The sequence below is a fragment of the Capricornis sumatraensis genome, chromosome 15 (assembly GCF_032405125.1).
Source record: "Capricornis sumatraensis isolate serow.1 chromosome 15, serow.2, whole genome shotgun sequence".
NCBI classification, from domain to species: domain Eukaryota; kingdom Metazoa; phylum Chordata; class Mammalia; order Artiodactyla; family Bovidae; genus Capricornis; species Capricornis sumatraensis.
Window position 1 is genome coordinate 65,968,257 of NC_091083.1, and position 122,329 is coordinate 66,090,585.

General features: G+C 48.3%; 4 protein-coding genes across 4 annotated transcripts; all 4 read left to right on the plus strand.

Moving 5' to 3' along the window:
- Positions 1–17,366: 17,366 nt before the first annotated feature.
- BPIFA3 (BPI fold containing family A member 3) lies at positions 17,367–27,657 on the plus strand. The gene is made up of 7 exons (XM_068987868.1): positions 17,367–17,490; positions 22,898–23,048; positions 24,053–24,160; positions 25,186–25,335; positions 26,544–26,628; positions 27,050–27,113; positions 27,623–27,657. Exons 1-7 carry the CDS (start codon positions 17,367–17,369, stop codon positions 27,655–27,657), a joined length of 717 nt encoding a protein of 238 aa, XP_068843969.1.
- A 9,409-nt stretch (positions 27,658–37,066) lies between these two features.
- On the plus strand, positions 37,067–41,690 carry BPIFA1 (BPI fold containing family A member 1). Its single transcript, XM_068987508.1, has 7 exons — positions 37,067–37,226; positions 37,377–37,536; positions 38,990–39,097; positions 39,414–39,563; positions 40,402–40,486; positions 41,085–41,148; positions 41,650–41,690. Exons 1-7 carry the CDS (start codon positions 37,067–37,069, stop codon positions 41,688–41,690), a joined length of 768 nt encoding a protein of 255 aa, XP_068843609.1.
- Positions 41,691–70,955: 29,265 nt separating this feature from the next.
- BPIFB1 (BPI fold containing family B member 1) lies at positions 70,956–92,027 on the plus strand. Its single transcript, XM_068987663.1, has 15 exons — positions 70,956–71,070; positions 73,494–73,629; positions 74,316–74,423; positions 75,395–75,544; positions 76,279–76,360; positions 80,314–80,377; positions 82,464–82,549; positions 83,549–83,728; positions 84,668–84,721; positions 85,184–85,342; positions 87,925–87,992; positions 88,461–88,506; positions 89,391–89,454; positions 90,417–90,493; positions 91,995–92,027. The coding sequence occupies exons 1-15, from the start codon at positions 70,956–70,958 to the stop codon at positions 92,025–92,027; spliced, it is 1,422 nt and encodes a 473-aa protein (XP_068843764.1).
- Positions 92,028–98,989: 6,962 nt separating this feature from the next.
- LOC138091910 (BPI fold-containing family B member 3-like) lies at positions 98,990–116,888 on the plus strand. Its single transcript, XM_068987926.1, has 15 exons — positions 98,990–99,098; positions 100,158–100,374; positions 102,702–102,806; positions 104,084–104,215; positions 105,201–105,285; positions 105,393–105,456; positions 105,895–105,980; positions 106,403–106,585; positions 108,953–109,006; positions 110,255–110,407; positions 111,712–111,779; positions 112,031–112,076; positions 112,571–112,634; positions 114,501–114,580; positions 116,856–116,888. Exons 1-15 carry the CDS (start codon positions 98,990–98,992, stop codon positions 116,886–116,888), a joined length of 1,479 nt encoding a protein of 492 aa, XP_068844027.1.
- Positions 116,889–122,329: the final 5,441 nt, after the last annotated feature.

Below are 122,329 nucleotides of genomic sequence, written 5' to 3' on the forward strand. Positions count from 1 at the left end.
CTGGTTATGAAAGTTCACAAGATGGAAGAAGATGCCTGGACTGATTTAGCCTTTATCTCAGAAATACCAGAACACTTCAATACAGAGTTTCCCAAAAGCTAAGAACCAAGTCTTCCTGTCTGATCGGAAGTGTTTTCTAAACTGATTCTGTGACCTTGGGTAGCTCCCTGCTCTGGGCCATGGTCTCACTGTGAAGTGAGAGTGTCAATCTCATCCTCTAATTGCTCTCAGGCTAGAACAGTCTACAAGTTTTGTGCTTTATGAAAGAAAAATTGTCTGTTCTAGTATCCCCATTCTTACTCCATCCATCACCAGGCTCAAAAGACATACAGCTATTCACTACCTCTACTTCACCTTCTTCCACTGTTCAGTTCTGAATAATCTGGTTTCTTCCCCTAAATCCTCAAAATAACTTGCCCTAGGCTCTCTGTGAACTTCTTTGTGTCCACTGCCAAAGAACCCTTATCCAGTGTTCATGTTTCTCGACTCATTAGCAGTTAGCACTTTGGATGACAACCCAACCTACCCCCTACCTGCCCTGCCCCCTTTTTTTTCTTCCTCATCACTACCTTGATTCATACCTGGCACTCTTCTGTGCATTTTACAATATTACATCACTTACCCTTCTAAATAAACCACGTTGGTTATTAAGATTTTGCCTCTTGCTTCCAAATCTATCATTCTATACTCTGCTTTGCCATGCTGGTCTGGGACCCTGCAAGCCGCGTGTCTTCTTTGCTGGTTTGCTCCTTGTTAGGGTCTGCCAGCAGAGGCTACTAGAGGGAGATTGCAAAGCTGGAAGAGGAGAAAAGAAAACTCCTGTCTCCTGCTTATTTCTATTCCTCTGAGCATCACCTGGCAATGGTTCTTCACTCAGCTAGGGGAAGTCAGATTGAGTTTAGGTTTTTATTTAATGTTCCTAAAACCAGCCTTATCAAAACCATTTTCTGAATACTGTACCAGCCAATAGGAGTCCCTTCCTCAGAAGTTTGCTTCCAAGTTCCATAGGATTACTCCTCAAAGAGCCTCAAAATTCTGCTCACCACCTTCTGCTGCCACTAGACCCACAACTAGGTTTAGATCTCAGCATGCTCTAGGGGGACAAAAATAAAAGATAAAACAACTTTTACACTTAATTGAAATTTTTGACAATTTATTTAAGCAGATATGGAGAATATTGTAGCAAGTGATTCTAAATACATTCGAATAAAGCAATGGGTTGTACTTAATTAATTGATGGGTACATTTATGAAAGGTTCTGAATTTAGTCCTAGTACCAGACAATTGAAAATGGCTTTAACAGTTTATTATGTTGGTTACTGGAAATTGAACTCAACAATGGCCTTCATCCATTTTGCTTGAGATGCTAGAACTTCCCAGGCTTTAAAGCTTTATTTAATTAAGGCTTTACTTAAAGTAAGTCTCCCAAAAGTTTGGGAGATAGGACTGTTGGAGTGGATTTATGTTTTGCAAATTCATGCACTTCCCCCAACACCATTATCTCCTGAGGGGGCCCAAAGAACATCTGTTCACTAGAAAATTGAGAAATAGTTTACATTAGGAGAAGAGCATCAGTATCCTTGAAGAGCTCTATGATGGCTTTCTGTTTCTTGGGAAATGAGACCATTGAGAAGGCCTCCATTAAAAAATGGTTAATGGGACTTCCCTGGTGGTCCAGTGGTTAAGACTCCATGCTTCCACTGCAGAGGGCACAGATTTGATCCCTGGTTGAAGAATTAAAATCCCATATGCCATGTGGTGCTGCCAAAAGAGAGAGAGAGAAGGATTCCTTTATTTCAATTGGGATGATGCAATATTAAAAAACAGAGCAAGTGCTGAGCTTAATTGGCAGAAACACGATGGCAATCTCATTTTAATGAATAGCAATGATAAATTGGTAATTCGATTACTTGGCAGTTGCTAATTGATAAATCTCCCTAAAAAAGAACTAGTCCATCTACTAAATGTTAATTGATGAGGGGACTCTTCAAGTTTGGTATCCAGAAACCTGACTCAGATTGCCAAAAGGGAGAATCAGAGCCTCTCATCCAGTTTCCAGTTATAAGCTAGTTCAGAATCAGGAAGGCACTGATGGAAAGGAAGGCAAAGGATCCTGCAATGTAGCCACAGTGTATACTGTAAATCTTCCTTCAAGTCTCTCCCAGATTGGCCCATTGACATTCATCACAATCATGGTGTCCTATGAAAAAAAATACCCCAAACTTTTGGGAATGTGAGATACTGGCTGTGAATTTATGTAGTTTTCTGGGGACCCAATTTTCCAGATCCACTAGTTTAAATGGGCTTCTGTTTTTCAAGTGATAAATGGGATTTGGGAACAAGCTTGATTCAGAGTGGGCCCAATAATTATGGGGACCCGTTCTGTGAGTATTTCCCCAGTTCATTCATGTATAATTGGAAGAGATATAATTAGCAACTGACAGAATCCCCAAATGGCTCTCTGATCTATAGAGTGAGAATTGTTTTAGGAGACAATGGCAAGCAGAAACTCCTGGAGTTTTCTCTTGTCACAGGATAATAAGCCAAAAGCAGTTGGAAGAGTTGAAGAGACAAAGGTTATAATTTAGATTTGAGAGACAAAAGGATGCTAATACTTGTAACATTCAGGATCAATTTACAGAAAAGGGAGGAGAGAGAGAGTGCAAGCTTGAGCTCTTGAGAAATTGGCTAAGGTGATTATGGAGGTTGGTTAAGCAAGACCAAAACCAGTAGGTAAAGCTACCTGGAAGGGAAAAGCCAGAACTGAAGCTGCATCCCACAGGAAATCTTTCTCCTCTTTTTCCTTCTCTTTCTCCTCCTTGTTCTTATTCTCTGTCTCCTTCTATCTCTTTCCCTCCCCCTCAGCATTGCTTTAAAGGTCTTCCAACTGATTGAATTTGTCCTACCTAAATCACCCAAAATAACCTCATTTACATAAAATCATCTCATTATGGACTTTAATTACATCTGGAAACTCCTTTCAAAGTAACACTTAGATTTGTACCTGATTAAATAATTGGGGACTGTAGCCTAGCCAAATTGACACACTGAAAAAGAAAATCATATTATTATCCCATCCCCACCTAACATGACTGCTTGCTGTCCACAGCCCCCTGGCACCTGGGATCCACAATTGCCCTGGGAAATATTTTTTTTTACTGTATACCAAGCTGTAGGAACCATCAGAATCAGCTTGCTTTCACTTGTCAATGCTATCAACACACCTTCACAGTTTTGCTTTTAGCCAGTAAGCATCTTGCTCTCTACCATAATATAGTTTGCAGGACTTCCCTGGTGGTCCAGTGGTTAAGAATCTGCCTGTCAAGGGAGGGTTCATGGGTTTGATCCCTGGTCCAGGAAGATTTCACATGCTGCAGGGCAACTAATCCCATGCACCACAACTACTAAAGGCCACTTGCCCTAGAGCATTTGCTCTGTAACAAAAGAAGCCAACACAATGAGAAGCCCATGAACCACAACTAAGGAGCAGCCCCTGATCAATGCGATTAGAGAAAGGCCACATACAGCAACAAAGACCAAGCACAGCCAAAAATAAATAAATTTTAAAAGTGTACAATTTTTAAAATAATAATAATATGGCTTGCAAAAATATTATCTTGACATCAAAGAACATTTCATACATCCAATACACTGTTAACATTATGCTTGTTAGATGTGATGAGCAAAAATTAGCAAGAAATTTAAATGCATTATCAAAATACACAAGATCAAAAAGACAAGACAAAATTTCATGAAAACCCAGACCCCACCACTGTGATGAAACTTTTGAAAGGACAATGGTTTGGAGGGGGTGTCCCTCCAAGATAAATAAAAAATTGTTGTGCCCTTGCAATGCCTATTCTTACAAAAAGGCACAAAGCTTCATAAGTCATTTTGATTTTTAAGACAATATATAATACAACTAAGGCTTCACAGGTGATGTCAGTGGTAAAGAACCTGTCAATGCAGGAGACATAAGAGACTCGGGTTCAATCCCTAGGTTGGGAAGATCCTCTGGAGAATGAAATGCCAACCCACTTCAATATTCCTGCCAGGAAAATCCTATTGACAGAGGAGCCTTGTGGACTACGGTCCATGGGGTCACAAAGAATTGGACATGACTGAGCACACACACACACACATACACACTACAGCTGCATGTACTAACTGATTGCATGTACTAACTCTTAAGGTACCAGATTTGAGTAGGAATCAGAGCAAGGAAAGTCTCTCCACCAAGCAGTTCAAGCTTCCCTACCACTTTGTCCTTATGACCAAGGCAGAGCCAGTTATACTTTTAAAGTATCTTTAGCAAACAAGCATGTTGTACTGATGTTCTGGCAAACTTTAATAAAAGAAACACAGCACAGAATTTTGGAGAAAACTCCAGCGTTTTGGAGAAGAGTACTATCCTATTGTGCAAATAACTGTTTTGATTTTGAAAAACCGCTCCTGTCTTGAAACTGAGTCCTGGTAGAGCTGACCATCTGACTATGAGATATCAAATGACCGTGCAACCTGAGATGCCCTTCCTAGAGTACGTGTAGTCTGATCTATCAGGTTTTAATATTGGGCATGCACAGCAATAATCCTTGTCCAGTTGGAAACAGTGTATAAGAGACTGAGCCTGAGCAGGTCCTAAAGTCACAAGTTAGTTTATATATCTGACTCCTTGCAAAGAAAAGAACATGCTATTATTTTCATTTACATTATGCCCAAAACTCTCTGAATATTAAACACTAATTCTGATAAACCCTTAATGTACCACCATTCCAGGGGGAAGGAAGAACACCTTCCAGCCAGGTTATGGCAGGTTGAGAAGAATCAGTCATTTCTACTCACTATAATAAGCACATCTTCTTGATATGGGTTTGCCTTTCTGTCCCTAGTGATTCAGCCATCATCACTGTCTGTGGTCTGACAGAATGCCTATTTACCCCTATGGTATCCCAAACAACACTGGTTCTTTTTTTTTCAGTTGTTGCAGAAAAAGCTTTCCACTTTGGTTAGGACTGAGTAGTGAAAGACCATTGTTCCAACAATAAAACAACAGTTACATGAAATCTACACTTTTTCTTAAAGTCATTGAAATGAACTAAATTCAAAATTGACAAACCCTTCATAGATGATCAAAGAATAGTGGCCTCTATAATATCTGGGGTCAATTGTCTAGTTTAGATAAATATTCGGGTTGAGTGAAAAGCAAGTGTGCCCTGGGTGGAGATACTTTGCTAAGAAGAGAGACCAACACTCAGTGGCTGAGGACAGAGGCTGGCTGGCATCTACCCTCTGAGTCATCTCAACCAGCTGGTTGGTTGTGACTCTTCTGCAATGAATGCTCTCTGGTGGGCACTGGTGCAACAAGAAGATTCACACCCGTTAGTAACCCTCCTACATTGTTGGTGGGACTGTAAATTAGTGCAGCCTCTGTAGAAAACAGCGTGGAGCTTCCTCTAAAAAGGAATTGGCATATGATCCAGCAATCCCACTCTTGCGCGGATATCCAGAGAAAACTCTAATTCAGAAAGATACAAGCACAACAATGTTCATAGCAGCACTGTTAATGATAGCCAGGACATGGAAGCAATCTGTGTCCATCAACAGATGAACATCTAAAGAAGATGTGGTAATATACAATGGAATAGTAATCAGCTGTATAAAGCAAAATGAGGTAATGCCATTTGCAGTAACATGGACAGAAGTGGAGATTATCTTACTAAGTGAAATAAGTCAAACAAAGACAAATATATGACATCACTTATATGTGGAATCTAAAATACCATACAAATGAACTTATTTACAAAATAGAAACAGACTCACAACACAGAAAACAAATTTTTGTTTACCAAAGGGGAAAAGGGGTGGGGAGAAATAAATTAGGAGTTTGGGATTAACATATACAAACTACTATATATAAAATAGACAAACAACACGATGCTGCTATAGAGCACAGGGAACTATATTCAACATCCTGTAATAAACAATAATGGAAAAATATGAAAAAGCATATAAGACTTCCTCAGTGGTCAAGTGGTTAAGAGTCAGCTTGCAAATGCAGGGAACACAGGTTATATCTCTGGTCCTGGAAGGTTACGCGCGCCACGGAGCAGCTAAGCCCGTGCTCCACAGCAAGAGAAGCCACCATCTGAGAAGCCCACGTCCCACAACTAGAGAAAGCCCATGCACAGCAACAAAGATCCAGCACAGCCAAAAATCATAAATAAATGTTTATTAAAAAGAAAAAAAATACGTGTGTAACAATCTGTACATGTATAACTGAATCACTTTGCTATATACCAGAAACTAACACAACATTGTAAATCAACTCTACTTCAATTTTTAAAAATAATAAATAAAAGGGGAACTGATCACACACACACACACACACGCACGCACACACACACATATTCACACTCTTTGTATTGTCTCAGTCCATTCGGGCTGCTGTAACAAGACACCTTAGCCTGAATGACTTATAAACAACAGGCATTTATTTCTATAGTTCTGCAGGCTGGAAAGCCCAAGATTAAAGAAATGACAGATCCTGGGTCTGGTGAGCCTTCACTTCCGGGTTCATAGATGGCCATCTTTTAGCTGTGTCTTTACATGTCAGAAGGGGTAAGGGAGCTCTTTGGGGCCTCTTTAAGTGAGAGTGAAGTCGCTCAGTGGGGCCCGACTCTTTGCGACCCCATGGACAGTAGCCTGCACCAAACTCCTCCCTCCATGGGATTTTCAAGGCAAGAGTACTGGAGTGGGTTGCCATTTCCTTCTCCAGGGGATCTTCCCAACCCAGGGATAGAACCTAGGTCTTGCATTGTAGACAGACACTTCACCGTCTGAGCCACCAGCCCTCTTTATAAGGACACTAATCCTGAAAACTTCATGATCTAATCACCTGCCAAAGGCCCCACCTCCAAATATCATCACATTGGGTGTTAGGTTTCAACATATGAATTTCAGGGGGGACAAAAGCTTCCATTTATAGTGATATTCACTCCCATTGTTCATTCATGCGCCTCTTCCCCAGACCCGTCCAATATTCTCAGTCATCCAGTATTGTTCCTTCCAGTCCTTTGACCAATGAGCCCTTCATCCCAGCCCACAAGTCCATGTCTAGCCTTACCTCAGGCCACTCTCTCTGCACAGAGTAGGTGACAGGTATGCGGCCTAAAGCTCTGTCCAGAGAGATGGTCTGGGCTCCTCGTGAGAGGAGCTGTAGTGCTGAACAGATCTTTTTCATGTCATATCAGCATACCAACCTGATCCACTCATGAATCAAATTTCAAAAATTTTTCACCTGTCAGTTGGTTGTAGAAAACTTCTATAAGGCCATAGATGTCGAGGAAAAGATGCCAGTGCAACAGTGACAGGTGATGGGATCTGGGTCACCTCTTATGTACCTTATTTGCACCCTCTGAACTGCTCAGGACTAATCCTGGATAGGACACTTCCAATGTACGATGGACTGATCCTGGGCCAACCTGACTTTTTGGCTTATTTGCTGGCTCAGGCTGTACCAAGCTCATGAGGTGTAGTTCTGGCCACATGGTTATTTGCGAGCCCACGGTCAGACACAGTTGTCTACCAGGGGCTGGTATCAAGCTAGGTGCTATTTTCCAAATGATATATAGTTCTCTGCAGCAGATGGTGTGTCCTTGTTCTAGAACTCCAAGGGGTATGAACTATAATTTTCTATTGGCACTGGACAAAGGCTCCAACTGGTATTATTTCCTATCGCCAAAGCTTCTTGTACCTAGTTTGCCCTTGCTTTGTTTCACAGTTATTTTAGCTATTCTAACTCCTTAACATCTCCATGTGAATTTTAAGAATAAATTTATCAATTTCTACACAGTCTTGCAGGGATTTTTAATGGAATTTCATTGAGTCTGAAATCAAACTGGAGGAGAAAACTTATTAACAATATTGAGTCTTCCAACAGAACATATCTCTCCATTTTTCTAGATCTTTTAAAATGTCTCTCAGCAATATTTTGTAGTTTTCAGTGTACAGATCTTACATACCTTTGGCCATATTATTCCAAAGTATTTAATATTTTTAATGTTATCAAAATAGTACTGTTTTAATGTCAGTTTCCAATCGTTCATGGCCAGTACGTAGAAATGTAATTGATTTTGCTTCTTGATCTTGTATTCTGTAACTCTGCTAAGCTCACACATTAGTTCTAGTGACTTTTCTGTAGAGTCCATCAGATTTTGTGTTGATGGTCATATCATCTGTGAATAAAGCTAGTTGATGTCTCTCTTTCTGATCCAGATGTTTAATTTCCTTTCCTGTCTAGGCAGAACATCCAGAACAACGTTGAACAGAAGTGGTGAGAGCACACATCCTTGTCTGGTTCCTGAAATTAGTGAGGAAGCATTTAGTCTTTCACCATTAATTATAATGTTAGTTATAGGTTTTGTGTACAATGTTAGTTGTAGGTTTTGTGTAGATGCCCTTTATCAGACTGAGGAAGTTCCCTTCAATTCCTAGCAAGATGAAAGTTTTTATCAAATCTAGATGTTGAAGATATATGAAATGCTTTTTCAGTATCTACTGAGCTGTGTAATTTTTCTTCTTTAGTTTGTTAATGTGGTGATTTTCAAATGCCAAACTAATACTTCATTCTTGAGATAAGCCCCTACTTAGTCAAAATGTGTTACCCTTTTTGTACATTGCCATATTTAAATCACTAAAATCTGGGGGGGGTTGACTCTGTGTTCACAATGGACATTGATCTGTATTAGTCTGGTTTTGATATTAGGGTAAGGCTGGCCTCATAGAAGATAAGTCTTCCTTCCTCTTCAGTTTTCTGGAATAGCTTGAATATAATGTCATGTTTGGTGATGACATGATCTTAGCCTAGTGTTTTCTGTGCACTAAGGCTTTTTCTACAAATTCAATTTATGTAATAGATATAGAGCTTTTCAGGTCATCTATTTCTTCCAGAGAAGCTTTAGTAGTTTGTGTCTTTCAAGGACTTTCTTTTTGTCTAAGTTGTAGATTTTATTATCACAGAATTCTTCATAATATTTCTTTATTAACCTTTTAATATCTGTGAAGTCTGTAATACTGCCACCCCTTTCATTCCCAATATTGGTCACTTGTGTCCTCTCTCTTTCCTAATCTCTCTACTGAGATTTTTTTCAATTTTACTAATCTTCTAAGAGAAACAGCTTTTGATTTTATTGATTTTCTCTACTACTTTTCTGCATTTATTTCATTAGCTTCTACTTTGATTTTTATTACTTCCTTGCTTCTGCTCCCTTTGGGTTTAGCTGACTCTTTTCCTAACTTCTTACAATGGATGCTGAGGTCTGATGTGAGTAGTAAGGGCTCAAGCACATTCCCTGCTTCCCACTGGCTGACATTTAAGGCCAACAATGTGGCCCTGAATGGCTGGCGCTCCTGGATGACCCGCCTTCCCCCGTCCTCCTGAGAACACTTCCGCTGTGCAGGACCCTGGGCTGGATGGAGTCAGCTTCTGCCCCCTTGTGGTCCAGAGTGTGCACGGTTGTGGTAAGACCTGCAGTCTTCACTCCCCTGGTGCACCAGCAACTCCGGCTCATTGAAAATCTTTGATATTCGCCATGCGGGTCCCACAGACTCTTTAGCGGTCTCTGTTGAGTACGAGAGGAAATGCCGCTGGACAAGGCAAGTTCACAGAGCCCAGAAGGAAGGGTGAGGGCTGTGAGTGAATTTATCCAGAGACCAACCAGCGCCTACTATAATGAGACAGCTTCACCCTATGCGTGCGTGTCCGTGGGCAAGTGCCCCCATCTCTCTGTGTCTCAGGCTTTGCATCTGTGAAGCGGGGCAACAGCAGAGCAAGCCGCAAGGGTTGTTGGGAGGAGTCATCAAATGAATCTACAAAGAATTAGAGCAGAACCTGGCACGGATCCGGGGCTCAGTGAGTCTGCTCTTGCTACTCTTCCTGCCTCTCTGTGCTGCTTGTGGGGGCTTTGGACGGTGTTGGGGGGCATAGAGGAGTGCAGGGTGGGAGCCTGGTGGGAAATGAGTGACAGCTCCTCTGATCTCCCTCCTGTGGGTCTGGCTGTCTGGTTCCTGCTCCAGCCCCACCTCCCACAGCTGGGTGACTTTGGGAATTTTACTTAACCTCTCTGTGCCTCTGCAAAAGGAGGCCAATAACAATAGTACCTACCTCAGACGGTGGTGTGGAGGAGTCAGCAATTACAAGTAAAGCACTTAGATGGCCCCTCATGCACAGTCAGCACTCAACAAATGTTGACTAGTATCATTACTCTTATTTCAGCTAAACAAACCTCCTGCACCCTGTACAGCAGGATAGCCCAGAAGCTCATTCCCAGGTCCCATATGTAGGGAGACTCTGACTCCATTGCTCAGGGGTGGCCTAGAAATCTGAATTTTCACAAGGACCACCCATCCCTCCAAAAGTACTGCAAGGCCCTGGAAACCCCAGCTCTTCTATCTTCTCTTCCCCTTCTCCAGGCCATGGTAGAACCCACTGTCATCATTTTTTGTTAAATTCCAATATTCCATTCAGGAAGGCCCCTACCTCCATTTTTAGGGAAACTTGTATGTGGGTTAAAGTTCTAATCTTGTGTGATAAATAGCATATCAATGAATAATGGATCCCATTCCTCAGACAAGTGATTCTCAATGAGTGGACCAAGAAGGCCTATCCCAAACCCTGCTGACTCAGGTGCAGGAGGCTGCCTGTTACCCACTTGCTCTGCTGCTCCCTGAAGTCTGAAGGCCTCTGGCCTGGGGGCCCGTAAGCTATCATAGAGTGAAGGAGATGGGAGAAGCCACTCCCAGTGGCCACAGGAGGGCACTCGTACACAGCACTTGGACAGCCATCATTCTGCCAGAGGCGCCTGTCCCCTTTCATGGCTGGATGCCCCTCCCTGGAGCCATGGATGTGAGCCGGGGCCTCTTCTGGGCACATGGCCGCTAATTTTTACCTGATGGTCCCAGCCACACCCAGTTCTTTTGTTCCTCTGACCTACTTTTGTTCCTTTTTCCACTGCAGGGCCTTTAGCCTATGGTTGCCCCTGCTGGCAAGGCCAGCTCCATCTCCTTCTGGTTCCAGTTCAGAGGCCACTTTCTCCAGATGCTCTCCCTAACCCTTGTCGGAAGTGACCTCCCTGCAATTCCCAGTCTCACCTCACTTTACCCCCCTCAATACAATTTGTAATTATTTCATGTCTTGTTCATCTTTTGCCCTGATTCTCTCACCAGACTATAAGCTGCAAGAAAAGCAGCGATCCCGTCATTGCCCAAGCCAAGTGCAGTACCTGGCACATAGTGGGCCCAAAGGAAATAGTGGATGGGTGGACAAATCAATGTTCCTCCAAGTCAAACTCTTGGAGAGCCAACTGTTGTTCAGTCACTCAGTTGTGTCCAACTCTTTGCAACCCCATGGGCTGCAGCATGACAGTCTTCCCTGTCCATCACCATTTCCCCAAATTTGCTCAAACTCATGTCCACTGAGTCAGTGATGTCATCCAAACATCTCATTCTCTGTCGCCCCTTCTCCTGCCCTCAGTCTTTCCCAGCAACAGGGTCTTTTCCAGTGAGTCAGCTCTTCACATCAGGTAGCCAAAGGATTGGAGTTTTAGCTTCAGTATCAGTCCTTCCAATGACTATTCAGGATTGATTTCCTTTAGGATTGAGTGTGATCCCCTTGCAGTCCAAGGGACTCTCAAGAGTCTTCTCCAACACCACAATTTGAAAGCCAATTACCTACATGCCTTAGGATGACCACAGAAATTCTGCTACTGTGAGCAACATTTTTAAACCAGGTACATATATGTTTATCATCACAAACCCAAGTTTTCATCACATTTCCAAATGTCTCCCAAAAACGTAAAGAAGCCTGTTCTAAGGAATGGTATTTGAAATAGTATTGGGGATTGCTAATGGGTGAAGTTTGGGGTGTCCATCTTCCAAAGGGAAACAGCGTCTCACTGCTCTGGGAAGGCAGGCTGCTGGGTTTCTCTGGGTCCCCGTCCCCTTATGTATGGCAGGAGGGTAGAATGAGATCTCGCATGAAGCAGGCTTAGCACGGTGAATGAGGCCATCAGATAAATATCATCACCATCCTCGTAGGTAGCTGCTTACAGAGGAGCTGAGCATCCCTCCAGCACCCCCTTCTCTGGGAGCACCAGCAGGGACAGAGGTGGGACAACACTCAACTAGCTGTAGTCTTTCCCTTAAATGCCAACTCTGCCTTCTCAGGCAGGTCTTTTCTCTGATTACCCCCTCCCCACCAGCCAGGTCTCCCCTCACTGTACCTGGCTTAGCTCCTCCCACCTCCACTCCACAGCAGAGCCCAGCTTCATAACCACATGCTCACTGAAGACTGTCTGTCTCCCCGTGGGTATGTGAGCACCGAGAGGATGAGGAACCTGCCTGGATGCTCGGAGCCATGGTGCCTGACACGTAGCCTTCAACACTTCCGTGCTTTGTTGAAGAATGAATGAGAGCAAAGCCCACCATCTGATTGGACATCTGCAAACTCCCTCCAGGCACTGGAGGCACACAGCCCTGCCTTGTAATTCCTGATAGAATTGCCTGAACAGTCACGCGCTCATTTGCAGACGCACTCAGGAGAGGCGGCTCCCTAACATGCTGTGCATTTTGAGTGTCCTGGGCACCATCTCCAGGCTAATCGTAAGTGGTGTCATTCACTCCGCCAGCTTCTGCAGTTTACCGGTGAGGAAACTGAGACTTGGAGAGGCGAGGGTGAGGGTGACGGCAATCATAGCTACAAGCATTTTGAGCGTCGCCCTGAGCATGATTCCCCTTAATCCTCACTATAGCCCTGCACGATGCTCCTCCTCCTTTTACAGATCTGGGAACTGAGTCTGCCAGGAGGGAAAGCCAGGTTTTGCATTCTGGTCTGTGTGACTGAGAAGCCCATGCTCTTAACCACGTGTGATTATGCATTAAGCTGACTCCAAATCCAGGGCTCACCCCTGAGCAGTGCTTCCTGTTCCCAAATCATGCCCCAGACCTGGAAAGTCTACACCTTCCATGTCATCATTTCTTTACACTCAGTGGCCCTGAGAACCACAGCCCGTGATGAGGTGGGACGGACAGCCCCTACCCTCACCCCCCGTTCACACCTCCAAAGAGCCAAGGACAACAATGCCCTCTCTTCTCCAATTTTCTTGACAAAATAATAACAAAGTCCCAGCTGGTTACACAAGACCAGGAAGACTAGAAAAGTACATTTCAAAGTAATTGATATTTTACAAACATCCTCAAGGGGATCATGAACCCTGAGAGAGAACCTCAAATCGGGAAAGCTATCACCCTGAACTGATGCTTTTGATTTACGAAACCAGAAGTGAAGTGTCCAAGAATGGCATAGGGCTTCAGAGAAATTCACACAGGACCTGCACTTCCTCCCCACCCCACCCTGCGGGGGGAGCATGGGAAGGGGAAAGTGCCTTTGTCTCAGAGCTCAGGCAGCTGACTTGTGGAGCCCAGACCCCCAAGGTCTTCGCAGCTGCAGGGGAATAAGGAGAGACAGAGTGGTAGGGGTTGCAGTCAGAGAGGCCACAGGGACCCTGCAGGCTCTGGGAGGCATTGCATAGTGTTCAGCTTTTTTTGTGGGAAACTTTGGAGGGTTTTGAGCAGGGGAGTGCATGGTCTAACTTAGGTCTCAAAACAATTACTCAGGCAGCTGTATGCAAAAGAGATTGTAAATGGGCCATGAAGGAAGCTGAGACACCAGGTAAGACACACCTGCAATAGCTCAGGCCAAAATGATGGCAACTGAGGAAGAGCTGTTAAATGTGGTCAGATTTTGGGAGTGTTAACAGGACTTCTGGACAGATGGGTTGTGGGAGATGAGGAAAGAGGAGTCAAGGGGGATTCCAAGGGCTGTAGCTGGAGCCCCTAGATGGGTTGGGATACCATTTATTAAGAAGGTGAGGACAGGGGATTTGAGCTGAATTCTCTATGACCCTCAAACCCAGAGCAACAAGGTAAACTTTGCAGTGCTTTGACTTCAAGGTTCTCTCTCCCCTCCTTGTAAATTTTAACCAGAAACCACCCATCCAATGATCAGTCATTCATTTGTGTCAATTAACAAACATTGCTAGTAACTGCCACGTGGTAAACATGGGAAGCACTAGACACATGAGGGATTAAACTCACACCCTGCCCTCAGAAACATTTACTTTAGTGGGGGATTTAGAGACCAACCAAAGATGCAGCCAAAGATGGAGAAGCTGCATACACACAGCAAAAACAAGACCAGGGGCTGACTGTGGCTCAGATCATAAACTCTTTATTGCCAAATTCAGACTTAAATTGAAGAAAGTAGGGAAAACCGCTAGACCATTCAGATATGACCTAAATCAAATCCATTATGATTATACAGTGGAAGTGACAAACAGATTCACAGGATTAGATCTGATAGAGTGCCTGAAGAACAATGGTTGGAGATTTGTGACATTGTACAGGAGGCAGTGATAAAGACCATCACCAAGAAAAAGAAATGTAAAAAGTCAAAATGTTTATCCAAGGAGGCTGTTATGCCCAGAGTCCGAGTCCCCAAAACTGAGAGAATAAGACGTCCACAGCAATGCAAAAGCATAAAGGGGTTTTATTTCTAGCTCGAGATAGAGCTCCCGCCACATCCAACGCAGTGGAGTGGAGCAAGAGCCCTGAGCCCAGATTTACAGCAGTATTTATAGGTTTAGAACAAAGACAGAGAGTTGGCAAGGGCTGATTGGCTGCAGGAGTTTCCTGGTATTTACTAATTGGCTATTGGCTGCAGGGGGATGTCTTTTACATCCTGATAAACTCAAACCAGGTTACAGGGAGTATGCTGATTAGACAAGTCCTGGCATCCACCGGGATGACCTCATTGGGCAATGACTCAGCTTTTCCCGTGAGTCCTGCCTTAGTCCCTGAAGCCTATCATGGCGTTTGTTAGGTCCCAACAGAGGCCTTACAAATAACTGAGAAAAGAAGAGAAGCTAAAGGCAAAGGAGAAAAGGAAAGATATACCCATTTGAATGCAGAGTTCCAAACACTATTAAACAGAGATAAGAAAGCCTTCCTCAGTGATCAATGCAAAGAAATAGAGGGAAACAATAGAAAGGGAAAGATTAGAGATCTCTTCAAGAAAGTTAGAGATACCAAGGGAACATTTCATGCAAAGATGGGCTCAATAAAGGACAGAAATGGTATGGACTGAACAGAAGCAGAAGTTATTAAGAAGAGGTTGCAAGAATACACAAAAAAACTGTAGAAAAAAGATCTTTATGACCCAGATAATCACGATGGTATAATCACTCATGTAGAGCCAGACATCCTGGAATGTGAAGTCAAGTAGGACTTAGGAAACATCACTACAAACAAAGCTAGTGGAGGTGATGCAATTCCAGTTGAGCTATTTCAAATCCTAAAAGATGATGCTGTGAAAGTGCTGTACTCAATATGCCAACAAATTTGGAAGACTCAGCAGTGGCCACAAGACTGGAGAAAGTCAGTTTTCATTCCAATCCCAAAGAAAGGCAATGCCAAAATGTTCATACTACCGCAAAATTGCATTCATCTCACATGCTAGCAAAGTAACGCTCAAAATTCTCCAAGCCAGGCTTTAACAGTACATGAACCGTGAACTTCCAGATGTTCAAGCTGAATTTAGAAAAGGCAAAAGAATCAGAGGTCAAATTGCCAACATCTGTTGAATCATTGAAAAAGCAAGAGAGTTTCAGAAAAATATCTACTTCTTTATTGATTATGTCAAAGACTTTGGCTCTGTGGATCACAACAAAGTCTGGAAAATTCTTCAGGAAATGGGAATACCAGACCGCCTGAACTGCCTCCTGAGAAATCTGTATGCAGGTCAAGAAGTAACAGTTAGAACTGGACATGGAACAACAGACTGGTTCTAAATTGGGAAAGGAATACATCAAAGTTGCATATTGTCACCCTTCTCATTTAACTTACATGCAGAGTACATCATGCAAAATGCTGGACTGGATGAAGCACAAGCTGAAATCAAGACTGCTGGGAGAAATATCAATAACCTCAGATATGCAGATGACACCACCCTTATGGCAGAAAGTGAAGAACTAAAGAGCCTGTTGATGAAAGTGAAAGAGGAGAGTGAAAAAGTTGGCTTAAAACTCAACATTCAGAAAACTAAGGTCATGGCATCTGGTCCCTTCACTTCATAGTAAATAAATGAGGAAACAATGGAAACAGTGAGAGACTTTATTTTGGGGGGCTCCAAAATCACTGCAGATGATGACTGCAGTCATGAAATTAAAAGACACTTACTCCTTGGAAGAAAAGCTATGACCAACGTAGACAGCATATTGAAAAGCAGAGACATTACTTTACCAACAAAGGTCCATCTAGTCAAAGCTGTGGTTTTTAGAGTAGTCATGTATGGATGTTAGAGTTGGACTATAAAGAAAGCTGAAAGCTGAAGAATTGATGCTTTTGAACTGTGGTGTTGGAAAAGACTCCTAAGAGTCCCTTGGACTGCAAGGAGATCCAACCAGTCCATCCTAAAGGAAATCAGTCCTGAATATCCATTGGAAGGATTGATGCTGAAGCAGAAATTCCAATACTTTGGCCACCTGATGTGAAGAACTGACTCATTGGAAAAGGTCCTGATGCTGGGAAAGATTGAAGGCAGGAGGAGAAGGGGATGACAGAGGATGAGATGGTTGGATGGCATCACCGACTCAATGGACATGAGTCTGAGTAAGCTCCAGGAGTTGGTGATGAACAGGGAAGCTTGGCTTGCTGCAGTCGCTGGGGTTGCAAAGAGTCGTACACGACTGAGTGACTGAACTGAACTGAACAGAGACCAACCACTATTCATGTATCTCACTATTTCATGTATTCAGTCATTCAGTCACATCAATAAACAATCACCAGCACTTAATTTCTACCAAGCAAGAATGGTGGTAAACATTACAGATGATCCTGCCCTTAGGAAAATCCTAGTTCAATTGGGAAGCCTGAGATTAGCCATCCTCACCCATTCATTCATTCATTTATTCACTGAAGAGTCACCAACACCTAGCCTGTGCAGAGTCTGGGAGAGGACCCCTGCTGGATGACCCAACAGTGGGCTCTACTGGGTGTCTCCAAGCAACCAAGCCTCCCTCTAGATCCCTGGCCTCACCCCAGTGCTCCGCCTGCTGCCCTCACCATGTGAGCAAGCCCCAGGGGCAGCTGCCAGAGCCCATCACAACGCCTCCCCACAGCATGCTGAGGGGCTAACTCCAGTGTCATCTTCCTACCAAAAACCATGAGTCCATTCATCCCGGTGGCCACCCTTGCAGCCATCCACCTGTGTATCAACTGATCTTTCTTGATACCCACAGGTCCCAGAACCCACGATGCATTCTGTCTGGAGGCTCCTGGTCCTCCTCGGCTTGCTGGCCTTGCCCTCAGCCCTACACAAGCCACACCAGCCTGGCCTGGCCAAGACTCACACAGACAGCAAATCAGCTCTGGCGAGAAGTAAGCTAACCTCATGCTCTGCCCGCTGTCACAGGGAGGGTGGGAAAGCATTACCCAGCTAGATGAGCTGGGATCAGTCACTTACCCTCTTTTCCTTCTCTTTTTCATAGACCCAAGGTACAAAAAATTGAGGTTGAGTTGATCATATGCCTGTTCATAGCACATCGTCATTATCAGGCACCATAGCAAGGCCCCGCTTGTGCTTTATTTTATTTTATTTTCCCCTCAACCTCTTGTTGTACTGTTTTTTTGGACATTATTTTATGTTATTTTCCCCTCAACCTCTTATTATTCCCCTCTTCCTTAGCAGGTAATGCAGTATGTTTAATATATGTGTTTTAAAATACCCATATCCTTGTAAAACATAGGTTGGCCATAATGGTTGTTCAGATTCTTCCATGACATCTTAATGATGTCAATAAATAAGTTGATGCCAACCCAATAAACAAGACTTCTTTTTTTTTTTTTACTGTTTTTTCTGGACATTATGCTGTTGACATCTGTTGCTTCACATTAATGCGGAAAAGTCCATGAAATTCATCCACTTCACCACCACTTGTCCATCTCCCTAGGGATGAACACTTGAGTTGTCTCCAACTCCCTGCTAGTATAAACTGCACGGTGATGAACATTCTCATATGTGTTCCTTTTAGAACCTGTGGGAGAATTTCTCTGGGGTATATCCTAAAGGGAGACGGCTGGGCTCTACAGCAGATGCAAACTGAATTTAGCTAAAGACTGCTAGGCTGCTCTCTAGAATGATTACACCCATTCCAGTAACAAGCAAGCACACCTCTGTCCCCATGTTTCCCAGCACTGGAGAAAACCCACCTGAACCAGTCTCTGTGGGCTGCCATAGTGAGATGCTACAGACCAGGGCGCTTGAACAACAGACATTTATTGTCTCACATCTCTGGAGGCTGCAAGTTCAAGTTGCCAGGGTTGGTTTCTGGTGAAACCTCTCTTCCTGGCTTGCAGACAGCCACCTTCTCACTGTGTCTTCACTGAGCCTTTCCTCTGTGTGCACACAGAGAGTGAGTGAGTGAGTGTACTCTGGCATCTCTTCTTCTTCTTATAAGGACACCAGTCCCATTGGATTAAGGCCCCACCCTTATGACCTGGTTTAAGCTTAACTCCTCCCTCAAGGCTTCATCTCCAAATAGCGTCAAATTTGGAGTCTGAGGCTTCGATATGTTCATTTGGGGAGGGGTAGTGCAATTCAGTACATAATGTCATCTTTCTAAATGTCTGCTAGTCTGTTTGTTGTTGTTGTTGTTGTGAGCAATATCTAATTGTTTTAGCTTGACTATCTGATTAGTAGGAACTTTGAGCATCATATCTATTTTTAAAATTTTATTTATTTATTTATGACTGCACTGGGTCTTCGTTGCTTTCTCTAGTTTCCACAAGTAGGGGCTACTCTTCATTGCAGTGCACGGGCTTCTCATTGCCTGGCTTCTCTTGCTGCGGAGCACAGGCTTCAGGCATGCAGGCTTCAGTAGCTGCAGCCCGTCAGCTCAATAGTTGCAGCTCTAGAGCGTGGACTCAGTAGCTGTGGTGCGTGGGCTTAGCTGCTCTGCAGTATATGGGCCCTTAGCCAGTGAATTCTTAACCATTGGACCACCAGGGAGGCCCTGAGCATCACATTTTAATTTTTTAGCCATTTTGACTTCTTTGAATTCGCTGTTCTTACCCTTTCCCCATTTTTCTATTTGCTTTCCATTTTTTAAATTCTCTTTGATTTGAGGAGATGTTAATTTATTTGATGTTAGTCCCTTGTCAGTCTAAGCACTGCTAACATTTCTCCCAAACTGTCACCTGTTAACTTTGTGGGTAGATGCTTCATTGAAGAGGAATATTTTCAAACTTAGATGTAACATTTTAATTCATTTGGAGGCCGTCTGTATGTATATTTATATACGTAAGTTAGAGATTCAACTTCACTTCTCTCCATTTGAGTCCATTTTCTCATCTACTAAATGATTAAATTTCCAAACACATGGATTCCCTTTTGAGTTCTGTGTTCTGTTTCTGTGTAACTGTTTCCATACCAAGAACATAGTATTTTAAACACTGCTGCTGCTGCTAAGTCGCTTCAGTTGTGTCCGACTCTGCACAACCCCATAGACGGCAGCCCATCAGACTACCCAGTCCCTGGGATTCTCCAGGCAAGAACACTGGAGCGGGTCGCCATTTCCTTCTCCAATGCATGAAAGTGAAAAGTGAAAGTGAAGTCGCTCAGTCGTGTCCAACTCTTAGCGACCCCATGGACTGCACCCTACCAGGCTCCTCCGTCCATGGGACTACATCTTTGTAAAATGCCATTTCATCTGATAGAACTTTCTTCTTCCAAATGAATTTTAGACTGGGTTTAGTTCATTGAAAAAGAAAAAATAATCTTCTGGAAATTTAATTAGGATTTCATTGAATTTGTTTATGAATTTAATGATATTTTTGCAAAATTCCATTATCCAATTGCAAACAGTATACCTTTTTGTTTATTCAGATTTTATTTTATAACCCTTAATAGAATTTTAAAGTTCAGCAAATGCTTTGAGCATGCTTTGTAAAATTGATTCCTAGAGATTTTGTGAGTTTTGTTGCCTCAGTAAATATTGCCTGATTTTCTATTATGTTTTCTAGTTGGTACTGCTGCTACAGATGAAAGGAGAGTTGTTGATTTTTGAATATTAATCTGCTACCCCAAAGTCTTATGGTTTATTAGTTCTAATAATTTGTCTTATTTATTCTGTTCAATTTTCTGTCCAGAGTATAACATCATCTGCAAATAGTGACAGTCTTTTCTATTTTCTTCTAAACCTTACAGTTTGTGTGCCTTTTTCTTATTTTGCAGTATAGCCAAGGTCTCCGATAGGGTTGAGAATATATCTAGAATTCTTCACTAAGTATATTTTCTGTAGGTTTTTGGAATATAGTTTTTACTTTGTTAAAGAAGTCCCCTTATATTCCTAGTTTCCTAAATTTTTCTTAATCACAAATCCATATTAGCCTTTAACAAGTGCTTTTCTGCATGTAAAAATTACCATTTTAATATTTATTATGTTAATATGATAAATTATATGAACAGATTTTCTTATGTTAAACCCATCCTAGCATCTCTAAAATAAATACTTTATAAGGTACTATAATTATATCTAGTGGAGATGATGGAATTCCAGTTGAGCTATTTCAAATCCTCAAAGATGATACTGTGAAAGTGCTGCACTCAATATGCCAGCAAATTTGGAAAACTCAGCAGTGGCCACAGGACTGGAAAAGGTCAATTTTCATTCCAATCCCAAAGAAAGGCAATGCCAAAGAATGCTCAAACTACCACACAATTGCACTCATCTCACATGCTAGTAAAGTAATGCTCAAAATTCTCCAAGCCAGGCTTCAGCAATACGTGAGCCGTGAACTCCCTGATGTTCAAGCTGGTTTTAGAAAAGGCAGAGGAACCAGAGATCAAATTGCCAACATCCGCTGGATCATGGAAAAAGCAAGAGAGTTCCAGAAAACATCTATTTCTGCTTTATTGACTATGCCAAAGCCTTTGACTGTGTGGATCACAATAAACTGAAAAATTCTGAAAGAGATGCGAATACCAGACCACCTGACCTGCCTCTTCAGAAACCTATATGCAGGTCAGGAAGCAACAGTTAGAACTGGACATGGAACAACAGACTGGTTCCAAATAGAAAAAGGAGTATGTCGAGGCTGTATATTGTCACCCTGCTTATTTAACTTATATGCAGAGTACATCATGAGAAACACTGGGCTGGAAGAAGCACAAGCTGGAATCAAGACTGCTGGGAGAAATATCAATAACCTCAGATATGCAGATGACACCACCCTTATGGCAGAAAGTGAAGAGGAACTGAAAAAAAACCTCTTGATGAAAGTGAAAGAGGAGAGTGAAAAAGTTGGCTTAAAGCTCAACATTCAGAAAACAAAGATCATGGCATCTGGTCCCATCACTTCATGGGAAATAGATGGGGAAACAGTGTCAGACTTTATTTTGGGGGGCTCCAAAATCACTGCAGGTGGTGACTGCAGCCATGAAATTAAAAGACGCTTACTCCTTGGAAGAAAAGTTATGACCAACCTAGATAGCATATTGAAAAGCAGAGCCATTACTTTGCCAACAAAGGTCCATCTAGTCAAGGCTATGGTTTTTCCAGTGGTCGTGTATGGATGTGAAAATTGGACTATGAAGAAAGCTGAGCGCCAAAGAATTTATGCTTCTGAACTTTGGTGTTGGAGAAGACTCTTGAGAGTCCCTTGGACTGCAAGGAGATCCAACCAGTCCATTCTAAAGGAGAATCAACCCCGGGTGTTCTTTGGAAGGACTGATGCTAAAGCTGAAACTCCAGTACTTTGGCCACCTCATGCAAAGAGTTGACTCATTGAGAAGACTCTGATGCTGGGAGGGATTGGGGGCAGGAGGAAGAGGGGACAACAGAGGATGAGATGGCTGGATGGCATCACCGACTCGATGGATGTGAGTTTGGGTGAACTCCGGGAGATGGTGATGGACCCAGAGGCCTGGCATGCTGCGATTCATGGGGTCACAAAGAGTCAGACACGACTGAGCGACTGAATTGAACTGAACTGAATTATATCTTTACAAGCTACTATTTTATATTATATTTTTTGTAGTATACTATAATGTACCTACAATGTATCAAACCAAAATTTATATTTTGTAATGTCATGTGATTTTTATAATATACTATTAGGTTTGTTAGCTAGTCATTTATTTAGGATCTTAGCAAATTTTTCATATATAAAATTGATACATAACTTCCCTTGTACTGTTCTTTTTTCTAATTTTTCACTTTTAATTGGAGGATACTTGCTTTGCAGTGTTGTGTTGGTTTCTGCTGTACGACAACGTGAATCAGCTATAAGTATACGTGTGTTCCTTCCCTCCTGAGCTTCCCTCACACCACTCCACCCCACCTCTCAAGGTCATCAGTCTTGTACTGTTCTTGAAGCAAGTTGTACTAGCCTCATAAAGAGAATTTTGCATCTTCTTTTCCCATTTACTTTCATAATTACCTTTTTATAAAGTTGTGTAAGAGTCTTCCATGGAACCAGGGACTCTTTGTGACCCATGGACTATAGCCCACCAGTCTCCTCTGTCCATGGAATTCTCCGGGCAAGAGTACTGGATGCTGGAGTGGGTTGCATTTCCAGGGGATCTTCCTCCAAGGGATCAAACCTGGGTCTCCTGCATTGCGGGCAGATTCCTTTACCATCTGAGCCACCAGGGAAGCCCCCCAGTAGATCACTCGGCAAGAAGTGGGTGCTGCAGCCTGCAACCTGGGCCTCCTGGCTCCAACACCTGCCCCCCAACCTTTGCCAGGGCATCATGCAATGTCACTGTTCCCATGTCTATTTCTAGTTATTGCCCAGGGCCTCACGAAGCACAATACAGAGGGCCGAATCCAGAACATTCACCTCCTGGACAGTCTGAATGCCTCTGGGCAGATGGCCCCGGGGATGGTGGGCTGGCTAATCAGCAGCATGAGCCATCATCACCATCAAGAAGGCAGGTGAGATCCTGAACACCATCCCTGGCCCTGGGATTCCTTACAAGGCTCTGGGTCAGAGGGCAGAAAAGCTGAGGCCTGGAGGTGCAAGACCTGGGAAGAAGGAAGGAGGGAAGACGAGTTGGGGGGAGTCACTGGGCAACGCAGCACAGCATAGTCATTAAAGGCAGAGGTTTCAGGAGCAAAAGTGTCCTCACTTACATCCTGGCACTGCCACCAACTTTGGGGAAATTGTTGGACCACTCTGATCTCATCTATGACATAGGTACCCAGAGCACAGCCCAGATAACATCTGGGGTGCCATAGGAACCCAGGGCTAGAGTCAGACATTTAAACCCCACTTTATTGCTTGAAAGCTGTGTGACCCTGGGCAAGGTATTTGAGCTCCCCGAGCTTCAGCCTTGAGTCCCATCAATGAAATGGGCATAATGACCCCTGCCTCCTGGAGTTGTTAGGGGCTTTCCGCACTGCACTCATAGCCACTGCATAACCACTAATTATACAACTGCATGGCCGTTGGTATAATTAGTCTCGCAGAACTGGGCCTCTTTCACCTTCATTTTTCCCTCCTTCCTCTCAATGGATGCAGGTCTCAAGGGTATTCAACTGCTGTGCCCTTGACCTGCCTTCTCTGTGATCTGAATCCCTCATTCCCTCCATTTTAATGAGTCCCAGTGCTCATCGCCTTGATGTATGAGGCCACACTCACTTCCCTTCATTCATTCCTGTGACAGTCATCCTCTGAGAGTATTAGGCTGGCTCTGAGAACAAGCCCAGTGGCTGGGTCTGCAGTTGGCTGTGGGTTTCACGAGACAGCTGTATGGAGCTATTAGGGGCGCTCGGGGTCAGCTTGCAGCCCAGGACTCCTACCAGGAGCTCTTGCCAGCAGAACATCTGTAAAAGGATCTGACTCCAAACACAACTGCCAGCCTTGTCTGTCAACCCAAGGTCTCGAGGTCTGAGATCCTTCAGCATTGGTGGGGGCCTTTTTCTCCTTCCTTGTGTAGTGCCAACATTACCAACGCTCAGCTGGACTATGGTGGGATCCGGATGTCTTTCCATAAGGAGTGGTTCACAGCAAACATCTTACTTGGATTTGACATTGACTTGAGACTGTGAGTCACACAGAAGCAGGGTCTGAAGGGCGTTGTTGCTTTTCATTGGGAGCCGGGAGTGGGGGCAGGCAGATTTTGGCCATTTGGGGAACCCAGATCTTTCTGCCCCAGCCTGGTTTCAAATCCTGGTTTCCAAACTCACTTGCTGTGTAACCTCAAGCAAGTCACTTCACCTCTCTGAGCCTTGGTTTCTTCAGCTGAAATGTGGATGGCGATCACTGATAAGTGGAGACAGGTCATTTGCTCATTTAAACCTATGTGAGTTCCCTACAACGATCTTTAAAATGGTGCACTGGGATGACCCAGAGGGATGGTACGGGGAGGGAGATGGGAGGGGGGTTCAGGATGGGGAACACGTGTATACCCATGGCAGATTCATGTTGATGTATGGCAAAACCAATACAATATTGTAAAGTAAAAAAAAGAGAGAGAGAGAGAAACACTTTAATGATCTCATCACCCTTCCCTCTGCCTGTTTAAACTGTCCTTTAACATTTGCTGCTCCCAAGGAAATGGAGGGCTCCACTAAGTGATAAAGATTCTTAGAATAAAATTAAATCTCCATTTTTTTATTTCCAGAGGCCCCCTCCCAGAAAGTGTTAGTCACTCAGTCGTATCTGACTCTTTGCCACCCCATAGACTGTAGCCTGCCAGGCTCCTCTGTCCATGGGATTTCCCAAGCAAGAATACTGGAGTGGGTTGCCATTCCTTTCTCTAGGGGATCCTCCCAATGCAGGAATTGAACCCGGGTCTCTTGGCTTGCGGGCAGATTGTTTTACCATCTGAGCAACCGGGGAAGCCCAAAGGCCCCCTAATCTAGTCTATTTAAAAGGATCTATGGAAGCCACCCAGGCTATTAACATTTTTCTCCTTAATCATTGACAACAGAATTTAATATCCAGGCACCGTGGAGCCCCGCAGGGCTGGTTTCGCAAAACAGCCACTCTCCATGTTGGCTGCTTTCTCCTCCTTCTATTCTTTCTCTGTCTCCTGCCCTTTCCCCTCCTCCTCTCTCTCATCCGCAGGCCCTTCAATAACCATATCATAAAGACACACGAACGCATGAACCTCTCTGTGGAGTTCTGGCTGGAGAAAGATGAGTTTGGCCGGAGGGATCTGGTGATAGGCAAATGCCACGTGGAGCCCAGGAGTGTCCACACGACCTTCCTCACTGAGTAAGATCCCAGCCACCCCTTCCCAGGGCTGGGCCCCTTCCCGACCAGCACTGGCTTCGGTCGCGCATCTCCACCACCTCCTTGAAAAGCCCTAGACCGACCTCACGCTTTCCCCCAGACCTCTTCCTCCTCCTGCATTCCCATTCTGGGGATGGCCCTGCCAGCCTCCCAGAAGCCAGACTCTTCCTCCCCCTCCCCACAGGCCATCTTCACCAGGTCCCATTAGTGACCTCCTGGCAGCCCTCACCTGCTCCCTGTCTCTCCATCTCCACACCCACTGGCCAGGCTCATAGTCCACTTTCTGAACCTCCTCCAGCTTTCCCTGACTCAGACCTCACTGCCTTCACTCCATTCTCCCCCTGCACCAGGGGGATTTTCTGGTCTTCATTCTCCCCCAGCCCAGAAATCTGGTCTTGTCCACCCCCCGCCCCGCCTCAGCTTCAAACCCCCCAGCAGTCCTCCAACACCCTCTGGAGAGAGAGCAAACTCCTGGATGTCACCCAAGGCCCTGCTTGTCCTGTCCCATGCCCCTCTCTGCAGCCCTTTGCCCTCAAGCCTCTCTGAGGACTCCCTCCACCAGCATGATATATTTCCATGCCGCTGCGCCTTTGCACATGCTGGTCCTTAGGCCTATGTGCCCCTCCCTTCTCCTTTAAAGCTCCTCCTCATCACTCAGCCAGTCGACAGATACTTAATGAGAGCCTACTGTGTGCTAGGCACGATGCACTTAATGCTAGGGGTACAGTAGTGAACGAGATAGAAAAAAGCAGATCTGAATGAAGATCTCTAGGCTGGCTGACCAAGTGAGTGAATCCCAGCAGACTAGTGAGTCCCTCAAGGGCGAGATCCATGTCTGATTTCTCTCCATAATTCCAGATGCCTGAAAGCAACTAGGTCCTCAGTGTTTGTATGTCCATTCATTTATTCATCAGATATTCACTGAATGCCTAGATCATGCCAGACATCCACATAGAGGACTGTGGGGTGTGGCTACTGACCTGGTTCTAATCCAATCAGCACTTAACTAACTGTGTGACCTTGGGCAAGGCATATCACTTCACCCTTTGATTATTGCTTACAGTGACACCTCTCATGCAGAGCTGGCTGAGGAGTCAATGGCTGTGTGAGATGTTCTCCACACACAGCCCTTGACATTAGTGTTTCCTGTATTTATCTGTTCTGTGCAATACACCCACCTCTCTTTCTAGAGCTATCCCACCAAAGGTGAATCCTTTTCTCCGCAACTTCAGAGACAACCTGGAAAAAGTTATCCCACATCTGATAGAAAGTCAGGTAAGTTTGGGAAAAAGGGTTTTCACCTTGGGCATCCTTGAGTCTGTGGGTCAAGGCATATATATTGGCATTTCATTGAAGAAATGGGTCTTTAGAACCTGGGAAATCTCCATTAAAATGTTCAGTTTTGCCATCTACCAGCTGTGTCTTTAGGCAAGTGACTTAGCCTCCCTGAACCTCAGTTTCCCCATCTGTCGCATGGGAACCATCACATTCTCTATTTCACAGAAAGTCACAGAGATTCAGGGGGGCAAAGCAGAGTAGTGTGGTGCAGGGCTCCTGGCAAATAGTTGGCACTCAATACAGGGAAGCCACTCTTGCCATGGTTCCTTGTTGAAATCCCATGGCTCCCAGCCACAGGCCCTCCAGTTTTCTTCCTCCAGTCCTGGGTCTGACCCTTCTTTCTGTCCTGGTGGCCCAGGTATGTCCTCTGATTGATGAGATACTCAGGCAGCTGGATGTGAAGCTGTTGAAAAGCCTCATGGGTAAGTGAGCACCTGCGTCCGTTTGGTGGGGAGGACTGAAGATAGGCAAATGGACAAGAGAGCTGCCCCTGCTTCAACACCCGTGGAGGCCTTCTGAGGGGTGTCTGCATGTGCTCTGAGAACACTCGGAGGTGAATGAGTGACCGTGACCATCACTGTCCCCAAATGAGGTGGGACAGTGGAGGGCACCCCTACCAATCAGACTGTACCCCATCAAACCTCCAGAGCTTCCCCCAAGATCTCCACTCAATCCTTTAGGGAGCACTGACCCCCCTACCTGAGCCCATCTGAGCCCCAGTTGCAGATAAACAGATAAAGTCCCTGCCTTCAGGGAACTCACTATGAATGAAAGACACAAGAAGTGATTAGATATCATTTTAAGAGTTTCAGTGCAAATGTCCCCAGCACTGGGCCTTGGTCAGCATGGAAGGATGAGAGACCCCTTCGGTGTGGAGCTGGGGAGTTGGGGGCAAACACTTGGTGACTGATTCTGCCTCTTCTACTTACAGAACAGGATATTGCTCATGAACTCAACCAACTTTGAGTCCAGCCAACCTTCCGTGAACTAGATTTGAGCGCCTCCAGCAGCCACTGATGATTAGAGGGAAATAACACACTTGGAGACTTTAAGTCTCCCTTACAATGGGGCTTCTGATGCCCCAAAAACTTGTACCACAGGTTCTATGGACATCCTATCCTCTTCCATAATAAATTCTAGCTCTGAAGAGTGCAAAGGGCCTTCTGCCTAGGTCCTGAGGTTTGGGTTCCAGAAGTCAGACCTGATGAAGATCCATCCTGAGACTGGATACACCTGGGCTTGCTCTTCAGCCCAGAGATGATACAGAAAACATTTCTTATCCTGTAATTTGCAGTCAGCAGCCCCCATCCATTGATCTGCTCATCAGTGCAGGGAGGGTCCTGTTGAGATTTCCCAACCTCTCATCCATTCAACCCATATTTATTGAGCACCTGGCTTCCCTGGTGGCTCAGATGGTAAAGATTCTGCCTGCAATGCAGAAGACCTGGATTTGATCCCTGGGTTGGGAAGATCCCCTGGAGAAGGAAACATCAACCCACTCCAGTATTCTTGCCTGGAGAATTCCATGGACAGAGGAGACCCAAGGGCTACAGTCCATGGGGTTGCAAAGAGTTAGACATGACTGAGCGACTAACACTTTCACAATATTGAGCATCTAAAATGTGCCAAGCACTCTGCTGGATTCCAAGGGAGTGAAGAATGGCGACAGAGTGGTAAAGTAGAAACACTTGCACCAAACAGATCTAGTTCAAGCTCAATTCAACCCAATAAGAAGTTCCATGAGCATATGGACATGTGTATCAGGGTAGCCAGTGACCACACACACCCCCACCCACCCCCAGCATAAGCCTGGCACATTTACTCATGATTAGATGATGGGTGAGTCCTGGTCTTAGGACTCCCTGGCTGTGTCAGGGACAAGGCACTTAACCTTTTGGTCTTCCTCCCTGCAGAAAGGGGATAGAAATCTTGTAGGATGTGGAGCAATCTTGCAGCACACTGCTGGAGGGAGGTGAGTCATAACTCCACTTTATAAAACTAGGGGGCAGCATCTCCAGAAGGGCAACATATTCCTCCCTCTGACCCAAAATCCCACCCCTAAGTACAGAAATATGTGTCTGTGGACACCACAAGACCTGTCCAAGATTGCTCGTGGCAGCCGTAGTCGTAAGAGCTCCAAAGTGAAAACTCCCTATGTGCACATCCAAAAAATGGGTAAATACAGTGGATAGATAAATAGCTTGTGGGACAGTCACCAGCAGAATGCTCTACAGTAAGGAAAATGACCTGCACTCACTGGACTGCATGGATGGATCTCACACACCTAATAAAGCCAGGCTCCAAAACACAGATCTCCTATCTATGTGAAGCTCAAACACAGCAGACCTAATCCATGCAGTCAGCAGTCAAGTTGGTGTTATCCTCAGGGAGATGCTTAGTGACTAGAAGCAGAGGGAGGGGCTCTGCAGGGCTGATGCCATTCTGTTTCTTGATCTGGGTGCTGATTACAGGGAAGGTGTTCAGTTTGTGAAAGTTCATTGAGCTATTCATTTATGTGCGTTTTTCCCATTTATGTTATACTTTAACCAAAAATTTTTATTTTGAAAATAAAAACTATTTACCCTGCAGGATATTTGCAGGAATACACAAAAGCAGTTGCAGTATGATTAACATGTGCTAGGTCCATGGGAAGTGCTTCTTAAAAGTCATTTAATTCATTGTTAATAAGTTGATTAATGACTATTCAATTCTTTTTTTTTTTTTTAAGTTGCAGTGTGAGAACTCTTAGTTGCAGAACATGTGGGACCTAGTTCCTTAATCAGGGATCAAACATAGGCCCCTGCATTGGGAGCTCAGAGTCTTAGCCACTGGGACCACCAGAGAAGTCCCTCAATTCTTAAACATAGATTCCTGTCCTCCTCCACCCAAGGCAAGAAATAGCATACTGAGAAATAAAGAGGAAATAACACACACACAATTAATAGCAGTAACACACACATTTAAGGACTCACCATATGACAAGCTGTGCACAGAGCTTGCATCCAGCATCTCATCAAATCCTCACAGAAACCCCATGAAGTTCAAAACTGCTATCCTATTCAAAACTGATATCCTCACACAGCCAGGAAATGACCAAGCCAACTGCACTCAAGCAGCCAGACTCCAGAGCCCACAACTTTGACCACTGTGGCTCCCCCACTTCAGTCTTCCCTCCCAACATCCCTGCACCCATCTACACACACCCTACACTTAGGGGAAAATGATGAAATATTCATTCAGCTTGACTGACAAGCTCAAACAAGGAGGTGTCAACAGCTCAGAGGTGAGAATGGGGCAAGCGATACTCATGTCTCCATCTTTCAACTCAGACTCCCTAATCCAAAATGCTTCACCGGGGATTTGCAACCCTAAACGCCATGTTCACACAAAAGATTCCCCGTGACACCCTTGAGTTTACGGGATTTTCATGCTCATGATTCAAAGAGCAAACACGGGAGGGCTGGCCTCATCCCCTGGCGAGGTCGCCTGGTCCCTTGGTGAAAGCAGCTTTTGTCTACCTGTCTTCTGACCCCTGCCAGGAGTGCCTTTCTCAAGAGCCCTCCTCAAGTTTCTTGAATTCTGGGGTTTTGTTTTTCCATTTGAAGGTTCACAGAGCTATGGACTCATGTTTTCTCCTGGAGGAGCTTGGTGCACATGGACCTCTAATATGATACCGGGGTCTGGAGTAGGGGGGTAATTGAAGCAGAAATTCAGCCCCAAACACTCAGATGCTTGCTCCAGACCCTGCCCGCCTATGCTTGTAACAACTTCCTCTTGCTTCCATACAGAGTTCTGGCTCCCAGGGGACAGAGCTAGCATCCCACTCCCAAGTTCTGGAGAGCAGACATTGCACAACTGAAAAATAAAATGAACTCTGCCCAGATCTCTTGATTCACAAAACAATGCCGGTAAAGACTCCCCAACACAATCACAGTCTGATATGTAGGATGAAAAGGGCACAATCTCCAGTATGTGAGAAACACAGTGAGGAGGCACTGACATCACCAACGTGGAAAACACTGTCTTGAAACGTTAGCTGGGTGTCCATCCACACTTCTTGATGCCTCATGACCCTTGTCCTGCTCGGGGCAGGGAAACCAGCCACACCGGTGCTTCCAGGAAGGGCAACTGCAGCAGAAGCTGAGAGAAGGCTTTTGAGTCTCCGAAGCCTGGGTCTCTGACAAAGCATCAGTGACAAAGAACAGATGAGTGGTTGCCAGTTGCAGGGGCAGGAGGGAGTCGGGAGAAGGGAAGGAGTGACTCTGAAAGGGTGGCATGAAGGTATTTTGGGGGTGATGGAAATGTTCTGTAGTAAGCTGATTATTATTGTGGCTACATAAAACTATTCATGTGTTAAAACTCATTGAATTATACACCCCCCCAAAAGTCAATTTTACTATAGGTTAATTATTTTTTAAGCCTGAGTTTTTCAATTTCAAAATGTGGAACACAGGAGAATAGCATCTATATGACTGTGTTATAGCATAGTCGAATGTCTAGTCTAATGCTATACATTAAGAACAGCATGCATAGGGCTAATTAAAGCAAGGTTTCTTGCTCCCAGGAGTAGAAAATCTCCCCTGTTGGTGGAGTGTGTGAGAGTCCAAGAGAAACTGAAGAGAACGTAGTTGTCCTGGGTTCTGAGAAGTGTCTCCTGCTTCTCCCCAGGCAAACCTTGGCGAGAAGAGGAGGGCCAGCAGAAACCCCAGGTCGATGTGGGGGATTCCAGAATGGGCAGGGCCTGTGCCCCTGTTCCCTTCCAGAGCCAGGAAAGATGGCAGGACCCCAAGGAGAGAAGGTCAACTGGAAGGTCATAGTCCAGACAGATGGGCTAAAGCAGCCCCCCAGGGTCCTGCCTAAGGCCCAAGGAATTACGACACAGAACACTTTTGGGTGTCCAGCAAGAGAGTAAAGAGTAAAGGCTAAATTTGAAGGGATGGAATTTCCCTGATGTTCCAGTGGTTAAGAATCCACCTGCTAATGCAGGGAATGCAGGTTTAACCCCTAGTCAGGGAACTAAGATCCCACATACCACGGAGCAACTAAGCCTGCCTGCAGCAACGACTGAGCCCATACCTGGCAATGAAAGATCCCACAGGCTTCAGCCAAGACCCAATGCAGACAAATAAGAGGGAAGGAATGGGGTGGGCGTGGGAGGCAGGTTCAAGAGGGAGAGGACGCTGAATATGCAAGTGGTTGATTCATGTTGTTTCATGGCAGAAGCTAGCGCAATACTGTAAAGCGATTATCCTCCGATTAAAAATAAAAGAGAAAATGTAATTTAAAAAAGTCAATTCGAAGGGGCTTTTAGGATGAAAGGAAAGCACAGCGTCTAGGCATCAAGGGACTAAATGGGGTGTGGCTGCCTTTACATTTCCAGTCAAAACAAGGACAGGGCAGCCTCCTTCAGATGCCCTGGCACAGATAAAGCCTCTGGAACAGAAATAAAATGCCAGGGGAGATGGGGAAGGTTCTGTTATTCAGCAAAATGATACTTGAAATATTAAACTCTACATACATTAGGGGGAGAAAAAAAAAAACATGTAGGGGAAGTTCCCTGGTGGCCTAGTGGTTAGGATTCAATGCTGCCATTATGGAGGCCTGGGTTCAATCCCTGGTCAGGGAACCATCCCACATGCCATGTGGCAAGATGCAACCAAAATACAATAAATGAAAAAATAAAGGGATTATGTATTTAAAAAGAAAACCATGCAGGGACTTAATAATCCACCTTCCAATGCAGGAAACACAAGTTTGATCCCTGGTCTAGGAACCAAGATCCCCCATGACACAGAGAAAATAAGCTCAAGAGCTGCAACTGCCGAGCCTGCACACTCTGGAGCCTGTGCGCCACAACTAGAGTCCACACACTGCAACAAAAGGTCCCACATGACGCAACTAAGACTCGGCACAGCCAAATAAATAGCAAATTTTTTAAACTTTCTTAACTTTTTTTTTTTAAGAAAACCATGTAGACACATGAGCTTATGAACTGAACATAAACGCCCTCCTTAGACATTATCCCTCACAGCCCTGTGAGGTAGATACTAACTTCCCATTTTACAGATGAGGAAACTGAGGTTCAAAGGATTGGAGGGACTTGCCCAAGGTCATAGGATTTGAACCAGGGCAACATGTGCCCAAAGCCATCCCCTTTCTGCCATAACACAAATGTAACTTCCTAGCTTGGCTGTTAGCTGTCCAATAACAAACTTGAATCCATTCCTTGACTTATTTGCCTCTGTTTCCCCAAAAGATAGTAACTATGTGACCCAATCCAGAAGAGCTGTACCAAAATAACAAAAAAAGGGGGCCCCTCTGAGGGTGACTGTCAACACACAGGCTGTGGGAACAGTCTGGTATGTGCTTGAATGGATAACTGAGTTCAAAGCCACAGCCTCCTAGAGGCATCAGCCAGACTCACAGCTCCTGTGACAGTCTGAAATGAAGGGAGGGCAGCATGGCTCACTGTTTACCAGGAAATCAGACACGGGGGAGAATTCTGATTCCACGACTCACTGGCTGTGTGTTCCTCGGCAATAATCACCCTCTCTGAACCTTAGTCTCCTCCGACATTTGAGGTTCAGCAATCTGAACCAATCATGTCAAAGATAAGTTCATGTATGGAAAGCATCTGGCACACAGTAGGTACTCAATAAATGTGCGTTTCCTCCGTCACTCTCTGAGTTTGCTTATAAGGTGTTTGGTTCCACAAGACCAAGAGCTGCTCTCACTGGACTAAGACCTGGAACTCCCTGTGCCTCATTTTTTTCGTCTGTAAAACAGACTCCAAAGACCCAAGGGGTGGAAACAAATTCCTCATGCCTTCATTTGGGGAAGGGAAGAAAACAGGGCAAGGGTAGAGATCGGGATGCCACGCAATCCCTCAGGCCTGGGAGACCCGGTAGCCTTTTTCCGGTTGTACAAGTGGGAGCATGACATTCACAGATGGAGGGATGCAAAATGGTCAGAGCATGCCCAAGGCATCCTCATCTCAGCCAGTGATGAAGAGAAAGAACTGGAGCATGGATACCTGGGCCCCATGCCCACCGTGAGACTCTGGACTTGTCGCCTCAGACTCCAAGCCTCAGTTTCCCCCTTTGTAAAATGGATGTATTCATTCACACCCCACACAAGGCTATGAGGATTCGTGAAGGGCTGGATGTGAAAAACAGCAGTGCTGGGCCTGACACTTAGGCAGAGTTCAGCAAGCCTTAGCTGTTGACACTGTTTTTATTGTGATTATTATCCAGTAGCTTGAGTCCTAATGACACTGACCAGGGTTCTTGGCCTTCCTCAGTCAATAGAAGTTGACTAGAGGCCAGACAATAAATTCAGGGGAGACTTTATTGGGGCCCCTGCTAGCAGCAGGGGGAAGCGAAAATAAGAAACAGGCTCCCTTGCTCCCTCCCCAAGGCGGGGCACGCTGGTTCCTTCCATGGGGTGAGGGTAGGGGGTGTGTCCAGGGGTTGGGCTGGACGGGGGCTTAAGTGGTCTGCCAACCCTTTTGGTGGTGTTGGGTGCAGGGGGTATGAGCAGTACCCTGCTTTTGCTCCCGACCACCACCACCCTGGTTTTGGTTCTCAGCCTTTCAGAAGAAGCAGTTGGGTTTGGGGTCTTTTTATGTCTTGTTGTCAATAATTTGCCCCAACTGTAGACGCATGCAGTTATTTTTAGTCCCTTATAGTTTGTTTGTATTTTGTTACTCAAAGAGATATTTGTCCAGGAGTAAGCACTGGAGCAACTAACTCTGCCCTCATCTTCTCTGTGTCCTTGGGCACCCGTCCCCACTGGGCCTCAGTCTCCACCTCTGCAAAGGAGGAGCAGCAACACCTCCCTCCAGGGTTCTGTGAAGATGTCTAACTCTCAGCATGTGACTGTCATGCAATTGGGATTCAGAAGTCAGGAGACCCCCACCCTGGAACCGAGGGGTGTCCCAGGTGTAGGGAAATCAGAGACAATTTGATCCTTTTTCTACATTGGATTTGAGACTGTGGCCACCTGATGCGAAGAGCCAACTCATTGGATAAGACTCTGATGCTGGGAAAGACTGGAAGCAGGAGAAGGGGACGACAGAGGATGAGATGGTCAGATGGCATCACCGACTCAATGGACATGAGTTTGAGCAAACTCTGAGAGATGGGGAAGGACAGGGAAGCCTGGATGCTGCAGACCGTGGAGCTGCAAAGAGCTGGAGATGACTGAGCAAATGAACAGCAACGAGACTGGCGGTGCTAGTGGCTAAGAACCCACCTGCCAAAGGAGAGGTGAGAAAGGTGGGCTCGATCCCTGCGGCAGGAGGATCCCCTGGAGAAGGAAAGGAAATGGCAACCCACTCCAGTACTCTTGCCTGGAGAATCCCATGGACAGAGGAGCCTGGCCGGCTATAGTCCAGGGGGTCACAAAGAGTCGGACAACGAGTTAAACAACGATGAGACTGAGGTCCCTTCCAGGGCTCCAACAGTTGCCTCTCCCAGTGTTCCAAACAGAATCTTCAGGTCACCTTGGAGCAAGGGTTCCCAGCCTCACCCCCGCTCACGAAACCATGAAATCTTGAGTAACATCCGCATCTCATTTTTCTGTTTAACTTGTCAATCAAACAGCTTAACGGTTCCACCTACTAATGTGACTGGCAATTATTTACTTTGGAGAGCCCTAAAAGACACCAACAGATTGCCGAATTCTGAATCATCTATAAATCCATCTCTCCATCACTCATTTCCTGATTTCCACACTATAAAAAAGGCTGCCTTCTCAGCAAAGCAAGGAGACCACGACAGCTGCCAGAACCTCTGAGAAGCCAGGTGAGACTTGTGCATTCCACCCTCCCCCACCACCACCACTACTGCCTCGGGGGGCAGAGGTGCTAGCCTCCACACTGTGGCATCACTGGCTGGCTGCACTTCAGATCACTCTCTGGGGGTCTTCCAAGAGAGCCAAAGCTTGCCATCTGGGGGGCAAGGTGATAACCATCCACTCTGCCTCCCTAAGAGACCACTGACATCAATGTAGAGACTTTCGGCAGCAGACTGTTTGATGGTGATAGGGAGCACGTGGCTGTAGGTACATTGTTCAAATTCCACGTGAGCTAGGGCTGTCTCATGGGCGTGCTTCTCCTGCCCTAAATCCCAGTCTCTACAGAGTTTTATCTTGAGTTTCCCATTGTGCATTGCTCAGTGTACATGCTTACTCCATTGAGCATCCAGACCATGGTCCAGCAACCTCCTACAATCCACCCAATTTTGTACATTTTGGTGCATTTTTCTGGGACCAAGGGTCCCTAGCTTCCATTGGAGTCATAAAAGATCTGTTGCCAAAAAGAGATTCAGAGGCCCCAAGCCAAGTTTACCTCTCAAGGAGGCCACAGCTGGCTCTTTGGACCAAAAAGCCCTTTCGATTCCTATGGCAGCAGCAATGATGGCTCTTTGGCCAAATCAGCCAGTTGATAGGATTTTGCCCAAAGCAGCCAAGTGTCTCCAGAGTGTGGGAGCCAGTTCCAGCTGTCGACACCTTTACTGACTACCAAAAAGGCCCTGGAGAAGGATGGTGGCATCTGGGAAGGGGACTGGTGCAAAAGGCAGGCAGATGTCAGAGGTCGCCCAGAAAGTTCATCCAGGTCATCTTGAGGGAAAAGAGAAAGACATGGACGAGATAGTGTGTATATTGGTGGGGTGGAGAGTTGGGGTGAGAGGGACACCTTTCTCCAACAGCAGCTCTGCCATTAGCTTGCTGTTTGACCTTGGGAAAATCACTACCCCTCTCTGGTCCTCTTGTCCTTGTGGAATGAGGACTTTGGATGGTTCCCAGGATTTCCCAGCTCTGGTATGAATGAGATGGTAGCTATAGCCCTGCCACCCTTGATAGTCTTGTGACTTGCAAGGGCTTCCACAAAGCCTCACGGGCTACACGCAGACCAGAGGACTTAAAAGAGGATGGGGACAAAGCAGTCGAGTTCCTCAGCCACTAGCACATTTAAGCCTTTTAATTTGCTTTGTCTCATTTAATACATTGCAAGCAAGCCCAGCTGGAAAGTAAATCTGATGGTCACTTAATTTAAACAGAGGCCCCCGGGCAGAGAGGGCTATCTTTAAGTCCTATCCTCAATGTGTACTTGTGACATTGGGGAAAGTTACCTAAACTCCCTAGACCCCCATTGCCTCACTGGTGCAATGCAGGTGCTAAGTGTCCGCATCTTAAGGGTAAAGATGAAATCAGTCCCGGAATGTGGAGCACTCAGCCTGACACCTGGCTCAGAGCAAATGCCTTAGCTGTTGCTGTTCACTCCCTGGTGTGCTGGGGTGGGGGCAGGCAGTGGATGGGTTCCTCTCTAGTATCTGCGCCACAGTGGTCCTTTCCGCAGATACTGAGTGAGAGGATGTTTCAAATCGGGAGCCTCATTGTCCTCTGTGGGCTGTTGGCCCAGACCACGGCCCTGCTGGAAGCCCTGCCCGTGCCCCTCGACCAGAATCTGCCCTTGGCTGTGACTCCAGCCCTGGCCCCGAATTCCACAGATCTTGCTGGAAGCTTGACAGGTGGTAAGTAAGAGTCTGTGACAACTTCTTCCAGGTGTGTGTGGGTATGTGTGTGCAATCATCTAATGGTTGGGAAGGGGGCTAAAGGGGGGCAAGGACTGAGGAGCCATAATTGTCAGATCTGACCCCCAAGCACCCCACACCCATTTCCAGCTCTCAGCAATGGCCTGCTCTCTGAGGGTCTGTTGGGGATTCTCGAAAACCTTCCGCTCTTGGACATCCTGAAGACTGGAGGGAATGCTCCCAGTGGCCTGCTGGGGGGCCTGCTTGGGAAAGTGACTTCACTCACCCCTCTCCTGAACGACATCACTGAGTGAGTAGCCCTGAAACAGGGCCTTGGACCCCATCAGACATCTCCCACTGGAGACCAGCCAGCCCCAGGTAGTGGCCTTGGAGGAGGGAGCAGGGTCATCAGAACATGAGGCCAGGACTCAGGCTGAGACCCCCTCACAGTCTGGCAGGGAGCAGCAGCTCTCCTGAACCAGCAATTGCTCCCAGTCCTGAAGCACAGCTTGGATCTCCAGCATCGTCTATAACCCTCACCATAGTCCTCTGAGGTCAATTTAATAATGCCTAGTTTCATAGAAAAGCGGAGGCACAGAAAGGGGCCTGTGCCCACACCACCAGAGTGACTCAGAGTGCGGGTTCTGATTCTAACTGACTTAAGTCCAAAGCCAAGGCTTCTTCCACTCCACCATGATAATTTTGTTCTCTTCATCAGTGGCATCCCTTCTTAAGTTGCTCTCCTCACTAGTGAACACAATGGCTTTTGATGTAAGCGAGAAAGTGTAAGCTATTCTCCTCAGTGACATCATCATGTGATGTCCATGGAACAATCCAATTAACAAAGAGCGAAAGTGGACAGTGAGCTGGCAAGACTGGGTCCTTTACAGAACTGGATCAAATCCATTCCCAGGAATCCTACCCCCACCCCCCAGATGCTTGCTTCTGACTTGAAGACAGACAGACAGACAGCCTTGAGTCTGATTTCTGTATCCATCATGCACTTGCTGGGTGACCCGGGGCAAGGCACTCAGTCTCTCTGGGCTTGGCTTCTCCACCTGTAAAATGAAGATCATGGTACCCACAGAGAAGAACTGTCAGGAGGACTGGAGAAGATGTGAATCATCTGACACAGAGGCTAGCTCAGAGAAGAGAAGAGGCCTCAGAGAAGAGGCTTACTTCCCCCCGTTCTCAGTTCTCCCCAGCTTCCTGCTCCTCTGTCTTCATGATTAACTTTATTGATTGACCTGCCATTGAAGGGCTCAGCAAGATTCATGATCCCTACTCTTAAATGTGGAGGACTTACTTCAGTTGCCCCGACATCATCCACTTACCCACCCATACATCCACTTGACCATCTGCCCTTCATCTAACCACTTTCTCTTCCATTCATCTACCCACATATTCATCCACCCACCTGCCCATTAGTCCACAAACTCAGCCATTATAAAATAGCCCCTTTCTTTGTAAGGCTCTGAGCTGGTGTACAGGATGCAAACATAACCGAGACACAGTTTCTTATCTTGGAAAACCTCATAGACCTAAGGTGAGCAGAGGGATCTGACCCAGTGCAGAGGATGGGAAAAACTGATGCGAGACTCAAAACTCATGTGGCTATTGTTGCAAGACTCTCCTCATATCTCCTGCATCCCACCTGATGGGTAGCTCCATCTCTGAGATGCTCCTGGTGGGATTAGATGTGGTTTCTAAGTTTAGGACTAGAGGAGTTAATGTTTCTCACTCCAATGTTTCTCCCTGGGCAGTTTGAAGATCACTAACCCTCAGCTGCTGGAACTTGGCCTTGTGCAGAGCCCTGATGGCCATCGTCTCTATGTCACCATCCCTCTGGGCATGATCCTCAATGTGAAAACGTGAGTGGACTCCAAGGGGGGATGGGAGGATGGCTCACCAAAGGAGACCCTGATGATCATGAGTGGTAAGCAAGAAAAAAGCTGTTGGAGTCTATCCAAAAGAACTGAGCCTCCAACATCAGCTCATTTGCTGCTATGCTCAGCAAACTTGAGTCCCTTAGGAGACTCACTTGGCCTCTTTGAGCCTACTGGGAGTTGAGACGAGTACAGTTGTGGGCAAGATGGAATGAGGCGAGACTGGCATTTCTGTCCAGAAGAAAACCTCCTCTGCCTTGGGACATGGAAGCTCAGCTACAGCGGACTGTCTCCTCTGCAGGCCCTTGGTGGGGAGTCTGTTGAAGCTGGCTGTGAAGCTAAACATCACCGCGGAACTCTTAGCTGTGACAGATGAGCAGAAGCGTGTCCACCTGGTTGTTGGCGACTGCACTCACTCCCCTGGCAGCCTGCAAATCTCCCTGCTTGATGGGTGAGGCCAGAGGGGTGGCTGCTCCTGTTGAGACAATATGATGGAATGACAGGTGAATGTTTGGAAAGATGGAACAAAGGGAGAATGGGTGAGTGGGAGAGTGGAAGGGTGAGATGATGGATGGATGGATAACAGATGGATGGATGAATAAGTAAATGATCACTATCCCTTCTTAAGCCAGGCTGACCAATTTTATGCTGGATTAGGCAGAAAGAAATCTGAGTTCAAGCCCCATCTAGCTGAGGGGTATGGCAAGAGATGGAGGGCTCCCTGTGTGAACTTGAACAGTTCTCACCCAACTTGAGTCTCAGCTTACTCAGATAATTGTAATATGGAGCTATATTGGCCTTATTGAGAGAATCCTCAAAAATAATAAATGTGAACATGCTTTGTCCCAGTAAAGAGTAAAATAGCTATGGAGCCCACAAGGGTAATTATTTCAGTTACTCTTGAAAGGGAGAGGGAGGCAGGTATAAAATACAGGAGTCACCCCCATCATGACTAACATTTATTGAGCACACATGTGATACATATACCATCTCATTGAATCCTCATGACAACTGCATGCTAAGCACCGCTCATTCCTGTATGGATTCTACAAAGCCTGATTGAACACCTACTGTGTGCTGGCACTATGTGTTTCCTCTACAGGTACCTAGCGTGTACACTGCTGTGCAGGGTGTCACTGTCTTTGGATGGGTGCCTTGTTATGGATGCATGTGGGTACAGAGGCTCAAGACCGGGTTCTCTTATCAGTACTGCGACTGCAGTGGGCACATACCCATGCTTCTCCATGCCAGCCCCAGGCCCCTATACTCTCCATGCTTTTCTCTTTCAGATTGGACCCCCTCCCCCTTCAAAGCCTTGTTGACAACCTCACTGGCATCTTGAATAATGTCCTTCCTGAGCTGGTGCAGGGCAAGGTAAGTGGAGTTAAAGTGCGGCCTCCTGGTCCTTGGATCTTAGTACTTCTCAGGCTAAAAGAAGCCCCTGGAGTGAGCTCTTCTGAGTCACTCAGTTTGATAAGTAAATTCCATCTACCAGTCTATCTGTCCATTGATCCATCTGTCCATGTTTCTTCTTCCCATCCTTCAAAATGTACTGATTGGTGTCTGCTCTGGGCCAGGCACTCTACACTACAGCTGAAACAGATGGGTTCCTGCCCCAAGAAGCTTCCAGTCCACCCCGACTATGGCTGCAGACAAGGCCCACCCAGCCTATGCTCAGGATCTCCTATGACCAGAAACCCACCCCTCCCAGAGCAGTCCACCCTATTCAGAAACAGATGCCAGATCACAGAGTGAACAGCCACTCACTCTGGGCTTGGACACCTCATCCCTGCCTTCATCATCTCCACCTGCCCAGTGTGGACATGTGAGGGTTCATCTGTGGGACTGCTTAGAATCAGACACTCTCAGAGACAGACAAATGACAGAAGATCTCCCCAGGGACCCATTTTCTGGATGCGGTTGCTGCCCGTGTCTCCCAAGGTGCCTAATGCTTCTCTCCACCCCGGCTCAGGTGTGCCCCCTGGTCAATGCAGTTCTCAGCCGCTTGGACGTCACTCTGGTACATTCCATTGTCAGTAAGTACCCGCCCTGATTCGGGAAAATCCCCTGGAGAAGGAAATGTCTACCCACTCTGGCATTCTTGTCTGGGAAATCCCATGGACAGAGGAGCCTAGTGGGCTATGATCCAGGGGGTCACAAAAGAGTCAGACATGACCAGCTTCCAAGTCCTCTCTCCCCTCTGCAGGAGCAGGGCTTTTCCCCAGGGAGCTCTGTCCCCGCACACACGGGACAGTTAGGGCCCTCCAGCCTCAGCTCTCCCCATTTTAGAGTTCTTTTTTGCCTTGAGTTATCAGGATCATCTTGAGACATAGACCATGCCTGTCTCCCCACGTCAGCCATAACTTAAGAATAGCTGGGCTGGTTGATGAAGGAGGCACAGTCCCCTTCAAGCCCTGCCTGAGCACGGTTGAATCTCAGAGTTCCCATTTCCCAGGCCCCTGGGGACCATGAAGATCCCTGGGCTCCTTCCCTCTGGTCTGTGGTTATTGGTTTGTTTGTTTGTTTTCATTTTCCAGATGCACTGATCCATGGGCTAGAATTTGTCATCAAAGTCTAAGACTTCCAGGAATGGACCTGGCCTCTACTGAGCCAGTAAGTACTGCTCCACACTCCACAGGATTTGGAGGGTGGTCGGCTGTTCTTCTCCTGGTGAGGGCAACAGGGGGCTTGGGACAGTGCCATCCAAAGAGAAAGACAAACAGCCATATAGACAAACACCGAGATGCAGAGAGAAGTCTGCAAAAAGGCTGACAGTGATGGAGAAACACAAGTGGCACCACAATACAGACACAAAGGGAAGCACACACAGTCAAGGATACACACACCCACACACACACACACACAAAGTGCCCAGACACACCATGATTACTCAAACAGACACACAGATGCACACAATCTCACATCAGCACACGTACACCTTTATACCCACATATGCAAACACGCCACACACAAATACACATGGACACACAGACACACACTCACTCAAGTGCATGCACAAGGAGCCCCTGACTCTGGGTCTGGGCTCCCCTGGCGGCTGGAGACAAGACCCCCAGCTCCAGGGTCTCAGCCTCCTCCCCACCCTCTGGAGGGCAGGTTTGATCATGGGCCAATACCATCTAGACTCAAGGACCTTGAGTCTCCATTTTGCCTGGGGTCTTCTCCCAACAGAACCATTTCCTGAGGCTGGATTCACTGCCTGCCCGAGGACTCACAGGAGGCTGACCCAGGTCCTGGACAATGACACAGCCATGTTTGGGGACCAGAGCAGCCTTCTCACCAAGGAAACTTCTCCCTTTGCTTCCCACCAAGCATGTGTCATTCCTCATTCATCACCGAATAAAACTGCCCTTTCTCTGCATAAGATATTGTCATTCTTCACCATCACTGGAGGGCTCACAGGTGGGAAAGAGCCCTGGCCTGAGTGACTAGAGCTGCAGAACAGAGTTTGAACCTTACATTGAAGATCTTAATGGTCTTAGACAGGACAGAAGGATGTTCAGCTGAGCATGGATTTCAGAACGGCTGCTCTGGGGTTCTTAGAATGTGCCACCAGGGGGTGGATAAATGTAACTCTCCAGGCAAAGGTGATGGTACACAAGACATTTCACAAGACATGAAAATGACAGATTAGAGAGATGTTCAGGAAGTGGACCTGGAAGGGCAGAGGTGGGGGAGCAGGTGAGATTCCCGTCTGGGTCTCAGGTGGGGGATCCCAAAGGTAACCAGAAATATGGGGGAATGAGTTGATTCCAGCAGGAAGATCATGCCTTTAGCTGTGGCCGCGCTGCATGAAAGTGCCTGGGAGACCCCCAAGGAAGCCATCCAGGGATCTGATGGATACAAGTCGTCTAGCACTGCTCTTTTGCCTCTTTGCCTCCAGTCAACACTAGCCTCTTCTCTGCTTTTTCAATGAAAGGACGATAAAGATGACAGGAAGGAAGTGTAGGAGGAAGGACAAACTAGACCAAAATGTTCACTGCTGAAAGGCTTGGGAAAGTCAGGCACAGAGAGGGGTCAGAGGAGTTGCTCATGAAAGGATTATTGATGACCTGAGTGAGAATCATATTTTTAGAAGAAGCCTGATTTTAAGGACCTGAGAAGAGAATGGGATATAAGGAAGTTGAGACCGTGAGTCCAGGTAAGATTTATGAAAAACTGGAAGCAAGAAGGAAGAAGGACTACCTAGGCTGAAGAACATCGTCCTCTCAAATAAAAAATAAACATGCTCTCCTTATTTGGGGTCCTTGCTGCTGCTACTAAGTCACTTCAGTCATGTCTGACTCTGTGCGACCCCATAGACGGCAGCCCACCAGGCTCCCCCATCCCTGGGATTCTCCAGGCAAGAACGCTGGAGTGGGTTGCCATTTCCTTCTCCAATGCATAAAAGTGAAAAGTGAAAGTGAAGTCGCTCAGTTGTGTCCTTAAAAGACCTCAGATAAAAGAGGGCCAGCCCCACCTTTCCACTCCATAGAGGAGGCCCTGGGTTGTTGTGTATGGATGACTTGTACAAGGTCACAGAATGACAGAAAGGCAAATCAAGGACTGAAACATCGCAGATAGTGGGAGGCCCACTAACTTTGTGAGAACTAGAAGGCTCAGGCCGGTGTTTCTCAGCCCCTGCCAAACGTCTGTCGCTATGGCTGGACCCACCACAATCTGCACTTTCTATTGCCGCCAACCAAAATGGCATCAGCAGAGGACAGTCCAATTGTTCAGAACTGCAAGAAGGTTTATTATAGGAAACAAATACATGTCTTCTGATGAGGATTTAAGAGGGGAAGTATTTTCCACACTCACAGAAGTAGAATATCTTTGAGCTCAGGATGAATAGTTAAATTCTGTAAGCAGCTGAATTGATTGTTATGACTATGAATAACCTGAAATACAGAAAGGACCTTCCAGACTGGAAACCATTAATCAGGACCTGACTTGGAGAGAAGCCAGGCATGTCTTTCCTGGTCAGGACTGAGAGTCTCCCAGGGCTGAAGCCCCAAGAATCAAGGGGGATAAGAGCACACACACACACACACACACACACACACACACACCTGTGGTGGACCATCAGCACTGACCATGCTGCCCTCTGACCTGGCACCAAACTGTATTCCTGCCTGGACGCACATCCACTGCCCATCTCTGGTTACTATTTTCTTCCCACTGCTCCCTGGACTTCTTCCTAAAGCTCACTAGTGGGTCTTTTCTCTCCCCTAACAATTTCAATTTCTAATTAACCAGTCTAGCATTCCCCTGGATACAAGACAGTCTGCCAAGTGACCTGCTTAGTCAGAGCACATTTTACGACTTTTAATAGTGACATTTTCACATTTTTTTAAAACTCTCCACAAGGATGTCAGTGGCAGTGGCAATGGCAGGTTAAAGACTTCCAAAATCGTCTCTTATCTAAAGCAATCCGAAAACTGGAAAAAATTGTCAGAGCCAGTTTCTTCAGAACTCTTAAAATTAATGAAAAACTTGCAGCATCTGGGTGGAGAGGAGGTGTTTATTCAATAAAGATTGCTGAATCTTTGTGACATTTTATCTTATCTATCTCCCACTTTTCAGTTCCACAGTAGACTTGAAAACTAAAATCCCACAATCTTGGTGAAAACCGGTAGCCTGGCAACAACTGGAAGCCAGCAGAAGGGGATTGGTGGAACAACTTCAAAGCCTCATTCCCAGAGAACTGTCATTATTCGATCCATCAGTTCCCTGGATGAGCCCATTCCCAAGGCTGTCTTGACATGACCTGACTCAGAGTTCAGCCAGTCAATATGAACTGTCTTTTCCCTAAGGACATTTGTCAAAATGGTACACAGGCCTTAAGACTGGATCCCCGGGAGTCTTGTGGACTCTCAAGCTAGCCCACATTCAAGTTTTTAGGAACTTGTCATAATTACCTTTTTTTTTTTTAACCTTTTAACCAAACAGAATCCAGGAGATATTTCCTTTATTGGCTCTTCCCATACCTAGAATCACACTATTACAATTATTTTATAAATGTGATCTGAGATATTTAGCTACCATTAATTTTGGCTGGAGGCCTGATTATACATTAATGTTCCTACAGTTTACCAGCTCCAGCAGCCTCTGCTTCAGGTAAGCTGTTCTTGACTATAACTCTATGTATTCATCTGTCTCTCCAGATTTTGATATGGCAGTTTGTCCTATGACCTCCGCCTGCCAATACAGGAGACATGGGTTCGATCCCTGGTCCGGGAAGAGTCAACATGCCACAGAATAACTAGTCCTGTGCACCACAACTATTGAGCCTGTGCTCTAGAGCCCAAGAGCCCAACTTCTGAGCCCGTGCACCCCAGCTACAGAAGCCCCCATGCCCTAGAGCCACGCTCTGCAACAAAGAGAAGCCTCCACAGTGAGAAGCCCACCCACGCCAACTAGAGAGCAGACCCCACCTGCCACAACTAGAGAAGGGCCCTCGCAGCCCCAAAGACCCACCACAGCCAAAAATAAACAAATGAGTATTTTTTTTTAAAGATGCAAGGGTGCGGGGAGGGTTCCTACTCCTCTTAGGGACACAGTTGAGAACCTGGGCAGTTGACAAGGCAGTGGAGCAAGAGCCAGAGACGGAGCGCTGGTTCAGACCCCACCCCTACTGGCATGCGACCCTGAATGCAAAGTAGCCAAGACCAGTCACAATCCCACAGCCCTCTTGGGCTTTAGTTGCAATGCAGCAGAGCAGAACTCACTGCGTGGCCTCCTCCTCTTTGGGAATCGGTCTTCTAAGCTATGAAATGGGAGACTTTTAGCATTTGAGGCCTTGTTTCAGAAGAAAACTCTCGCCCCAGGAGAGAGTTTTATTTCTGCTGCAGCTAAATACCTGGCTCCCTTAGTTTCCCCTTGTATTAGTTATCTATTGCTGTGTAACAAATTACCCCAAAACTTTTTGGCTTAACACCATAAGCATTTATTCTATCACAGTTTCTGTGGGTCAGGAATATAGAAACAGCTAGGTGGTTCTGGCTCAGAGTCTCCCATGAAGTTGCAATTAAAATGTTTTCCAGGACTGCGTCTTCCAAAGACTTAACCAGGGCTGAATCTACCCTCAGTACTTTGCCTCTCAGATCTCTCCATTGGTCTGCTTGAGTGTCCTCTCAACATGGCAGTTGGCCTCTCCCAGAGCAAGCGATCTGAGAAAAAGAAAAAGAGAAACTGCAGAATCTTTTATGACCTCATTCTAAAAGTCACACATCGTCACCTTCTACTATCTTCCCTTCATTAGAAGTGTGTCACTAAATCCATTCCACCCTCAAAGGGAGAATTAGTCCCCTCTTTGAAGGGCACATCAAAGAATTTGTGGACATATTTTTAAAACCACTGTCCCCCTCTCCATTCCAGATGCTTCCCTGGGCATTGCACTCAATGGCCGAAGGCTCAGAAGCATGTTTTCCTAAGCAAACGAGACTTTGCTCCCTAGTTAAAATCTTGAGCCTCCCATAAGGTGGAAGTGGCTGCAATCCAGTTTGGATTTTGTGTTAGTGTTATTTTGACTGTTGGTCTAAAAGCAGCTTTTCCTTCCCACTACATTCAAATCACATAAAAGTAGAAATACTCTGACTGAAGTGGAGATAAAGGGCACGGTTTCAACATTTCTGCCCTCTCTGTGTCTCCTCCAGCGCTGATGGTTTGTGAGATGACTTCAGACAGAGCATGAAATTCCAACAGGGAAACTTTTTTGTTCTGTTTCTTCTTTTTCCCTTCTTGTGACTGCAGCATGAAGAAAGTCTCACTTGGGAGCTAGTCTGTCTTGACTACTTTGGGTGTCTTGACTACAATCGAGAGAGAGAGAAAGTGAGATCCTCCAATTCTCGCCATATTTTTCACTTATATCTACTTTGTGGTTGCATTCTATTTCTGAAAGTTGATGATGCTGGGACTTTTAACTGAAAATTGTGAAGTTTGCTATTACAATAGATTTTATTTAAAAATAGACAATTGAAAGGAGGAATACTGAGTAATAAGGTAATGGTGGCTGGTTTGGGGCAGAAATCGTGGAGGTGACATGTGAATGATTGGAATCTGGGGATCAGATCCTCAGATCCTCTAATGGGGGACCAGTCTCTTGATGCCTAGAAAGCCAGGCTTCTGGATAGCCAGAAGCCAAGTAGACCTCCAGGGCCCTAGCCAGCACTTTCGCATAGCCCTGTGACCACTAGAGAGAGCTGTTGCATGGCAACCCAGCAGTCATCTTGAAAATGAACATTTATTTGCAGTAATGGTGACCCGGTGGCTCAGAGGGTAAAGCGTCTGCCTACAATGCAGGAGACCTGGGTTTGACCCCTGGGTCAGGAAGATCCCCTGGAGAAGGAAATGGCAACCCACTCCAGTACTCTTGCCTGGAAAATCCCATGAACAGAGGAGCCTGGTAGACTACAGTCCATGGGACTGCAAAGAGTCGGACACGACTGAGCAACTTTACTTTCACTTTCACTTAATGGTGAGCCTGGCACCTTAATAAACACTTTAAAGGCAAAATCTTATTTAATCCTCACCCAGAGATGAGGACTCTATGACCTAAGGTCATCCAGACTGTGAGCAGCAGATTCAGGTTTCAGATTCCAGAAGTCAAACTCTAGAGCTCAAGCTCTTTGCCAGGGGTTACAGACTCACTATCCTCCAGCCAAATCAGCACATTTTCATTTCTACTGATTATTCTCCTACTGGGTACTAATTGCAAATGCATTCACCTATTCCCCCACCTCCAGCATACCAAATTGTCTTATGCTGTTAGATGCTTGGCCCTAAAAGTAGGGTGCCTGATCTAGCAATAAAAATACCGGACACCTATTTGAGTTTGAATTTCAGGCAAACAATGAATATTTTGTGTATATGTCCCCAGTATTGTGTGAAACATACTTAAACTATGAATTATTCATTTGTGAGCTGAAGTTCAAATTTAACTGGGCTTTCTGTATGTTTTTTTTCTGGAAAATTTACCCTAGTGGCATTTGCATTTGCGTCTCCCCACTATACACCATTCTCCCAGAGAGGGGAATATTTATTGAGCATCTACTCTGGGCAAGTTTTGAGTTGAGCCCAGAGCAGTCGAGGGCTCTGCAGCAGCTTCAGGCTGCAGTTCAAGCAGCACTTGTTTGAGCCATGTGATGAGACAGAACCCATGGTACTAGAAGTATCTGTGATGGATAAAGATGCCATGTGGCGTGTTTGACAAACCCCATGCCATCTTCAGCAGAGAACTGTACACCACTAGAAAAAACAGCTCCTCACTGGGTCATCAAGTGACGGTGAGGCCAGAGCTTCCCATCATGCACTAGGCACAGTTATCCAGCAAGTTGTAAGGTCGGGCAGGACCTATAGCCATCCAACATCAGATAGAAGTAGTACAGCTAGCTTGAGTTTAAGGTCCAGGGGGCATAAATAAGCTGCAAGAATAAGTTAAGCATGAGGCCAGACATCCATGTCCCGTGTCACATGTCACCTACTAGTGTTTTTGCCCTCCCACTTCTCTCTTGGTTCATACCTATGGCTACGTGACCAGTTGATGGAGGAGGAAAAAAACTGAGCATGGTCCTTTAAGAGGTTGGTGTAAACTGAAAACAGATGCTGTTTCACTATAGCTCTGCTCACTCAGGAGTGACCCTGGAAGATGAGAATGAGAAGGAATCCTGAAGTGGGCAAATTTCAGGCCACACACGTGGTCATCCAATTGAGAAAAGAGAGAAATGGCCAGATAGTCACTGTTTTGTGGGCTGAAGAAAATGCCTTAATAATTTAATCATGGACCTGGAAGAAATGAGATTTAGAGATTGAGAATGCCAAAGCAGCTTTAGTTACTGCCACCAAAGGTATGTATGACCTGCACCAACAAGGACCAGCACTGAGTGCCTGATGTGGTACCACCCATTCAGGTGACCAACCAGCCTCTTGGCCCAGCAGAAGCGCTGAGGATTAGGACAACTGAGAACAGACAGCATTTTGAGTATCAGCTGAGGCCTTATGATCCACTGCAATACCATGGACTCCAATTATTAATAGTATGAAAACTTCCCATGAATTACGACTGCATCAGTTTTGTAGGGAAGCCGTAAGAAAATACTACAGAAATGTATTTTCTCACAGTTTGGAGGCTAGACATCTAAGATCAGGGTCCCAGCAGGGCTGGTTTCCTCTGAGGCTCTCTCCTTGGCTCACAGGTGCCCTGCCTCTTGTTGCTTCTTCACATAGTGGCCCCTCCATGACACCTCGCCTCTGGTGTGATCTCCTCTTCCTATTAGGATATCAGCCAGCTGGAGTAGGGCCCATCCTAATGACTTCATTTTAACTTGATCACCTTGGTGAAGGCCCTGTCTCCAAATATAGTCACAGTCTGAAGCATTGGGCGGTTAGGGCTACAACATATGAATTTAGGGGGACACAGTTCAGTCCATATCACCTAGAATTCTGGAGTGGCTGAGCCTGCAGAGAGCAAACTTAATATGAATAGCAAGTCGGCCCAAGCAGTGAAAGGAGTGGGCTACAGATGCTGGCGCTCTCCCCCTACCCCTCCTCAACTGGGCAGAGCCTCACAGCTCTGCCTTCTCTAGAGAACAGCTTTCAGCCAATAAGGTGGGTCCCACCCCCTTGGGGGACAACCTGCCGCAGATGATGGACTAATGCAAGGTTGGGAAAGGCCAGTCCCTGTGCCTGAGAGTGGAACAACTCTGTGCCGTGCTTTTCCACTCCCTCTCATAGCAGATGATCAGAGCTGTGGGAGGACCGGCTCAAGGTACCATCTGGCACTGGAAAGGGTGTGAATTCATGTGCCTGAGATGCTCGCTGTTGGAGACAAGGGGGAAAGTTTATGGTACAATACAGCCTGTGAAATGAAAAACTCAAACTATGTGTGCTGATGTGGGGAAGACCTCCAAGACACATTAATGATGGGTGAGGGAACAAGGTGCAAAACACAGAGCAGGTTGATCCTTCTACAACTGTTGCAAAAGGATAAGTCCTTTCTGGAAGGACAGACCAGGAAGTATCTACAATGAATAAAACTCCAAGGGAGTAGAGTGGTTGGAATGAGGAAATTGTGCACCTGGGCTTCACTCAACATCCTTCTGTATTGGTGAAATTTTTATCCTACGCATGTAAGACTTTCCCTCACCACTTTACTATAAACATATTTATACATACAGGAAATTGCAAATAATTACAGTAAACCCCCATATACCTACATCTAGGTTCTGTAATGAACAATCTTCCATACTTGCCCTATCACATAAAGGTCTGTCCATCCTTCCATCTTATTTTTTATGCATTTCAAAGTAAATTGCAGATTGCAGTCCACTATGTCTTTAAACACTCCAGGAGACATTTCATTGACTAGAGTTTGGTAGTTGTGCAAGTTTTTTAACTTTAAGGTAAAATGTATATCAAATGAAATGCACAAATCTTTGTGTATGTATGTATCATTTTAAAATTATTTTGTTACACCTTTACCCTAGCATACACCTCTTTTTTCCTTTTTTATAAAGCCATTATTTTATTTTATTTTATTTTATTTAGTGAGTTGGGTTTTTGTTTTTGTTTTTTTCAGCCACACCATGCAGCATGCAGGATCTTAGTTCCCCAACCAGGGATTGAACCCACACACCCTGCACTGGAAACCTGGAGTCAACCATCGGACCATCAGGGAAGTCCCCTCTGTGTATCATTTTTATACTTGATTTTCTTAAAGACTTTTTTTAAAAAAAGAGTGCAGGCACTGGCAACCACTGCTGCACTTTCAGCCAGCACGTATTGAGCCCCTACTCTGCGCCACATAGTGTGGCAATGCGCTGGGGGCGATTCAGTGGACAGGACCAAGTTGCAGTTCTCACAAGCTCCTCGTCCAGTGACGGGGGAAGAGAGCAAACAATAAGCACATAAAAGAATAAGTAAATAAGATCATTGTATATTGAGTGAAAGAAGCCAGGTGCAACCGGGTATGTACAATGTGTTCTATTTATATGAAAACCAAGTACAGACAAAACCAATTTACGGTAGGGAGAAATGAGAACCCACTCCCCCTACGGGGACAGAGGGTGTGAAATTGACTGGAAAGGGGCGAAAGGGAACTTTCTAAGGGGATGGCGAAATTCTGTATTTTGATACAGGTTTGGGTTACACAGGTGATTTGACCCATATTTGTCAAATCTCAGCAAATGGACTCTTAAGATCTGTGCTGCTCACTGTGTACTGAAAGTTTTTCCACTGCAGCCCACTGATTGGACAGCCCCCAGGATCACTTCAATGGTTCCAGAGAGTTCTCTAGCTAAAGACCAGTGCGCATCTATCAAGCAATGTCGACAGCCTTATCAAAAGTGATATTTCCAAAGTGCTTAATGTTTTTCTGCTCCTTTCTGTCCATGCATGGTTCCTTGAGGGCTGTGATGTTTGAGCCTTTCCACTGTAAGCCTCAGACTCTTTTGGTCCCAGTTGCCTTGGCAATGTCATCACCAAACTTTTTTGGAGAGAGACCGAGGGAGCCAATCTGGGAGGCCAGGGCAGACGTGGCCCCTACTTTCTCATGGGCACACGACTTTGATCTCATTGGGGTGAACCTGAACATCATAGAGGAGGCACCCTACGTTGAATTCCAGGGACCAGACAACCAGAAACAGGTACAGCTTGGCCTCCTTCAAGCTGAGAGCCCAGCTGCAAGCAAGGTTGAATCACCATACACGTGCTGAGGACTTGGTGGGAAGGGTACTCACATCTGCAGTTTAGTCTGAAATGCATCAAACATGGATGGGCAGAATTTAGGTGGTAACACCAATGGCAGCCCACTCCAGGACTCTTGCCTGGAAAACCCCATGGGCAGAGGAGCCTGGTGGGCTGCAGTCCATGGGGTCGCGAAGAGTCGGACACAACTGAGCGACTTCACTTTCACTTTTCACTTTCCTGCATTGGAGAAGCAAATGGCAACCCACTCCAGTGTTCTTGCCTGGAGAATCCCAGGGACGGAGGAGCCTGGTGGGCTGCTGTCTATGGGGTCGCACAGAGTCAGACACGACTGAAGCGACTTAGCAGCAGCAGCTGCAGCAGCAGCAACATGTAGTGTTACATGTAAAACTAACTGCTCTGTGTTTGAAACTTTCTTAAGAAAACACTAGGTCTCTGGCTATACTGCAGAGAGGAGTTATGAGGGGGCCAGACCAGACTGACTGCAGTTGCCTCAGGGAAGAAATGATGAGGCCTGAGTTGAGGCCTGGCAGTGGCAAGGAGAGGAGGGAGGCCAGAAACACCATTTGGGGGAGATTCCAGAGGCGACCAGGAAAGTGAGAAATGACTGAAAACACGCCAGAAGTCAGGGCCCTGTGAAAGCCCGGAATGACCTCTCCCAAAAGCTGCAGATCCTGAAAGTGCAGAGATGATGGGCAGGAAAGTGTCCTGAACGACCCTTCCCAACACAAAGGGGAATGTTGAAAAGAGGCCCTGTGATGCCACCAACTCCCAGGTGGGTCTCCTGGGTCACCCACTAACTCCCTCTTTCTCCCCTCCTGGAGGACCGAGTGACCCAATGAACACAGGAACCTCTGTGGGGTGACTTCGAGGGAGGTGCCAGATGGGTCCCTGTGCCCTCCTTCCAGCCTCCAGGAAGTTGAGATAAGCCCAAAGCAAGATATTCACAGGCCAGGGAGGTCCCAAGTTCAGAAAAGATGCAAAGAGATTTGAGAACTCACTCTGTCTGGGTTTTGGAGCCTCCACTGGTGCCAAGGGACACAGCCACCCACACGGTAAGAGATTTGTCCTCCAGGTCAGTCACACTCAGAAAGAGCTCCTCACCTTTCTTGGTGCATGACAGAGAGCTTGGTGCAGGTTTTCCAGAAGCTGGGCTGCCTCCCACACCATCGCTGGGAGTGAGAAAGGGGATTCCCCTTCTGCTCTTTCTCAGTCCTCCGCAGAGTTTGGGTATATCTTGAAAGCCTCTCCAACCACTGCCTCTTCTCCCCCCTAGGTGCCTTGAGCGGGTGGCATTTCCCAGCTAGAACCCCACAGCTCATGCTGTGGCTCACCGTGGCTTTAGAAAAAGTATGTCACCTCTCTGAAGGGGAATCATCCACAAAATGAGGATAAAATAGCGCCCAACTCCAGGCATTGGAGTGGGCTTAAATGGGTTAACTCAAACAAGGGTGCATAAGTGCTCACTAAGCTTAATTATAGACTTTATCTTATCTTAATTATAGCCATTATCTCATCACTATAATCCTGCTGTCACCTTTTTTTCTGAGAAGCGATATTGTTATTTCACTTTTGGCAGTGTTATACAATTTTCTGTTAGAAGTGGAAAATCAAATGTATTTAAGTTTGAAACTGATCCCATTTACCAAAATGCGTGCTGAGTAAATAGTAATCTCAAGGGCAGGCAGATATTGCAAAATGTAAATGCAGTTGTGGCAGGCAAGGGAAGGTGGTACACAAAGCGCAGGAGATGATGGCTGGAAGGTTGAGAGCACAAGTTTCAGAGTCAGATGAACTGGAGTTCAAATCCTGCCATCGTGTCTCCAAAGCTGTGCGCACTGGAGCCAGTCTCCCCACCTTTGTGCACCTCCATTTCCTTATGTACAATGGGGAGAGCTTCCCTGGTGGCTTCATGGTAAGGACCCCACCTGCCAATGCAGGAGACTAGGGTTTAATCCCTGGGTTGGCAAGATCCCCTGGAGAACGAAATGGCAAGCCACTCCAGTATTCTTGCCTGGGAAACCCCATGAACAGAGGAGTCTGATGGGCTACGGTCCATGGGGTCACAAAGAGTCAGACATGATTTAGCTACTAAACAACAACCACAATGGGGGGCATAGCAATGACCTTGCAGGTGGAGGCTGCATCTGGCAGGTAGTGAGCCCTCAGAGGTGGTAGGGCTGTTCCTAGACTATGAAAGTCAAACAAGAGATTTATACAAGGAGTGTGTGTGTGGTGTGTGGATGGAGGGCATCCAGTTCCCAGGCTGGATGAAACCATTAAAGCCTCGCGATGCTCTGGTGGTACACTTCCAGCATCCCAGGTTTGCCTTTATTTTTGGTCTCTGTTCTCCTCAGGCCCACAGAGTCCTGCTCAGTCTCAATTCAGGGAACTCTGGCCACTTCTGCCAAAATGGGCATAGTCCTGCCTCAATTTGGAGAACAGGCATTGAATTGGACATATTTCTGAGTTCCAGGCCATGGATCTGAGTCTCATATGATTAAAATTTCAATCCCTTGGTCCTCTGTTTTAGTGTAACAAACTCAATTAGTAGTTGGAGAAGTGATAACTAGAACTTTTATCTAAGTAGATTTTAACTTACAATGTGGCATTAATATATACATAATTTCAGCCATTGGCCACTACACATCTCCTTTTTCTCTTAATATCTGATCTAAAGCAAGCTTATTTTCTAAAAATTTAATAGTCATAACAGGATACCTTGAGACCATAACTACAGCTACCAACTGCCAGCAGACATTGGTTTGAGAGTGGCTGGTGGCATCCCAAGTCTGACACAGCTCAGAAAACTCAAGTTCTTCCTAATTCAAGGACTTGTCTAAAGTCGGGTCTATAATACCACCTAGTATTACCTTGGACATCTGAACCACAGCTACTCCATTTTACTTTCAGCTGCATTTCTCTCCTTAATGGCCAAAGCAGATGTCACCCACAGTTAATGATTTCGGTGTTTTTTCTATATATGAGAAGATACAAGAGTTTGGGCTCTTAAAAATCATTTTCTGAAAGTGCCTAACTATCTAGAAGCCTGTTCTGCCAGTTTTTCCCGGAGCACAAGTTGCTTCATTCCTGATCTCCACCCTGAACTCCTTTCAAGGTATGTAGAAGGTCAGTGGCCATTGACCTAATTCTTGCAGAGACTGACAGCAAATGCCAGTTTGCAGTCAGCAGGGCCCCTTCAGGGTCATGAATACAACCATGGCTTGAGGAGCAGTTTATGACCATTTCATCCCATGATGCTAGGAATGTTCATTCCCAGGTCTGGCAAAAGTTTCAGGAATAGGCCACTCAATGTGCTAGGTCTTATCAACAGTGGCCAAAAATCTGGACTAGGTCTTATTAACAGTAACCAAAGGTCTCTGGACCATCTGTCTTACTAGTCCCTTATATCCAAGAAAATATTCCCCTTGTTGCCTCTTCCCATATCTAGAGTTACACTGTTATAATCATTGATCTCATACGGGACTATATCATCATTTTATCAGAGGTTTAGTCATACATTTGGTAATGAAAGAAACAATTTCATAAAACAGGCAATATAAAAAAATAACATAGCAAGCAGTATTAGTAAGGTCATAAGGAAGAATATAAGTCAAGAACTTCCATTAGGTGCAACCCAGTATATCTCAGGTCTCTGACTTAGTCTGTTCTGTACCAGTCCTTATCTTTAAGGGAACTTATATATTGGCACTGTCCATAAGGCACCCAGCCCAGTTTTCTAGTTTACTAGACTGATTATCCTTAGTATGATTTAACTGTTCCCAATATAGAGAAGCCTTTAAACTTAAATTACCGTACTGTACATAAACCTATCCCATAATTACGGTTTTATTCCTTTTATTCCAAGCTCAATTTTGCCTGTTGCTCTGATTGAGCTTGAGCATAGAGGAAAATTCATGTGTATGGCAAGGATCAGAGCAGGCATTATTAGTTTGCCAGGTGAGGGAATTCTACCTATTAATATAAATAGTGTCTTGAACAGGACTATAACTTTTTTCTTTTAAAATCTATTTCCTAAAAGCCAACCAATTAGAGCCTTAGAGTGGAGAAATCCACCAAAGTAACTCAGAAGTGCTGTAATTGGCCACAAATCTAAAATTGGATTGATTTTTAAACATAGCATGGGATCGTGCCCATGGTAGAAAAACATTTGATTGATATGCAAAGTTCAAGAAGTCGAGAAAGCATTATAAATAATGAGATGAGTCAGGTCGAGGCTCTTGAGCTAGCTATCCACTTCTGATGTTGTCTTCTTCTTACACTAGTAAGAGTGTAGTTTCTCCTCTGTTTGAGCATTGTTTTAAGGTGAGTCTTAGTAAATACAGACCTCCGTTAACAGAACTGGAATTTAATATCCACTGAAACACAATCTGTTTTATCTCTATAATTAACCTCATTCTTACCAAAGTACCAGGCTTCCCTGGTGGCTCAGACAGTAAGGAATCTGCCTGCAATGCAGGAGACCAGGGTTCGATCCCTGGGTCAGGAAGACCCCCTGGAGAAGGAACTGGTAACCCACTCCAGTATTCTTGCCCGGGAAATCCCACGGACAGAGGAGCCTGGTAGGCTACAGCTCATGGGATTACAAAGAGTCAGACATGACTGAGCAACAAACAGTTTCAGTTTTCAGTTTTTACCAAATATAGCTAAATTAAGACTAGTCTGTTTGCAAAATAAGCCTGGTCTCAATAAACTTGGCCTGATGATTTATAAAAACTATAATTGATGATATAGGCCTATTTTGCTTTGCTGAAACTTTTATAGAGTTTCAGACTGAACTTTAACAAGACTTCTCAGGGCTAGGAAAGTCATGCCAAGAGCTTGTCACAGATATCACCTGACAGGTCAAGGTGAATTTCTCCCTTTTCAAGGTCGCCAACATACCTTGAGATTTCTGTACCTGTTAGTGAGTTAGCCTTCCTAATTTATCCTATAAAACTGCTGGGAACCTACAAGTTTCCAATCTCTGTAGGGATCAGACAGAGAGAAAAGGGAAGTGTTTCAATTCTGTTTTCTAAGGTATAATTTACCAAGTGACTTTAAGTCATAATGAGTTTGAGGGGAAGGTTTTCCTTACACCTGGAAAACACAGATCAAACCAATAATTTTTCAGATGGAAACCATAAAAATTATAACTATAGTCACCAGTTCACTCAGTTGTATGTAACTAATCCTTTTTGTTAATAGTTTTATGAAGCCGTCAGGTTTCCCATCAGGGCTTCCTAGGTGGCGCTAGCAGTAAAGAACCCGTCTGCCAATGTAGGAGACATAAAAGACGTGGGTTCAATCCCTGGGTCGGGAAGATACCCTGGAGGAGGGCATGGCAACCCACTCCAGTATTCTTGCCTGGAGAATCCCACAGACAGAGGAGCCTGACAGGCTGCAGTCTACAGGGTTGCAAAGAGTTGGACGTGACAGAATCAACTTAGCACGCATGCACGCAGGTTTCCCATTAGAATTCTTCAATTTCTTAGTTCAGCTTTATGGTGGGGTTTCCCTTGTGGTTCAGCTGGTAAAGAATCCACCTGCAATGGAAGAGACCCCAGTTCAATCCCTGGGTTGGGAATCCCCTGGAGAAGGGAAAGGCTACCCACTCCAGCATTCTGGCCTGAAGAGTTCCATGGACTGTAGCCCAGGGGTTGCAAAGAGTGGGACATGACTAAGCAACCTTCACTTTCTTTCTTTTTCTCAGCATTATGGTATGATAGTCAGAAACTTGTATTTATCCAAAAATTCTTTCTACAAATCTTGAGGAGGGAGCATTTTTGCAAAAAGTTTAGAATGAAACTGTAAATGTCTATGAATGACAAAAAGATTTAAAACCCACAGTGAAAAAAAATAGATTGCAATGCAACTGACAAATAAACTTGGCTACTGCTGTAACATACAACACTTGCAGATAATTAGAATCATAATTGATAATATTTCACCATGACATATCAGAATTTTAGAAACTCCATATAATTTCTAGGATATCTATATTAATAACACTTACCAAACAATAAAACTTAAGATCTACTACTCATCAGACAATACTTCCCATGTACTTTAACACACCACATGAACCTAATTTGTTTAATATCTCTCCATGGGGTGTTTCAGGAGCCCTTTGAAGAATCCCAAAATTAGCTAGAGGTCAAAAGGACTTCATTAGAATTTTCTCTGGGAAGTTTTGTCAAGAAAATATCAAAATGAAAACTTTTCAATATTTTCCTTGACGAAACTCAGTCAGACAGAATCAAAAACCACTGTGAAACAATAGTTATTCACTTAGCCAAAGAAACAATAAAAAATGTGAAAGACAAATACAGACCAGACAACTTAAAGGTCACAACACTGGAATTTCAAGTTACCAAAATCTAGAGAGACTGTTTTTAGATAGGTATTCTTAAAACATAATTATTCCTATAGAGTTTACCTAAAACCTCTTAGCTCATTTGCATTTAATTCACTTATAAAATTTCATCATACCAAGTTATTTTTCTTGCTGACAAATTTGCAACAGACATAATAAAACCTTATTTAATTTTTATTAAACCTAGGCCCAGTAAAAGTATTACACTTAATGTTGATGACTGTAAAAGTATGTCTATTTTCATTAGATCAGCAAGTTTATACATTAATCCCAGATATTAATTTAATACTAAATATTTCCCAGTTTGCATGAATCTGAAACAAATTCTGGCCAGTTACCTTCTGTACTTTGCAGAATTTATATAAGCACTTAATTTCTTTAAGCCAATTAAACAGAGCTCATTGACAAATTAGCTTTGATAATACCCTCCAAAAGTAAAGTCAAAGATAATGTCCACATACGCATAAAGACAGACACAATGTGAGATCTCATAGCTTCACTTTCTAAACTTTCTCATGAATCAGAAATTATAATATAAAACTCACTAGTTTATAAGCAACAGTTGGAATACATAACCTGTTAAAAGGCTTCTTCCTTGTTATATTTTTTTCCCTCAGTCTTAGGAATTAGAGATGGCCTAAATAAGATAAGTGTTCCTGAGAGCCCTGGTTTCAAGACCTCAGTCATGTCTGTCTCTGCAGCCCCATGGACTGCAGCCCATCAGGCTCCTCTGTCCATGGAATTTTCCAGGCACGAATACTGCAGTGGGTTGCCATTTCCATTTCCAGGTCTCAAGGCACAGGGAAAGAAAATCAAGTTCTCCTAGTAGGACTTGTTCCAAGGTCAGAATTCTGAAAAGACATTTTTATCAAGCTTGCCTTTTATAGGCAAAAAGAACTAGCTTGGGAATTTTCAAAAGTTTTACCTAAACCAATTTTCTCTGGAATCTAAACAATATCATGGCCACATAATGTTGTAATAAAATAGCATCCCTTTCTTAGTCATAGGCTCACAGCTAAAATATTTCCTGTCAGACAGAACTCACTGAAGACAGCTCTGCTGTGGAACAGAACCAGAATTTCCCACTTCACAAGGCAAAATGGCCATCACAAATCACAACACACAACACAAAGTATTAACATGAGGCACAAATAGGCAAAACCATCCTCATCACACACTCCCTTAAATACAAAGTTAGAATCTCTCAGAAAACCTCCTACAGAGATACAGAACTTCAGATCTGAGCACTGAGAGTAAATACAAATAGCTCAGATCTTCAAAGATTTCAAAGAGAGGGAAGAAAGGCAGGTTGAAAGAAGTGGGTAAGGAGAAGGGACAAAAGAGATGACCTTACAGACGTCTCCTGCCACCTGCAGCGCTCAGATATTACAGGACTTTCCCTTGGGTTTCCAGGAAGAAAGGTCAGGAACTCCACCCTAGCAGAAATCAGAAACCAGATATGAGATCAGAATCTGAGTTCTCTGCCCACCAGAGGTGATCAGGCTCCGACCCTCAGATCAGGCTGAGACCCTTCAACCAGACTCCTGCATTCAGGATAAAGGCAGAAGAAAAAAGGGTAGGATAGGAGGAGATGAAAAGAGGAAAGGGAAAGAGGTCAACAGAGTCTCTTGTTCCTTACCGGTCAGGGTCAGGACACTCTGACCAACCAGCTGCATCAGGAGGAGACCAGGGACAAAGGGTCCCAGGTAGTGACCACTGGGTCTGGTCCATTGGCAGGCAAGCTTGTTCCCAAGTACCCCAAGTGATCGGGATGTCAGTCGTGGCAAAGAAGAGATCCCACCAGAGTCACCATTTGTTGCAGGAAGAGGGCCTCCTTCAGGGCCTGAGGGTGGGCACTCATCTCATACTCAACAGTGAATTGTCCGAGGAGACGCACGTTTGTCAAAGCATGAGATTTTATTGGGAAGGGGCGCCTGAGCAGAGGGCGGGAGGGCAAGGGAACTCAGGACAACTGCTCCACCACGTGGCTCACAGTCTCAGGCTTTATGGTAATGAGACAACTTATGACCTGTCTCTGCCCAGTCATTCTGATTCAGGGTCTTTCCTGGCCATGCGCATCGCTCAGCTAAGATAGATTCCAGTGAGAAGATGAGATTCTGAAAGCTTGGTAGGACGTATGGACTGGCATCTCCTTTCTCCTTTTGACATTTCCCAAATTCTTCTGGGTGGTGGTGTTCATTCCATATTCCTTACCAGGACCTCGTGTTGTATGATAGCTCATGGTTACTACTGTGGTTAGTAATAGTAAAGTGATTACTATTGTGCCTGGCCAGGAGGTGTGGGAGTGGGCAGTGGCTTTCATCAGTGGTTTTCCTAACATTTTGAGGGTTAAGTGAGTTAATAGGTGCGTAGAACAGGCCTGAAAGGGCTTATGTGTCTGTGTGGTTCCATTCCCACATCCACAGCTGAGCCAAAGTCAGCTGCTGCTGGGTGACCTCAGTGACAAGGGCAGGGCCCAAGACCTTTCTGACAGCAGAGGGTCATCTGTGCCCTCCACAGGGCTCCCCCTAGCTCCCTCTGGGGACCTCTAGTGTGGCCCCTGAGAGATGGAAAGAGAGAGACAGAAGGAGACAAGAAGAAAGAGATAAAGACATAGAGAAGCCAGTCTGTGTGAGAGATACAGAGAGAGGCCCTGGGAGAAATGGCATCACAGAGTTCAGACAATCAGCATTCCACAGGCCTGGTTTAGGAGGCCAGACCACACTCTCCTGCCTGAGGGAAGTTCCAGCCTGTGGCTTTCTGGGGTGAGCCAAGGGGCTACTAGGACCCCTGCCCTGCTAGTGCTCAGTTCCCATCGTCCACCTCCAACCCCGGGTCTTGTTTCCAATGGAAATGGCCCAAGCCCACTCAGATGTTACCCAAAAACTGGTTGCAATGCTTGGTGGATGCTGAGCCAAAGATCAGAAGTAAGGACTTGTTACTTGCAGCTAGCAAAAACACCGGGCTTTTTTCCCAAAGCAGCGTCTCCCTGAACAGCAAAATTGGGGAAGTTTAAAGCTAAGGGTACATGTATATTCATGAAGGGCTTGAGCAGAGGAGAATTCAGCACAGACTTGGGGCCAAGGTCTTCAGAGTCCAAGCTTCAGTTGACTGAAGTCAGGAAGGCCAACATCATCATTCCATCCACGCCTGAGTGGGGGCCTGAGTTCCTGCAAAACCCAAAGGCTGTATGAGATTGTTAGGTATATCCCACAAGGAGGAAATTGGACTCTGTTTTGTCACTGAGCTATTGTTTCTCGACAGCTTTTCCTTTGTTCCTGCATTCACTCACTTCCTTTGAAATCATTGATTCCTGAGAACTGTTCAAGGGCAAGCACTGTGGCCAAGTTTAGATCATAAAATGGCTTAAGCCAAAATGGCTTCTCTTATGTCAAGAAAGCCTTCTTTGTCCTCTTTCTCCAGAGGAAGAGACAGACAAGCCCCAGACTCATTCTCCAAAACCCACCTCCTCTCTTTGTCCTTCCACTTGGAAGGTGCTCTTCTCTTAATTCTCCATGTCAGCTTCTCCAACTCACCAGCCCAGATGAAAAGTCACCTCTTCCGTGAAGCCTTCTCAACTATTACTCTCCCCAAACAAGTAGGGCACCCTCTCCAGGCTGCTGGCAACTGTCACACTCAAGACAGGTGTGGACCAAGCAACATGCTCTATCACCTGACACCTTTTGCCTGAGTCCCACTCTCTGGCCTTTGTATTGCTTGTCTGGCCCTGCTAACACCCCTGTGCCAACCTCCATCACAGCACGTCCAGGAGAGCGGAGGTTTATTGCAGTTTCAGCCCAGTAGCTCTGCCTGGATTTCCCTTTCTTAGAGCACTTGCTTACCAAGGCCAAGCTGACCACCACCTGATTCCACGCTACCTCATTAATGAGAAATCACAGTCTTTAACTCTCTCCCTGCTTTGACCCTCATATGACCTGTCCTTTCTGACCCTGTAAGACCCCACACACACACACATACACACACACACCCTGGACTGTGAGTCCTACAAGGGCAAGGCATACCTGACCTTCCTGCAATGTCCCTCTTAGATCTAGGAGTCTGGTTTAGCCAAGTTTTGTTTGCATTGAATCTTAATCTATTCCTGCCCCACAAAAGAGGGATTGTACCCATGAAGTTCCAATACAGATTTCTTTTTTTTCCTTTCTTGGTGGTTCCGGGACTAAAGTGAAGGGACTTTTGTTCCAGCTATCAACCTTGTCCCTGACAGTGCTTCCCAGGAATCCTGAGTTGGTGGGGGCTTGTGGGCCAGCTCTGGGAAAAGAATGAGCTTTCCTCCACCTCCTTGTCCTCTACCCAGTCTTTATTTATTCATTTTCATGGGATTGTTTTTTGATCCAAAATATGAATTCAGCGTAACCTTTGTTTAATTCTGAAAACAGAAAGACAACGGTAAAGGTCACCGATGATGACACAAACCAAGAAAAAAGCGTTGTTACTGTTTGGGTGTATTTCCTTCCAGTATTTTATCTAGATGGAAAAAAAAATTTTATACGAAGCAGAAGAAACTATTTCTTTTTTCACTTGCTAAGAGTCTTTAATTAGTTTCTCCATATTGCTTTGTGACTGCTGCCTGGTGGCCCACAATTTATTTGACAAATCCCCTGTCGATAGCCATTTAAACTGGTGCCGCTTGATACATAATGTTGCAGTGTGCACCCAAACAGTTTATTGGTCAACATCATCAACCTCCTGGTTCCAACTGGTCTAGGGTCTACATGCTTGTGGGCAGCATATAGTTAACTTCTTCCACCTGGTAGGGGTTTCAGTGTCTGACATAGATCGAATGACATGGCTCAGGATATTATCTATGGCTCCAGGGGAGGAGCTAAAGGAACTTGGCCATATAACGGCTAAACTAATCTTATTTGGTCTTGCTTCGCCATTTTCCTTTATTTCTTCATTTTCTTGCTTTTCTGATTAATTTCATTCTTAGGAACACAAAGAAGGAGGCTAAAGTTTTTCTACAGAGAGGAGGTAGGGGTGGGAGTGGGAAAGTTTGTCCCAGGAAGCCCCATAGGATGCTGCTCAGTTACACTAACGGTCCATTTTGCCCACATCACTGGGCAATTCCCTCGGACAGAATTTAACGCACCCCTTGGGTCATGGCTATGAGTCTTCCTAAGAACAAATTTGCTCTCTAGAAAAGGTCATTCCACACTGCATATTTACCAAGCTCCCACTGCTATAAGCAAAGGTTATCAGAGCCAGCCTGACCCACAGCATCAAAGAGTCCAATATCGTTATCTAACAGTTAGGGAGCCTAAGGCCCAGAGATAAGAACTGATTTATCTAAAGGCCTTAGCACACTCTATGTTGTCTAGAGATTTTCTCCCTACTCAGTTATCTCTCTGACATTTTGCAAGGGAATGCAAAATCTTCAACAAGGATGCAGGTGGGATGGAGAGAGGATATAGCATCTATATTGCCCACGGCAGACATCGCTAATCAATCATCATAATTGCTTCCAACACTTGAGGACATCTCCAGCAGTCATTACCATGCAACACAACTTGGCACAAGAGGTGAAATGTTTCTGGTGGCATTTTTGGTGCCAACAAAGAGCCTTTTCAAATTGTGGGCTTGAGCCCATTTGAGTGAATGTTTCATGTGGCTTCCTTCTTGCCCTCTGAGACAGAAAAAGTCCACAAGTTCTCCTGATTTCCATTTGTCTAACCCTGCCATGTTCTCAGAGACCCTTTCTGGTTTTCCACAGATTTCCGAGAAAAGGGTGCCCCTCATCCCACTTGGGGTGATGTGCTGGGCTGGGACAGAAGGGCAGAATGGGCTGCCTGAGTCAGACAGAACTGGGTCCAGATCCTGGCTCCACAGTTAGAGCTGTGAGGCCATGGGCAAGTCACTGTCCTTCTCCAAGAGCCTTCCTCATCTGGGAAATTGGGGTGTTAATACTGCTCTTCTCTCCCTTCTGGCCCCTGCTTTTGGTGATGTGTAGAAAAGAGATGGTCTTTTTCACTCTGCCACTTTGCCGTGTTGGAGTGAACAGCTCTGGTTCAACAGCAAAGTCTCCCCATGCTTAACCCATGTTTCTGTGTTATCGGCTTGGCAGGGGAAAGGAGCTCGCTTGCTCTCTCTCTGTCTCTCTCTGTCTCTCTGTCTGTCTGTCTGTCTCTCTCTCTCTCTCTCTCACACACACACACACACACACACACAGGAACACGCATTCACCTTTTCTTCCTCTCTGGCTCCATCTGGATGGATCACAGGCAGGGAGAAGAGGGCAGGAAGCAGGAGAGAGTTACCTGGATTGGTACTGTTGCAAGATGGCTTCCTGGAGAGGCAGAAACTGTTTAGAGTTGAGTCTCATGGGCACCTTCATGGGGTGTTTCACACCTTCATGCCAGGCCTCTCAAGCCGCAGCTCCAGAGGAGGGCAGAGCTTCTCCAATAGCTGACCCCCCTACATGCCACCCCAGCTTCTGGTTCTCTGGCACCCCTTCCTCACTGCCCAGAGGCTGAGAATGGGAAGAATGGAAATCAGCCCCAGACCAGATCGCTCTCCTGCAGGGTCCACACCAGGCCTTTGGAAAAGCACACAGAGACACACACACACTTTGACCACATCCTTAGCGAGCAGAGCAGTAATTTTTCCCTCTCAAGTGCCACTCTGCCCACCTGAGCTGATGACGTCAGCTCCTCAGCCTGTTTCTCTCAGGAACGAGCCAGGATCCTGTCCATCGCACGTCCCAGGTCCAGGGTCGCACCCCTCTAGGCCTGGACTAGGGCACACAGCCCTGCTCGCCTCACTGAGCCAGTGGGGGAGGGGCCCGCAGCTGTCTGCTGAGAAGCATCTTCACAGACCTGCCTCCTTTGCCCTCTTGACTCCTTTCTCACCTTAGTCTGGGCCAGGAGCCCCCATAGGAGGGACCCAAGAGCGCTGCCACTGCCGCCTGGCCGCCTGCTCACACTGCGGGCTGGCTCCTCCCCTTGCTTTATAGCTTCTGTGGAAGTGTGGCGCCTCCGGCGGTGCTTGAGCTTGGGGACTTGAGGAAGTGCTGGGGAGGACGCTCATCCGTGGGCAGCAGTCAGGCAGCTTGAGGCAGATACTGCCTCTGAACTGGGACTTGAAGGTCAATTATATTAAAATTTCAATAATAATAATCGCCTTTCCCTGGTGGCTCAGATGGCAAAGAATCTGCCTGCAATGCAGGAGACCTGGTTCGATTGCTGAGTCAGGAAGATCCCCTGAAGAAGGGAATGGCTACCTACTCTGATATTCTTGCCTGGAGTATCCCACGGACAGAAGAGCCTGGCAGCACACAGGCCATGGGGCCGCAAAGAGTCGAACAAGACTGAACGATTAACACTTTCACTTTCACTGACGGTCTAAGCATTTCACATTTTGTTATGTGTCCCTCAAAACAGCCCCATCTTACAGCTGATGAAGTGGCAGCTCCCAGGGGAGAGTCTTTTACCCCCAGCCACACAGCTGACGAGCCTGGAACAGGGCTGGGTCCACGGCCGGTGGACTCCAGAGGCCTGCAGCAGACAGGGCAAATGGAGCTCTCAGGGGCTGGGCAAGGCATTCTGGGAAGGGACACAGCACAAAGGCCCAAGAGCTGAAAAGAGGAAAGGCTGGGACAAAGAGGCCCTGAGCCGTTGGGGTTGGGGGGAGGGAGCTGAGTGGCATTGAGAGCAGGGCCGTGGTGCCCTGTGGCTTCCAAGGTGTGCCAAGACTTAGAGGCACCGTCACACCTGCTGACCCCAGTGAGTGCGTTTGGACCGAGAGGCAGGAAGCAGGAGCTGGTTGAGGCCTAGGCCCTGTCACTGGGCTCAGTCCTCCCACAGAGGCCCATTGTCCATGGGCGGCAGCAGGGCCAGCAGGAGAGCCCAGGAGGAGGCCTCTGCCCTCTGGAGATGTGCCCGGGGAAATGGCAGGCTCCCTCCAGGAAGTCTCTCCGGTCCCAGAAGCTTTTCACCATTAGGCGTTTGGAGCCGTGAGCCCGTTTCAGACATGGCAGGAGGGCAAAGACTCTTGCCCTCTTCTCATCTCCAGGGAGGGCAGCCCCACCAGGGCCCGGCCATGTACTGGGTGTCCCCACAGCCCTCGCCGCCCCCCTCTTGTCCCCCTGCACAAGGACTCAGGATTCAGTACCGGTGCTCCCAGCTCTGAACCACATCCCCGGCCTCTAGACTGAAGCTGGGCAGCCAGGATTCCCCAGGCCCTGTTTGCGTCCTATCTCCCGACACTAACCTGGACTCACCAGGGAAGGGTGGCATAGTGGTGAAGAGCGTGTCATCTGGACGAAACAATACACTCAAGTCCCAGTTCCGGAAGTGCTGAGCGTGGACCTGGAGCAAGTCACTCACTTCTCAGGGCCTCAGACTCCCTGGGTACACTCAAGGCCAATCCCAGGTGGTGTGCGAGAGGGGTCCTGCGGAGCAGTTCATTTGTCCCCTTGCTTCAAAACAAAGCCTCATTCATTCAATCCACAAATATTCACTGAGGTTGCTGAGGCCACAGGCAAGGCAAAGACAGTGCTCATTGCTGCAGAATAACTCAGCCTGGGCTGAGTGCTGGGTGAGTGCACAGCTCAGTTCACACTCTCAGCAGCCTGGGTTACTATTATCCCCATTTTACAGATGAGGGCACTGAGACCCAGAGAGGTGAAGTACCTTGCCCACAGTTACACAACAAAATGGCAAAAATGAGATTCAAACCTGCTCTCGTGGGTGAATTAATTCATGGATATGTGTATTCCTAAATCCTAAGATGTGTTCAGGAATAACGGATGGGCAAGGCTCTTCCTTCCATCCTCCCAGTTAATATGATTGTAACCTCTCTGCAAAGGCTTATTCTATTGTAAGAAATAATATTAATACAAAAGCAAAAAGTGCACATTTATTGAGCACTTACTCTGTGCCAGGATGTATGACCCATGTGCTGACATTATTCCATTTCACAGATGAGAAACAGAGACTCAGAGAGGTTAGGAATGTGCTCTGAGTCACACAGCATGGAGATAGTGGCGCCAGAACCTGAACTCAGTCTCTCCCAGGGCCCCCTGCCTCCACCAGGACATCCCTAGATAGATTTTGAAGTCTGAGTTCTGGTTTAAATGTGGCTCTGCCATTTATTGGCTGGTGAAGCTGGTGCCTTGTGGCAAAGTCAGGATAGCCATGCTGACCCTGATGGGAATGAGACTCTGTTGACAGGACTGATGTGAAGCCTGGGGTGGAAACTTCTATGTTGCGGGTGCTTAATACATCATCCCTGCCCCTATTCTCATCACGGTCCTGTTCTCACCATTGGTCCTGTTCTCATCCCTGTCCCTGGTCTCATCACTGCCCCTCTTCTCATTAGTGCCCCGATCTCATCTCTGCCCCTGTTCTCATTACTGGTCCTGTTCTCATCCCTGCCCCTATTCTCATCACGGTCCTGTTCTCATCATTGGTCCTGGTCTCATCCCTGCCCCTGTTCTCAGCACAGGTCCTATTCTCATCACTGGTCCTATTCTCATCACTGGTCCTATTCTCATCCCTGGTCCTGTTCTCATCTCTGCCCCTGTTCTCATTACTGGTCCTATTCTCATCCCTGCCCCTGTTCTCATCCCTGCCCCTGTTCTCATCCCTGCCCCTATTCTCATCACGGTCCTGTTCTCATCATTGGTCCTGTTCTCATCCATACCCCTCTTCTCATCCTTGCCCCTGTTCTCAGCACAGGTCCTATTCTCATCACTGGTCCTATTCTCATCCCTGTCCCTGTTCTCAATCCCTGCCCCTGGTCTCATCCCTGCCCCTGTTCCCATCTCTGCCCCTGGTCTCATCTCTGCCTCTGGTCTCATCACTGCCCTGGTCTCATCGCTGATCCTGTTCTCATCCTTGCCCCTGTTCTCATCACTGGTCCTATTCTCATCCCTGCCCTTGTTCTCATCACTGGTCCTATTCTCATCCCTGGTCCTGTTCTCATCCCTGCCCCTGGTCTCATCCCTGCCCCTGTTCCCATCTCTGCCCCTGGTCTCATCCCTGCCCCTGTTCTCATCCCTGCCCCTGGTCTCATCCCTGCCCCTGTTCCCATCCCTGTGCCTGCTGTCATCACTGCCCCTGTTCACAGGAATGGCTGCCCAGGAGGCAGGGAGCCCTTTGCACAGGCTGCACGCTGTCTGGCCCAGCTCCCCTGCCATGTGCCCCAGTGCCCCACCCTCATCCCTCACGTCAGCCGGATCCTTGCTTCTCCAAACTTCAGGAAACTGGAGTCCCAAGCCTGCCTCCCAGCAGCTCTGTGGTTTACCAGATGCCACAAATATTTACTTTGGAGACCTCAGTCCAAATGCAGAGGGTGTGCAGGATATAAGGCTGGGCTTCCAGACCCAGTGCCCAGGTGAGGAGAGCAGCAGGCCAAGGCATCCGCGTGTCCAGGTAAATGTGTAGGGAAGGGGTGAAGGGCCTACATCACCAGGAAGGGTGTGAGCTAGAGACACTTGTTGGGGTCAGGTCAGGAGCAAGAGAGAGGCCTGACCCCAGGGTAAGGCCCCTCTCAGTCCACTAGGACCCTGTTAGGGTTAGGGCCGGGGGTAGAGAGGAGTCCAGCTTTTTCACCCAGAAGACAAAACAGCAATGAGGAGGGAACTGGACTGGTCCCATCTCTCCCTGACCTCATCCCAGGGACATTAACCCACTCCACGCACACCAGCAGCTCTATGGCCAGCCCTGGGCTGGGGTGATTCTAAAGACAAAACTATCAGACTGTCCTGGACCCCAAGATACTCCCAGGATGGACCAACATGCTATGCTCGAGGAGAGCCCAGGGACATGGTGGTAGAGGACAGTCAGGGAAGGCTTCCTGAAAGAGGTGATATATTGGTGGAGAAGCTGAGTAGAAACTGGCTGGACAAAGAAAGAAAGAAGGGTATCTCGTGCAAATGGGACTGCATACTCAAAGAGGCAAAAGCCAGGAGGCGAGATGCAATGTGGTGGGTGGGCGTATGGTGCTTGGATTTGCAGAGAAGACAATTTTCCTCAGAAGGGAAGGCAACCATCCACTTGCCCCCCTGAGAGCTTCTGATCAGAGGAGAAGAGAGCAGTGTGAGTTAATAATGAAGGGAAAACCGGGTCAAGATACTTGAAACAAAAGACGATGGGGTGGGGATGGGGGCTTCCTGGGCAAAGAAGCAGGTGCAGGGAGGGCGTCCCCTCTGTCTTCTGGCTTTGACAGCAAGGTGGCTCCTTCTGACCCCAGAATTAGCGACAATAACTGTCATTATCAGAATAACAGCTAACCCTCATCAGGCACTTGTGGCATACGAGGCCACAAAGGGTTGGTCCCATTGAATCCTCCCAACAACCCTGCAAGGTAAGTATCATTATCATTACCCCTTATTTTATAGATGAGGAAACAGACAGAGAGGACAAGTCACTTGCTTGAGAACACCCAGCAAGTTGTAGAGGCTGCCCTCCCACTCGGGTCTGTCTGACTCCCAAGCCCACAACACTTCTCTTCCTCCTTCAGGCATCCAAGACTCAGGAATGAGGGTCCTGTGAATTGACAGCAGTTCCCATGGCCCAGACCTCCTCAGTCTAAGAAACTCACACTCCCCCATTCTTCCAGGGCTCCAGGGCTGTTCATTCATTCAGCAACCACTTATTAACCACTGTGTGCTATGCTGAGTGCTGAGGACTCAGAGGGGAGCAGGTAGACCCAATCTGTCCTCCTGGAGCTCACAGTCTGGTCGAGCGGATCCTGTGAATTAAGCAAAACAGCTTTCCTACCACTTTGCCTCCTACGTGAATGCTCATCTCCTTCCAGCCTGCACTTCCTGTCCTGGACACACACTAGCCCCCAGGGCGACCTTTCTGCAAGTATGGTCCAGGCTCTCAGGTTCCAGGAAAAGGAAATCTCTACAGAGAAAGGGACACATGAGTGGAGTTTTCAAGAATGAACAGGAGTTCAGCAGGCAGATAAGGAAGGGGGACAGCATTGCAGGAAGCAGGAAGAGCAGGCTGAGGACACAGAGGGGAGAGAGCAGGGTTTGTTCTGGGAACTTCAAGCAGCTTGGAATGACTGGAACTTCATAGAGCAAGAGGGGAAACCCAGGGAGGGAAATTGGCTGAGGCTGAGGGCTTTAAGTGCCACAATGATGGGTGGGGAAAAAAAAAACAGAAGCAGAAATGTTTTGTCCTGAGCACTGAGGGTGGATGTCCTGTAAGAAAATAACTAATATTTACCAGGTGCTCACCTTGCATGTTTGCATGCTAAGTTGCTTCTGTCGTGTCCAACTCTTTGTGACCCTATGAACTGTAGCCCTCCAGGCTCCTCTTTCCATGGGATTCTCCAGACAAGAATACTGCAATGGGTTGCCATGCCCTCCTCCAGGGTTTCTTCCGCACCCAGGGATCAAACCCAAATCTCTTATATCTCCTGCCCTGGCAGGCAGGTTCTTTACCACCAGCACCACCTGGGAATCCCGCCATGCAAAAGGCATGGTGCTAAATGCTTTCTAGATATTATCTCATTTAATCTCAACTCAATGAAGTAGCAGTCATGATGCCTATTTTCCAGATGAGAAAACTGAGGCACAGAGAGGTTAAGTTGATTGTCAAAGGACACAGAGACTCAGTCAGGCTCCAGAGCCTGCTCTCTTAACCATCTCACTAAACAGCCTCTCCTGGACTCTATGACCCCAAGCCACCAAGTATGGCAGGCCTGGCCTGGGCCTTCTCTGCTCAGCTAACGGAGCCCTCTGTGCTCATCCCAGGTTCTGCCACGTGCCACCTGCTAACCTCAAAGAAGATGGCCTACCCGTGGACCTTCACCTTCCTCTGTGGTTTGCTGGCAGCCAACCTGGTAGGAGCCACCTTAACCCCTCCTGTGGTTCTCAGTCTCAGCACAGAAGTCATCAAGCAAAGTAAGTCTTGGCCACCCAGGCTTTATCACTGTAAGGCAGGGGGCAGGTGGAGCAGGCCTCCAAGGAGGGTGGGAGTTCCCCATCACTATGGGTACACAAGGCATGGTTGGATCCCAAGTCTGGAGTGAGACTTGATGGGGTGAGTGACAAAGGTTGGGAGGGTCTATGCTCTCAAGTATTTATGATTCCAATATCCCTTTCTTAAATTCCATGATTCTAAAACCTACTACTCTGAGGTCCACAGCCCTCAGAGGAGTATGTGGCCACCACATGCGATGATGGAAATGCCTCTCCGGCTGCTCTTGCCTAAACCTCGTTGCCAGAGCCCCTCCTCTGGGGTAGGCCTAGTAGGCGACTAGTCTCCAAAGCAAGCACCTTCAGCTGGGAGTCTGGCTGCCTGCACCCCAGGCACAGCTTTCTCAAGCTCCAGCTCTGTGGCCCCGGCAGCTCCCTGAGCTTTGGCTTCCTCCTCTGCAAGAGGGCCTCCCCGCTCCCCGGGTTGTCAGGATCACCCAATAAGACAGAAAGTGACAACTGCTTAATGACCTCTACAGCTGAACTTCCCAGCCTCGGCACTGCTGACTTTGGGGATCGAATACTTCTTTGTTATAGGGGGAATGCTGTCCTGGGCCTTCTAGCTGTTTAGCAGCATCCTCGGCCCAGCTGTGACACCAAAAATGGTCCAACTGGAGCACAGAGACCAACCTTCTGTGTACAGTGGGCCTGGGCTGTGGCCCTGTGCCTGGGCCAGGTCCTACACAGCTGGAAGGCACTATAGCCTGTGGATATATATATCTGCTAGAGAGGATGGATCCCCTAGGATGGAAGGGGAGCTGAGAACTCCAGGCACTCCTGGGGGAGGCACATATGCTCTGGGCCTACACTGAGTTGCAAGCACATGGAATTTCAGCCAGAAGGAGCTTGGAGAAGGGCAGCCATTTAGGTTCCCCAGCAGCAGAGTATGAGTCGAGGAGCTGTGTGCAAGCGGGTGGTTTTGGAGGTGATCCCAGGCAACAGCTGCAGGAGAGCAGGAAGCAAGTCAGGTAAAGGCAAGCCAGTTATCACTGGGAACTGGGGCACAGTCCCGCTGAGCAACTGCATTAGTCAGGGCCAGTCAGAAGGCAGAAACCACACAGTAAGCCCAACAGATGGGTTTGTATCAGATATTATTGGCAAGAACTGAAACACTGGGAAAGCAGCTAAGAAGGAAAAAAGAGAGAATGCCAAAGAATCCCTTAGAGGTTGGGACACAGCAGGGAGCTGAAATCCAAGTAGAGAAAAAACCTGGTGGGGAGAATCCTCCCCCAGAACTCATGGGAGGAGAAGGTTGAAGCCCCCAGAATGGTGGGGAAATTCCCTGAACTGTCCCAGGTCAGAGTTGGTCCTTGGTAGACAGGCTGAGTTTAGATGGCAGAGAACTGCCTGCCAGGGAGCCAATGGAATTCTCTGCAGGAGGGACTACCACTGATTCACTGGGAAACTGTCTCTGGCAACTACCTAGAAGGGAGCCGGGGGTCACTGGCTGCCCGAGGAAATCCACTCAACTCCCAGCCCGAAGTCTTGGGAGGTGATACCACTGGAGCTAGGCAAGTGGAGCATGCCAGGGCCAAGCTTCTTATTCCTCCTCCATGTCCTTCCAGAACCTCGACAGACAGTACTGAACAGTGCGCTGGCTGGCAAAGGAGGCTTATGTATGGGGGCCAGCTCCATCGTCACAGTGCAGGCAAAAAGGCTAGCTTGGTCTCTGCAAGGCACTGACACACAGGGATTCTGGGACATGGTGGGTGACATACACCTGAGTCATCCTGCCCAGGGGTGGAGGGAGGGAGGCCGGGTCTTTATACACCAATTCCCACCAGCCATTCATTGGCTGAGGGCTGCTGTCCAATGTGGCTCTCAGCATCAGCTCTTCAGCACTCTGACCTGCGCTGCACACAAGCCAAATGGGCTCCAGTCGTCAGGGGAGACATCCAGCAGGGACCAGAACCCAGGGCTCCCGGCTCTTCCTTTCTCTGTACAGCACCTGGGGCTCTTTGGGCAACAGGCCCATGGAATGCAGATGCCAGGGAATCATTAGCAAGTTTGTTTCAGCAGCAAAACAGCCCCAAACAAGGCCTTAGGAGCTCTCTGCCTCTCGAAGTGTTTGCCAGTGGATAGTGAGAGACACGTAGGTCCCTGTTCCAGGTGTCCTGGCGGAGGCTGGCAATGTTCAAGGTGGGAATGGTCCCACCCATGCCCAGCCACAGTCTCCATGTGAACACGATCCATCTGGACCATCATCCTCAGAATGAAGTCATCCCTCCCCTCAGCTTATGTCCCAGTCCAAGTAGCCCTGAGTGATGTCCCCTCCCAGCCTGGAGCCCCTACCAAGCCATCCTCCTCGCCCCTCCCACTGGACCCTGATCCCTGGGATCTGTCTCCAGTGCTGGCACAGAAACTGAAGAATCGCGACGTTACCAACACCCTGCAGCAGCTGCCACTGCTCACTGCCATGGAGGAGGAGTCGTCCGGGGGCATTTCCGGCAGCCTGGTGAAATCCATCCTGAAGCATATCCTCTGGTAAGTGGAGCAGAACCAAGCTGGGAGCTGGCTCTTTGCCCACTCCTCTGTCCAGGACATGCTTTGCATGCTCAATGGATCGGTCAACAAGCGTCGGTTGGTGTCAACTCTGTGCCTGACTGTGAAGGATGGATCAAAAAAAGCCTCTCCTTCAGTGACTCCCAGAGGAGTTACCAAGAACCATAAAAGGGACCCAGGAACCCTAAGAGGGAAGACCCCAGAGGAAGATCGCCTGGGGTGGGAGGATGAAGAGAAAAGGCAATGCTTCTCAGTGGTGGGGACAGATGAGCCAATGACTCCATGCTCACCAGGAGACAAGAAGAAATAGCATTTGGGGCAGTGAGACTGACCTGGGCAGAGGCAAAGGGTAGGGGTGAGTCAGAACGGCTGGTGCTCAGACCCCAAGGCCAAGAGGGAGAAGTCAAAGGGGCCAGGGCACAGAGGGTCTTACAGGTCAGCCCCAGAAGCTCAGGTTCATCTCCTGAGTTAGGAGGGGAGCCATGCAAATGTTTCAGACAGTGGGGAGGGGGAGGGGAGCAAGACCATGCCGAGGGGAGTCAGCGGACAGGGCTTGGGTCCAGCTGCCGCCTAGACACTTTGGGGGACAGCTAAGATGGGGACCAGTCTGGGGATGATGCTCAGTTGAATATGAAGCATGAATCTCAAGCCTCCCGTGTCCCGTCCAGGCTGAAAGTCACCTCAGCCAGCATCCATCAGCTGCAGGTGCAGCCCCTGGCCGACGGCAGGCAGCTGATGGTCAAGGCTCCCTTGGACATGGTGGCTGGATTCAACACGTGAGTATCCCCTGAGTCAGGCACCGTGAGCCAGACAGTTTCTTCCACTCCTCCCCGCCCCCATCCTCCATGCAGGAAAAGAGAGTTCCAAGCAGAGGGGAGAGTAAGGGCAAAGGCTCTCAGGCAAGAGTACAGTTGCCTGGTTCACAGGGTGGCCTAAGGAAGGAGGGGCGGGGACAGCCAGGTGGGAGGTCAGATTGTACAGGGCCTGTGGGCCAAGGTGAGGACTTGGTTTTACCAAGGAAGACAGGAGCCATGCAGGGCTCTGAGCAGAGGAGGGACGTGACGTGGTTTCACATTCTTTAAGAAGCCTCCTGGCTGCTGTAGGGGGAGCGGGCAAGGGTGGAGGCAGGGAGGTTATCCAGAAGCTACTGTAATAATTCAGGAGGAGACAATAAGAGTGTGGACCAGGGTTTAGGAGCAGGAAGGTAGTGAGAAGAAGCTGAATTCAAAATATGTCTTGGAGGACACAAGAGGATTTGCTGACAGATTCACTTAGGGCTCGGGGTGGGGCTAGGGTGGTGGGGAGGTTGAAGGGTCAAGACAGTATGGCGTGGCCAGAAAAAGGCAGGGGAGATCAAGAGAGGAGAGGGGTTGGGGAAGGGTCCGTAGTTCAGTTTGTGCGTATTAATTGCTCAGTCGCGTCCAACTCTTTGCGACCCTCTGGACTGTAGCCCAACAGGCTCCTCTGTCCATATACACATTAAATCTGAGACACCAGTAAGACGTTTGAGAAAGAAGCCAGGTATAAGTTTGGAAGCTGGCATGCGTGGAGGATTTAAATCAGAAGAGGAATCCAAACACCGAGGCTGGGACACAGTGAGGTATACACATGAGAGGATGAGGAGAACCCAGCATGGAGCCCGAGAAGGGAGGAGCAAGAGGCAGGAGGCAGCGGTGGGCAGCAGCTGTGGCTTGATCCAGCCTCGAGCTGGGCTGGCGCTCACAGCCTGGGGCTCCTCCACTCCCAGGCCCCTTTTCAAGACCGTTGTGGAGCTGCACGTGGAGGTGGAGGTCCAAGCCATCATCCACGTGGAGACAAGCGAGAAGGACCACGCCCGCCTGGTCCTCAGCGAGTGCTCCAACACCGGCGGAAGCCTGCGCATCACCCTGCTGCACAAGTGAGTGCTGCCACCTCTCCCCAGGCCCCTTGCACACCTGGGAGGGAAGCAGGTGGTGCCCTGGCCCCATTTTACAGATGGAGAACACTGAGGCCCACAGAAAGAAAGGGACTTTTCCCTCCTGATTCCTGGTCTGGGGCTCCTTTCAGGAAATCTGTGACACCAAAGAGAGCTCAAGGGTGAAGCAATAATGATGGGATTTCAGGCATTGTGCCAGAAATTGGAACAAACATTTGAAAGTGGAGAGGAGGCTCTTTTCTGGGCCCCAAACACCCCTGGCAGGCTTGAGTGCAGCCATGGGTCTAAACTATGCAGTCAGGCGAGCATAATGCAACTCTCGCATTCACTGTCCAGGCAGCATTCTGGACAAGTCACCTCCCCGCGCCTCACCTCCACAGTGAGAGGATGAGATCGGGCAGTGTCCTCAAGTACCCAGCTGAGTGCAGGGCACACAACAGCTGCTCAAAGACTGGATGCTTCCCTCCATCCCTCCTTAGCAGGAGAATGGGGGAAATGCCCACTGCCTTCATTCCAGTGTCCAGAGCCCATGTCCCTTGAACCATCTGCCACCATCTTCCCCAGGCTCAGGGGCTACACCCAGCCCTGTCTCTAACAGGCCCTGTGCCTTGGGCAAGTTCCTTCCTTCCCTGGACTTGGTCTCACCTTCTATAACACAGGGGAGAGGTGACCATCCCTGACCCACCTTATCTCTCTCCTCTTCTCCTCCCTCAAAGGCTCTCCTTCCTGCTCCAATGCTTAGCTGACAAGGTCATAAGCCTTCTGACACCAGCGCTCCCCAAACTGGTGAAAAGCGAGGTAAGTAGAGTCAGGGTCTCTCTGGTCTGTGAAGCCTGCCCCCCTGTGGGTCAGAGGTGGAACTGCAGGCTGATGATAAGGGACCTGTGTCTTCTTTGAGTGGGAAGTTTCTGGGCTTGGGTCATTCTTTCAGCAGTGGATCCTTGTGGTCAAGAAAGACAGCCGAGGGACCTTGAACAGTGATGTGCTGATAAATTGTTAACAATCGACTCGAGAGGTCTTGGAGGAAGGAAGCCCTGATTTGTAGCATTCGCTGACTTCCCTGATGTAAACACCTCTTCTGTTGCCAATTTCAAGCTACTAGGAGAAGGCAATGGCACCCCACTCCAGTACTCTTGCCTGGAAAATCCCATGGACAGAGGAGCCTGGTGGGCTGCAGTCCATGGGGTCGCTAAGAGTTGGACACGACTGAGCGACTTCACTTTCACTTTTCACTTTCATGCATTGGAGAAGGAAATGGAAACCCACTCCAGTGTCCTTGCCTGGAGAATCCCAGGGACAGGGGAGCCTGGTGGGCTGCCGTCTATGGGGTCGCACAGAGTCAGACACGACTGAAGCAACTTAGCAGCAGCAGCAGCAGTGTGAATTCACGGAACAGAAATTGGGACACACATTTGAGCGGGGCCAGGAAGAGATGTTTGGTTGCACATTACTGGATGGTGTTTCCACCATGCAGATACAATAGACGTATATAATCTCAGGAGCAATGGATAATGGTGAAATAGAACAGAATAATTAGGAAGTAATGAGTTTTGAGTTGACTTTGCTCTTAGCATAATTTATTTAATTGTAAGTGTATACATCTTGATTTTTAATAATGTCAGGTTTAGCACCAAGCTTAGAAATTTCTGAAAATTTAACAGTTGGTTCTCAAAAATTGATCCAAGCTAGCTCTGGCACAGCAGGGTCCCACACTACCCTGGTTGTGTCATCAGGGGGTTGTTACCCAGCAGGTCTTGTTGGATTTATTTTTCTAAGTCAGTGAACACGAGTCCATCTCCCTTTATATGCCCCTTATATGTCACAGATAAGCTAAAACTCAGTGCTGCTGCTGCTGCTAAGTCGCTTCAGTCGTGTCCGATTCCGTGCGACCCACAGACAGCAGTCCACCAGGCTCCCCCATCCCTGGGATTCTCCAGGCAAGAGCACTGGAGTGGGTTGCCATGTCCTTCCCCAATCCATGAAAGTGAAAAGTCAAAGTGAAGTCGCTCAGTCGTGTCCAACTCTTAGCGACCCCATGGACTGCAGCCTACCAGGCTCCTCCGTCCATGGGATTTTCCAGGCAAGAGTACTGGAGTGAGGCGCCATTGCCTTCTTCATAAGTTGGATTTATCTGCCATTATGACCATTGATTTTCACTGTGAATTTCAAGATGTGCTCATACCAGTGGTTCTCCTGGGGTTAAAAATACCTTATCAGATAATTAATATATTTTTTATAATAAAACTTTTTTGACTGAAAAATGCAATATAATAACCAACACTTTGGGAGAAAAATGCCCATAATCCTCCTACCTTAACTTAGCAGCTATTTTTTCTTTTGTATATTGTTTTCCAAATCTCCATATTTTTATGTGGCTGCACTCAGCATCAGGATTATTTGATATCCTCTAAGTTATATCCATTTCCTATACCACTGTATGATAGTCACAACTATTTTAATAGCTGCGCCATATTTAACACTTTCTTTAAATTTTTATGTATTTTGTTTTGTTTTGTTTTTTGGCTGCTCTGGGTCTTCATCACCGTGTGAGGGCTTTCTCTAGTTGCAGTGAGCGGGGCTATCTAGTTGCAGCTCATGGATTTCTCATCATGGTGCTTCTCTTGTTGCTGAGCACAGACTCTAGGCACATGAGCTCAATAGTGGCAGGGCACAAGCTCTAGAGCGCAGGCTCAATAGCTGTGGTGCACAGGCTCATATGCTTCCAGGATGTGGAATTTTCCCAGGGGACCGAACCTGTGTCTCCTGCATTGACAGGCAGATTCTTATCCACTGTATCACCAGGGAAGTCCTGTTTAATACTTTCTAAAACCTTTCCAGAGAGCCTTTTGAAAGGAATAATTTTGTAAAACTTAGCTTTACTTATGTGAGATTTTTTTTTTAAGAAATTTTTCTTCTACTTAAAGGTGACAGTTTCTTAGAGTAGGGCTCAGCTGGAAATTTTTTCCCAGCTTCCGGCAAAATCACATTTTAACTGGCATTATACTTTACCAGCTAAAAATATATCTTCCACTAGAAAAGATAGCAAGAACCTGGGATTATAAAATGTTCTTTGCATAATGGTCTGTTTTTAAGGGTGAAAAGCCGAATACAGTGAGCAATTTGAAAAACTGAGAAACAGTTTGAGAAAATATCTGCTTTTAAGGGTGAAAAGCCAAATCCAGTGAACAATTTGAGAAAACTGGCCTTCCATCAATCATCATGCTTTCCCACCAGGAATCACTGGATTTGAAACTACCTCCTATGAATATTTCACTTGGCATGAAAGGAAAAGGGGCAGCATGTTTAAATGTGGCAGGAGCCCACCTAGAAAATGCTAAAGCCCCTTTCAGCATGGGTCCCAATGCCAGTTGCCCGTCAGAACTTCCTGGAAGGGCTTTTTTAAAATACTGATATCAGGGTTTGACCTCAAAGGTTCAGATTTAATTGGCCTGGTGGGGCCCTGGTATCTCAGAGGATTCTAGCTCCCCCAAAGGAGGATTTTAGCATGTCACCATGGTTGAGACCCAGGGTGGAACTAAAGCAAGGGGAATTATGACAGGGTGTGCAGAGGGGGCCAGGGGCACCTTTCCCACGAGGAACAGGCAGAAAATGGTGGGAGTCCCTGAACCCAACTCCTCCATCTTCCCTGGGTTCAGGGTTGGCAAAGCAGCTGGAGAAGGGAACTGGCTTTTCATAGGAAAAATTAACATTTATCAAAGTGCATAGTCATTTCTCAAAAGTAGCAAAAGGTGGTCAACCAGAAGGTTCTTCACTGGTGAAGTTTAACCTAAGACAAAATGACAGAGTCTCAGAGCACTGCCCTGGAAAACAGGCTGCTTAGGGCAAGGAGCAAGGCCTCTGGGGCCCAGGATGAAGTGAGGTGAATGTTTAACTTCCTTCCCAAGCAGAACAGCTGAGCCTGGGGTTGTCACTGTGACACTTGGCCCCCATAATTCTTCGTTTCGGGGCTGTCCCATGTACTGAGGGATGTTTGGTATCATCCTTGGCCTCCACCCACTAGATGCTAGTAACACTACCCAGTAAACTGCGACAATTGAAAATGTCCAGAAATTTCCAAATGTCTCTTGGGAGACAAAATCACTCCTGCTGAGAACTGCTGGAATTTTTTTTTTTTTTAACTTTTTGGCCAAGCCACACAGCATGTAGGATCTTAGCCCCTGACCGGGGATTGAACCTGCATCCCCTGCATTGGAAGTGCAGGGTCTTAACCTCTGGACTGCCAGGGAATTCCCGAGAACAGCTGGAATTTTCAGGGAAGAAGAATTCAAGGGGCAAAGAGATGTGTTGGGGCTAGAAACCCACAAAGAATGTTTACCAGTCTGGTTGGGTCTGTCTTGCTGGCCTCTGTTCTAATGTGACACGTGCGAGGAAGTCAGTGACTGAGAAGTGAATGAAGGAACGCATTCTGGATTTCCCTCTTATGGAAACATGGGCTTTTGTGAATACGATGAGTCTCATGGGGAGCACAGCTGGCAGGTCAGACACACCTGGACACAGGGCAAGGGACAAATCATTACAAAAGATCCCAGGTGACGCCAGCAGCTGTGGTGATCTCTGAGCAGCGGTGATGGTTGGGGAGCAGATGCGCCACTGAGTGCTCGGGCACACGGTGAACATTTGGCTGGCCGTGGGCACAAGGGCGGGGCTCAGCCAGGTGCACTGGGCACGGGTCGCTGTGGGGCTGCGTGCTGGCCCTGGCTGACGGAGGCCCTGCATCTGTGCTGTTGCAGCTGTGTCCTGTGCTCAAGGCGGGCTTTGAGGATATGCGTGGGGAACTCTTGAACCTGACGAAGGGTAAGTGCACCACTCTCTCTCTCTCCCTTTTCCTTGACTGCTGAGCTGACCTCCAAGCACTGCCTCTGCCCTCTGCCCAAGGCAAGCCTCCCCTGGTCAGGCCTGAGCAGCAACTCAGCCCGGTAGCAAGAGGGACAAGCATCATCTGATCTCTGCCCAGGATGAACAGACAGGAAATCACCACAGCTGTGATTTCATGAGTACATAATACATGCAAGGTTCTATGTAAGCCAGTGGGTGCCCCAGATAAACCCAAGTTCAAATTCCAGTTCTGCCACTGATTTGTTCCATGGCTTTGAGAAAGGGGGCTTATACATCCCTACCTCCAGGATTGTTGAGGATTAAAATTTTATGGGAGAGTGCCTGGTACATGGCAGATGCTCTGCCTGGCACAGAGAGGTGCTTACAGATGTGTGCTGGATGGATGGCTGGATGGATGGATGGTTGGCTGGATGGATGGCTGGATGGATGGATGGTTGGATGGATGGATGGATGGATGGATGGATGGATGGATGGATGGATGGATGGTTGGATGGATGGATGGATGGATGGATGGATGGTTGGATGGTTGGCTGGCTGGCTGGCTGGCTGGCTGGCTGGATGGATGGATGGATGGATGGATGGATGGATGGTTGGATGGATGGTTGGATGGATGGATGGATGGATGGATGGATGGATAGATGGTTGGCTGGATGGATGGCTGGCTGGCTGGCTGGCTGGATGGATGGATGATACAGAGACTACTGTGGGCTATCAGAAAAGAGGGATCAAGGGAAGAAACAAATTGTATCCTCAGACCCTTCACAGTGAAAGTCTGAATTCTTGGAAGCCCTCAGAGAGGGGATTGGTGGGGAGAAGAAAACACTACCATCTAATCTTTGGAGATCTGAAGAGGCCCATTCAAAGAGCCACCAGAGAGGACTGGGAAGAGGAGAATGGAATCAATAGGTTTTCAGCATCTATAGAGCACCCACTTTGGGCCAAGTCCTTGGGCTGAGTATTTTATTTACATTGCTTCACTGACTCCTCAGACAACTCCATGAAGTAGTGATCATTATTCCACTTAACAGATAAGGAAACTCAGAAATGAAACCATTTGTCCAAGTTCACAGGAGGAATTAGTGATAGGGGAAGGCTTAAACTCACTTCTGTCAGTTTCAAGTCTGGTTCATCCAGATCTGAGTGCGCTGATTTTGCTAGGTGTCAGTCCTGTACAATCTACAAGGCAAGTATACTACTGCCTCCCCGTTTTTGGCCTGGAGAATTCCAGAGACTGTATAGTCCATGGGGTCACGAAGAGTCGGGCAGAACTGAGCGACTTTCACTTTCACTTTCCCCATTTTAAGATGAGGAAACTGAGGTTCGGAGGCGGGAAGAGGCTAGCCAAAGCTACTAGGGCAAGAACCCCAAGTCTCTCCAGCTCCTCTCTTCCCTATGGGCAGAGGGGGACGGTTCCCCAGACTCCCCAGACTCCACAGGCTCTCCCAGAAGCAGGCAGACCAAGGAACGAACTTCCCACATCCCTCCCTGGTCTCTATTCTCCACCCAACAGCTAGGGCAGGTGAGACGCCACTGCCACCTGGTGGCCAAGTGGGGAATCCCGAGGAGGACGCAAGGGATCCCTAGGACAGACCCAGACCCTGCCAGGGTTGGGGGTACAGATCAGACTGGGGGGAGATGAAGAGGTATAAACAGTAGGTCAGTTTTGTTCCAAACCAAAATGTTGACACAGGACCAACTGGGTTCAGATCCTTTTACAGTATGCCCTTGAGCAAGTCATGTCACTTCTGAGCCTTGGTTTCTCTATCTGTGACATGAGGGTAATAGCAAGACCTAAGGTTATTGTGAGGATTCCATGAGCTAACATGTGTATAATTTAATGCATTACCGGGTGTTTGATAAATGTCAGCCAGTATCTCATCATATTTATCATTGTCCTTATCAACATCATCGTGACTCCTGCCCCTACCCCTACACACGCCCCCCCTCACCCTGTGCAAAAATGGTGCTTCAGCCAAAAGCAACTTCCCACCAAGGCATGCAATACTGCCCTCCACCCTCACAGAATTTTCTTCTCCCTGAGCAGTGCCCATGCCTCTCAACTCTGAGCACCTGAAGCTTGATTTTATTTCTCCTGTCATCGACCACAGTGTTGTCCATCTCATCCTGGGGGTGAGTGTCATGGGACCTCCAGGGGAAAGTGGGGACATTCCTTCCCTTCTCTGACCACAGTAGTCGGAGACCATTGGTCTGCTTCAGGTGAGAAAACACGGGTCACAGTACACACAGGCAGACTTAGAAAAGTCTCAACAAGCTGACCACATCCCATGTAAACCGTTCTGGCAAAAAAAAAAGTCAGCAACTGGAATGTACGGGCCATACACTGAATATTGACCCCAATGACCCAACCTCCTCCAACCTTGCGTTCCGCCATCAGGGGCCAGAGTGGGAGGGACTCTTGGTCTTTCTCTCAGGCAAGCACCTGACAATCCTCAAATATCTGGTGATTCTGAATAAGAGCCCAGGATGCAGACACATTATGGAGGATCACACAGATCTAAATTTCTCTTCCAGCTCCAAAACTCTCTGGCTGTGTGGACTTGGGATAAGCTTCTTCAACTCTCTGATCCTCAAATTCTTTTGTAAAATGTAATAACACAGTCACTAAAGAGGGGAGGAAACGATAGTACATGGGACCCGGCAGGCAGGAGGCGCCCAATAACCATCAGTTCTTTCTAAAATACGGAGCCACCCACCACACAGGGGCCGGACACCCTCTGGGACCAGGCCAAGAAAGGCAGCGTGAACCTCAGACCCGTTTTCATGGACCCCTGGAAAACTGCAGCATCAAACATTCCCATCCATTCTGCTGCAGTCTTGAATTTTCTCTTCCTCTAAAGGGTTTCTGGGGTGTCTGAGAAGTTGAAACCTAAGTACCAAATGAGACATCTAGATTTTTTTTAAACTGGAGATTACCTGAGGGGTGCAGATGGAGTAGGTGTTGCTAAGTAGCTGAGATAGCTCTTCATCTACAGCAAGGCACTGACTGCCAGGCTAAGCTTCCCGGTGGCAACTGCAAAAAGAGAAACAGGCTGGAGGGTGTCATTTCCTTCTAGGTTATTACTAGATACACTGTGGAGCTTAAGTTCTCTCTGCTCTGTGTCTCTGCAGGCCAGGTTGTTCAACTCGGAAGGAAAGGTGACTAAGCTGTTCAATGATGTTGGGGATTCCCTGAATCTGCCCACCCTGAACCAGACCCCCTTCAGGCTCACCATGAGGAAGGATGTGGTGGTCGCCATCATAGCTGCCTTGCTCCATTCGGGAAAACTCACAGTCCTGTTGGACTCTGTGGTAAGTCTCAGCATGGAACAGAGCCTGAAGCCAGCTCTGCTGCCTCAGGGGGATTTCCTGAATCAAAGAGGGTGTAAGGACCCCACCTCCCCAAAGCAGGAACCTCCTTTCAGGATCGATTTACATACTTGCAGCAACGGAGAGCTCACTCCTTCCTTGAACAGAGACTGCCTCTGACATAATATAACTAGAAAGCTGAAAAGCTCCTGTAACATCCAGCACCAGTCCTAGTTCTGCCTTCCTGGAGCCTGAAAGACCTGCTTCCTCTAGCAGAGAACAGTCCTGTCCAAAGCGCACCCTAGATATTGACTGGCCCGGGGACGGCGATGCACTGCTGCCGTCCACAGCAGGGCCCACGGCAGACACCGCTCATCTCCCAGGGCCCTCCTGCCTGTTGAGCCTGGATTCTGTCACAGCCTCGGAATCCTTATTAACCCAGCACAACAGAAAACCACCGCCAGTCCACTGGGGTGTGCCATCTCCTCCAGGTCACTGATGGGGCCCAGAAAAGGGCAGGGTTGGCCCAAAGATAGGGGAGCAGGGCAGGACTTTAAGTCAGCTGACAGATCACCAAGCTCTCGGGGGATTAGAAGTCAGGGAGAGACGCTGGAAAGACAGGGAAATGGGTGTGGTCACCAGCAACCACATTCACAGCTCTAGTAAGAATTGGGTTGCTTCTCTGCGTCCTCTGAGAACAGGAAGCTGCCCGCAGACCCACAGGCACCACCAATCCACAGTAAACGTCCAGGCTGGCTGGGACTTCATTTCCCACAGCCACTGACATGGAGGCTGTTTCCCACCAGGGGCAGACACGTGCACTGGGCCACCAGACTCTCCCAGCTTCTCTAGGGTTTGGGGGGATCCTGGCAGCAGGACTGCTGCAGGTGTGTCTCCCCTCTCCCCACCAGCTGACCAGCTCTGACCTCCTCTCTTCCTCAGCTTCCTGAGGTAGCCCGCCAGCTGAAGTCAAGCATCAAGGTGATCGACGAAACGGTTGGTCCATTTGCCATCTGCAACCTGGAGGGTGTTTACTGTGGTCTGTCCGCTGGCGTCTGGGGAGGGAGGGAAGTGTGGGACCACTCTGTCCCCCCAGCACTGGTGACTGTAACACACTGCTCCCTGTCCTCATGGAGATTTCACTCTAACAGGACAGTTAGTGGTGACAAAGGACAGACAGATTCTAGGGGTTATAGGAGAACTCCCAGGGTATCTGAACCAGCCTGGGAGATGAGGGAGGGCTCCCCTGAAGGAAAACATATTCCAGACGGAGGGAGAGGCCAAACCAAAGACTGTGAGATGGGCAGAACAACAATTTATTCCAGGATCTGAGGAAGCGCAGAGAGGAATGGGGGAGGCCAGGAAGGTGGGCAGCGGCCAGGTCTCACGGACCACATGGGGCTCGTGGACTATGGGGAGGCACTTGGGAGGCATCATATGGGTCTGATGTCCTTCCAGGCAGCAGAGCAGCTGGGGCCCACACAGATCGTGAAGATCCTGAGTCAGACGACCCCGATGCTCATTCTGGACCAGGGCAATGCCAAGGTGGTCCAACTGATCGTGCTGGAAATATTCGCCACCGATAAAGACAGCCGCCCCCTCTTCACCCTGGGCATCGTGAGTTCAGTTGTCTGAGATGTTGGCAGCAACCCTGGGAATCCCCCTGTTCACTGCTCTTGTTCACCCCCTCTTGCTTTGCTAAACCTTTCTGCCACTCTTGTTACCTCGCAGAGCTAGGGGAGGGGAATTTTGAACCAAGAATCAGGGGCTTTGGGGGCTCAACTCTTAATTAGTCAGAATCTTTGGGCAGACATTTAATTCACATGCACAAAGAGAACTGCATTAGCTCATATACCTGAAAAGTCCAGGTCAGTGCTGGTTTCCAGAATAGCTATATCAGGTATTCAAACAATGTCATCTTCATTCTTCTCTCTTCCCATCTGGCAGCCTTGTTTTTTTCTTTGTGCTGCCTTCATCCTCAGGCAGTTTGTCCTTTCTTGGAAGTGCCCCTAAGCCACATCAGGCTTATAACCTATCAGCTTGGCAACCTCAATGAGAAAGCTTCTCTTTCCCAGTAGTTCCAGCAAAAGTTCCAAAGCTGACTCTCATTGGATGACTTAGGGTCAAATGCTCTCTCATGAACCAATCAGCGTGACCAGAAAAATGAAATATGTAAATTTTCTGAGCTGGGACACACACACATACACATACACACACATCCCACATTGGGAGATTGGGGTTGGCTCTATCCAAACCACAGGCCTAGAAGGAAAGGGGATAATTCTTCCTCTTCCAAAGGATAAACAGAACTAAATCATCTCCAAGTAAGTTCTGAATTGCTTTTCTCAGTAACAAAAGCAGGTCAGATCTCAGAGCTTCCATTTAGAAGGATTCTGTGGATAAAGATCTGGGGGTGGGCTCATCAAAGGACAGGCCTAGTAGAAGATATCTTAGGTAGGACCGCTAGAAACAGGCCCAAGAGAAAAACCCTTAGAAAAGTGCTGTACTGGAGGAGAGCTCCCAGGAGAAGGACCGAGCAAGGATGTGGCCTCAGCTGGAAGCTGGCTTCTGCTTCATCCCACAGTGAGCTCTGGAGCATGGTGGCACCACGGGGTTGAGCCCAGGCTGAAACAGGAAGGCCAGCCTCTTGCATGCCCTTGACTGTCAGTTATTGGTCACTAACTGCCCCCAAACTAGGAAGAACATAGCCTCCCAGCAAGGTCGATCCAGCAAAGGCAGGTCCCCAGACCAGGGAATAGCTGGGAACTGTTAGCAGCCGTGACACTCAGCAGCTGAGGAATAGGTGCCCCACCCAAAAAAGGGGGATCTGAGTGGGGCACCAACTGCATCCTACAGAGGGCAAGGAGAAGGAAGAGACGAGGCAAGACCCATGGTTGGGCCCTGGATAAGCAAGGCCTTCCATGCCTAGCCAAGAAGCCTGAACAGCATCTGGTTGTCAAAAGCCAACATTACCCTCTCCTTACAGGAGGGTGGCTGCAGGCCCTGTGCAAGCCGTCCACATCCCTTGTCAGTGGGCACCATTCACACAATTACAGGGTGCATGGTGCCCTGGCTTCCCATGGGGGTGTGGGGATACCCTGATCCCCCGCCAAGCAGGGAGAGGGGACCGACCCCAGCCAGCCTCACTCCCTGGGGACTTCCCTTCCGTGGCCAATAGCAGGCACTTTTCAAAGGCCACCATCCTTGGTCAGGGAACTAAGACCCACATTCCACATACGGTGTTCAGTCGCTCGATCGTTGCCACCTCACGGACTACAGCATGCCAGGCTTCCCTATCTTTCACTACCTCCCGGAGTTTCTTCAAACTCATGTCCATTGAGTCAATGGTGCCATCCAACCATCTCATCCTCTGCCACCCGCTTCTCCTCCTGCCCTCAATCTTTCCCAGTGTCAGGGCCTTTTCCAATGAGTCAGCTCTTCACATCAAGCAGCCAAAGTGTTGGAACTTCAGCTTCAGAATCAGTCCTTCCAATGAATATTCAAGGTCGATTTTCTTTAGAATTGACTAGCTTGATCTCCTTGCTGTCCAAGGGACTCCCAAGATCTTCTCAAGCACCACAGTTCAAAAGCATTCCACTCGGCATAGCCTAAAAAAAATCAAAAATTTAGAAAAGACCTCCAAGCCCAGGCCTGCCAGAGAAGTCTGTTCTCTGGGTGCAGCTGCCCTGGAGCCTGGTACTCAGCTCCCCTGAGTCTAAGGGTCAAGATACTGGATGTATCTACCTGTGTTTGAGGCTGGCTTAGCTTCAGACTTTTGCAATAATAACAGTCACCATCCAGCCTGTCCCTCAGTTTACACACCTCTACAATGGGATAATAATGGGACTTATTTCACAGAGTCTCATGAGGATCAAAGGAGATAGTCAAATAAAGCTCATAAAACACCATCTGACACACACGGAGGGCTCCCGTGGATGTTGGCTACTGTCATCATTGTCCTCATCAGCAGGCCTATGTGCAACCTTTTCACTGGGGCATGGGTACAGGTACCAGCCCTGTACCCATAAAGAAGGAATCTGAGGCCCACAGAGGTCAGACCCTTTCCCAAGGTCACAGCCAACAGCTGAGATTCAGACCATGTCAGCTTGATCCCAGAGCTTCCATGCAGAGCCCCACACCTAACCCCTGACAAAAATCCTCTAAATAAATGGGTCCTGGGTTTCTCTCTCTTGTTGCAGGAAGCCTCCTCGGACGTTCAGTTTTACATCGAAGATAGCCTACTTGTGCTCAGCTTTAATGAAATCAGGTAAATACAAAAATTACTGAGAAGGTTCTGGAGATGGAAATGAGTCTGCCTGGTGACCACTGCTTTCTTTAAACACCCAGGGTCTTGAACCTCTGGAGTGTGAGTGTCATGTGAAGGCTGCTTGGGAATGGGCAGAAAGGGAAAGGCCACCTTGCCCAGATGGTCTCCGCCATTCACCATGGTCCTCACTCCTGGGGGTGATCCTTCTGCCTGCTTTTGGGGCAACCATGTGTTTGCTATCTCCCCCACTTCCCCTGCACATTACAATGTAAGCTCATTCCAGTGTATGAGGGCATTACAATATAAGCTTATGAAGCAAGGATTTCATGTGGGTCCCTGCTGTATCCAGAGCCTGTGCCGTGTCTCGTGCATAGTAGGTGCTCAGTAAATAGTTGTGGAATTAATGGGTGGATGGATGGATGGATGCGACTCCAAAGGACCAACCTCATGGGGCATCTTCTCTTGCAGAGCTGATCGGATCCATCTGATGAACTCAGACATCGGCCTGTTCAACGTGAGTATGAACAGATTTTCCCTTGGGGATGCAGGAGATTGCCCAGGATGATCCATCGCAAAAGGAGACATTGCCTAGAAATGGCTTTGAATTAGGTCCCCACAGGCAGCTCCATGGTGAGCGGGCCAGCCTCCCCGATCTCAGCCACAAAGTCCAACTTCCTGGCTCAAGTGTTTACTGAGCACCTACTGTATGCCAGATACAGCTGAGAGTCTACACATTCGCAAACACACAGATACACACAGACTTACTTTCTGTAAAGTTTTGACCATAAATTAGAAAACAAATCTATTTTGTAACACGTTTTGCTCATATAGACTCATCTCAGTGACCCTGGGCAGACCCTTCCCCTGAATCCTTAGTTGCTCTGAAGAGTCAAAATGAATCAGAGATCTCAAATTGGCTGAATCCTCTCTTCTGCCATGGTGGGGTATTTGTTTCTTTGTTTGGGTGGGGGAGGCATATTTTTCCACCCTTTTGTTTTGCCTCTTAATTCTTTTTTAAATATTTTAAATGGGGTGGTTTCCACATGAAAATCGGGACTTCTGGCTTCCTTTGAGAAGTCAAAAACTCAGGAAACAGGATGAAATTCCTTTGGAGAAATCTGCTGGAACAGAGCAGTGGGGCCCTAGAGACTGGGGGCCAGATGTACACCCCAGAATGCACCCCAGTCTCCCCACCTGCCCGATCTGGGGCCAGCTGGTTTGCTTCCCCCACGGCATGTCTGATCCTTGAACCCTTGCAACTCTGACCAGCAGGGAACCTGAGATTCAGCATCTTCACCTGCTGCCCTCACCACAGGGCAGGGCCATGCCCATCTGAAGAATGGCTGAGAGGACTTACAGACTCTCAGCCAGGGTGACGGGGCCGTTTCTCTTTCACAGCCTAAACTTCTGAACAACATCACCACCGAGATCCTCACCTCCATCCTGCTGCCAAACGAGAATGGTGCGTCCCTTTGCTGTCTGTTCCCTGCTCCCCAGGACATTGAGGGCAGGCGCTTTACCCTCTTCTGCCTGTGCCTCCATGTGGGGCCCCTTTCATTTATTTTCCAGCTATCCTCAGAGCCTTGTTCTAATTCTGCCTCCTCCAGGAAGCCTTCTGGGTCATCCAGCTGGAAATGAGTGCTCCCATCTCCAGCACCCCAGCCCAGTTTGCTCACTCATGCCAGAACTTGGGCACCCACAGAGGGTGGAGGGAATGTCCCAGGCTCACAGGCTAACAGCAGGAGAGAGACAGGAGTGGAAATAGACAACCAGAGCATGCTCCATGGACTTACGATACACCTGGGCTCTGGTGCTGATTCTTCTGCTGGCTGCCTGGCCTTGAACAAACTACCTTATCATCCTCAGCCTCAGTTTCTCCATCTGTAAAATGGGGAAAGAGCAACACCTTCCTCAGAGGCATAAAGAAGAGGTTTTTACAGAGAAGAGAGGGGGCGCCTGACACAACCAGTGTCAACAGCTCTTGCTGTTGTTGGCTGTAGCTGGATTGCTATTTGTGTCACTAGTGAAGGAAGCCAAGAGAAAAGAGGGGATTATTCTTACTGAACCTCAGGTCATGGGGGTGGGTGAACTGGTAACCTAGGTCCACCCTGCTTCTTTCATGTCTTTGTTTTATTAGAGCGAGAAATCTCAAAGTATAAGCCCCTCTGCTGTGGATGATGGGAGCCCCTGATGGTTCTTGAGCAGGAATGTGAAAGGATGTGAGGGTGCCCTTTGGAACAGCCAGAAGCTGGAGCTGGAGGCAAAGAATGGGGAGATGAGGCAGGGTGGATGCCAAGGCCAGAGAACAGGAAGCAGAGGCAGAAGTCTAAATCAAGCATGCCACGTGCAGTAACTGTGAGCCCACTGACAGCTACCCAACCCCACCACCAGCTCACGAGTTTCTGACCACGTTTGTGATTTCAGGCAAATTAAGATCTGGGATCCCAGTGTCAATGGTGAAAGACTTGGGATTTAAGTCGGTTTCGTTGTCTCTGACCAAGGTGAGTGGAGTTAAACACCCTCCCCCAGGGAGGGCACAGTCAGAGGGAGAGCCCTGGGATGGGAGATAGGGGCTGCATTCAATCCTAGCTCCTTGGGTCACTTATGGGGACATTGGGCGAGTCCCTTCTCCTCTCACGGCCTTGTGTCCTAGTCTATAAGTGGAAGAGGGTGACTGTCCTAGTCGGGGGTCATGTGCCTCCAGCCTTTTCCATCCCACCTGTCATTCAGGCGGGGGGAAAGGAAAGAGGCTTTGTTAACTGGCTCCAAAGACATGCTGACATTTGACTCATTTTCAGCTGCCCACCTTCAAAATCTGTCCATACTTCAGCTGGCTTTGATGGAGAAGTATGACCACATACTGTGCATGATAACAAAAGAGCCTAAGTCTAGACTCAGGAACCAAAGAACTGATTCAAATCCAGCTCTGCCTATTTCTAGCCAGGGATGTCTGAATACACAGGTCATGCACTAGTGAACTGTTACATAAAACGATTCAATTATCACACAAGCAGTTTATCTAAGACACGTGCTGCACTTAACTCATGTTGGATGGACAACTGGTGTCCATATAACTGGGTGGCTAGAGCTTAGTGTATTTCATGCATCTCTTATTAGGGGGCATTTAGCAACTTTCTCTTTTTTTTTTTTTTTAAATCAAGTTGCAAACCATCATTCATCACTGGCAGCTTGGGTTGGAAAGGCATCATTTCACTCTTTTTTTTTCTAATGTTTTCTCCAAATTTCCTGTTTTGCTCTATTCCTTTGTTTAGGACTAGCATCACACTGATACCCTGTTTACAGTCTTATGTTTTAATGAATAAATGAATAGATCTGAGATAAAACAAGTATGGTTTAAAAAAAGTTAATGGTAGAACCTAGATGATGAGCATACAAATATTCAGCATAAAATTTTTTCAACTTTGCTACATATTTGAAAATTATCATAGTAGAAATTTTGGGGAGAATCTAATAGGTTCCATTCCTCGTATCACACTTAGTTTTCCCCAAAAAAATCAGAGTGTTGTTAAAAATGTTAGCTGCCTAGGACCCAATGGATACAGTCAGGAATCTACACTTGACAAAACTTCTTGCGAGATTTGGTGATCTGCTAGGGTGGAGACACTTGTCCTGTATAATCCCAGACTGTGCAGCCGGCTACTTCATCCATGCCCCAGACCCCTGCATGGTGTCACTGGTCACACACAGACCGTCCTACCCTGACCCTTCCAAGAACCCTTTATGAGTACAGGCTTCTGACTCCCAGTGTTAGCAGTCACCTGGCGGAGGACAAACCACCATAAGCCACAACAGGGCAGGATGTTAAAACATGTTTTGAGGGGACTTCCCTGGCTATTCAGTGGCTAGGCCTCCATGCTCCCAATGCAGGGGGCACAGGTTCAATCCCTGGTTAGGGAACTAGATCCCACAGGCCACAACGAAGACCCGCTGCAGTCAAATAAAATTTTTAAAACTTTTTTGACTTTTCTCCTCCAATTCCAGGACACCCTTGTGGTCACCCCAGCCTCCTCTTAGAATCTCAGCCCACTTTCCTCTCTCCCAGTGAAGACTTGCACTGTGGCCCTCCACGGAATGCTGTGTCTCAGTGCGAGTGTGGGAGCCAGCGCTATAGTCTGTCCCTCCCTACAATAAATAAACTGTTTGTGAATCCTGCAGTCCGGAGTATGTCTTTGTACCAACTCAGGGTCATTTCACCCCGGTAAGCTTAGGGACTAGACATCCGAGCCACATCTAGGTAGGTCATGTTCGAGTACATCTGAATCATCGGGGCCACGTCCAAGCCACGTCTAGCTGACATCAAAATACATGTGGACAAGGTCCAAGATTTTGACCACCTCCCTGAGCTTCAGGAAGGAGAAAGCCAGTTGCCACCTCTCGCCTTCCATGTCAGTTTCTAGACCACCAATGGTAGGATAACCTCTCTGGCGGGGACACACGTTGAGTTGACCTTGGTGATGTGGTGGGTCAAGGGCTCACTGAACAGCATGACTCTTGGAGGCAGGCTTTGAGCTCTGATCTGGACCCCTCGATGGTTGTTTGACCCTGGGATGTGGCTCCCCTTCTCTGGGTCTCAGTTTCCTTCTCTGTAAAATGGGGAGACTTGTAGTCCCTACCTTGGAAAGCTGTGGTAAGAATGAAATGAAAGAAAATGGTTCCTGGCACATGGGAAGCGCTCAAACAATGTCATTGTCATTCTTGTCACCTGAGCTCCAGGATGTTGGGTCTTATCACTGAAGTCCCTTCCAGCTGAGACGGTGCGTGACTGCCCTTGCCTCCCTGGCTCCCCTGATGTCAGGAGGTTGGGGAAAGACAATAAGTCCTCTGTTCTCCAGCCTTCGGGCCCATCCTGGCACACAGAGCTCATGTCCCATGGGGGCCTGGCAGGAAGGGGCGGGCGGGTGTTTCAGGAAAAGACGCTACCCAACTTCACAGTAAAAACAGCTGTAAGAACACCTCGAAACATGGAACAGCAGCCAGAAAGGAGTTTCTCCAACAGGACACGGCTAGGCCCACACAGGGTGCTAACACCGGGGTCAGTGAACACTCACTGGGCAATTCTGAGTGCCAGGCCCTGTGCCTCAGTTCCCCACGCACCCTTGACCCCCAGCCATGCTTTGCAGTCCACATCCTACACACCACATTCCATTATTTTTCTAGGTCACGTTAAATCTGGGATTTTGAGCCCCATTCACAAGGAAGATGAGACAGTCCATCTCCATCCTGTCTTGGGTGGGGCTCCTCTGTCTCCCTAGGGTCCTACAAGGTTCAGTTTGAGGTTTCCATGGAGCCTGGAGGATGGGGCTGACCTCTGGTCTTTGGTAACATCTGGTCCTGATGAACAGATGGCCACCCTGCCCTCAAGATCCTGTGTCAGAGGTGAACGGCGCAGACTTCTGGCCACGCTGGGGCACTTGTCCAAACCAGCCATGGCCGTGGCTCCCGGGTCCTGACCACCACGATCCCTTGGCTTCCTGGAGTTCGGTGGATAAGTAACCCTCCTCTTACCCTGTGAGAGCAGGGAACCTCTGCACGCTGGCTCCCGCGGCACCCCAGAGGGACTGAGCCCCAGGTGTCCACGGGTCGCTTGCTTGATACACACTTTTATAGGCTGTCTCCCTCCCCGCCTCACTTTCCCCCTCTTCTACCAATGTCTCCTGGCACCGCCTCCCAAATCAACTACCCGCTCTCAGTCCTGGTCTCAAGCTCTGCTTCTGGGGAATCCAAACCAAGATGAACATTCGTTCTGCAGCAGCAAGGATCTTACAGACCTTCGCTCTCACAGCCTGCTCTGCAGCCTGTGGCGCTCCCAGCTGACAAGGGAGGACACTGAGGCTCTGCTGGCTCAGCCTGACCACCAAGCAGCCCCTAACCATTACACCACACTGCCTCAGTCTACTCTCTGCCCCCTCGTCACTCTGCAGGGTCTCTGGCCCCCATAAAGAAGAAGGGAGGTGGTCTTCTGTGCCAATCCCCTTCCAAGTTGCACCCTGAAGCACAAGCAGCATCTGTACACCTCCAAGGCAGGGGCCCCAGATCCGAAGCTCCAAGATTTCAGCCCCTTCTTGGACTGGGGGAGGGAAAAGTCCTTGGCTTCCTTCTGAGCCTTAGCAGCAAACAACAACCAAGTGATGTCACGGTAACTCTTCCTGCCTCGAAGGAATCATTGTATTTGTCTAACAGATGAGAATTCAAGTGACCACAGAGTCATTGAAATGGTGGGCACCCAAGCCTCACCCACTTGCCCCAGCCTCCCATCTGAATCCACAGTAGGATAATGACCCAGTTTTCTTGTTCCTCAAAATAACAGGACAACGAATAGCCTCTGTTCCCTTAGAGTTACTCAGTTCCCAGCACAGAGCTAAACACTTCCTGTGGGTTAACATTCCCATTTTACAGATGAATAGACTGAGGCTCAGAAACAAGGGTAAAGATGTCTTTTACCCTTCTGTATACAAGCTCTTCCCAGAGCTTCCCTTCCATGGAGGAGACACTCAGGAAATCTCCCATCTCTTAGCAGAGACTAGTCAATAAGGTAAACAGAATCCATGGCACTTCAGCCAAAATATTCCCTCCTATTCTATTTAGAGGAGCCAGATATTGGAAGGGAAGGGAGACCTTGTGTGATCTCTGCACTTCTACCAACATCCTGCACCAGCCCTCGGTAGCTCAGATGAAGAAGTTTACCCCAGAGCCTCTTTCTGCCAGAGGCAATCTCTGCACTTCTACCAACATCCCGCACCACCCCTCGGTGGCTCAGATGGAGAAGTTCACCCCAGAGCCTCTTTCTGCCAGAGGCAGGCTGATGGCACCTGACAGTAATCAACAGAAATAAGGAGGACCTCCCAGTTCTTAAAGCATCTTCCAGGAAAACAGTCCATGATTTTACGAGATCCTAGGAAAAGTGCATCCCATCTGAAATATTGTCCCCAACCATATTAACATTAGCCATTAGTTTTGACACTAGCTAACAACACTATCCTAGCATTTCTTGTGCAGCTGCTGCCTTCTAGAACCAGCCCTTCCACCCCAGCCCCTCTGCCCCAGGCCTCCAGCTCAAGAATGGAGTTCAACACCTGCCCTGACTGCATCCCTGATGGTGAAAGGGAAAGGAATTATCCACAAGGAGAACCCTATGGAAAAATCTAAAACCCTCCTACAGGTGAGTCCTGCCCATCATTGGGATGGCTGCGCCGGCTGGGGGATGTTGACGCAGCCAGTTACACGCATTTACCATGTGTTACCAGTACCCACAAGAGAGGACCTTCACAGAGCAGTTTGGTTGGAAATGAGGACTGAAGGTCTTAGAGCTACATACACAGTAACACTGAATTTCCCTTTCACTGGGTAGCCAGTTTCCTCTCTGAGCCTTGATTTCAAATCCCAGTTCTGTCACATACATGTTGTGTGTGTGTATGAGCAGATCACTTAGACTCTCTGGGTCTCCATTTTCTTATCTATAAAATCAAAATTATTTAACTTCTGTGTAGAGTACATCATGAGAAATGCTGGGCTGGAAGAAGCACAAGCTGGAATCAAGACTGCCGGGAGAAATATCAATAACCTCAGATATGCAGATGACACCACCCTTATGGCAGAAAGTGAAGAGGAACTAAAAAGCCTCTTGATGAAAGTGAAAGTGGAGAGTGAAAAATTTGGCTTAAGGCTCAACATTCAGAGAACTAAGATCATGGCATCTGGTCCCATCACTTCATGGGAAATAGATGGGGCAACAGTAGAAACAGTGTCAGACTTTATTTTTTGGGGCTCCAAAATCACTGCAGATGGTGACTGCAGCCATGAAATTAAAAGATGCTTACTCCTTGGAAGAAAAGTTATGACCAACCTAGATAGCATATTGAAAAGCAGAGACATTACTTTGTCGACTAAGGTCCATCTTGTCAAGGCTATGGTTTTTCCAGTGGTCATGTATGGATGTGAGAGTTGGACTGTGAAGAAGGCTGAGCGCCGAAGAATTGATGCTTTTGAACTGTGGTGTTGGAGAAGACTCTTGAGAGTCCCTTGGACTGCAAGGAGATCCAACCAGTCCATTCTAAAGATCAGCCCTGGGATTTCTTTGGAGGGAATGATGCTGAAGCTGAAACGCCAGTACTTTGGCCACCTCATGCAAAGAGTTGACTCATTGGAAAAGACTCTGATGCTGGGAGGGATTGGGGACAGGAGGAGAAGGGGACAACAGAGGATGAGATGGCTGGATGGCATCACGGACTCGATGGACATGAGTCTGAGTGAACTCCTGGAGTTGGTGATGGACAGGGAGGCCTGGTGTGCTGTGATTCATAGGGTCGCAAAGAGTCAGACACGACTGAGCGACTGAACTGAACTGAACTGAAAATCAAAATTAAAATAAGCAACTTTGGGGTCTTCCCTGGTGGTCCAGTGATTAAGCATCCGCCTTCCAATGCAGGGGAAGTGGGTTCGATCTCTTGTTGAGGAACTAAGATCCCACATGCCACAGGGCAACTAAGTCCATGCACCGCAACGACTGAGCCCATGCACTCTAGAGCCTCTTCTCTGGAATAAGAGAAGCCTGTGAGTCTCAGTGAAGACCCAGGACAGCCAAAAATTAATTAATTAATTATTAACTAAGCAACTTTTGGGGAACCCTTCCTATGTGCCAGGCTCTGACAGCCTCATGACTTGCCCCACTGACTCTTCACAATACCCAAAAGACATAGACAGATTTATTATTCCCATTTTGCAGACATGAAAAGTGAGGCTCAGGAGGGAAAGTAACTGGCCCACACTTACACAGCTACTGAGTGACAGTGGGGAACTGAACCCAGACCTGTTTGGCTGCAGAGGCGTGGCATGGGTGACACATATGGAAAGGGCATGGGGAGCGGCCACGGGTGGTCACTGGGCCCCTCCCACGCCTGCCTCCACCCCTCCCCTGCTCTCCTCCATACGTACCCCAACATCCATCTTTGCTCCCTTGGGTTCTGTGACCTCTGCATCCTGCAATAGCAGCCTCCTTGGGTCCCTCCTGAGAGCTGGAGGCTCAGCTGGAGGCTCTGCCCCAGGCTCCACAGCTCTGAAGTGGCTCCTAAGGGAAAGGGCCCACCCCCCAAACCACAGGGCCCCCACACATTTCCTCCTTGGGGTCTGCGGACCCAGGCCTAGAGCCTGATTCTGGGACCCCAGTGACTGGCCTTACCAGTTTTAGTCAGAAGCCCCTAACAGTCTGGTGCCAAGAGGACCCCTCCCTCCACTGAAGAGCTCCACTGAGTGCAAACCCCGCCAGGAGGCTGGACTTCCTGCCCTGCTCCTTTCCACCCGAATTTCAGAGCTCAGGTTATAAAAGCCTTGTCTTTCTGAGAAGCTGGTGACCGAGACCAGGCAGAGATTCTGGGCAGCCCTATTCTTGGAGAGGTAAGGACAGGGAGGCTAACTTGGGCATTTCTCAAATATTTCTTGAGCACCTACAATAATGTGGTGATGTGGCACAGAGGTCCGTTTCCCAGTTTCTCAGCCAAACTGGGTTTGAATCCAGGGTCCGCAGCTACTAACTCTGTGACCTTCGGTGAACCACCTCTCCTCTCTTTCACCGATTTCTGTAAAATGAGCCTGCTTCAGTGATCCCAGACTATCATAGTAAGGATTCAACAATGCAGTGAAGCTCATAAAGCTTCTGGCATGGAGCCTGCTATACAGAAATGACTCTAGTCTCAGCCAGTATGATTCAAGACTGGTGTGACATGGAGAGAGCTAGTGAGAAGTACTAAGGGCAAGAAGGGAGGAGAGACGCGACTTGGGTGAACTGATTGAGAAAAGTGCCTGACATGGGCACTGGCTAAACACTGGCTGGATGAGGAGTAGATGAGTTTCAAATCACCCCAGTAGCTGAATATAAATAGTTTATGCCGTGAATACAAATTTCCCAGTCCAAACTTCACAGCTGCAAGCAAACAAGAAGGTCTCTTTCTCTAGGACCCAATTTAATCACTAGTTTGAGTTCCTGCCATCAAGCAACAAAAACCTGGATGTTACTGATTCAAGGCAAGGCCAGGATGCTCTCAGGTGCTCCAGAGCAGGCTCAGCCACTTTGGGGGCATCCTATCCTTGCTCAGGGCCAGCATCTACCCTCTGGGTGGCTTCTTCTTGGGCACTGGGGTGGAGGTGTGCTGGCTCTTTGATGAGTCCTGTTTACCCTGGCGTGTGCCCTGGAGGGGTCTTCATCTGGCTGGTCTCTGCCTTGCAGTTCCAAAGGCTGCATCTCCTGGGCACAGCCTTGCCCACCTGGAGAGCCCCCTGCCGCAGCCTCTGGGGTCCCAACTATACCCCTTTGGCTGCCTGGGCAGGGCTGAGGTTCAGCAGGCAGGAACCAGTACGAATGTACTGTTTGAAATATTGATGTATCTTCCTACTAGTTGGTAAAAAGCCCTGACTTCAAGCCCCCCAAGTGCCTACCCTGGCCACAGTGGTGTTTCTTCCAGAACCCCTACCCCATGTCCTCTCCTCAAGATTCAGAAACCTCCATGGTTAAACGGGAGTACTACCTCTTTTAATGTCTCACAATATCACATAGCCGCGTTAACAGCTATTGGGCACACTACTTGCTAAGTGCTTTGCACATATTACTGAGTGCATTCCCCACAATAATCTATGACTGTCTCCCATTTTATAGATGAGAAAACTGAGGCACAGACAGGCCAAATAATCTGCTCAGGGTCACACAGTCAGGAAGTGGCAAAGTCCAGATTGGAAGCCAGCCCATTTGAGGGAAAAGGACATTTCAGGAAGAAGGAATGGAAAGCACTGACGTGAGATGGTGGGAGGCACAGGTCGTGTTCAAGGACTGGTAGCTCTAGAGCAAGGGGGAGAAGCGAGGAAGGAAAGCTGGAGAGATGGCTCTAGAAGAGGCAGAGCTGGGAGAAGCTGGCAGTGGGTCCCCACTGAGGCCATGGAGGTGGCCGGCGGGGTTCCCAGCCCTGTGTCCCCAGGTCCTGGGCACGAGGATGCTGCGGTTCTGGGGGCCACTGCTCTGCTGGGGGCTGCTGCCCCAGGTCCAAGGCGAAGCCCAGCACTTCGTCTTCATGCGCATCAGCAAGGATCAGCTGGAGACAGGTAAATTTTAAGGGGTGGGTGGTGGGAGGCAGGAGTTCCGGGAAGAGCAGTGGGTGGGCGGGCGGGGGGGAGTGGCACCACCTCCCTGCTCAGGGCTTTTCCTCCTCTGGCCTCCCCACCAAGCAGCAGCAGAATTTACCCTCCTTAGCCCACAGCTGACTCCAGCATCCCCTGCTCTAACACTTGCTGTGGCTCCCTAGTCACAGCCTTCAGGAGATCCTCCACGCTCCTCATCCTGCTTTCCAAGGCCCTGCCTCTCCAGCCTCTTCCACCACTTGCCCTGACTGGCCTTGGAGACTTCCCAGGCTCCTTCCTCTGCTTGCGCTGTTCTTTACCCGTTCTCAATCCCCCAACACGACGGATTCTGATTCGTACCTTAAGGCCAAGGCCTAACAGTCCCAGTGTCTGTCCCAAGAAGCAGGTTTCTTCCACTGGGTTCCCATAGCCCTTTGATGAAGCCTTGTCTATGGCCTTATCCAAGCATATTATACTTGTGATCCTGTCTGTCTGTCTCCCGAAGTCTGCTGTGAGGTCCTGCCTACCCACTCACCTCCTACCCCATTCAGCGCGATCCAACCTCACTGACCTTTCTGCTTCATACACCCACCAGGCTCATCACCACCTCAGGGCCTTTGCATGGCCTGTTGCCTCTGTCTACTTTGCTCTCTCCCAGTATCTTGCAATAATGGATTTCTCCACTTGATTCAGGTCTCAGCTCAAATGCTTCCCCCCTCAAACAGGCTCTCCCAGACCATCGTATCTAAAACTAACTTCCCCCTATCATGCCCCAACTCAACTCCGTTTTATTTTCCAAAAATTGCTTTGCTTGCTTATCTAAGGGCTCAGCTGTTGCCTTTCACTGCCCCCACCCCTACAGTGTAACCACCATGGGGGCACAAGCCACGGGGCTCCTGGTCCCCGAGCCCAGAGGAGAGTAAGCGCTTCATAAGTACTTGCTGCTAAATGCCTAAATCGCTGGCCCGGGGCCGGTGCTGGTGGGCAGCTGTTGAATGACTGAATGAAGGGTGAGCCCCGCCCTGAGGAGCGTCTTGTCCTCAGACATTTCAGACCTGTTCTTTAAACACCGCGTCCTGGACCGTGTGACCAGGATCCCTGTGAGGGGGGCCGCAGGTGAAGGCATTGCCATCTTGGATCACATGCCCTTCGTAAGAAAAAGCCTCTCCAAGAAGAGCAGTGGGATTGACCTGCCACTGGTCAGGGGTCTGCTCTCGGGACAGGGCCACTCACCGCTGAGGGAGCTGCTCCAGCTGGGGGGGTGAGTTCCTTCTGGCTTTTCTCTCTGCTCAGACTCAGTTCTCCTCTGTCAAGTGGAACACTGGGTGGGCGATGGGAGCCCCAGTGTCTTTGGAGCTTTTCTCCATCTGGAAAGCCCTCAGCAAGTGCATTTTTGTTGTCCCTAAACCTCTCAAAAGGAAGCTTCCCTGGAGACTCAGATGGTAAAGAATCCACCTGCAATGCAGGAGACCTGGGTTCAGTCGCTGGGTTGGGAAGATTCCCTGGAGAAGGTCTTGGCAACCCACTCTCATATTCTTGCCTGGAGAAGCCCCATGGACAGAGGAGCCTAGTAGGCTACAGTCTAGGGGGTCACAAAGAGTCAGACATGACTGAGTAACTAAGCACACCTCTCAAAGCCACTTGAAATCCTCCAGGGAACAAGGTAGAATCACAATCAAGGATCTTAGCCGGGAAGCCCTCCAACCCTCCACATTCAGCCTACCCCTGGGTATTGCAAACTGGCATAGTGTTTTTGTTTTTGTTTTTTTAATAAATCTGGAGGGTTTTAATAAAAGCCCAGGTTTTCTGATTGTATTGGTTTGCTGGGACTTCTGTGACAAAGTCCAACAAACTGAGTCACTTAACAGAAATTCGGGAGACTGGAAGTCTGAAATCAGGCATCTTCCATATCTCTCCCCTAGCTTCTGGAGACTTGCTGGCAATCTTTTGTTTCCCTTGGCTTGCAGAATCATCACCTGATCTCTGCCTTCATCTTCACTTGGCAGTCTCCCCGGGTGTGTGTCTATGTCTGTGTCCAAATTCTCCCTTTTGACAAGGACCCCAGTCACATTAGACAAGAGCCCCACCCTACTCCAGTATCACCTCCTCTTAACTCTATCTGCAACAACCCTATTTCTAAATCAGTTCACATTATAAGGTATTGGGGGTTAGGAACTCAATAATATATAAACTGGGGGGAAACAGACACAGTGCAACCCATAATAGAAATTCTCTCCATAACCAAGATCTGGCCCACCTGGCCTGATCTCCCCCCATGACAGTCATGGATGTGGGGTCCTTAGTTCCTAAGTCAGTCCCTAGTCACAACTTCTGGTAAAATAACTACCAGCATAAATGAATGCTGCTTATTTATGTAGGCTGGGGCATGGGTTCCTCCAAGGTCAACCTCAGTAGTCACAGGTATGCCTCCAAATCCACCTCTCAGTGTGAGCGGGGAGAGCCAGAGAGGGCCTGCAATGAGAGTCCAGAAGTTTTCTGATGGGGGTGTAATTGCATGAAAAGTAAGAGCACTAGGGAGGGTGGGGGTGCTTCCCAGAGAGGCCTGGAGGGGGTGCTGGGCCCATACTTGCCCCAGTGAGTGGTAGGTCTGGCCATCACTCACCCCTGCCCATGCATTGGCACCACCTCTGCCCACCCAGCTTAACACAGGCTTGGAAAGGCCATAGAAAAAAACGCACAAGGTCCAAGTCATACTTCAAAGCTCTTTGAAAGTTTCCGCACTGGAGGCAGGCATACAGCCCTTGGGGAATCTGACCCACCCAGGTCTTCCTCCAGCACTGGAACTTGTTGCTGCTCCTCCAGTCAGCATCAGATGAGTCACCAGCTTATATCTAATATTTAAAAAGAATTCTGAGTTCCTCTGAGCTCAGAGAGATGCAGGGACCTGAGGCCACCACAGGGAGCAGAAGGCTCATGTCCTCGCTCCTGGATGCTCAGCTGGGCAGGTGGTCCCTGGGCAGAAGGCAGTGGGATCACCAGCCATCTTGCTTCTCTGACTCCTGCTTGCTCTCGTCTGTTTTTGCAGAATGCTTTTATCTGAATTCAGACCTGTTAGATGGGCACAGGTAGCTCCTCTACTGTATTCTCACTTTGTGCAGGGGGGCACTGACACCCAGAGAAAGGAAGGGACTTGCCCATGTCTTCAAGGCTTAGAGGCTGCAACGAGAGCCCACTGTTCTGTAGCCGGGCCGGAGGTCATGGTAGTGAAAAGTGAAAGTATTAGTTGCTCAGTCATGTCCGACTCCTTGCAACCCCATAGACTATAGCCCACCAGGCTCCTCTGGCCATGGGATTCTCCAGGCAAGAATACTGGGGTGGGTTGCCATTCCCTTTTCCAGAGGATCTTCTCGACCCGGGGATGGAACCTGGGTCTCCTGCATTTCAGGCGATTCTTTACTGTCTGAGCCACCAAGGAAGCCCTGAGGGTCATGGAAGGGGTTGTCCCAAAGCTGCCCCCCCTTTCCCGGTGTCTGCCCCTACTCTAGCCAATACAGAAACACACACTCCACAGAGTCGCAGGGGGCTTACCAGGCAAGACAAAAACATCCCCATGCACACTGCTCACAGGTTGGTCATTGAAGAGTCTGAAGGACCCGAGGTCACCTTGCAAGTCCTGAGTGACAGCCTGCTGCAGGTCACGTTGAGAAGCAAACTGTACCTCTCACTCCAGAGGTGGGTGTATGCGCTGGGTGGGTGTGTGCTTTCTCCCCACCTCTCTCAGTTCCAGGCAGCCGTGCAAGACTAGCAAAAGCCTGCTGCCTGTATCACCGTAAGGGTCACAGTAATCCTTGAAACTTGGGCATGTTTCAAAGTCATTTTTCCTTTTTTCGTAAATATTTATTTATTTGGCTGCATCAGGTCTTAGTTCCTGCACGTGGGATCTTCATTGCGGTGCCCAGGCTTCTCTAGTTGTGGCTCAAGGGCTCGGCAGTTGCAGCATGCAGTCTTAGTTGCCCCGTGGCATGTGGGATCTGATGTCGCTCACCAGGGATTAAACCCACGTCCCCTGCATTGGAAAGCAGATTCTTAACCACTGGCCCACCAGGGAATTGCCCAAAGTCATTTTTTTCTGATGGAAAAACTGTAGGAGAGGGACCCACCTACACAGTGACCCACACAGTGAATCTGCAGCAGAGGCTGCAATAAACCCTCTGACTTCCGTGTCAAGGGACACGTGTCATCTGGAGTAAAAGGTGGATGCTCTCATGGGATGATCCAAGGAGGGTCTGGTTCAAGCTCACCCTGAGGCCCAGCACACTGGAACTCGGCTTGAGCAAGGCCATCCGTCCTCTTGGCTCATCCACAGAGAGTCATGACCAAGTCCTCTGCTGCCCTTGCCTGTTGTGAGTTCACTGCCAGTCTGAGAGCTCAGACCACCCACTAAGCGGTGGAGGATATGCCATCCTGGGGTTGTAAACACTGCAGACAACAGAGGGAGCGATATGGGCAGCCTTGGCACATGAAACAGGAAATCTCCTTGTTGTTGCCCTTAGGAACATCCAATCTCACCAATAAACAAAATTATTTTTGTAAAATATGGCATTTTTTCATTTAGATTCCCTCTCTAATTGAAATGTGAGTGACAAGAAATGTTTCTTTCATAGAGATGCGGCCACAGAGAAACAGATCTCTGTTATATGAGAAAAATATCATCACCCTTATAATGATGCACAGTAAAAATGCACTTGACCCTTGGCCTGGTGGGGACTGTAGTAAACTGAAGGCCACGTGGCCCACGTCCAGCTCACATCAGCCACCCTGTGAGGACCCTGGCCCAGAGCTGCCAGATCTTTTAGGCTTTTCCAAAGTTGGAATTCCGTGTTTTTAATGCCATCTCCTAGTTTTTCACTTGAGCCCTACAGACAACAGCAGGGCCCCACCTGCCGGTGAGTTCTGGACTCTGTCTTGGGCTGCGACTTGGAGCCTGCCCCGACACGCTGTGCCTACAGGATCCTGCGGCTCAGAGTCATCAAGAACATCCGCATCGGGGCTCGGCTGGAGCAGATGGGGAACAAGACCCACGTGGCCTTTGAGGAGTGCCACACCCCACCAGGGTACCTGAGCATCGAGGTTCTGGAGCAGTGAGTACCTACCCTCTTCCTGTGCTCAGCCCTCCAGTGAGACTCCAGGCTGGGGCTGCCTCAGCCCAGCCCAGGTTGTCAGGGACAGGGTCAGCTCCAAGGCCACCAGCTGTACACACTGTCCATCAGCATCTCCTGCCCCCGTGTTGAGTGTTATGGTCAAAGTGTGCATCCATGCAGGTCAAATCTTGGCTCAGCTGCTTCCTAACACTGGGAGCCTTGGCCAAGCTATTTGACTTCCAGGAGCCTATTTTCTCGCCAATAAACAGTATCACTCAGAGAACCCTGGCCACCCAGGGTGGTTGTCAGGGAGAGATGAGCTAACCTATGTGAGCTGCTGAGCACAGAACATGCCACATAAAGTGGCCACTGCCTGTGACTCTTTTTTAAAAACTATGTATGTATGTGTGTATTTTTGGCTGTGTCAAGCCTTAGTTGCAGTACGCAGGCTCTAGAGAGCATAGGCTTAGTTGCCCAGTGGCATGTGGGATCCTAGTTCCCTAATCAGGAATCAAACCCAGGTCCCCTGCTTGGAAAGTGGACTCTCAACCACTGGGCCACCAAGGAAGTCCCCTACCTATGACTCTTAGTATACCTAACACAAAAGCCACCTCCTCCAGGAAGCCTTCCATTGACCTCCACTGCCAGCTGTGATCTCTCCCTCTTTGAAAATCCCAGAGAACTTTATCAGAGAGAGAAATAAAGCAACAGAGGCAGAGGGAGATTCACGAAGAAATAAAGTTGAGGAGGACAAAGTCTGGGAGAGAGAAAGCAAAAGGCAAGAAGGGGAGAAAACAGAACAGGAAAGTGAAGAAAGAGGGGAGAGGTGAGAAGAGGGACCCCAGGCTGGGAAGGAAGCAGCCATCCTGAGCCTCCTTGTTACACAGACCCGCTGGGGCCTCCTCCGCCCTATCTGGACTACCCGCTCTGGCCTCAGTTTCCCCTTCCATGTGTCTGAGACCCCATCTGCTCTCCACACCCCTAGGATGAACCCCCTCCTGGTGAACGAAGCTCTGCAGTTGGTGACAGGTGTCCTGGACGAGGCGTTGCCCTTCCTCCTGCAGAAGATAGTAAGTTGCTCGTTGTCCCTGCCCCCTGAAAGAGGGGTATGACTCCCAGGTCGGCCCCTTGACCTCACCCCAACCTCAACGATGACCCCCTCATGCCTTTGCTCCAGGTGTGCCCCACTGCCACAACCCTGCTCAACTCGCTGCTGGAAGACCTGTTACACATCACTCTGCGTTCGTAGCTCCTCGCCAAGGGGAAGTGGGGCTTATCTGCTGTCCCTCAACTGCATGCCAGGAACTCATCTAGGCTCTGGGAAATAAAACAGACAAAGCTTTCACATGGGGAGCTTACTTCCTGTGGATAGAGGGAAGGGGCATTATTATGTCTTATCACCTTGATAACGCATTTCCCACTCTGAGCCTCAGTTTCCCAATCTGTAAAATGGGATTAACCTCAACCTCACAGAATGGACCATTGTGATAACACATATAATCTGGCACAGAGCTATGAATCATTAAATGTTCATTGTTACAAGACGCTCAGGCCATCCCACAATAAACATAAAGCTAAGCAGAGAAGGAAAAGGAATTTCTACTGCTTCGCAGCCTCCCCACACCCTTCCATCCATCCCCCTGGGAGGCTGGGGCCCAGCCTCCATTTCCTCGTTGCAGCCCCAGCCAGCTCGGGCCCAGAAGACTTCCAGTACTATGTCACCACCACAGAATTCACGGAAGAGGCCATCCTGATGAAAGTCCAGGTAGCCAGCCCCTGGGCAGGGCAGACCCTCTGGGGACATCCATGGGTCTGGGGGAGGATGGGCACGGAGGAGAATGAGGAGCAGGTGGGTCAGCAGGACAGGAAAATTTGAGTGACTAGAAAGGAGGCGCCGTTAACAAAGTCACAGAGAGAGGGTTGGAGTTACTTGAGCGATAAGCAAGGAGGCAAAGCTCATGGGTTCAAAACCCAGCTTAAGAAAGTCACTTCAGCCCTCTGGGCCTCGTTTCCTTACCTATCAAATGGTTTCCACCACCCAGTGCTATTGTGAGCTTGAAATGTGCCTGTAAGTGTTCAGCACTGTGTCTGGCACATAGTGAATCCTCCACATATTAATTGTAGCCAGTTTTTGGCCAGGGAGGTTGTACTCACTGAATTTCTCCTTCCTTCTTCATTTTTCTGAAGCTTGTGACCCCCTGCGGTCCAGGCCAGAGAGTCCCAAGGCCTGACCACCTGGCCCCCAAGCCCCTCCCAAAATTAGCCCAGGGCAGCCTGGCAGACCTGGTCTTTTCACTGGAAACCTACAATGACATCCTGTCCTGCCTGTACACCAGCAAGGAGATCCATGTGAGCCCCCAGGACCCCATGGTGAGTGCTTAAAGAAGAGGAGTACATTACTTTATTGCTCTATTTTTCACATGAAGAAACTGAAGCCCAGCTGGCAGAAGTACCTTTCTGGTGGGTCCAGATGAGTCACTTCCTCTCTCTGGACCTCACCTGGAGAACTCCTATTCATCCTCCAGAACACAGTATAGATGTTGCCTCCTCTAGTAAGACTTCCTTGAACACCCAGGCCCCTTTGGTTTTCCTCTCTTCATAACATTTTTCTGCAAATATGTATTGTAGGCCTACTGTGTGCCATGCCCTGTACACACAGGGTCTCTGCCCTTGAAGAGGTCAAAGTCTATTGGGGGAATAGAAACTAAACAAGAAAACAGTCAGATAAATAAAATAACGTATCTATTTATAATGAGCAGAGCAGTGGATAAGCAAGTGACTGGTGGAGATGAGAGGACTGCCCGGACACTGAGGTCAGTAAAGACATCTCTGAGGAAGTGGCCTGAATGGTAGCACAGAGGCACACACACACACAAGTCTACAGGAAGAGCAAGTTCCCAGGGTCAACAAGGGGGTCAAAGGAGGGAGAAATCCAGATCGATCACTGCTCAGCAGCCTCCAGCGTCTCCCCATCACACTCTGAATAAAATCCAGTCTCCTCCCCGCAGCCCTGGAGCCTTGTGCGGTCTGGCCCCGCCCACCTCTCTAGCCCCGCCCACCCACTAGACTCCAGTCACGCAGGCTGGACTGGCGCTCACCTCAGGGCCTTTGCACACACTCTGTCCCTACCTGGAACAATCTTCCCTCCGCCGTTGTTCTTAGTGCAAAATATCATCACCTGAGAGAGCCACTCTCTGGCCACCACATCTAAATATCTAAAGTAAGCTTTTTCTCTCTCTACCCTGTCTCTCTATTTTTTTCTCTTCAAAATATAGATCAAACTGTGTATATGTGTATGAGTAAAGTTATATGTGCAAAGTCATATATATATATGTACATATGTAATATATACACATAAACACACATACGTACATTTGTGTGTTCATTTCCTTAGCGTCGCGTGTTCACTGTCTCCCTCATTTTAAGGATGGGGACCGTGAACAGTATACTCTGTGAATACTCTGTATACTCTATACACAGCAAGTGCTCAGTAAATATTGAAATAGAGAATCCCAAGATCCATATCTGAACGAAATCTAGTGTTATTGCTGCACTTTTTACATGAGGAAACCAAGGACCAGACAGGGCACGTGACCTCCCAAGTCACCCAGCAGGTAGGATCGGGGCTAGAGCCAAGACTCCTGCTTCCCCACGCTGCTCCCTCCTTTGCACACAGGTGGCAGCTCTAAGTCTAGATATGAACCCTGTGATTCCATGTCCACAGAAATTCGTACACCAGTGGGTACATATGCAAGGGTGATCTTTGCAGCTTCACTTGTTACAGGGTGAAAAATAAAGTTAAACTAGGAGCCCATCAATAAGGAACTGATAAAAAAAAATAAGTCATGTTATGGTGGTATATGGTGGAATACCAGGCAGCTGTTTAAAAGAATGGGGTTGCTCTACAGGTACTGATGTTGAGAGAAATAAACAACCTGCAGGACCATGTGGTTAGAATGTTCACATCTATTCATTCCTCTGTGTGTATAGAAAACAGTCTGTCAGGATATACTCCAAAATATCAATAGCAGTTACCCTTGAGAATAGGATTTAGGGGAAAAGGGGAAAAAGTGTTTGGATGGACTTTTAATTTTTACTGTATACATGTTACAGTGTTTGCTCTGGTGATTTATGATTTTTGAAAATCAACAGAGTACAGATACATACATGATAAAGCAAGTGCAGGAAAATGTTAATAGAAGAATCTAGGTAATAAGTATCCAAATGTTCTCTATACAATTCTCTAAACTTTGCTGCATGTGTGAAAATTTTCACATGGTACTTGCCTGGGGGTCCAGCAGCTGGGAGTCCACGCTCCCAGTGCAGGGGGCCCAGGTTGGATACCTGGTGAGGGAACCAGATCCTTTGTGCCGCAACTAAGTTTGCATACCGTAACTAAAGATCCTGTGTGCCACAACTAAAACCTGGTATAGCCAAATAAATAATAACTATTATTTTTTAAAAGAAAGAAAATTTTCACAATAAAACATTGGCCGGGGGTGGGGGTTGAGGGTGGGGGAATCATTGAAACAGTAATGTCAGCCTTTCCATGTAAATCATGGTGAGAAGCTAAATGAATGGCTCCTCCTGTGCTGAGACTGTGGTGTGTCGGTGGTACCTTCAGCTGGGACAATTACAACTCACTGAACCCCACTGACACCCCTCCCAACCCATCAACCTGCTCAGAAAGGATCTGCAGGATTCTAAAGGCCAACGCATATCTTGCCCGTTTTCCAGGCTGCCAACCTCATCCAGCTATTGTCATTGAGCACACTGGAGCCTGAGCTCAAGGTGGGTGTGTTGCCTGCTTCTCCCCCAGCACCTCGGGCAGGATCTCAGGAAAGATTCTAGAACAGAGGACAGGACTGGGCCACACAGACACGTTGCATTTGGCCAGATGTTCCTACTGTGGACTCTGGAAATCACTGTACCTTCTTCACAAGTGATTAAAAGGGACAGTTCACTTAGCTCATTGTCCCACCCGGGTGACATGGCCCTGTGGCTGTCATGATTCACTACTGAATAAAAAACCCCAACCCTGCTAAGGCATACCCAAGCACATAGCAGATAGCAGTGAGCAGACGGTGCACCAGACCGCTCCACCTACTTCAACACAATCCTCGAAAAGTCTGCCCTCTCACCCGCTTTTGACACTTGTGCAAACTGAGACTGAGCAGAGTGACTTCACTTGCCCACACTCACATTGCTCAATAAGAGGAAGAACCAGGATTTGTTCTGGTCCCAGACTCCAAGATCCATGCTCAGCATCCTTTCTCCAAAGGCTCTGAGAACACAGAATAATGACAATAACCATTAAGAACCAATAAGCAGACAGGGCTTCCTCGGTGGCTCAGATGGTCAAGCATCTTCCTGCCGTGCAGGAGACCTGGGTTCGATCCCTGGGTCAGGAAGATACCCTGCAGAAGTGAATGGCAACCCACTTCAGTTTCCTTGCCTGGAGAATCCCATGGACAGAGGAGTTCATGGGATCACAAACAGTCAGACACGACTGAGCGACTAACACACACACACAATAGATAACAATAGTGCTACTAGACGCAAAGTTCCTTTCTAAGCACTTTACATTAATTGACTCACTTAATCACCACAACAACCTGATGAGGTAGGTATGATTATTATCCCCATTTTATTGGGTTGGCCAAAAAGTTCATTCATTCCAAAAGCTGTTATGGAAAAACCCAAATGAACTTTTTGGCCAACCCAATGCAAGCATGAAAGTTGAGGCACAGAGAAATTAAGAAAGTTGTCTCAGACCACACAGTTTAGAAGTAGCAGAACTAGACTCTGGCTCCAAAATCTATACTCTTATCTGCTTTGCATGCCCAGGAAAAAGGGGATGACATTTCACATCAGAGGAGCTCAGGGAGGGTAAGTGACCTTCCCAAGGTCACACAGCAAGTTGCTACAGAACTAGACCCTGACTCCTAAGATGGCCTTGTTCCCGTCCTTCCCAGCTAGGGGCTAAGGAATATGGTCTTCTGTCCCAGCCGGCACCTTCTCTCCTTTCACCTTATTTAGACTTCTGATCAATCCAGAGGGACCGTGGGAGTGACCATCAGCATCCCTGACCCTCCCATCGTCCACCTTGATGGCCACACAGCCTCCGTCATCCAGCCGGGCTCCCTGGTGCTGGTGGGGTCCAGCAACACCTCCCCCATCTCAGTTTCCTGGGTGAGTAAGCCTCAAAGTTCTTCGTTCCCTAAGGAGCTGGGGGCCACTTGAGGGCCCCTCTGGGGCCAGCTGACTGAGGCAGCATGACAGAGGGCAGTGGCAAACCTCGCCGCCATGACATCTGCTAACATTCCATAGCTGTGCCTGCTGTGAGAAAATTAAAATACTTTCACACCTGCTCCCCTAAGTCCAGCCCCCGTGCTCCCCAGAGATCTCTTCAGCAACTACAGAGTTTTGCCTCTGACACCCTCTTGACTCTCTCTTCTGGACATGGCTGCATTGAAACCCTTGTCCACAAAACCAGGAGAAAACGCAGAGAAACAGAGTTCATGGAGGGCTAAATGTGACTGTATTCTCTGCTCCCCAAGAGAGAGGCGACCCAAGCTAGAGAGGGCTGGATCCTGGGAGGAATTCTGGGGAAGACAGCTCCATCGAAGTATCAGCCCCTCTATCCCGAGCCCCGCTGGGGTTCCTGCTTCCCACTCCACAGACCTTGAAATTGGGAAGGTGCTGTGGGACACAACTTAGCAACTAAACAACAACTGCAGGGCAGAAAGGTCTCTCCACTATAGGTGAGCTTAGGACCATCTGGTGTGTGCAGCTGGATCCTGGGAACTTAGCTGGCATTATTCCCTGGACCAGATATCAGTCATCTCTGGCTGGCAGTGAAAATTCTGGTTTCTGGTTTAGGAGGTAACCATGTGAATTATGGAGGCCCAGGGACAACCCCCTCAAAACCAAGAGGTCCTCTGGCTTCCAGCTAGTGATTCCACCACAAAATGACTCATTGCAAAAGGCCTTTCCTCCACTGAGCTGAGCTTCCCCCTCCCCTCATATCCAGCCCTGGCCTCCAGGAGCACCCAGCACCGCCCACCCAACCCCCCCACCCCCCCCCCCACTGTGCTCTCTCCCATGGCAACACCCACACACTCGTGGTCTGAACTCACAGGAGCCAACAGCTGGGGCTGGGGAGAGGATGGGGTGAGGGGGGCTAGCCCTGGATAATGTAAGGTGTTCAGCTCAGTTCAGTCACTCAGTCGTGTCCGACTCTTTGTGACCCCATGGACTGCAGCACACCAGGCCTCCCTGTCCATCACCAACTCCCAGAGTTTACTCAAACTCATGTCCATTGAGTCGGTGATGCCATCCAACCATCTCATCCTCTGTCGTCCCCTTCTCCTTCCACCTTCAATCTTTCCCAGCATCAGGGTCTTTTCAAATGTAGGGTGGGGGTGCAGGAAATCCTTCCATCTGGAATATGAATTCCTCTCCTGTTCTGACCTAATAATCTCCACTCCTCATAGAAACTCGTTTCAAATGCTGTGTTTTCCTCGAAAAATCAGGAATTAAAACTCCAATTCACTCCAAACAGGTAAACATTTTTGTGTGGGATGTTCAGGAAAAAATGAGGGGGTTGACAGGGAGTGTGGAAGGAGAGAGTGTGGTTTCGGGGCGCAAGGCTCCCAGCTCACTGTCAGTTGAATGGAGCCGTTGAGAGGAGGTGGGAAGGAAAGGGGTGGGCGGGGGGAGGGGTGTTGTGATGTGAAGTCATTGAACAGTGCACCCTTCTCCCACCCCAAGCAACTGCCATGACCTAAAAGGGTGATCTCTTTTCTCTGGCAGCATTACAGTCATCCTGGGCCCTTACCCCGCTGGCCTTGAAAGGCAGGTGAGTCTCTTTCCTTATCCTTGGCCTCTCATGGTTCTGAAGCACCCACCCGCAGGCCTGAAAGAAGGCCCTGAGTCGTGGGGGTGGGAAGCCTCACTCGCTTTCTGGGTGATCTCATCCTGCCCACGGGGGTGGGGAGAACCCTCAGAATGTCAACTTGTCCATTACATTCTTTCATCCACTTAACAAGTTGGTCCCCTTGCAGATCTGGCCCTGGGGTTTTCTCTCGTCCAACCAGTTTCCTGGACTGCCCTGCAGAGAAGCAAAGAATCTTACTGTGACCTGGAGTGAGGCGACCCTTTTTCAGGGCCCCCAGTGTTCCCCAGTCCCTTCACAAGTCTGGTCGTCTGGCTCCAGTGCCCTTTAATAGTGGAGTTCCCAGGACTCCTCCTGGTCTCCTGTGGGCACCTGGACACTGGAGTCCCCCCATTCCCTGGTCGGAATCTGCCAAGCCAGCAGAAGTGACCTTCCTGTTCCTCTTTCATTCCTTGTAGAAAGAACGTCTAGAGGCCTTTCTCTTCGAGCTTCTGAACTGGAGGGTCCTGCCCCGTCACAACAGTGAGCGCCACTGTGTTCCTACTCAGGCCAGCATTCCACGCGGCTGGAAGCCGCATCAGCCATGCCTGCAGCCACACGCAGACAGCTGGCTTCCACGCTTGAGAATTGCAGAGACCCTGAAGTCTAGGGGGTGGGGGGGGTGGCAGATGGGGGGTGGGAGAGGGGCTACCTGTGCCCTCCTTTTCTTTGCTCAGGCTGCTAGTGGTAACAAGAGCTCAGAGTGGGGCGAGGAAGGGCTTCATAGGGAGGTGGGGGTAACATGACGGAAAGTACGAAAAGGAGAGGCCCTCAGAGGTGGTGGAGCCCACAGCTCAGCGTTCCTATACCTGCAGGGGCCAGGTAGGTAACCCAAAGGAAGCAGCCCAGATCGGGCCTACGGAGAACACGTCCCGCCTTTAGCAGGCAGCTAGCACTCAGCTGGGGCTTCCCAGGTGGCTCAGTGGTAAAAGAACCCACCTGCCAATGTAGGGGACAGAAGAGACTTGGGTTCGATCCCTGGGTCAGGAAGATCTTCTGGAGGAGGACATGGTAACCCACTCCAATATTCCTGCCTGGAGAATTCCACGGACAGAGGAGCCTGGCGGGCTGCAGCCCAGGGGGTCCCAGAGTTGCTCAGTCAAACACGACTGAGCAACTGAGCATGCACGAGCACTCAGCTCAAATGAGAGCAGGGAAGACATGTTTTACCTTAGAGAGACGCCAGAAAGCTGAACTTTTTGAGACATCGCCTCCATCTTAGATAACAGCAACAAAATCAAACTTTCCCAAAACACCCTTGTCTTAGTTTGAATTTCCTGGGAAGCAGACCCTGAGGCAAGAGTGCAGGCAGCAGGAAGTGGTCCCGGGAAGATGGAGGGGTGTGGCAAGTGAGTCTTCCAGACATGCAGCACGTAGTCAGGCTCTTCTGCCCTGTGGCACTCACGGCTGCCCTCTCCTTCCACCTCCCCTGAGGTGGTCTGTCTACCCATCACTGTCTACCCAACACCTGCTGCCCATCACCTGTCTACCCACATGATTATTTAGCCATTGCCTATGACCCAGCCAGAGGGTGAGCTGCTGGAGGGCAGGGATCCCTGGTCTTTGTTTTTTGTGTTCCTATACCTTGTCCAGTGCCTCCCACCCAGGAGACCCTCAGAAAGTATTAATACATGTAGGATAAACAGTTCAGACCTCACTCACCTCTGAGAAATCACCTGGCTCAGCCTCCTCCTCTTTCAGAGAGACCCAGAGATGTCCCCCGTGGAACTACCCAAGAGCACTCTGCAAGTCTCTGGCAGATCTGAGCCCTGAACTCTGGCTCCTTGTTTCCCTGACATGAGCTTTCTTCTGTGCTCCAACTCCAGGACTCAAGTTAGGACTTCAGAGTAAAGCCAGAGAAGCAGAGCGGGGCTCAAATGCCAAGCAGGCTGAAGGGTTTACCATCTGTTCTGTGGCCCGTGGTAGCCAGGGAAGGTTCTGGGCATGAAGTGAGCCAATTCATTTTCAAGAAGGGGAACCAACTGGAGGTGGATGGTAGTTACAGACAGTCCAACAAGGCAGCCAGAGGCCAAGTGGGCAAGGGTTAGTCGTGTCCGACTCTTTGGGACCCCATGGACTGTAGCCTGCCAGACTCCTCTGTCCATGGAATTCTCCAGGCAAGAATACTGGAGTGGGGTGCCATGCCCTTCTCCAGGGGGTCTTCCTGACCCAGGGATCGAACCCAGGTCTCCTGCATTGCAGGCAGTTTCTTTACCATCTGAGCCCCCAGGGAAGCCCCCAGGTGGTCAAGGATGCAACTTTCTCTGGAAGAGCAGAAAGGAGGACACGCCCAGCCCCACAGACACCTGCCCACAGCACATTGAGCTCCCCCGCCCTCCCCTCTTGCAGACCTGCTCATAGAACAAGGCCTCCTGCTGCCCAACATCAAGGGCATCTCCTTTGACCAGGCGCGAATGGAGCCCTCCGAGGTAAACGATGGGAAAAGGAGCTTCCTGGGGCCCACATGGGAGGTCAGAGCTACAGGAGCCATGGGGTCCTACAGGTGCTTGTCCCCATCCTGCGGAGGGGGACGCTGAGGCTCCGGCAAAGGTGGCGCTCCCTTGACCTTCCTCATCTCACTGTCTGTTCACAGCCATACTGGGTGAGCTGCCCCACTTATAGATGAGCAAGCTGAGGCTCTGGGAGCGGGATTCTCCATGAATCCCTCCAGGAGCCACACCCCTGGCTCTCCGAGAGCTTCAACAATTAGCTCCATCAAGTTGACTCTATTACTTCTCCCATTTTACAAAAGAAAGGTAGAGAAACTTGCCCGGGGCCGCAGAGCTAAGATTCCAACTGGGGTTCATCTGACTTCAAAGCCTGTACCCTTAGCCTGGACCACCCACCATGCTAGAATTGGGTATCCTGACCCCCCAAAACAGGGCTGCTGCCTCTTGCACCTGCTATCTGAATGCCAAGAAGGGGAGATGCTGCCAGAGATCAGAGGGCAGGGGAAACCAGCAGAGGAACCATGGAGGTGGTTCCATCAGCATTTGCCAGCTCTGAATCTGCCCCCAGAGTCGCCTTGCCCCTTCGGCCCTCTGCCCTTCCCTCTGCGGGTGAACCTGAGAAGAGGCTGATAGGAAAGGACAGAGCTTAGAGATGCCCTTCATTTCTTTGTTCCTGCCTTAAACAGCAGCACAGGAAGGGATGTTGGGTGCAAGGCAGAAAGAGAATCACAGAACCTCCTGGCTGTACAACCTCAGGCAAGCCACTAGAGTCTCTCAGCCTGTTGTCTCTGTGTAATGGAAAGAAAGATAGTTCTCCCCCTGGGCCAGAAGTGAGGGCTCCCCTCACAAACAAGAGCAACCACTGAGGCCAACATTTGACAGAATGTGACCCACCACCCCAGGCATACAGTTCGAGCTTCAGGACCACCAGTTATGCCCAGTCCTGGACCCAGCACTCCCAGTTCCCAGTCCTGACATTCAGGAAACACTAGGAATCTGCTTTCAAGGACCAGAAGTTACTGAGCAGGAGGAGGCAGGAGGGGACAGCAGCAGTTCCTATCACAAAACCCCAGCTCCTCGCCTGCGCTGCTCCCCACCCCCAGCCTCAGACTCCACCCTAGATTCAGCTCAGGGTGGCCCTAGTTGGGAAGGGTTGGCTTCAGGTGACCCTAGCAGGTCAGGGCTGGAAGGGCCACTAGAGGTAACATCGGGGCCCACCTGCTCAAAAATGATGCCGCAGATCCTGGCTGTTGGGGCCAGAACCCGGAAGAATAATCAGGGCATAGCCCCTGCAGCTACCACATAACCAGACCTATAGGGGCAGGGGGACTTCCTAGTGGCTTAGTGGTGAAGAATCTGCCTGCCAGTGCAGGAGATGCGGGTTTGATCCTTGGGTCAGGAAGATCCCTTGGAGAAGGAAATAGCAGCCCATTCCAGTATTTTTGCCTGGAAAATCCCATGGACAGGGCTATATTCCATGGAGTTGCAAACAGCTGGACATGACTTAGCAACTAAAGAACCATAACAGCAACCGAGAGGCAAGGGGAGAACGTGTGGGTGGGCTCAGTGGCTCACTCATTAATTCACTTCTAGACTCTCCCACACTGTCAAGTGATGGCATCGTGTGCAGCTCTAGCACCTATACTCTAGTGTACATGAATGACACCACCTAGAGTTGGACAGTGCACAACCTGTGCGTCCTTCCATGGCTGCCCTCATCACTCACTCATTAATTCAGGCAATAAATGTGACTGGCTGCTCTGTGCCTGGCCCTGCGCTGAGTGATGCTGAGATACAGATGAATTAGACCCAGGGCCTAAACCTTCCAGGAGCTCCTATTCTTGTGGGGGGAAAGGGTGCAGGAATGGATGGATTCCAGCAACATGGTCAGGTCTGGCAGGGGTTTGAGCATTGTGGGTGGGAACAAGTGAAAGGCTCCAATCCACCTCAGGGCGACCCAAGCAAAACAAACCCCAATGCTACAAAAATATGAGAGTCACCTTGATACGCAGGCTTTCAGGACAAGCCCCAAAGACTGGTCTGCCCCTTCACTCACAAACATTCCCGAGACCCTCTCCCCCTCCACTCTATCCCCCTGGCCAGTTGGTTCCTGACTGTGCCCTCTGGCCACCAGGGGAAGGCATGTCCTCAGGGCATACAGTCCCTCTCAGGCGTGGCAGGAGCAGCCTCGGGGAGAGCTGGCTTTGTGCGCGGTGTGGACTGAAGGGACGCATCTCCCTGCTTCTATCCACAGGACTACCTGCTGCTGGCCGTTCCGAAGGAGTAACCAGTTCTTACCGAGAGCCAGTCCCTCCCCTCAGCCACAAGTGCTTCCGGCCCTTGGGAATGCAAGAATGGCTACCGTCACAGCGGAAAATCACAGTGGCAGTAAAGATGATTCTTGCTTGAGGAGTCTAGTTCTGAATTTGTTAAGGGGTTCTGGGAAGTGGCCAGGCTGTTCTGAAATGTTTCAATGAAGGGATTATCTCCCTGGCCATTCCTGTTTTCCCTTAGCTCCTCAGAGGGGTATTCTGAATTCTGTATTCAGTGTCTTAGATGATGGAAGTGCCTCAAAAAATGGAAAAGGGGCTTGAACTCCGAAAGCCTAGCCCCTGAGAGGATGGGGTATGGAAAGGATGGGAGGAACATGCGCACACAGGAAAGCTCCCCTGCTCAAGAGGGAGGAAGGGAAAGGAAGCAGGAAAGAGAGTCCCTAAGAAGAGAGGGACCACAGGAGACAGATGTCTGGGAAGCCCTGAGCAGAGAGGGAAGCAGGCAGACCCCCTCGCAGGTGAGTGCTTGTGAGACAGCCACACTTCAGAGCTCCCCTGGCCTCGAAGGCGTGGTGAGCAGCAGAGTGATTTTCATGTGCCCAAGAGCAGGGAGAGAGCAAGGAGAGCCAGGGAGAGAGCCAGGGAGAGCAGGGAGAGAGCCCAGGGGAGAGAGCCAGAAGCATCCTCACCACCAACCTGCCAGCCCCATGTGGCCCAGGCAGAGCAAAGCAGCAAGCAGAGAAAAGCCAGGCACCAGAGGGCTTTGCAGTCTGAACTGTAAACAGCACCGTGGTTGCCAAGGATGGAGGGATGGCCAAGCAGAGGGACGCCCCCTCCCACACCTGTCAAAGTCCACAGCAGGTTGGGCCCTGCCCCAGAAAAAGGCAGATGGGGGAAAACTTCAGACTCTTATAGAGACTCATAGCAGGCTCTGTCTTGAGAATAAATAGGTAGTCAGCTGCCCAGGAACCCCAGCTGGCCTGTGAAACTGGAGAAATTGCTGGGGAGGCAGTCCTGCGAGCTGATTCTCCACCACACAGCCCAAATTATGGGGGGAACTCACCAGTCTGCTGCAGGGCCCCTGATGGTAGGAGGAGGTGGGAGCCCAGAGCAGACCACTGGTGAGTCCTTTACCTGAATCCTCGACCTGTTTTACAAACCTCACCTTGAAGGGAAAAAGTTCCCCACAGGAGCCCCAGTGCAGGAGCCATCAGGAGGACCTCAAGCAGGAAGGCAGGACCGTCCTGCTCTTGGACCTCACCCTTGATGTGTATATGACACACTTAAGATAAGGTCTAGGCTGGAACACGCTCTCCCAGAGAAGACGCGAAACTTTACCCCCAGCCCAGAATTTTCCCACCTGTGTGTGAGCACATCACCTGGCACAAGGTAGATACTAGGCACAAAATGATTGAATGGAGACTTCCTCAGGACCCTGGCTTGCTCATCAGCAGGAATGACCTGTCCAAGCAGGAGAGAGCCTCTCCCTCGAGCCTTTGAAGATCCTCATTCCTCACCTATGGCTTTACCAGAGGCATGTCACTCTGCAGTCTGCAGACACTGTTATCCCATTAAACCTCATGATAACACTGGGTGCTCCCTGATACGGTGTGAGATCACTCCCATCTGCCAGCAGGGCAACACCACTTCTAATGCTAGAAGTCAAGACAGGGGCTCCAAAGACCACCCTCCTGCTCCCTCCACCCCGTATGGTCCCTCCCTGCCGCCACCCCCATCCCAGGCCTCGAAGCTCAGCTAAGGAGCAAACAGCCCAAAACACCTCCTCCACTCACCTGCTCTGGTGACCTAAGATCTTCCTCAAAAAGAATCCCCCTGAAGGTCTTCTTAAGAAATACATCTTTTTAAGAAGTGATTTTCAATTTTTCAAGGCTCATGATCCATGTCTTCAAATAAAAGCTTAAAAGAAATCTGCTTCGTAAAACAGATGACAAGGGAGCTCCTCTGATAGAATGAGACAGGGGGCTGGACCTCTGCCCTCTCTCGTCCCACTTTCTAATCCCCAAAGTGGGCACCTCTGAGAAGCCTCTATGCCCCATGGAGTGAAGTCATTGAGTCACCCAGGAGGGAGGCCATCAAGAATCAAGGGTGTTGAGGGACATGACACAGGATGGACGTGTTTTGACCAACTGGGAAAATAGCCTAAAGAATGGGGAGAGGTTTATTGGAAGAAAGAAAGGGGCCCAGAAGGAGGAATATTGAAGGCACTCACTCTTCCCCACCCCGACCACAACTCCCCAGTTCAGGGCTCTGATTCCTCCACACCCAGTCCAACGCCTGGTCCAGTCCTGTGGTCCTACTTTCTAAATAGTTCTCAGATCCACCAGCAGTACCACACTGAACAAGGCTTCCACCATCTCTCACCTGGCTTATTCCGGCTGCCTCCCACCTGGACTCCAAGTAGCAGCCAGAACAGACTTTTCCAAACACAAATCGAATCATGTCACTTCCTGGTTAAAACCCAGAAGAAAATCCGTGGTCTTCACCACGGCCCACAAGGCTCTTCCTGACTGGCCCCAGGTCAGCCCTCCATCCTCCTCAGTTTCATCGGCCTGTGAGTTGCTCAAACGCACCAGATCTTCCCTACAGCAGGCTGACCCAAGCTGTTCCCTCTCCCTCAGCCCCTCACCCTGTCTTGGGTGGTTTCTTCTCATTCTTTAAATCAACTTAGGAACCATCTCCTCTGAGAGGCCCTCAACTACTGCCATCTCAGGCTTCATTTCTTTCAAAACTCTTAACACAACTTGTCCTTTATTTCACTGAATTTTATTGGCCTGTTTACTTGGTCTGTGTCTGTCTCTCTGACTATAAGTCATAAGGGGAGAGACCATGGTGCATTAATGCATTCATGGTGCCTGGTACATAGCTGGTGCTTAATAAATGTCTGAGGAATACATAGATAGATGAACTGATGGATGGATGGCTGGCTGGCTGAACTCTCCTTGCCTCACATAAGGCTGTCACTTTACACACTCCGAGCCACTGTGTTATCTGACTCCCATAATCCCCCATGAGTAGCAGGCAAGGAACTGGTAGCTGATTTGACAGTCAGGGAGAGAAAGTGAGGCTCTGAGAAGTTGACCCATTCATTCATTCGACCATTACTTCATTTGTTCCATGTTTACTGCACACTGAGTGGAGGCAGGGATGCACAAGATAAGTGAGACACGCCCCAGCCCTCAAGAATAGCACAGACCAGTGGCACGAGAAGACAAACGGCGCGTCCTAGCTCAAGGCTTTGGTTTCAAGCACATCTGTGCTTGAATCCCAGCCCTGCCACTTTTGTAGAGGAATAGCAGCTTCTCTGAGCCCGGGTCTCTTCATCTCTAAATGGAGATGTGGGTGATGGTAATGTGCTGCTGCTGCTGCCGAATGCGGGTCGGTGTAGGGACGGAAAGCACTTTTGATGCTTATTAACAGGGGCTTGGCGGCTTCGGTCACAGTCTCGTATCTTTTCAGTGTGTTTCCCATGACATGATCCTCTCTCCATCTCAGGCAAAGCTAGATCCATCCACCCCCCAGCCCCTACACCCGTAAAACCCAAGCTGGCTGATATGCAAAATGCCATCAGAGCAACACCTGTAGCTATGCATGGAGCCAACCTGTTGCACTTTCAAGCAGCAAAATGTAGCCCATGGATGGTAAAGTCACTCAGTGAGAAAGCAGCAAAAACAATGTGTAGCCCCCAGGGAATGAATGAAAAACTCCTCTAGGCATAGACATATTCAGCTTTGACCTATAAACAAACCATAGGCCTAACAGATTGACGTCTGTGGGGCAACTGGGTGGAAAAGAAACAGAGTCAAAACAAAGACATCTGCAAACATGTCTTAAATACTTAACCTTTTGAAACCACTCAAGCATTTGTGACAAGATATATTCACATGTATCACTGTAGCAGGATGTGTCAACAAAACTCTGTCCTCCCATTGAAAGTAAAAACTCTAGTGACATTCAAATGTCTCTGAAGTGAAGTGAAGTGAAGTGAAATGAAGTCGCTCAGTCATGTCCAACTCTTTGCGGCCCCGTGGACTGTAGCCTACCAGGCTCCTCTGTCCATGGGATTTTCCAGGCAAGAATACTGGAGTGGGTTGCCATTTCCTTCTCCAGGGGATCTTCCCGACCCAGGGATCGAACCCGGGTCTCCTGCATTGCAGGCAGATGCTTTACCCTCTAAGCCACCAGGGAAGTGATAAAATGTCTCTATGCCTGCCTTAATTCTCATAAAAGCATTATAAAGAATCCAATATTTCAGTTAAAAAAAACCCAAATCCATATTTGGTTATAGCAAATAAAGTATAAATAGTTGCCAAAGTCTAGGAAAATGGTATAGAATCTGAGAGAAAGGTAGACCAAAAAAAAAAAAAAATTCTGAAAAAACTGATGCAAAACTACATGGTGATGATGATGATAGTAAATTACTGAATACTCTGGAGAAGGCAACAGCAACCCACTCCAGTACTCTTGCCTGGAGAATCCCATGGATGGAGGGGCCTGGTAGGCTGTGGTCCATGGGGTCGCGAAGAATCTGACACGACTGAGCAACTTTGCTTTCACTTTTCACTTTCATGCATTGGAGAAGGAAATGGCAACCCACTCCAGTGTTCTTGCCTGGAGAATCCCAGGGACGGGGGAGCCTGGTGGGCTGCCGTCTATGGGGTTGCACAGAGTCGGACATGACTGAAGCGACTTAGCAGCAGCAGCAGCAGCATATATGCCAAGGCGCTTCCCTGGTAGCTCAGAAGGTAAAGAATCCACCTGCAATGCAGGAGACTCATGTTCAATCCCTGGGTCAGGAAGATCCCCTGGAGAAGGGCATAGCAACCCACTTCAGTATTCATGCCTGGGAAATCCCATGGAGAGAGGAGCCTGGTGGGCTATGGTACATAGTGTCGCAGAGTCAGACACGACTGAAGCGATTTAGCACGCCCACACACATATATGCCAAGCATGCTGCTAATTGTTTGACATATTCACCTCATTTGATCCACAAGGCAACCCTATGATAGGTACAATATTATCCCTACCTTATGGATGAAGAAACTAAGGCACAAAAAGAGTTGGATGACAGCCCAAGGCCACAGAAGAGTAAGTAGCTGGACCAGAGTTCACAGACAGGTCTGTCTGGCCCCAAAGCCTGTGCACAGAAATTTTGCCTTTTCCTAAAACACTAACCTTTCACCTTTGATAAATCACAGAGCTCACTGAAAATCTCATGAAAGATATGTACCCTAAAAATGAAAATTAACCCAAATTTTACAAGCAACTGAAGAGTTCAGGGAGGTAAGTTCCCTACAGGAGGCCTCTGTGAATTGCCATTGCTGGCAAAGATCTGAGAGCAAGTGCACAAGAGAAGGAACCTGAGGAAGGAAAGCCACACGTGCCTGAGAAGTCCAGGGGACAAGATGACATAGACAAGCATATATGCAGACAAACA

What these genes read in the sequence shown, in the direction of transcription:
- BPIFA3 (XM_068987868.1), top strand. Translation starts at nt 17,367, where the DNA reads ATGCATTCTGTCTGGAGGCTCCTGGTCCTCCTCGGCTTGCTGGCCTTG. An exon ending in CAAATCAGCTCTGGCGAGAA is followed by an intron (nt 17,491 to 22,897) that starts GTAAGCTAACCT and finishes GTCTATTTCTAG; the next exon opens with TTATTGCCCAGGGCCTCACG. An exon ending in GCTGTTGAAAAGCCTCATGG is followed by an intron (nt 27,114 to 27,622) that starts GTAAGTGAGCAC and finishes TTCTACTTACAG; the next exon opens with AACAGGATATTGCTCATGAA.
- BPIFA1 (XM_068987508.1), top strand. Translation starts at nt 37,067, where the DNA reads ATGTTTCAAATCGGGAGCCTCATTGTCCTCTGTGGGCTGTTGGCCCAG. An exon ending in ATGATCCTCAATGTGAAAAC is followed by an intron (nt 39,098 to 39,413) that starts GTGAGTGGACTC and finishes TCTCCTCTGCAG; the next exon opens with GCCCTTGGTGGGGAGTCTGT. An exon ending in TCTGGTACATTCCATTGTCA is followed by an intron (nt 41,149 to 41,649) that starts GTAAGTACCCGC and finishes TTCATTTTCCAG; the next exon opens with ATGCACTGATCCATGGGCTA.
- BPIFB1 (XM_068987663.1), top strand. Translation starts at nt 70,956, where the DNA reads ATGGCCTACCCGTGGACCTTCACCTTCCTCTGTGGTTTGCTGGCAGCC. An exon ending in ATGGTGGCTGGATTCAACAC is followed by an intron (nt 74,424 to 75,394) that starts GTGAGTATCCCC and finishes CTCCACTCCCAG; the next exon opens with GCCCCTTTTCAAGACCGTTG. An exon ending in CCTGCTGCCAAACGAGAATG is followed by an intron (nt 89,455 to 90,416) that starts GTGCGTCCCTTT and finishes TTGTGATTTCAG; the next exon opens with GCAAATTAAGATCTGGGATC.
- LOC138091910 (XM_068987926.1), top strand. Translation starts at nt 98,990, where the DNA reads ATGCTGCGGTTCTGGGGGCCACTGCTCTGCTGGGGGCTGCTGCCCCAG. An exon ending in AGCATCGAGGTTCTGGAGCA is followed by an intron (nt 104,216 to 105,200) that starts GTGAGTACCTAC and finishes CCACACCCCTAG; the next exon opens with GATGAACCCCCTCCTGGTGA. An exon ending in CTCCAATTCACTCCAAACAG is followed by an intron (nt 111,780 to 112,030) that starts GTAAACATTTTT and finishes TTTCTCTGGCAG; the next exon opens with CATTACAGTCATCCTGGGCC.